A 103056-nucleotide genomic window follows, 5' to 3' on the forward strand; every position below is an offset into this window, starting at 1 on the left:
AATTTTATGAAGTCTATATTATTTTATTTTATATTGTAGCATATGTTTTTTAAAGCGCTATGATTACTTATTACAAAATATAGTCAAATTTAAGGATTTCATATATATGTATATTAGGCCGGGTCGATATGTATGTAGGCTCAAAAAAGTAAAAAATCGTATAGCAGAAACGCGTTTTATGGAAAATTCTAAGAAAGTTTCCTCAAGAAACAATAGGTCTAAAAGCAAATCCTATTTTGCGCATTTCGTCTTGTATCCAATAAAAAAAAACTATTAAAAAAAATTATATTGAATAAAAGACGAAATGCGCAAGATAGGATTTGATTTTAGACCTATGGTTTCTTGGGGAAAATTTCTTAGAATTTTATATAGAATGCGTTTCTGCTATACGATTTTTGGTGAAAAAAAATCGACCCATCCTAATGTACTTTCATATTCTTTTCGAAATTTTATTAAAACAAAAAGTAACACAAATTTATATTCATTTAAAGTGACGTATTGTTACAAGGATTAAAAGTGAAAAAAAAAAAACAGATGAAGCTACAGGTAAAAATTAAAACAAAACCAAAAAAAAATCCTTATATTTTCTTAAACACAAACACATGTAAATACTATGCAACTATGAGATCCTTACAAAATCTGCACATTTTTAAATGCATACTTGTAATATACATATATACTAGGGTGGCCCCGATTGTAAGGAGGAAAATTGTGTGTCAATGTTCCCAACTAAAATTAGTATTTGATTTGTTGGAGAAGACCATTTCTCAAAAAAAATCCTGTTGTCTTTGTTGAGCTGGATAAAATGGTAATTTAAGGTTCTTTATTACCTTTTCATATTTCCTGCAAATAAAACATGAAACATTTATATTCAGGTACGTCATTGAAAGCTCCTTCAAAGAAACTTTTAATACCGTACCTGAATTCTCGTTATAGGCCAAAAATATTCGAAGATTTTGAATTTTTGAGAAAAACATTAATATTTTTTTGCTTAATTGTTTTACGACTTTATAGATATTTCAGGTAAATAGTTTGTTTATTGAATATTGTTTAATCGAGAAGTTTGTTTAATCGAGAAGAAAATATATTTCCAAAAATCTACATCAAATTCAACGGAAATAAGTTTCATACTGACATAAATCACTCGACCTAATTTCATTGCGATCGGTTCAGATTGGTCATAGCTACCATATAAGACTCACTTCTGAAAATCACTTTAATGGGCATAAATCTCGTAAAAATATTGGAATATAAGTAAAATTAAAAAAAAAAAAAATCACTTGATCGGTCCACATTTTTTCCCCTTCCCAAAATCACTCACGAAAACAAAATTATTGAAATTGTAATAGAATAATGATTAGCTCATATACTCAGTGTACGGTATTATATGGTCGGCCTTAACCGACTATACTTTCTTACTTGTTTTAATTGGGAACATTAACAACTATTTTTGAAGGCCACCCTAATATGCACACGTTTTCGTATATTTGCAATGGTAACAGTATATCAAGTATTTTATTGTTTATGTGTAAATGTAGATATGATTATTAGGCCAGTTCAGAGAAAGAAAATTACGCTGATATCGCTTTAAAAAATCAACAATGATCTGGAGCTTTCGATTAATAAGCTGAAGCATAGGATAACACTTTAACATTAACTTGCAAGACATGATCTGGAATTTTTGATATAATTATTTAATAAGGAGCCGATCTAATTGTATATGTAACTACATTTATATTTATTTAAGTTTTTGTATGTGTGTATGAATACATTAACATAGTTTTGTTATAAAAAAAGTTGTTTTATTGCACACAATACAATTGCACAGATACACATACACCCCTATATTTTATTGTAGTGTGCTGCAACACACTACACAGTATTTTGAACTTTTCAACAAGAACTGTAACAACAATTATTGTCGTATGTGTTGAATTTTGAAACTGAATTTTAGTGACAGAGATGCCAGCCCCGTTTAGTTGTAACATTCAGTTGCTGAAATACTCGAGGCTAAATTTAAATAAATAAACTAATGGTTTAAGCAATAAGACATATGCATTTCCTTTTTAGATTTTATTTAAAGATATGAAAACTTTAACAGTTACCAAGTTTAGAGAGGAATACAAAAATTTATAGCAATTAAATTTAAGCAAATATTTAAATTTGCTGTAAAATTTGTATTTGCAGTTGCTTAAATTTTACTGCTATTTATAATAACAACAATTAAAAAAGAAAATTACCAAAAACATTTTTCTTTTAAAAATTCAATAATTTATATTCGTGAGTTATTTTTGGAAGTGGACCTTATATGAGAGCTATGACCAATTATGCACCGAACACCATGAAATTAGGTTAGGTGATTTATGGCTATATGAAAGTTATTTATGTTGAATTTTGTGTGTATACGTACATTTTTAAGAGATTTATGCACGTTAAAGTGATTTTCGGAATCGGGTCTATATCACGCAGAGAAAAAATATAATTGGACATGGTTACTGTAACCATTTATATAGTGTTACAAGTTTTTTAACTATATTATAGTCACAGTAAACATTTACATGATTGTGGTAACCATAATATGGTTAACTTACGATTCACATGATTGTCTCAACCATATATATGGTTACAGTAAACATATATATGTTTGTGGCAACCATATTTATGATGAATAATTTTATCATAATATGTTGTTCTCAGATTATGATAAGCCTTAAGCCGAGAGCACCATAATATGATAAGTCCTTCATCATATAAATGGTTGTCACAAACATATATATGTTTACTGTAACCATATATATGGTTGAGACAATCATGTGAATCGAAAGTTAACCATATTATGGTTACCACAATCATGTAAATGGTTACTGTGACTATAATATTGTTAAAAAACTTGTAACAATATTGAAATGGTTACAGTAACCATGTCCAACTATATTTTTTCTGTGCGACTAGTTATGAAACCGATCGTAACAAAATTTGGTGACACGAATTTTGTATATATAAAACTTATTTGGAGCAAAATTTATGTAGATACATAGGTATATAAAATCAACATTTATGACCGATAAAGTCCAATTTCGGGAGGACATTTGTATGGGGGTTAAGTGAAATAATGGACCCATTTAAGCCAGGTACAATAGGCGTCATCCTTTATGTACCAAATTTTATCGAAATATTTTCAAAATTGCGACCTTTACTTTGCGCACAAGGTTTACACGGACGGACATCGTTTAATCGACTCAGCAAGTGATTCTAAGTCGATCGGTATACTTTAAGTTAAGGGTGTTAAAATAATATTTTTGGGCGTTACAAACATCTGCACAAACGCAAATAGTTGTAACTATAGGTTCTCCTAAACATAATTTTTATTAACGTGTATATTTTCTAACGATTTAAATATACGAGATTTGACAGTTTAAGAACATTGTATAAAGTTCACCAGAGATGGCGTGTGTATTCGAGCTTTGACAGTTAATGAACAATCTAGAGTGAAGATGGCAGTGTTAGAAATAGTGGCAGAGGTTGCAGTCGTTAGTTAGTTAGTTAGTTAGTTAGTTAGTTAGTTAGTTAGTTAGTTAGTTAGTTAGTTAGTTAGTTAGTTAGTTAGTTTATGAGAGACGCTATTCGAATAAACATCAACTGAGTGCCTTGAAGTGTGCTGTATTTTTCAAGTGAATTCGTGTACATTATAATGTGTGTCTGTATTTTTGCGAATTTATAAACGTGTATAAAAAAAACACTGAGTGACTATTTAATTCTGTTGTTGTACATTTTAAATAAATAAAGAGTTGTTACAATTTTCAAACTACTAAACGGCTTTTATTTGCAATCAAAAGTATCCGATTTATTTAAAGGAAATAAACCAACGTTTTGAAAAGGTTAAAACGTAACAATATGAAATATTCTATGTATCATTTGCCAAAATAATTCTGTGGACTTTTAATAAAACAACTTCTGTTTAATTTTAAAATTTTTCAGGAGAGCGCACAAACTGTTAAATTGATCGATAATTATTTTATTATTTGCCCTTAAAAAATTTCGGAAGCTTTGTATAATTCTTTGATACAAATAGTACAGTTCTTCAAGATCAAACAGTAAAATAATTATCGATAAATTTAACAGTTTGTGCACTCTCCTGAAAAATTTGAAATTTCCACTTAAGTTGTTTTGTCAAAAGTCCACAGAATTAAGGGTCTGATTTAGAAACACGAACGAAAATTTTTGTATGAAAGCACTCAAAAATTACATATTTCATACAATAAAAAAATTTTCCAATTTCTGAACTATTTCCAGTATTTGGTACTTTAAAAAATTATCTTAAATATGTCACAAAAACATTCCTCAAAATAGAGTATTTTGTAAATTTAAGCTTTACAGATGTTCAAGAAGGAAATTGGTAAATTTTCTTCGAACGAACAAAAGGGGACTTTATGGTACTTTCTGATCCTTTATATATTTGAAAAGAAATGGACCTATAAATTGGCCTCCAAGGTCGTGCAATTTGATGCCTTTCGATTATTTCCTGTGTGGCCAGCAACAATTGACGCCTTAGAGGCCAACATTTTTCGTATTATTCGTGACTTCAGCAATGCTCGAAAAAGTGGCCCAATATTTGACGTCCAAAATCATATGCCCGAAATCATTATCAAATGTTAATGCCAATGTATTGAACTTTGTTAAAACTTATAAACAATTGAATCATGAAGGCATATAAAACTCGAACATTAAAATTCCAGTCAGAATTTGCCAAAATTGATGGCTGACATTTTACAAAAGTGATTTCATCTCAAGTGGCACAACTTTTGAAACCAATGCCTTCCGATCATTTAAACTTTTTTTTTCATTTTTTGTTTGCATTTTTTTATGGTTACTAGAATTAAAGATTATTCGTTTCAATTTTCGAGAAAAAAATGCATATTTTTTAAATAAATTGTCAGGAAAATATAAATTTTACTGTTTTTTTTTATCGATAAATCGAATTTTATTTAATCGGTTTTCCGAATAATCGTAAAAAATTCTGTATTTGAACTTAATTTCAAATTATTTGAATTAAATTGCCATGCATAATTTAAATTTTTCAATTTTTATTCGAATAATTAAATATATTTTAATCGGTTTTCCGAATATTCGTCAAAATTTTGCCTTTGTATGAAATGTTAATCTGCTATAATATAAAAATAATATTAATTATAAGTTTTTTTTATCCATCGGTTTCTTCTTATTCGCAATTTTTGATGTTGCGATTATTCGTCCTCAAAATTATTCGTTAAAATTGTATAAACAAAAATAAAAAGTAAAATATATATTTTTTTTTTATAGTTGTCAAGAAAATATAAATTTTGCTGTTTTATTCGATTAATCGAATTTTTTTTAATTCTTCAGCATAAAAAAAAGCTTAGATCTTTTTCATTAAGAACTACTCGGTTACTTAGTGGGATGCGAGCACGATATATGTAAAATTTTTAAAGACTCAGAGTTTTCATATACATTTTGTACATTCATGTAAATAAACTGCATAAACTACAACTATGAATAACACAAGGCAACAAAAATTTAAAGGCTTTTAAAACCACAATACAATTTTGATGTATTGTGGTTCCAGTAGTACAAATATGATTCAAATTTTGAATTCTATGGAGGTTTTTTTAAAAATATTTTTAAGTAAAATTATAATTTTACTGAGATTTACATAGCCATTAATATTGCGTTTCAATCGGCTCAGTAGTTTCGGAGATATAATATCAAATTGAAGCAAACAATTTTTTTGTTTAATAAAAATCATAAAAAATCGAAAACGGCAAACGGAACACGGCAAACGGATTGTTTTCGAATTTATGCACAATTAAGTGAATTCGCTCATTGACAAATTTTACCATGTTTGTACTTAGGGCCATGATGTATAAAATCTATATAGTGGTTATTCAAGTCTTTTTTCTGTTGACCTGTGTAATCATTTTTGTTTTATTTTGTTATTTCAACTCTAGACAAATAGACAAATGTTAGTTTTAGTAGACACAATAACCGTGATAAATAAATAAACAAACACATTAAATATCTACATACATATGTATGCACAATAAAAGCGGAATAGCGGAAATGCATTCAAATAAAAGTATTTAAACTCATACATATGTATATGAACATTCATTTATTTCTCCATTTAACATTAATGATACAAATTCATATTTCTCTGCAAAAAAAAAACAAATCACTTAAAAACGACAAATGTGCAATGCAGTTTTATAAAAAAATTTGTTAGAAAAATAAAATAAACCTAAAAAATCAAATTCAAGCTAATGGAATAATCAGATGTTGATGCATTTTCACCTGTCAGGGCCATGTACTATAAAATACAAATTGTTTACTGATGTCGCTAAAACAATTGTGGTGAAATATTTAATGTTTTTTTTGTTTATGCTGAATTTTTACATGATGTTGGTGATGTTGCTAATGTTTTAGTTGTTCTCGTTTTTGTTTCCATTGTTGTTAAATAAATGGCTTTTTACAATACAATATGAGCAGTACAATGAAATGCCAATTTTTTTTTTCGTGTTCTACAAATTCATTGTTATTGCGGTTAAATGCAAAAATAAAATCTATAAATTTACAAATTTGTATAATCAAGGTGTTTACATTTAATGCTGGTACTCTACTCTCTCTATCTCTTTCTCTCTGTATTTAACTCTGACACAGAGTATTTATTTATTGATTGTTGTGGTCAGGACGTATACGTAATATTTTAGTTTAGCTCAATTGTTGTGTTTAATTATTAATCATACGCCATGTATGACCCCTTTTATTTATATGCAGGTTGCCAGTATGCAGGACCATTTGTATAAACAAGATATTATTTTGTTTTGTAGTCTCATTTATTATACCCTTCACCATGAGTGGTATGAGGGTATATATAAGTTTGTCATTCTGTTTGTCATAACTTAGATATATGATTCATACATCAATATATCGCGAATTCTTCCGGCTCGATAGCTATTTAAAATTACCACAATAGACCCACAAATGACTGAGATATAAGGAAAAAGCCTGGACAACCTCGATTATTGACTTATTTTGGATCTATATCTGGATTACTTAGTCATTAATATAGACAATATGGATATCCAATAATATATATTTTAAAGGCGGTCAAATCGGGAAAATATTTTTAATCCGAATTTTTTTCATAAAAATTTTTTTTCTACAATGGATCAAAATCGGGAAAAATATTTTTTTCAGCAACATTTTTTTTCAAATTTAAAACAAAAAAAATATTTTCACCAAGAAATATTTTCAATATTTATCTTAAAATATACTTTTGTGAAGGGTATACAAGATTCAGTAGAGCTGAATAGAGCTTTCTCACTCATTTGTACCCTTTTATGAATATAACCGAATTGTTTACGTGCAACTTTTGTTTGTTTTCCAATTATATTTTAGTTTTTTTTTTTTTGTATAAATATTTTATGTTTATACATATACATATTTCCTATCTTAAAATTGATCTTTTATACGCTTTTGCACTGCAACTATGTACTTGAAATAGCCTATACATTAGGGTGGGTCAATTTTTTTGACTACTAAGCGTATAGCAAATTCCTAATCTACGGAAAATTCTAAGAACTTTTCCAGAAGAAACCATGGTTCTAAAATCAAAATCGATCTTCCGGTTTTTTACGAGAAGATTTGGAGCTCAAGACCTCTTTTGCTAGGAGACCTCGGGTATGTTCAATTTTAAAAATAATAATATTTCTTCGTTTGTGTTCCGATTTCAAAAAATTACATATATATAGAATCTTCTATATATATGTCGAGTACTACATATAACATCTCGTAGCTATCAATTATCTCTTATAGCGTAAGAGATATTGGCATTTGAATAATACATTTTTAACATTTTTACCCACCGTACTCCAGTTTTTTGATGACAGCGGTTTCAAATATTTTCCGATTTTCTCTATTTTTAATTTATAGGACTAACAAGAAATGTATATATAACATAAAGAAATAATTGATTAAAAATAATGACTGAGTCCAAAGTTATGCTTAAATTTCAAAAAATGTCTAAGAAGATGTATAAAGAATATATAGCTACGAGATGTTATATGTAGTACTCGACGAGAAGATTCTATATATATGTAATTTTTTTGAAATCGGAACACAAACGAAGAAATATTATTATTTTTAAAATTGAACATACCCGAGGTCTCCTAGCAAAAGAGGTCTTGAGCTCCAAATCTTCTCGTAAAAAACCGGAAGCTCGATTTTGATTTTAGAACCATGGTTTCTTCTGAAAAAGTTCATAGAATTTTCCGTAGATTACGAATTTGCTATACGCTTTACCACGTTTTTTGGGCCCGAACAAATTGACCCACCCTACTATACATACTCATTTAAAATGGGCTGACACTTATTTTTAAAAGGTCAACTTAACTTTAAAAAATTCAGAAAACTGGGATTTTAAAAATTTACTCAAAGAACATTACTATTTTACATACCTATTTACCTTAAATTGTTGTATTTTCTATTGATAATTTTCTTTTTATTCATTAATTTAATGCAATAGAACTTATTCGTACCAACCTAATGCATTATATATTGGATTGTTCATTTACATACTTAAGTGACATGACTTCAAAAGCCCACGTTAAATAATACCCGCGGGATATTGTATGTGCAATATGTAGTTTATTCGTTGTTTTTATTTATTTTATTTTTTTCGTATATTGTCTGGCTGAACGGAAAAAAACAAAGTGTTAACTATGTAAATCAGATATTGATTTTTTGTTCATTTAATTACACGGTGCTACGATGAAAAAAAAAACTTGGAAAACGGCCTAGCGTGGGTTATAGGTCTTTCTGAGTACACTACAAATCAGAAGTTATTCTAAAAAACCGTTTTCAGTGATGTTCGTCGACTTATCGACCTGTAGCTCAGTCAGTTTTTGTCCGACTTTAAATTTTTTAAGGGTTTTGGAAAGAAAACTGATTACGCTTCGAAATTACCTGCATTTTTTGATACATTTGTAACTTATAAGCAGGGAAACCAAAATATGCAAATGCATGTTTTTTCTGGTTAGTCTAATGAGCACATGGATAAGATATTTACACGTTTCAGAACTATTTAAGAATTTTGGCATCGATTTGTTAGTGCATATTTTTGCATATTTTACCCTTAAATACATATTTTTGCATATATTTGTTTTAAGAGCATATTTATGTGATATTTTGCGTTTTTAGAGCATATTTTACTGTTTAATAGCATATTTTGAGTTTATCAAAAACAAATTTTGTCTTACTTATTTTTCGCTGTTGTGTGACAGGTTTTTACTTCCTTTGTTTAAAATTCAAAATTGAAAAATAGATGGCTTTTCACCAAAAAAAAAATTTAAAAAACAGAAATTTTTTTTATCCAAAAACTGAAAAACTGAAAAAAAATTTTTGTTCACCTAAAAATATTAAATATTTTTATTTTGAAGTATAATTAGGTGAAGGGTATATAAGATTCGGCACAGCCGAATATAGCTCTCTTACTTGTTTTAATATAAAATAAGCACTATTTTAATAATAGCTCCATCTAAATATCAAATTTTAGTTCTAATTCAAACTTAACCTTCTAAGTGTTAAAGAAATATTGTCTTTTAAATTTGCTCCTGTAACATCAGTTGATGTCGAAAGAACATTTTCTATGTTTAAAAATGTTTTCAGATCCAATAGACAACGATTTTTATTTGAAAATTTAAGTAAATTTTTTTGGGTTAAAAATTATGTAAGTTTGTTTTTTTAAGAGCATATTTTTTAAATTTTAAGAGCATATTTTAAAGTTTTTACTGCATATTTAAAGCGCCTAAAACGCTTTTTTTAGAGCATATTTCCGGTTTCCCTGCTTATAAGTATTGTTTTTGTTAAGAATATCTAAAAGAAAAACAAAATTTATCAACTTTTTTGATTTTAGTCGATTTTCATTGCTTATATTGATATGAAAGTTTATAAAACTTTATACCAACATATATAGGACATTTAGTTCTTAATAAAACATGGTTTTAATTATTCAAATCGGATTAAAATTGTAAAAGTTATTCAACTTTTAATTAACACCATTTTTAGTATTTTCACCCCCAGCGCATATGAATAAAAAAAAAAAAAAAAACTGTAGAAAAACAATTGTTTCGAACTTTTTCAAAAAAGTTAACAAGTAATATCTCATTTTTCCCATATAAAATTGTCTTTAAAACACTGTGCAAAAATTAAAATAACTATTGTTGAATTTGAAAAATTATGAAAAAAATCGATATACATTTTATGCATACATTTTATGAAAGCTTAATTCTTTGTATATCCATAGTTGTTTACAATTTTGAAATCGGTCTAAAAATGTCTGAGTTAAAGGTGCTAAAGTACTACGACCTACCCTAAAACCGTTTTTTCAAAATAACTCAAAATTTTGAAGGTGTTTCAAAATCTTTGGAAAAGGTTTTATTATGTCCTCACATAGGCCTACAACCTCCATTAGGTCGCTTTTCAAGTTCTGACAAAAAATGTCATTTTGTAGCAGAGTGTTATCATAGAAACACTATAAAATTATTGCAATAAATGAGAACAACAAATACTTTTGTGAATTTAAAAATTTTAAAAAATAAAAGATAATTATTACGAGACTTATGCCCGTAATTTTAACAAATAGATATCTATCAGTGCTAAGTTACTTATGGAGTAAAAATATTTGGTAATTTTTACCCGTAGATATTGATTTGAAATTAATGTCAAGTTACCTTTTAGGTAACTTTATCTGCTGTTTATTTTACACCGTAGATATCTACTTGTTGAAATTACGGGCATTAACCACGAAAAAATCTTAAGTGCATAATAACAAACTTTGCAGAGAAGAAGTTTTTAATAAAAATATTGGGTGTATGACATAAAAGTGCGGAATTTTTTTCAAATTTGTAGCTTTTATTTTGAGGCCAAGAACGAATCAAGCCAATATCCGATACTCTGTTCCAAAGTGAAGCTTATCCCAGAGAAAGCATTATACATCGATCGATACAAATAGTAGTAGTTGGACGGGGCACGGTCTGGACTATAAAGCGGATGAGTCAAAACTTCCCAACCACTTCATTCCAAATACTTTTTAACAGTTATTGCGACATGTGGCCGAGCGTTATCATGATCGAATATTATGGTTTCATGTTTGGCCGCATATTCTGGGCGATTTTCGACCAATGCTCGCTTTGATTAGTTGCATTCGTTACAGGTTCCCTGTGATGGTCTGCTCAGATTTCAGCAGCTCATAATAGATAGGACACTTTTGCTCCCAGCAAATTCAGAGCATTATCTTAGCGCCATGGATATTTGGCTTAGGTATCGATTCGGCTGGTTGGCCGTTCTTCACATACGATTTCTTATGCTTCGGGTTATTGTAATGGCTCCTTTCGGACATGCAAAATCGTGTTCGGGCATGCAAAATCGTGTTTCAAGGTATCTCAACTTCAATTCATATGGTACCTAATTTCACTGCTTTTGGATGAATCATGCTGCTCGCAAACGTTTTGAAATCGCTACTTAAGTATCTCCCAATGAATTTGCAAGCTCTTGTTGAGTTTTACAACAATCTTCATGGAGTAATGCTTCGATAATAAGGATTGCTTCTGACTTTTCTACAGACCAACTAAAAAAAATAATTCTTGTGATCTTCAACTCATTTGTAAGTGGGGATGTGATGAATTAGCAACACTCTCGAAATATAAACAAATCAACACGAGTGAAACCTCTTCGGAATATAAAATTGTATTTATGGTATCGTTAGTTCTCAGCGATTCCCCATCAACCAGATTCGATTACATTTGGAAGAATTCGACTCCAGGATCAAAAGCTTTTTGTAGGCCAATAAGCTTTGTTTATGTATATACACTGGTGCATATTCCTATAAACGCACACTACTTTTTTTAAAAATTTCACGTCTGCTTTTATACTTTTCCACTTAAAATAGCACCAAGAACATTTGATCGCATAATTAAGGCAAACAACAAGAATAAGAAAAAAAGCTTGTTTACTTGCAAAAAGTACCGTTAAGTTGTCTCTCATTAAAAAAGTTAAATTTTGCTTTTGGGTGAGAACAACAAAGATATAACAAAAATACAGAAAAAAATTAAGTGCATTTATAGGAATATGCACCAGTGTAGTATATAATGGAATCCAAAACAATAACACATATTAAAGCGGAAATTTAAAACTTTGCAACCGATAACAATCGAAATAGAAAATTATTCCTTTAACATTTCCTTTGATTTAAAATTAATATAGCCTATTTATTTTGCCTAACTTTGGAGTCAGTCATGATTTTTTTAAATTGACATATACAATTGTTGTTAGTCCAATAAAATTGAGAAAATCGGGAAATGTTTGGACCGGCTGTTATCAAAAAACTGTTAAAAATTTAACAGTGTTTAAGAGAAAGTGCTTGTTAATCAAAACGTTTTCCAACACTCAACACTAGCAGCAACACCCACCAAACTATATACATAAGGTGAATGTCTACACTAATATAGCAATGACACAATCCATAACCAATTACTACATATTAATAGTTTGAGAGTCACTGCTAGAGTATTAGACTGACCAGATTCACCAATACAATAAAAAATTAATAACAACATTTAGGAAATAAAATTTTTAATTTAAATTTATTTATTTTTCCAAAAGAAAAACAAAAAAAACAATTAAATATACAATATAATGTGGTAAATACATATAAAACATTTTTTTTTATTATTTATTTCATTCATTTCTTTACTTTTTCTCTTAAATTTTTTTTTTTGGTTGTAAGTTTTGCAAATTTGTTTTTATTTTTTTTGTTGTTTTGTAATGTTAAACATTTATTTATATTTTATAAATTAATAGTTGTTAGTTTTAGTTAATTTTGCTTAAATTTTCTTCTGATTTTGTTTGCTGTGAGTATTTGTTGTTTTCTAATTAATTTTTTATTTTTTCTTAATTTTAAACATATAATGCAGACATAAAATACAGACACATACACAATATAAGTTTAATTGAATTGAATTTAATAAGTTAATTATAATAATGGCAATAATTTTCATTTAAATGACACTAAATTATATAGTTAATTAATAATACAGTTAGTTAATTAATATTATTTTTTATTATTTATTTTAATTTAGTTTAATTTTCTTTTCGTATTTAAATTAAATTTCTGTTTTGGTGATCTTTTAAGAGCTTTTTTGAGTTTTGCACACAAAAACCATAATTAATTTAAAAATTATTGTATTTTAATTGTTTACAAAAATAATGATTTAGTTGTAAATTATTTTAATTTAAGAGTAATTTTTCTAACTATTTTAATTTGTCACTTGTTTTTCTCATGTTTTCTAAATATTATTTTGATTTTATAAACGATTTTCGTTCGGCTAGAGCTGATTACTTGAGTTTTAATGAATGTCAAATGTGAACCTACCCACCCTGAAAGTAATTAGTAACCCAAGACATCAGTGCATTGTTATAATAAATTAGGATTTTTTTGTCTAAATGAGCTCATTTCTTATTAACTTATTCGTCCTATTTCATTTGATAATTCCACATATGTACATTATTTGTTTGTTGACCAAACATTTTAAGAAAAGGGAGAATCCATATCAAAACGGACAAAAAACTGTTATTTTCGGATTTGACATCTTCGATTTTAATGACTTTTTCATCGGACGTTTTTAAAAATTTAAGAAAATAGAAAACAGAACACATTTGAATCAATTTCAATTTATATGGTAAAAAACAGCTGCTTAAAATTTTATATGAATTTATATGAAAAAACGTACTTTTAATAACGTTTTTCTTTATAACTCCTGAAATACTCGAGTCTCTATCGAAATTATTTTGCACGAATATAGTAGAGGGTATAGTTGTCATCGTACCATGTTCTTTTCGTACCGCGATCTTTGATGTTTTTTTACATTGAAATATATACTCCGAATATTGACCTTTAACCTTTTGGATGTAAACAATTTTATTCACACAATTTTAAATACAATCACCCCTATCGCGAATAAATATTTCACATAAAATATGTTCACTTTTCCTTTTTTCGTTCATCAACTTCGTTCACGTGAAAAAATTCCCCATGTTGTGAATTTTTTAGATGGAATTTTGTAAACAATAAGCAGCTGTTACGAACAAAATTAACTATTGTGAATTAAAAGTTCATGGGAACATCACGATAGCAATTTTCCCTTCGAGGGAAATGGATATTTCATGGGAACAAAATTTCACATGTTATTGCCGATAGGGGTGAATATATTTGGCTTTAAAATGAAGTCAAAAATTATGCTGGTATTTGAGTAGTTTCAAAGATATGAGCAATTATGTATATATAATTTTCGCGATAATTTTACATCGCAATGAGTTTCCATTGAAAAAGTCACTGATAAGAGGAACATGTAGGATATATTATGTATATGCTTTCACATGTATCCTCCCAAAAGTTATTTAAAATTTAGTATTTGCCTTCATAAAATATTGTAGTCGCTCATTCTAGATGACATAGGCCACAGGATTAACATTTTAAAGAAGAAAATGTATCCTATCAATTGTAAGAATAACATTTAGTTTAAGACCAAAAACGAATCTAGCCACTTTCGGATACTCTGCATCGATCGAAACAAATGGTAGACTGAAGGGGCAAGGTCTGGAATATAAAGCGGTCGAGGCAAAACTTCCCAACCACTTCATTCTAAATAATTTTCAACAAGTATTGCAACATGTGGCCGAGCGTTGTCATGATGGAATAATACGGTTTCCAGTCTTGCCCCATATTCTGGGCATTTTTGGCCAATGCTCGCTTCAAAGGAATCAGTTGCGATCGATATAGGTTCACTGTGATGATCTGGTCAGATTTCAGCAGCTCATATTAAATAGGAACCTTTGGTCCCACCAAATACAGAGCATTACCTTAATGCCACGGATATTTGGCTTTGGTATCGATTAGGCTGGTTGGTCGGGCTTCACATACGATCTCTTACGCTTCGGATTATAGTAATGGATCCATTTTTCATCGCAATTAATGATTCGGTGCAAAAATGGTTTTCTTTTATGGCGTTCAAGCAGCATTTCAGACATGGAACGGCTTCAATTCGTACGGTAAACAATTTCTCCGCTTTTGGATGAATTCTGCTGCTGCCAATTTTTTTTAAATTGGAGTTTGAGTTGCTTCCAATGATTTAGCAAGTTCTTGTTGAGTTTAACAATAATCTTCATGGAGTAATGCCTTCAATGCTTGGTTTTCAAACATTTTTGGCTGGCCTGGACGGCACTTTTCTTCAAATTAAAGAAGTAAAGCAAAACTTCACGCATATGACGAATCTGTGGTACAAAATTCGATATTTTCCAAGGAAAAATAAACTTTGTTTTTTACACTATAATGTTCAATAACTAAGTGAGAATAAATGACAGTTATGTACCCTTCAAAATGACATAAGTTTTTCCAAAAAAAAAAAAACGCGTTCCAAAGATATGCCATTTATTGTGCTCTAGATTGGTCAGTCATATCAATTCAAAATAAAAATATGAGCATAAATATCTCAAGAACTGAAAGAGATAACCAGCACATGGAAACAGAACAACAGAACAATTTAAAACATCTTGACATTCGGATAGGAACTGAAGTTTTAGTGATTTTTTTTTAAATTTTGTAGGCTCGAGATAAGAAACTTTTCAGGAATGCCCACTATTGCTCATTCCAACTACGAACCCATGTAAATCCCAGTGAATTTGAAAACCATCTGGGTTCTGGCTGTGTGAAATTTCATTAAGATATTCGCAATCGTTCTTATTACCATACGCCCTTGTTCTGAAATGCGCATATCGCTTAAATTCGATTTGAAAACGCCAAACGCTGAAACGAATACCAAAACGGCAGCAAATCCTGTAGTTTTCAGAACATGCTGAAATGCGTTTTGTGTAGGGTTTTTAATTTCCCGACCTTTTTTGATTCCCGGAAATCTGAAATTTTTTTTCTACATTCCCGGGTACCCGGCTATTCCCGAAATATATAATGATACTGTAAATTAGGAATATTATAGCCAAATTTCATATAAAAACTTAATGTTATAATTACTAAATATCAGAGCTTAGAATTAATTAATAAAATTTGAGCTTAATTCACTAAAATCTTAATCCGTAATTAAAAAATGTCAGCCTTTCATTCCGTATATCCATTCCTAATATTTAATTTTTAAGATTCAATCCAAAGCCTTTGTTTAAACTGAATTAATTTTAAAGTTAATTAATAACAGAATTTATTTAAATTTTGAATGATTAAATTTTTGTTAAATCAAATAATTTTCAAAATTAATTGAAAATATTGTCTTAAACCTTTTTTGTACTAGATTTTAATTGAAGAAAAATTTAATCATTTAATAAATTGTTTAAGCTATTTTGTTATGGATTTGAAGAAGAAATTAGAATGATTCAATAAGAAATAAATTCTATAAATAATGAATTCTATTTTTAAATTTTCATACGATAAACCCCAAATAAATAATAATAATAACCGGTCTATTATTGCCAAGATATAAGAACAAAACTGTAAAAAACTTTTCACTGTTTTTTGGTGAAAAAAATAGAGTTCTAACTTGTTTTCTATGTATTTTCGTCAGTTTTTAATTCCTGGGATTCCCGACTAAAAATCCTGGGAATCGGGTAGTGACAAATTGGCAAAATTCCCGGGAAAGTTGTACCGGGAATTCTCGGGATAAAAACCCTAGTTTTGTGTTTTTCAAACCGTAAGCGATTTGAAAATGCTGCGATTTCCTGCACATGGGCGATAATAAAATGTTTCTAAACCAGTGGTAGGCGTTCATATTGTTCAGATTACGAAGATTTTCGAATGTAAACAATAGAGAGTAATAGAGAGTAAAAATACAAATATTTCAATCAGTTACTTGATATTTAAACACAAATTAAAATCTCTCTATTTGCCTACCAATGTTCTAAACCACTGACCAGTGATCGGCACTCTTAGCCACCAGGGGCCGAACGATATTTGACAATACGAAACTCGTTAAAGTTAACTAAACGAAAACAAATTGGAATTGTGCTTCAAAAACATAATCAGAAAATGGGTTTTATGCAACATTACAAAACATTTACCAATTTTGCCTAATCTGCTTGTGGTGACCACTGAACTGATAAAATGAGTGTAACTACTTATTAAGACAATTTAGATTTTTTCCGATAAGTTTTAATTCAAAAGACATTCATATATTCTCAGCAATGCTTACACTACCAAAATCGTTATAAACTATCGATAGTAATTGGTTTTTTTAATTACATTTTTTTTAATACTTAATACAATTACAATAAATATGAAAAAAAATTGGTTTTTCTTAATCATGTTCTAATTTGTCGGTTAATAATATTTAAAATGTGTGTTTTTGTTGTTGTTTTTGTTTTACAAATTTTATTTGTTTCACTAAACAGTTACAATATGATCCCACTAATTAACTGTAAATAACGCTAGATTCAGCCAACCATTTCATTTCAATACATTACATACTAAACGTACTCGAATGTATGTATGACTAAATGTTGAAGTAAATGTTATGAATGTTTGATTAAATGTTTGTTTGTTTGTTTGTTTTTTAACAAATATTTTCTATATTATATATATTTTTGTTTGTATAGGAGGAGGTCATTATAAATTATCAACTACATGTTTCGTTTTTATTTTTTTTAAGTTTACAATTTACGTTTTATTAATCAATACATATATAATAAAAATATATTAAATATACATTTTTTGTTGTGTTATTTTGTAATAGCAATTTATTGTAAATCAAGTAAGTCTAACTAATCAAATTTTAAAAATAAATTATAAATCAATTTTGTTGTTTTTATTTTATTTCACCGGAAATAAAATATTGTATTGTTAAAATGTATTTCTTTAGTAATAATTATTTATCAAAAAAATGCTACATCGTAATTAAAAATATAGTTATTGCAATTTTTTTTCATTTATATACATTTGTTTCATAACGTTTCATTAACACTATTTAAACCGTAAATTAATAAGAAAATTGTTTTCTTTATTTTATTCACATTTTCAAAACAAATTATAACCGATATTTTTAATTTATTTTAAGATAAACATCTGTCTGCATCAGTTTCCACGCAAGGATCTAATTCTTCTGCAAATATAAGAAAACTGTTGTGTCTTGGCTAATTTGTGTCTGTGCTCCATGTGTTGGTGAACACATCCGGTATCAGCATGTACTTAAGACGGCGAATACAATGGACAACTATGATTGCTTCCCCCATTCCCAAAGAAATTATTGTGACCGGAATTGGAGATAATTTGTTAATCGTCTATCGGTCAATAACAAATGTTTACAAAAGTGGTAGTTCTAGAGTTTATTGAAAACTAATAAATTTATTGATGAGGATTTAGTGCTTAATTTTACAAATCACTTCTTTTACACATTTTTTGTCATCTGCCATGTTGTAAATTAAATATTCACCCTTATCGTGGTTGGCGTAAACGTCATACGCCTACGACAGTTTCGTACTAGATTAAAGATAAAATGCAAACTTGTTCTTTAATCTAGTACGAAACTGTCGTAGGCGTAAGACGTTTACGCCAACCACGCTAAGGGTGATTAGCTTTCTAATCAGCGACCAATAGAATCTTCAAGGAAGAGTTTTAAGTGAGTCAGATAATTTTAAAATAAAGAGTCTTCCAATAGGCGCTTACGAACTTTGACAATTGATAGCGACCGTATTGCTGATGCTGCATCTGTCAAATTGGCTGTCATTCAGTTTGTTTTGCGAGAACGACGTTGGCAGTCACCGCTATGTTCTAATATGATAAAACAAAATTTAGACACATTTTCTTAACTTTAAAATTCATTTAGTTCAGAAACTTTTTAATCGTAAATTCTGTTAAAAATATTAATTAAATTATTGGTTAAATAAATTTAAAAAAAAAAAATAACTATTACTTTTAAATTATTCAATTGTTTACATAAATCACTATTGCGTGACTTTATTAATATCAATAAAATATTACTTTTTTTATTTCAATCTGTGAACACCTTAAATATTTTCCGTGTTTTATATATTTGTAGTTTATTTTTAATTAATTTTTCTATACAATAGTTTAGTTTATTATTTTTTTATTTTAACTACTCTATTCTAAAAAGTTTTTATATTTTGAACATTTTGTTTTACTAATGATACGTAAATAGAGTTTGAGTTTTGTGATGTTTCTTCTTGATTAATTAAATTTTTAAATCGTATATTCTTTTTTACACAATTTTGATTTTATTTCTGTTTAGTTATTTAAGACTACTTTTCGTATTGTAATATAATTTTAATTATATTTGCAAATGATCGGCTCGCAGATCGTCTTAATAACGTGAAATTGCGAACTATCAAAACATCTAATTGAAGGATCATTAAATAGCTCTATTTTAGCACATTCCAAACGTTAAATGGAAACTCTTCAGACAATCAATGAATCCTTACATAATATGGCTTAAAAATAATTATTTATACTCATCAGTTTTTAATATTAATAAAAAAAATTCATTCAAATGAGTTTTGTTTGAAAAATTTTTTCTTGATTTTAACCATGGCATAACAAACCAGGTACAATTATTAGAAAGTATGTTCTCAATTATAATTTCCCTAAAATGTCAAATACATACAAACTAAAGAAAACTGGAAAAACAATAAAAGCAAACGTCAAAAATAAAATAATTTTCAAATATTTTCAATTTAAACAATATTAAAATTTCTCATATTCAAATTTAATTTTAAATAAATGCTTATAAAATTAGTGTTTATAAATGTTCTTTTGAACCAAAAATGTGAACTATGTGATATGTAGCAGATAACATAAAAGATTGGAGTGATGCATGTAGTGTAAATCTGAAGAAACAATATACAATTTTATTTTGCTTCGTTTCTTTTATTTCTGTAGTTTGACATAACAAGGTAACTGATTGAAAGCTCTCCATAATAATTGTACCTGGTTGATTCTGCCATGGATTTTAACATTCTTGAAAGTAATCCTTATTTTTTTATGAAATTAATCATTTTTGATTTAAATTTTAATGAAAATGTCTGTTGGAAAACTGTTTTCAAATTGAATTTTATCTGAAAGATATTTGTAACGAATGCAATTAAAGAGAATAAATTCCTAATAGATACTAAATACATATGTATGTACGAGTATTATTTCGGGTCTGGATTAAAATTTAATTTAACTATGTTAAAAAAATAGTTTTTTCGCTTTTAGCGAAGTTTTAAATATATAAAAGATCTATAAAATGTATCACATATCATCGTTTTGACATACAAGTGTACGTCAAATATTTTTTAAATGCAAGTCGTTGCTAGTGACGCGAAAAATATTTGCAACCACCGCATCATTTTATTTTCAGATTTCAAAATTTGCAGTCTTGATTAAAAAAGCAAAGAAGACATGTATCTTCAGTCAGGCCCCGGTTACATATCATTTCACTTGTGTAATTGCATCAAAAATTGATTTATCCATGAATTTTAGACTAATCAGTGGTAAAAACTATTATGAATTAATTTTAATCCTTTCTGCTCTTTCAGAATCTATGGTGATATTATAAAACCGATCTCAACACCACAGTTAACAGTTATTTTTCAACGTAAAAATAAATGTTCGTATAAAACTTTTAAAAAGAGAGTTTTAATTAGCCGTCATAAAAAAACTGATTTGAAGAGTTTTATTTTTTCCGTCAGAAAATAAACTCATTTCGTTTATTTTCTCCTTTTTTCAATATCTTTCTTTATAGAGTCTATCGATATTATTTGTGTAGTAATTTATTTAATATAAAAAACAACAACTTAATAATAGAAATTGAACAATAACAAATTAAAATCCCACTTGTTTTTATTTCATCGATGTTCATATTGTTACGAAATTGTACTTGAATTCAAATATAACGATTTTATGGGCTGATTTAAAAGTAGCATAATGCTTTCAAATAACAGTGCTGTAATAGCAAACTGTAACATATCTGTGGGCATTATTAAATAAAAGCTTTCAGTTGACCATTGATCGTAAGTTGGCAACGCTGTTTGAATTCGAATATTCAGTTAAGGAGCATTGTAGAAATAGAGCTTTCTAGATGGTAATGCAGTGTTATAAATAGTGGCAGAGGTTGCAGTCGTGAGTCAGTTTATCAGAGACGCTTTTCGAATAAACATCAACTAAGTGCCTTAAAGTGTGTTGTGTTTTTCAAGTAAATTCGTGTACATTATAAATTGTGTCTGTATTTCTGCGAATTTACAAACGTGTATAAAAAACATTGAGTGACTATTCAATTCTATTGTTGTTGTACATTTTAAATAAATAAAGAGTTGTTACAATTTTTAAACTACTAAACGGCTTTTATTTGCAATCAAAAGTATCCGGTTTATTTAAAGGAAATAAACCAAACGTTTTGAAAAGGTTAAAACGTAACAATATTTTATATCAGAATGGTGTAAAATCAATAAATTTCAATTTTATATATCTATTTAATCGCTTATCCAATTTCTACAATATTGGTCTCATAGTAATACTTAATATATTTTTCTAAAAATTCCTTTTCTTTTGAACACAGGACATTGAAACAAAATATTCTGCATGAACAAAGGATATATGCATAAAAAGAAGGTATCTTCCGTTTTCTTTAAGTGTTTTGCACGCATCTATTAAACAAATATCGAAAGCATTTATACCAAATATTATCGAATTCAGAATAGTAAATGTTCAAAAGTTAATTTTTTTAATCGAAATTTTTCGTTTCATCCCGTTTGAGTCATTCAATAAATTCGATTCAATATCGAATTATTTCTGTAAAAAAAATTCTCAAACTTAGGAATTAAGCCTTTGAGTTAATTCATAATCAGTAATTTAATAGAATGGCTAAGAGATAAAATTTAATTAAGAGTTAATTCTATTGAACCTTTGCCCTTGAGGGGCCATAATTCTTGGTAATGTTGCTAAATTTTAAAAAAACCTTATTGTACAATTTATAAATTAGGCTGTTTATGTTTGATTTGACTTTATATGTATCACGATTTTTATTTTTCTTCACTACTTAGATCAATTTAAAATTAAACGAATTTTTTCAGAGCTGCTATACACAATCTTCTAATGAATCTTATAAAAATCTCTAAAAATTTCAATATAAACATATTTACATTTCAATTTATTTCCAACTTCAAGTTCATTTATTTTACTTACAACAATTTTTGCAAATATAATTAAAATTTATTTTATTTGACTCCATTTTTGTTTAATACATTTAAATTTATTATTAAAAACTATTTGTTTGGTTGTTTGAAATTTTTTTTCTTTTTTGTTTTTTTTTTATTAAAAAAAAATGTATTTTTAACTTAAAATAGGATCTCAATAGTATGAATAAGATTGGTTTTTACAAACTAAAGTTTCTTATTTAATATTGAAATAGTTTTATTATTATTTTTTTACTATATACTAGGTTTACAAACTGAGATTAAAGGAAACAACTGAATTTTTATATAAAAAAAAATAATAATATGTATGTAGTAAAAATAAACTTAGATTTAAATAATTTTATTATATATTAACAAGTATTTAATTAATTAAAGTATTTTTTTGGAAGAAAACAGTCGAATGTATAGTATAATTTTGTTGCTTTATTTTCTTTTTTTTATTTTTGTATAATATACTAAAATTTATTAAATAATAACACTACTCGAGACATTTTTTTAAACAAAAAAATTTACAGAACCTTCATTTGCATTTTAAATTTTGTAATAAACTTTGGTTTATAGAATGCGAATCTTTTAAAGAAAACTATTATCTCTCAAAACTAAGCCAAACTGTTTCATATATTTCTTAAAAGGCCGATGTAATAGGCCCTAGTGGGGATAGATACTTTTCTTTTTAGATTCGTATTCAAAATCCTTTAGTTTTTACAAAAGATGTATTACAAATGAAAATAATTTATGCTGTAGAGTAGTGTTAGTTTATAGTTTTAATTTCCGCAAAAAAAATATATAGAAGGAAATCATAATTAAAGCCATAGTAGTTTTTAATTTATAGTTTAAAAAATAAACAAGTTTCGTTTAATATTTGTTACAAAAACCAAATAAGTTGAAAGAGAATAATTTTCTTATTAATAAGCTGCTCATTTATTCAAAATCCTTAGCTTAATTTAAGCTTTAAAATAAAAGAAAATATTGGGAAAGTATGATTTTTAAAACTCACAGGCTCAAATCAAACAAAATTTAAAAGTTTTGAAAACTTATAGAGAAATTTATAGAGTAATTATGATCTCTTTCCAATCACTACAGAACTACCTTCCTCTTTTCACACGTTTTCGTTTTCTATAGCAAATTTTAAACGAAACATTTATAAAAATTCGTAAACTAACTTAAATCATAAATTATATTTATACATAAATGTGTATTATAGAGATATATTATAAAAAAAATAAACTTATAAATTAAAACAGACTAAAGTAATATAAGCGTTTTTGTGTGTTTCTTCTGTGTGTTTGAGTTTGAGTTTTAGTTTTTAATGCCAGGCTACTATCTGAAGCCATTCGCAGAGGTATACATGTAGGATGATGAAATTCCATTATTATCAACTAAATCATTGTCAACATCATCATTATCATTCTCATTTCCTGGCTGCCGTTGCAATTTATAGACATCATCATCATTCATCATTTGCTGTTTGCTGTAGTGCAAATCATCCAGTGTGTGTATGGCCATCATTTGCAGATGCCAAAGTAATTTGATTTTTTGCGCTGATATACTGTGCCAGGCGAATAGAAATTCCGTTTTACTGAGATCAGTCTTGCCCGTTAAAATTTGATCACATTCGTCACTGTACAGTACATAATGTGATGAGGTGGTTATAGTTGTATTCGTTTGTTGGGCCAGTACGCCGGTTATGTGCACGTCATCGATCCAAAAATATTTGGAATTTTGAGCAGCCGAATAGAGACGGAAGATAGTATCGGGTGAGTAGATAATGGCATAGCCAGGGCAATAGGGTGGATAATAACGTTCGGAGTATTCTTTAAAACTAACACGCCATTTCGAACGATAGGAACGTTTAACCAATGAACCGATGATTTTTTGGCAAAACAATAAATTTTGTGGATGATTGAAGAGTTCTTGTGAGGCATTAAATGCAGATGAGGATGAGGCTGGTGTTGATGGCGTTTCGGAGGCAAAGATGTTGAGTTTATGAAATATTGAAGATTTTGTTGTGGTGTTGTTGGTGGTGTTGGGTGTCGTCACTGTTGTAGCAATGGTGGGTTTGTCATTATTATACATTTCTTTCAGCTGTTGCTGCTGCTGTTGCTGCTGTTCTTTAAGGTACTTTATTAGCTGTGGTGTATTTACATAAACATCATCATCGACCTTAATCAAAATTTGTGCCTGCGGACAACTGTACAGAAACCATTTAAAGGCCATTATATGTTTATAGGTCATATTGCGATAATCATCTATAAACGAGCCCTGTATTATGTCTCTGTACATATTATTCTCCTGTTGTAAATCCTCTTGTACTTGCTGGCTGGCAACAGCGCCCAACAAGAATAGTACACGTAGCGGAGACTCTGCAGTATGATGGCTTATGCTGCCCCAGGTTTCTCGTATGACTTGTCGTTTTTCATAGTTTTTCGGTGCTGAATGTATTAGAATTAAGGCTTCTATGTGATTGCCACAAACAGGCTGGGGCATGAGAAATTGAAAGTTGTGTAAATCTATCAATTGATTGAAGTCTTCGTGCGGCAGTGCTGATGAGACAGCGGTTAGTGTAGCCCATGATGGTGTAGGTTTGATTTTAAAATCCAGCACTCCTGTGCCCAGACTAGAGGTGAGTGATTGCATGTCCGCCGACAAATCGCTAGTTTTTGTTGTGGTCTTTACATCATAGGTTTGTTTTGTGGTTGCTGTTAAATTGTTATTATTATAATTATTAGTATTATTATTATTGCTATTGTGGTTTTGGTTTTGGTTGTTGCTAATATTTAAGGTGGTTAATGTTGAGGCAGACCCCGTCATTTCATCTACATACTCATTACTTTGTGCGGCCGGCATATGTTTGGATAATAGATCTCTGCCCCAGCCACCACTGCCACCACCAGCACTAACTTGTTGTTGCGCCACTAAAGCTGCTGCAACTGCTGCTCCTCCTCCTCCTGTATTAGCTTTTATTATAAAATTATTACTACTGCCGCTACTGATGACCGCTGTGTTGCTATCAAACATAACTGGCTCTTGTACTGAGATCAACCATATTAGTATGCAGACATTAAGTCCCACTATTAAACCCCAAATCGAACGTTTTTCAAACATGACCTTAAACTTAATTTACACTTTCTCCTCCTTACTTTAGTCTAGCCTAGACTAAGTAGTAGTTGTTGTTGTTGTTTTTTTCTTTATCTTAGTAATTTCCAATAGTTTTTAGTTTAAGCGTTCCTTTTGAAAATCAAATAAATTAAGAATATTTTTGTGATTTTGGTTTTGCTTTGTTGCTTAATTATGTATCAAATATTTGTTGTACTTTTATGTCGTCTTTTTGTCGATAATTGTATAAATTTATTGCTATTGTTGTTGTGTAGTTAAAAATGTTGTTGTTGTTGCTGTTGTTGTTTTTGTTAAATAATTTTTTACGTGTTTTCTGGTACCGCATTGCAGGTTATTGCAATTGATCAAAAATGGACTGCTGGTATTATAATGAGTGTTCTGAAAAGAAACGGAAAACGAAAATTGTTAGAAAAGTTAAATTATTTTCAATTACAAATGAGGATTTAAATCTCGTAATAATAATACAAATTTTATAATAATTTAAAACTTCTAAGAATGAATTTAAGTTTTTTCAACACAATTGATGTCTATTTGACGAATTGCATCTTAAGACTAAAAATTTATTACAAAATTTTATTGCTTCATCTTAAAGCAAACTAGCTGATATATGAAATTCCAAGTATTTAAATTAGAACTTGATGCGAGTACTTTTGAGTATTATTTTTGTATGCAGAAATTATGGGAACGTAAAAAAGTGCACATCTAAGCATAAATGTTTTGTGGATTATTTGACAGAATGCACTTGATGATGGGGACGTTTACAAAGAACATTAATTGTAAAATATGTGACAAAGTACGATCGATCAAGCCACATTATACAATACTCTACACTGAGTAAATGAAAAAAACAACATTTTTTTCTTTCAAAATTTCAATAATTTATTATCGTGAGTGATTTTAGGAAGTGGGCCTTATATGGGACCTGTGAGCTATTGTGGACTGATCGACATATATGAAACTTAACTTGTTAAATTATATTTGAATTCCTAAATTTTTAAGAGATTTATTGAATTCCTAAATTTTTAAGAGATATATAATCGTTAAAGTGATTTCCATAACAGGGCACTATATGGGAGAATGACTAATTATGGACCGAATTAGGTGACAACTTATTTGGAGCGATATATAAATTAAGCATTTATGAGTGATAAAGTCCTATTTCGGTACGAAATTTGTATGGGGGCTAGATAAAATAATGGACCGATTTCAGTTTCATAAAGTGGTTCTGAGTCAATCAGTATACTTTAATGTGGGCGTTTGACGCATAATACCATCCCCATTATTGTGGTGTAGGGTATAAATATTGGAATTCCTACACTAGGGTGGACCTTATTTTTCAATTTTCCTATTTTCGATGCACTCAAGGTTTTAAAAACCAAATGCTGAAACTCATTATAATTTGATACCAAATTTCAAATTTTACATTTTCAATTCTTTAAAAAACGAAATTTCCAAAAATTGTTTTGGATTCTAATACAAATGAAAATTTTAACGATACCTGTTATAGGTTAAGTTTTGATTCTGGTCACAAATTTGATTCGACTTAATTAAACCATCATAACATAAAGTCAAAAATACAGTTTTTAAAGCAATTTCTCATACCAAAATTTCAATCTGCTAGATGCTTTCGTTTCGGCCCTATACAACAATTAATACAAATTTATTTCATGTATGAATAACTAATACTACTGAATTAAGTTACTACCGATCCATAATTATACATATCTCCTAAATAAGGCCCACATCCGGAAAATACACCAAAGAGGTGGGTGTTACATTGATTTTCTTCAATCCGTTTGTAACACATCGAAATATTGATTTATACATATGGGGGATTTCATTTCAAATGAACCAACTTTTGAAATCGATGTCTTCCGATCGGGATGATTGAACCAAGGTCACTCCTATTGGATAGTAATTCAGACACAATTTTTCAACAAGATCGGTCGAGAACTCTCTGAATTGGAAGGGGTCAAAATTTGACATTTTGGCCAAACAGGTGATTTTTCTCATCCATGTAACTTATTATCTATTGTTCTTAGCAAAATGTCTCCCAAATAGTTTAGATTGATATTTCTTTAATTTTTTGAAAAAAAAAATTACAAAAAAAAAAAAAAATTGTTTGTCCGAAATCAAAAACTTTTATTTTGGGTCCTTACAAAGTTCTAAGACAGCGAAATGCAAACTCACACCACTACAGTTTAGATATTGTAGTTGTATGAGTTGAGAATTATTCTCTGGCAAAAACAAAAACAAATAGCTGAAATAATGAAATAAACAAGCATAAAAGCGTAACACAACCTGCTTCTATCAATGCTCATGCGAGACTGACTGTTTTTATACAATGTGTGTGCTTGCGTACATGTGAAAATAAAAACAAGAGAGCTCATTTGAGAGCTCATTGCATTTCGCTGTTCTAAGACGATCTATCCATGTCCGACTGTATAATGAAGCCTAGAGAGAAGGACTTAAGGGATGAAATTTTTTCCAATTATTCTTTGTTGAACAAAAATGTAGAACAAAATGTCCGTCCGACCAAAATGCCTCTCTATACAACTCTTCACAAAGCCTTTTTCCATTTTCATTTATAAACCACATCTTCTGGAAACCCCCTTTACACTTGACATTGTCCCCATTTATTGACTAAAACATTTTAATTATGAATTACTACAAACGAAAGACTTTGACTTCATTACTTTAACCTTTTTTGTTATAAATATTAAGAGATACACATTTAAATATTGTCTTATATTTAATAGTTAATTTACTTAATATGAACTAAAAGCATAAACTTGTCGTTATTAAAAGTTGTTGACAAAGTCATGCGTATCACTTAAAGTAAATTGTCAAATTTACTTACAATTTCAAAAGCATCAGGTGGTATTTTTTTTAAATACTCATAATTATTTGTATTGTATAACACAGTACAACACATGATTTTGGGACTCAATTCTGACAATTGCACGTGAAAGTAGCCCCAAAAATAAGAACTTCTGCATCATTAGTTTTGTCAAGTTGGCTGCCGTAATAATTTAATGACCATACGAATTTTTTTTTCTCAAGGTGGATTTTTATAACTTTTTCTATATTTTAGCACGGTTATATCTCGTATACCGTACGGAATATCTCTTTTGTGGCTGAAGCAATGTTGTAGATATTGTATAGTAGAAAAAAAGTACCGAACATACCTACCCGAAAAAGGTGCACCCAGTGCCTTAAAAATCGCAAAAATGCCCATTTTTTAATTTTTTTAACCAATTTTTCACCTTTTTTGCTCAATAACTGGATTACAAATCCAATTATGGACCGATCACCATGAAATTAGGTCGTGTGATTTGTGTCTATATGAAAGTTATTTATCATGAATTTTGTATGTATACCATCATTTTTATAAGATTTATTCACTTTAAAGTGATTTTCGGAAGCGGGTCTTATATGGGAGCTATGAATAATTATGGACCGATCATAATAAAATTTTTTGACATGAATTTTATATATATAAAACTTATTTTGAGCGAAATTTGTGTAGATACATATATAAATTAAACATTTATGACCGATAAAGTCCAATTTCGGGAGGGCATTTGTATGGGGGCTAGGTGAAATCATGAACCGATTTCAGACAATTTCAACAGGCTTCGTCCTTGGGCCGAACAAATTATATGTATCAAATTTTTTTTATGATCGGTCCATAATTAGTCATAGCTCCCATATAAGACCCGCTTCCGAAAATCACTTTAAAGTGAATAAATCTGTTAAAAATTATGGTATACATACAAAATTCATGATAAATAACTTTCAAATAGACACAAATCACACGACCTAATTTCATGGTGATCGGTCCATAATTGGATTTGTAATCCAGTTATTGAGCAAAAAAGGTGAAAAATTGGTTAAAAAAATTTAAAAAATGGGCATTTTTGCGATTTTTAAGGCACTGGGTGCACCTTTTTCGGATAGGTATGTTCGGTACTTTTTTTCTACTATTCAATATCTACAACTTTGCTTCAGCCACAAAAGAGATATTCCGTACGGTATACGAGATATAACCGTGCTAAAATATAGAAAAAGTTATAAAAATCCACCTTGAGAAAAAAAAATTCGTATGGTCATTAAATTATTACGGCAGCCAACTTGACAAAACTAATGATGCAGAAGTTCTTATTCTTGGGGCTACTTTCACGTGCAATTGTCAGAATTGAGTCCCAAAGCAATGAACTGAAAAATGTTGTACTGTGTAATAAAAGTCACTGTTGTAGAGGTTGTTTTTCATTTTAATGAATGTTTTAAAATAAATTTTATATAAATGTTGATTGTATTTAGAGCTGTCTGCTAATAGTCATATTAACAACTTAGGGACAAAATAATGACCTGTCTGTTGGTGAACGACACAACGTATCAAGTGCTCAATTTAACAACCAAAGTTTATTATTTGTACTTGGCTGTCTGGGCATTAACAACAAGTTAACTATACAGTGTGATACAAATTCTTTGATTGTTTGTATTCTTTCTAGGACAGTTGTTTCTAGATTTTCTATAAACAACATTTTTCAACTTTTATATAAATAAATAAAAAGCTTTTGTAACTAGAAAATTGCAACGATAAAGCCATTACTCTATATACCAGCGGTTAGCATAAAGAGAATTTGGAACTTGGATTATAACATCATTTTATACATGTTATTTATCTGTTGTAATCTGACCAGGTAGTGATTGCTTTGATTTGTAATTATTTTTATGAACTTCGTTGATATTTGTGTTATTTAAAGGTAAATAACAGATCATGTTCGGTGCCTGCTCTATAAATTTAAAAACAAATTATGAATAGGGTGATTAGAATTCCCTACTATCAATTATAAATCGTTTCCAAGGAATGATTTAAACAGGTTTTCTAAAGAAAGCTGTCACTTATTTTCTAGTCCCACATAATAGTACGATTTTCAAATTAAAATCTTTATTTTCTACTACGTAAACTTTTCATTGTCGTTGACTGTACGTCTCAAATACTGCTGCGTTGGACACATGACACTCTCTTAAATTATTTTGCTGTAGAAACTACAAGTGTTGACAGTTGTAAATAACGGGAATGCCTTGGGTTTTTTTTCAATTTGACTGATAGCTGTTTCAAATAATGATGACAAGTTTTTTTTCTGTTTTTGCAATAAACCACTAGTTCTATCTATTTATTTTTAATAACTTGATGTGTAGTTTAGCTTCTCGAAGTGTCAAAAAAAGATTATTTACTTACAGATGAATTACACAGGTCAACAGCAAAAAAGGCTTCACTAACTACTAGGGTATTCGAATTATTTGATTTTGCTCTTGTTCGAATAAAACGAATAATTCGAATAAGAGGTTTTAACTTGTTCGAATAATTCGATCACACGTTTAAAATTAATCGACTTATTCGAATAATTTAATTTTTTTTTAAAAGTAAAGAATGAAGTTTTGATGTCAGTTTTTTAATATTTTATTGTTAAAGAAAAACAAAAAATAACGTTAAAGTTAACAATTCAAGTATTGATAATGTTAAAAAATATTCGAAAACAAAGTCCATCATTAAATTTTCAACAGAAATATTCTGATCAGATTAAGTCCCGAACAATCTACAAAACAATTGACTAGCAAACCCTTTAGTTTCTGTTTTGGAGCTATGCTTTACAAAATTTGAGCTAGTTGGACATGATCCTGAATTCAAATACAATATAAACGTATTAAGAACTTTTTATGTCGTTCATTAATTCGTTTTTTAAATTGAGTAACTAATTCTTTAGTAAATTAATTATTCACTATTTCTAAATTATTTATAACAAATTGTGTTATACATCAAGCTCTATCAACGTTGTTATTTAATTAATTTATTAATTATTATTATAATTATTAACATCTGCATTTACACCGAATTACTTTGCTTTATTTTTATTTGTTATTACTTATTACAAGACTTTACTATACTATTATAATAAAATAAAGAAATTGTAAATAAATTGCATTTAATCTGATATGAGTTATATGTATATATGAAGTTTAAACTTACCACAAGCATTAAATTTAGACGTTTTTATCATCATTTCAAAAAGCAGCAACTGCAAAGAAATATAAGAAGCAAAATACAACATTAATCAAATAATTAAAAATGAATCATACACATATTTAAAGTAAATAATAAAAAAATAATAAATTCATATTTTCAACTACTGAAGAAGTATAAAAGTGCATTTATTGCATTATTATTGTTTTACGTATAAAATGTCATAAATAGAACAAATTATTACATTTTTATTTATACCATTATTCATTAATAATAATTCTGAATATTGTTTAGTACAACAATTTGTTTATTTGTGGGAAATTATCTGAGATTTGTCTTATTGATAAGAAAATATCCCCTGACGACATGAAGTGTGGCTAACAATAAAGATTATTAATGTGTTTATAACGTATTGTTGTTGTTGTTGTAATCGCAAATGCAATAGAAAGGGTTGAACAAAAAGTGAAATGGAAATTCCGTATTTGTATTTATATTATGATATCTGAGATTTACACGAATCATTAACGTAATACTGCAAGCAGAGACAATACATGGTTGCAGCAACTATGCTATGTTCTACGCAGTCATAAATGTTTGTCTCTGATTAATAACATTTTATTGCAATAATAACTTGTTGTCTACATCTATGCTATGTTTTTGATAATTCTAACTGCAATTAAATTATGATAACTACACAAAAATAGTATTATTTTTTATAATCATGACATGATCACAAGTACTTCATAATATGGTCATGTAGCAACAACCATAATATGGTAATAACATCTAATATATCATGTTTTTACATGACCAGATTACGGTAAAGGTGGAATCATAATATGATTGAATATAATCATATTATGATTGTGCTACTAATATAAAAAAAATAGAGTTTGTAAACCTAACTCGGCTTTTAAGTAGCCCTAAGAATTTGTTGAGAAACAAATTAATGTTGCAATATGTTCTCTTCGAACCTTTCTCTCTAGTCTTGCTGTTCCATGAGCTATAGCACACTGTTAAATAAAATTTTTTCTATTATTAAACTTTAATTAATTTTTAAATATAAATTAAATATGTTTAGTTAAATATACAGTTATTTGACATAATTTTTAATTTTAGAAATTTAATTAAAAAAAAAACAACAACTGTAATTAAAAACACGCTATGAATATTGAAGTATTTGAATATTTTAATAAACGATTTGTATCATTACAAAGAGATACATACTGCAAAATCGTTTAATAGTTGTGCTTTGTTTAAAGTATTTAGAATTTTTTCCCTAGAAATGTAGCAGCTTTTTTGAATAGTAATGGATTTGCCACTCATTAGATAATAATTTTTAATTGTAAATTTAGCAATAACTTATTTACTTTTGTATTTACTGGAAAATACATTAGAGTAAAAGATAAGTGTATAATTAACATATTTCAAATTAATAATAGACATTTCCAAAATGGTCAGTATCTAATGATTAACAGGAAATCTGAAAAGTGTTAGGGTATAAATCCAAAGTCTACAAATAACAGATTCTATCTATCTATATATATAAAAATGAAATGGTCCATGTATGTAATGTCATCACGTGAGAACGGCTGGAACGATTTGGCTGATTTTTTTTTTTATTCGATTCAAAATTTTCAGAGAGATGGTTTGTAAAGAAAAAAATTCAAAAATTCCGGGTAAAACTCGGAAATTCTTTTTTTTGTGAGTCCAGTCAACTGTAATAAAATAGCTCCCTAAAGTATGCAGTACAAATTTTGATATTTTATTTGCAAATAAATAAGAACAGGCTGGTGTGCGTGGGTTGGAGAAGCTTGAAGAACTAACATTAGTAAATGCTACCGGGCGAAGCCGGGGCGATCAACTAGTATACCAATAAAATATATGTTTTTTTTTTATTATTAAAAAAAATATCAGTGGTTAATGGCAACCATGTCTCCTCGCATGGCTTGCCTTACGACTTCTGTAGAAGTTGTCAAACTGAAGAGGAAGATGAGACCATTTTTCATCTTCTTTGTCATTGTCCGGCATTAGGGGATATACGCTTAAGGTTTCTGGTACATAGTTCCTTAAATAGTCTTTCTGAGGCTAGAGTGCAATAATGCCTTTATCATTTATAGCAATTGGCTAATAATATCGACATGGGAATCTTTGCCGAGAGACGTAATGACCGCCTATTAACTGGTGCGTAATAATAATGTCCTCTCTTTTTCGGAACTTCTTCCTCTTCACTTTTCAAATTCTTCATCACATCTGATTTCTGTCCCTCTTTTTTATCTTTTTACTTTCAGGTCGCACGAAGGGACCTACTGCCTGGACCAACGTGAGCTGCTCTTCTTTCCTGTCTCCACTTTGCGGCTGCATGGATACCTAACCTATCAGTGGTAAATTGAATTTTATCGCTTACAAAATATTTATTTAATATTTTCCTCGTTCTATAGTTTTTGATATTTTTATGACTTACAATTTTTTCAAATTTTTAGCTTTTTTGAAACATTTGTACAATATAAATTTATTTAAAGTATTGGCCATTGTTAGCTATGACATTTTCAAATCTTTCTGGCAACATATGGATTCCGAGCCAAAATAAGTAGTCATCTTTGGAGGCCAATAATGAATCAAGGTTCCATGTGATGGTCTGGACAGATATCAGCAGCTCATAATAGATAGAAACCATTTGCTCTCACTACATACGGAGCATTACCTTAGCGCCATGGATATTTGGCATTGATGTCGATTCGGCTGGATGGTCGTGCTTCATTTACGATCTCTTACGCTTCGGGTTATCGTAATGGATCCATTTTTCATCACATGTAATGATTTGGTGCAGAAATTATTTTCTTTTATAGCGTTCAAACATCATTTCGGACATGCAAAATCTTTCAAGGTCTCTCGGCTTCAATTCGTATGGTACCCAGTTTCCCTGCTTTTGGATGAATCCTGCTGCTCGCAAATGTTTTGAAATTGATGCTTGAGTATTTCCCTAGGATTTAGCAAGCTCTTGTTGAGTTTTACAACAATCTTCATAGAGTAATGCCTCCAATTATTGGTCTTCAAGCTTTTTTTCGGGGCCTTTGAGATCTTTGTCTACCGTGTCAAAACCACCACTTCTGAACCCCACATACCATCTCACGCACGTTGAAACCGATGGAACACATTCACAATAAGCTTTGGTGAGCAATAGGTGTGCTTCAGCGACACTTTTTTCAAATTAAAGAAGTCAAGCAAAACTTCCCGCATATGACGCTTTGTTGCCACAAAATCCGACATTTTCGAGGCAAAAAAAATTTTGTTGTTTACACTATAATGCAATAACAAAAGAGAGAATAAATGACAGGATATGACCCTTCAAAATGAAAATACAATTTATTGTAAACAAAAACCGCGTTCAAATAATACGCCATCTATTGTAAATCACGCATTTTTAAGTCATACAACCAATAGTATATTTGATCTACTTTTGGACACGTATAATGGCAAATTTCGTTGTTCTAGGTCTCCTCGTTTAGGCCCTATCGTGTTTTCATTATTTTTAAACATCGGACGGACATTTTAAATTAAATTTTTATTATACCCTACACCACCATAGTGGGGAGGGTATAATGGGTTTGTGCAGATGTTTGTAACGCCCAAAAATATTAGTCTAACACCAACCTTAAATTATACCGATCGACTTAGAATCACTTTCTGAGTCGATTAAACGATGTCCGTCCGTCCGTCTGGTTGGCTTCCTGGCTGTCCATGTAAACCAGCGAAATGCAAACTCACACCACTACAGTTTTTAGATATTGTAGTTGTATGAGTTGAGAATTATTCTCTGGCAAAAACAAAAACAACTAGCTGAAATAATGAAATAAACAAGCATAAAAGCGTAACACAACCTGCTTCTATCAATGCTCATGCGAGACTGACTGTTTTTATACAATGTGTGTGCTTGCGTACATGTGAAAATAAAAACAAGAGAGCTCATTTGAGAGCTCATTGCATTTCGCTGATGTAAACCTTGTGCGCAGAGTACAGGTCGCAATTTTTAAGATATTTCGATCAAATTTGGTACATATTATTTTTTCGGCCCAAGGACGTAGCCTATTGAAACTGGCTGAAATTGGTCCATTATTTCACCTAGACCCCATACAAATGTCCTTCCGAAATTAGACTTTGTCGGTCATAAATGTTTTATTTATAAATGTATCTCCACAAATTGCGCTCCAAATAAGTTTTATATATACAAAATTCATGTCACCAAATTTTATTACGACCGGTCCATAATTAGTCATAGCTCCCATATAGACCGGCTTCCGAAAATCACTTTAACGTGCATAAATCGCTTAAAAATGTTGGTATACTCACAAAATTCAACATAGTAAACTTTCATATAGACATAAATCACACGACCTAATTTCATGGTGATCGGTCCATAATTGGTCATAGCCCCCATATAAGGCCCACTTCCGAAAATCACTCAAAAATATAAATTATTGAAATTTAAAAGAAAAATGTTTTTTCTCTTTTACTTAGTGTAGGGTATTATATGGTCGGGCTTGACCGAACATACTTTCTTACTTATTTTTTGTTGGACCGATTCCTTAATTTTTAAATACCAAGGACTTAGCTAGATCGTACTATAATTTTATAAGGACCCAGATTATTTATTTACACTTTGTGGGTCAACTACCAATATTTCGATGTGTTATCAATGAAATGATTAAATCAATATTAATCAATATAATCAATACCCCATATTTTTGAATGGTGATCGTCTCCGACAAGTGACTATTTGATGTGGTTAACAATGAATTAATCTCACACATAAAAAAATATTTGCAACAAATGAAAGCTTACATTTGGAGCTATCTAAAATAGTTTAGAGTACAACAATTGCTTCCACAATTTAATTTTAAAATTCCATATTTAGACCAAAAAAAAGTTACATAAAACATTTCAAATAACCCCATAATAAGAATCTAGTACACACAGTTTACTCTACCCCTTTTGTCCATTTAACATACATTGTTTTTCTACAAAACATTTCTTCATTTACATAAAAACTTTATAAATTGTATACAAAAACAAAATCTACATGATACTAAATATTCATTTCATTTTCGACGCATTCATTACACAGGCCCGGCCACATTTTGTAAAAGAGCAAACGAGCAGCTGGCAAACTTTCCACAAACGCCTTTTGTACAAGTTTAAGAAAAGTAAATAATAAACTATCTAAATACTCGTAAAACTAACATACAAGACAAACATATACATATTTACAAAAAAAAAATAAAAAATAGATATAAAATTTTAATGTAAATAGGTTATTTATTGATTTTTGTAAAACAATAACCAACAAAACTGAAACTAAAATTAAAATTAAAAACCTACAAAAAAAAACTAAATAAATTTAAATATTGATTGAAAAACTAACAAATTTTTTAAATAGAAAATGTCCTTAATATCCTTGATATTGTAATGTAATAGAGTCACGTTCAAAATTAATGATGAAACACAACAAAAAAAACTAAAACACTCCCAGCATTGACAACACGAACATTGTTGGGGGAAAATTGGATAAGACAATAAGACGAAAAGGTGATTGACTTATTAAGGGTGTTTAGTGGAAAATAAAAATAATAATTTTTAAAACACAGCCTGACATGGTAACAAAACTATTTTCAATGTAATTGAAATTATCTGTAAACTGTTTGGGGTGACTTTGAAACTTAAGAAAATCCCCCTTTTAAATAAAATTGTTTCACACAAATAAACTACATACATCTAATCTAGTCTATTGTGTGCTATTCTCTATTCTTTCAATTGTCTTGTTTTCTTGTTGAACAAATTTCAAATTCATTTCAAATCTTTTTAAAATTTTCTTCTCATTTCTATGTTTCCCCTCATTTAACTCATTCACTTTCTTTACAATTTATAGTTATGAGTGCTGTAATTACCCCTTATTTAAATATTTATATCTATGTACATACTTTCTAATTATTTATTATTTATTTTTTTTTTTTCTTTCAGTGTAATTACAATTTTTGCTTAAGAATTGTCTGCGTGTGTTTGCATTTACTACAAGCTTTTACACAAATACGAGTACCAGTATTCCTTGTAATCGAGCCTACAATAACATTTTGACCCTGACTGCAAATTTTCCACAACAACTACTATTTACAATAACAATAAAAGATTGTGAAACAACAACACAACAAGCTAATATTTTATCGCGCATATGACCTTTAAGAAAATTGCGTTTTCAAACAACAAACAACTGGCAAATTAGAGGCATAATAGTAAAAATCTTAGTTTAAGGAATATCACAGTTATACATGCTAATTTTTCAATCAGTTTACAATTATAGCTGTATAGTTACTTATGTTTTAAGATATGGATCCAGAACGCGACATTTGTAAGAAAGAAAATATTAAAAATTAGATTTCTGGATTACTTTTTTTCGATAACATTTTAGTAGTACTAAGTTTAATGCAAAAGGTTTTTTTAAGTTGTATTATTATTAATATATAAGCAATAATTATGAGATCCAGAACGCTACAAACACTAGAACTCTTTTTCGTCTGCATCTAGAAAAATGAAAATCTGAAAATTGCAACATGACTTTCTTATGATAGTTGTCATGTTGAAATATTTGCATTCGATTTTTTTACAGCCACGTTGTTAATAAGAATTAGTTCCAGTAATTTCAACAATAGCTTCGTATTTATGGGTTCGACATAACGTTTAAAAAAGTGTTTCAATAACTCAAACTTTTTCAATGAATTTTTTGCCTTCTTTACTGCTTTTCCCAATGGTTGTAATGCTATAATGCTCAAATTTTTTGTCTATACAATATTTTTACATTTTGTCTTTCACATTTATTTCTATTTATTTTTCCCAACTTCGACTGCGTGGATCTCTTTTAATTCTTCCCTCATTCTTTCGACGAACGCTGTAAACATGTACATAAGTACAATAGTAAACTCATTTGTTTAAAAAAAAATTGTCTTACGATTGCGAACGCGACATACTTTGAAAATTTTAATAAAATGTTTAGTGTTTATACCCTTCTCATGAGTGGCTAAATACACTGAAGGAAAACGACGTTGCAAAGTCGACAACGGTTGGTGTCATTTTGACACCATAAGGTGTCACTTTTTTTCGACACCGTACGTTTACAATTTGTAAACGGGTACGAATCGACAACGCAATGTTGTTAAATTATTCGCTACGCATTTCAACGTGAGTTGCTTTTTATAAGTGTGTTTTAATTTTATTTACAATAATAAATATTTTAATAAATAATAAAGGGTAATAGTGATGCAAATAAATGGTTTAAAAACCAAAATATAAAAGAAAGTGTAATTGTGTTTGATAGCGAATTTGTGTTGATGCAGATGAAGATCCAGACGGTAAAGTCAGTGAAGATCCAGGCAGAGAGGACCACCGAATGCAGTGACGACATACAACTCAAAATGGAAACTTATAGTTTTTATATTTATTTTATATTTAAGTATTTATAAGTATTGTATTGTATTAAAAAAGTTTAAAAAATAAAGAAATTGCTATTTAAACAAAAAAAATAGAAAGGAAAAATTGTCAGGTGTCAAATCGTACACGAACGGTATCAAGTAGACAACTTATGGTGTCAAATTGACAACGGTCTGGTGTCAAATAGTACACAAACGGTGACAAATTGTCAACGGTTTATTATAAAATCGTACACGAACGTTGTCAAATCGACAACGGATGATATTAATTCGGCAACGGAATGGTGTAATTTTTTCGTTGTCAAATTGACGCCGTTCGTGTACAATTCGTACACATACGGGGTTGATACACTATTGACACCGAATGGTGTCAAATTGTACACGGATGTGTTCATTTTTTCGCTGGATGTATATATAAATTTGTCATTCCATTTGTAATTTCTACATTTATCATTTGCGACCCATAAAATATATATATTCTGGATCGTTATAAATATCTGTCAGTCTGTATGTTGATATTAGATTTCCGTAGCCTGCAAATAACTTACATACCTGATTCATAAATCAATCACCCCTATCGCGAATCAATACTTCACATGAAATATGTTTCCATTTTTCGTTCATAAACTTTGTTCACTTGAAAAAATTCCCCATGTTGTGAAATTTTTAGATGAAATTTTGTAAACAATAAACAGCTGCTACGAACAAAATCAACTATTGTGAATGAAAAGTTTAGGGGAATATCACGATAGCAATTTTCCCTTCGAGGGAAATAAATATTTCATGGGAACATAAATTTCACATGTTTTTCACGATAGGGGTGAATATATCCGCTATAGTCACGGTTCGTTTGCTATATAAAATCGACAAAATAGACCCACAAATAGCTTAGATATTAGCAAAAAACCACGACTACCTCGATATATGACCTGTTTTTTGATCTACATATATCTGGAATACTAAGTCATTAATATAAACAATCATTAATATAAACAATATCTAATTATAGATAGATAAAACGCCTTTCCAACAACGTATAAACGCCAAAGTAAGACCATTTTTTTTCATTTAACAATTTTTTGGACCATAAATTAATTCATTTTCAATAAAATTTTTTAACTAAAAAATTTATTTTCAGAAAAAAATTAAAAAAAAAGTGTCAATTGCTGCTGGTTTATCAGCATACACCAGTGACTTCACGTGGTCCCACCAAAAACAATCGTGAGGTGTCAAATCGCACGACCTTGGAGGCATCCATTTCTCGAAATCAAGTTATCGTCATATGTCACGTAGCGACATCTAGCCCGGATCAATGTCATCCATATTTTCAATCAAAAAATAATTGATCATGATTTTATTAAAATACCCGTTAAGCAAAAAGTGAGCCTCATCGATGAACACAATTTTGCTATAAAAACCCTTTCGTAAGTTCTGTCGGGCCTAAAAAAACACCCTTTACATATTTAAAACTGCTTTGAACATTATTTGTGATTTCGGTTTAACATGGGTTCAAAATGTCCAAGTAAAAAAGCAAATAACAAACTAAACTTCAAATAAAATGTGTACCTCGAAACGTTATCCAATTAGGACATTCAAATATCGAAAACATTTGGTTAGAGCTTCGGACATTCAAATATCGAACAATTTTAAACTAAGAACCATCCTAACTGTCATGTTATTAAGTACACAGAGAAAACAGATTCGTATTGGCAACCGAATGATTCTGCCTTGGTGTCCGAATTTTATAGTTGTGGCTACAAAATTTTAGAAAGGGTAATAAAAGTTTGGTTGCTTCAACTGAAATTCTTCCTTATTAACTGATTTTATGTTGCTAGAACCGAAAAATTCTATGTGTGCAACCGAATCATTCGATTGGCAACAAATTCGATTGTCAATACGAATCTGTTTTCTCTGTGTAGTTAGGTTTAAAAATAATCACATAATGGTTAAGCTGGAATCATAATATGCTGAATTATAATATGATTGTGTATAAACATGTTTTTACATTGCAGTTGATGTGGTATCGTAATATAGTTGGACACATTATGGTTGTGCTACTATTGTAACACGATCGTTGAACCATAATATGATTACACACGATATTATGATCATCAATAACAAATAATTGTAAAAAGGGATTAAAAATCATGGTTAAATAAGATAATATTATGATATTTTATGACGTTACATTTTATCACTAATATAATCATACACGAACCATAATACAATTTGACAACAACCACAAAATATTATGCTGTTCGATTATGTTCACCACAACCATATTTTTTTCATTTCATAATCCCTAAACAAACTGTGAACACCTCCAATGTATAACTTTCTTATTTACATTTTCCACGTTTTCGCGTTTCTTTTCTTTTTTTTCTGTTCTTTATAAGAAAACTATAATTTAACTTAATTAACTAGAACATGTACAAATAACATTGTTGCAATTAAAAATGGTTATTAATAACAAATTAAAAAAAAAACTTCAAACTCAAATTAAACAATGACGACGAAAGGCATTCCTTAATTCTACTGTAGACAACAGTTTTACAACTTTTGAATCAGAATACGACGATTACGTCTGCTATTGTTTTTGATGCCACCATGGTAAATGGCGATATTTAAAATGTGTTTTATTGTGTTTGTATCAATATCAAGGTTAAACAGTCACTGCACGAGTGGTATTCAAGTAGTATAGTCGTCGTATATTTTCATTCATGAAGCAGAAATTTCTTTAGAATTAAAAAAAAACACACACAAAACAAAAAAGAAAATAAGGCAGTTTGAGGAGCTAGCGAATTTGATGATGCCCTACACCACAGATTTATTCCAAAGGCGCCTTGTTATAAAATCAGAGTAGGCGAACTATAGATATCCTAATACAATAGATGAATCATCGATTACATAGACAAAAACAGAATGCCATATGTCTGGGCGCCATAACAATCTAACCCACTTCCAACATAAGTATCAAACTCTACTCCATATTAAGAATATGTGACCATATGCTGAATTATGTTATGGCTCAACCACACCTATTTAGCAGACAAAAAAGCTCATGATTCATAAACCAAAATAACATTCAAAGTAAAACCATACTTTTTGGTTTTTATAAGTGAAAATGTATAAATTTCATATAAACCTCGCCTTTCAAGGAGCTTCTTATAGAACAATTGGGTGTATTACTTAAAAATGCGGGATTTACAATAGATGGCGTATGTTTTGAAGGGTAAATATCTACACAAAGAAAACAGATTCGTAGTAGTAACCGAATTTGTTGCCAATCGAATGATTCTACCTGAGTGACCAAATTTTACAGTTGTGGTTACAAACTTTTGGAATGGGTAACAAACGTTAGGTTGCTTCAACCGAAATGCTTCTTTATCAACTGACTTTTTATAGATAGAATCGAAAAATTTTGTGTGTGCTACCGATTCATTCGATTGGCAACAAATTCGGTTAAAATGTAAATAACAAAATTTTTATTTTTGCTTCGAAAATGTTGAATTTTGTTCCAACAAAGCGTCATATGCGAGAAGTTTTGCTTTAATTCTTTAATTTGAAAAAAGTGCCGCTGAAGCACACTGATTGCTTTTACCCGAAGCGTAAATGATCGTATGTGAAGACCCAAAGCCAAATACCCATGGCCCTAAGGTAATTCCAAGAATTTGGTGGGAGAAAAAAGGGTCCTATATATTGTGATGGTCTGAAATCTGAGCATACCATCACATTGAACCTGTACCGAACGCAACAGATTCGTTTAAAGCGAGCATTAGCCAAAAAACACGCTCAGAATTTGCGGCCAGACGTGAATCCGTAATATTCTATCATGACAACGCTTGGTCACATGTTGTAATACCTGTTAAAAAGTATTTAGAATGAAGTGGTTGGGAAGGTTTGCCTCACCCGCTTTACGGTCCAAACCATGCCCCGTCCGACTACTATTTGTTTCGGTTGATGCAGAACGCTCTATTTGGGATACGCTTGACTTCGAAAACAGAGTATTCGGAAGTTTTGCTCCACCCGCTTTACTGTCCTAACCGTGCCCGTCCGACTTCGATCTGTTTCGATCGATGCAGAACGCTCTATTTGTGATACGAGTATCCGAACTTGGCTTGATTCTTTCTGGGCTCAAATGATGAGCAGTTCTTTTGGCGCGGAATCCATATGTTGCCAGAAAGATGGAAGAAATAAAAGCTAAAAATTTAAAATAAAAATCTCGTATTTTTAAGTCATACACCCAATACATATTGAAATAAATTTTTATTATTTTCATTTCATGTCGAACATCAACTAAAAGACAAATACTATATGTAAATTCTACTTTAAATATTGTTATTTTAACTGTATCACACTTAGTTTCATTTTAAGGGTTAAACAAAGTTTTTTTTTTAGTTATTTTGGCCTGATGCCAGGCTAAAGAAATTTCTCAGTCAATACAAAAATCGTTTTTTTTTGTTTTGTTTGGTTTTTTAAAGACAACAAAAAAAAACTTAAATAAAAAAATAAATAACTACATGGTTATTCATACGATAAATTCGTATGTGGTTGTAAGTGGCTGGTTTTTATAGTAAAAACTTAAAAGTTATAAATTTAATAGACATTTAAATGTTAACATAGATCGGGTGTGGCCAATTCTAGATAGTTTTATATAGGAAAATTAAGAAAATTCTAAAGATTCAATAGTTCAAATGATTTTTATTTTTAGTAATTTTATTTAGACTAATAAAATGAATTAGTATTAAAATGCACTAGTAAAACTTACAGTGCTTTGGAGAAAGCTTCAATGAAAAATGTTACATTACATTTTCTTTTTTATCTCGCCATCACTAGTAAGGATGCCCAAAAAAGTTTTCCAATGCATTACTTAGAAGTTGTCAAATAATTAGTTATAAATTATCTGTTAGTTCTTGTTTCACAAACGTCAAGTTTTCTAACGCAAGTCTTGAGTTTGTAGATGAGAGAGCAGAGGAGATTGGAAAGATTTTCCTCCTTTTCTTCATCTTTCTTCTATAAACTCAAGACTTGCTCAAGTAAACTTGATGTGTGTGAACCAGCACATATATAACTGCTTATTTCCAAGATTAGCTTGCTATTAAAAGCAATCAAATTGGAACGTAAGTTATTTGGATGCTTCGAAAAACATATGGTCAGACTGACATCGCAATCTATAGGGATTCTAAATATATTTATACTAGGGATGGCCATTATTTGGATGTAAGATATGAATGTAATTTTTATACCATTTACCATGGGTGACAAGAGTATATATAAGTTTGTCATTCCGTTTGTAATTTCTACATTTTTCATTTGGGACCCCACAAAGTATATACAGTGGTTGACAAAACAATGGAAACTTTTCCAAATATTCCATATGTAGCCCAAAATTAAAAATATTTTTTTAAAATAAAATTTTTTTTTTAGTATTTTACTTGTATAGTTTTATTTATATAAATTAACTGAAAAACAAACAACATAATTAATTACAGTGGCGGCCACCAATTTAAGACAAATACTTGAATTTTTTTCATCAACTGAATTTTAAGTGCGATAGAGCCAAAATAAAAGGACCTCTAAGGGTATGAAATTTATTATTAATGTTTCTAGTTTCTGAAAAATGTTTGGAAAAATCGGAAAAACATATATGGACAAAGATATGTGGGAATACGTTGACCCACCTCAGCGAACATCCGCTGTTAATAACATGATATGACCGAAACTAATGGAACTAAAAATACGAAATTTGGTCCGAATATTTTATAATAATAAAATTATAATGATATAAATGTAAGAAAATATGTTTATTTAAAAAAAAAATTTTTGGTCAAGTTATAGAAAAATTTTATGTGTTCATGATGAATATGTATGAATTGACACAGTCGAATAAAACACACTTGTGTGTTAAAACAGTCCTCATGCATATATATTTGTGGAAATATTTGAAAAAATAATTGACAATTACATGGAATTTAGCAAACAATTTTTGTCTTAAATTCCTGGCCACCACTGTATATTCGGAAAAAAGGGAACAAAATTAAAAATATTCACTATTTCGCTACTGACAAAACAATGGAAACTTTTAAACTTCTGCAAGAAAGAAGTGTAAAACGAAAATAATATTTAAAATGTACGATGTAAAAAGCATCCTGTTTACAGTTATTTTATTTTTAAATTGTGGTAATTTTTCACAATTTTTTTTTCTTTTCTTTCAAAGTTAACGAAAATGGCTAAAGTTAAGATTTGTGAAGACTTAAAAAATAAAATAATTAACGATTTTAAAGCTGGTTTAAAACAAAAAGTATCTGTGACAAATATTCAATAAATAAATCAGCAGTTTCAAAAATTATAAAGAAATTTCGTGAGACCGGTTCTGTAAAAACTCAACATTTAGGTGGAATACCTCGTAAGACTACTCCTAGACAAGATAATTTAATAGCGATAGAGTTCAAGAAATTCTCAAAAATAACTCCTGGAGAGGTTGTTAATAGCCTAAAATTAGAAAAAAGTACCCGAACAGTTAGTCGCAGGGCAAATGAGGCTGGTCTTGGTTGCTATCGTCCTGTGAAAAAACCACTCATTTCTAAAAGGAACCGTTCTGCTCGTCTACAATTTGCCAGGCATCATTTAAACTGATCGATACAGAAATGGAATACTGTCCTCTTTTCCGACGAATCCAAATACAATTTAAGAGGAAGGGATGGGAGACATTTGTAACGACCAAAGGGAAAAATAGTAGATCCAAAGTACAAAAATAAGACTGTAAAGTTTGACGGTGGCAATATTATGGTATGGGGATGTTTTTCAGGGCAAGGTATGAACCCAATTCATATTATAAAAGATACCATGACAGGTATAGGATACAGAACCATATTAAACGATGTTATGTATCCATACGCTGAGGAAAATATGCCCCTAGTTTGAAAATTCCAACACGGCAACGACCCGAAACACACCTCTAGGGTTGTAACCGAGTGGTTACAATCCAACGAGGTAAGTGTTTTGAAGTGGCCAGATCTCAATCCCATAGAAAATCTATGGAAAATTGTAGATCGTAAAATAAGGACCCAAAATTACACCAGGAAGGAAGATTTATCGGAAGCGGTTATAACGGAATGGCAAAATATTTCAAAGGAGACCATTGACTCTTTAATTGGTTCAATGAATCGTCGATGTGTAGCAGTTATAAGAAATAAAGGATACCCAACAAAATATTGAGTTATTGCAAAGTTTAGACCATATTTGTTAAAATAATACCTAAGTTTCCATTATTTTGTCAATGTCGTAATAAAGAAATCTTTTAATTTTGTTTTCTCATATTTGGAAAAGTTTCCATTGTTATTTCGGCTGTATATTCCGGCTGAGATATAAGGGAAAAACCGGGACAACTTCGAATTTAGGCCAATTTTGTATCTATATCTGGATTACTAAGTCATTAATATACACAATATGGATATCTAATGATAAATATTTCAAAGTCCATTGCAACGATGTATATAAGTCTATAGTAATTTGGAGCAACAATGGGTGAAAATCGGGAAAAATATATTTTAACCCGAATTTTTTTTTTTACAAAAAAAATTTTTGTTCTAAAATTTGTTTACTAATTAAATAACTAAAATTTTCAAAAACAGTTTTGAAAAACAAAATTTTTTTTTTAAATTATTAAAATATTTAAAATTTGTATTTTAAAGTATAATTTAGTGAAGGGTATATAAGATTCGGCACAGCCGAATATAGCTCTCTTACTTGTTCTTATTCTATTACTTATAGAAGCCCAAACCACTAGACCGATCCTCTTAAAATTTTTACTCTATGTTCCTTTATATATGGAATAGGCTACTTTTTATTTTGAAGTTTTAAATGGGCGTAGCACTTCCCATATAAAGGAAATAGTAATTATAGAATATCTAGAGAACTATAATCGTAAAAGTGTCTAAATTTTGTATGAATCAATTTCTTATCACTGTACGGAGTTTGGCTGAAAATGGGTGGGATTTGATTAGTAGGCGTGGCACCTATCATACAAAGAATATAGTTATTTTCGAATATCTGGAGTACTATAATTGTGAATGTCTTCAAACTTTAGATGAATCAATTTCATATTACGACATGAAGTTTAACCAAAATGGGAAGGATCAGAATGGGAATGGGATGATAGTCTCCTCCCCAAAAATGTAAATACATAGGTATTTGTAAATATCATGAGAACTATAATTGAGAGATTCGTCAAAGTTTGCCCGAATAGCTTTATCATTTTACATACTTTCACTGAAAATTAACTGGATTGGATTAGTGGGCGTTTCACCTCCCATACAAAGTAAATATGTAGTTAATTTCGAATATCTGAAGAACTATAATTGTGAAAGTCTTCAAATTTTACATGATTTAATTTCTTATCACAGCATGAGGTTTAACCTATCATTGGAGAGGTGGAAAAATATCTTGAGAACTATAATTGCGAGATGTTTCAAACTTTGTCCGAATAGCTCTCTTATCATAGATATTTTGGCGTAAAATGGTCGGTATTGAATTAGTTATATACATTTAAGTATTTCACATTTTTTTTATTTTACTAGGGGTAGGAAAGCGCAACGGGTTAAATAAAATACTTTATATTTAAATATCTATCGGAATATTTAATACATTTTTTGAGGATTTTTTGTTTCAACATTTAACTTTTTGAAAATAAGTTCCACCCTGGAAATTTAAACAACCACAGTCTGTAAGAGGCGTTGTGTAGTCAAAAGGATATATTTTTGGTGATACGATTAGATTTTGAATCGTTACTCTCACATATTCTTATTCTCTTTTGTTTAGTCGTCACTGATACACCGGCGAATGCACATGCTAAGTGGGTGTATTGCTATATTTTCATGACCACTGAATGAAATATTTAGATTTTTTAATATATTTCGAACTTAAACAAAATCATTGAAGTATTGTTTTGTTTTTTCCCTCAACTTACTTCTGTGAACAATTTTTTTTTAGATTTGATATGAATTTAATCAAAACAACTTAATAAAATAAGCAAATAAAAATAATTTTGCCGAAAATTATTAATATCGAAGTCTCAATTAAAGAGCTATGATACTATGTCGCAGACAATTTGATTAAAAGAGTTGACTTTATTATTGTTAACAAATAAAGCCTGATAAATACAGACATCTTTTTTTAGTTCCGTAAACTTTTCTTTCAGTGTAGTTCTCTTTCGCTCACCAACACAAATACAGTTTTAGCATTGGGTGTTAATTAATCCAGTGATTCGGATGTTAATCGTGAAACGAGAAAAGAATGTGTTATGAGAACGATAAGTTAATTTGACTCTCATTCGGTTAACTGCATATTATTGGCTGGAATAAATTATTACTGACAATCTAAAGATGAATTCTTCAGATTTATTGAAAATAAAAACTTCTTGGTTTTATTCGATTATATTAAGTACACAGAGAAAACAGATTCGTGATAGCAACCGAATTTGTTGCCAATCGAATGATTCGATTGTACACAGAATTTTTCGGTTCTATCAACCGAATGTCAGTTGATAAAGAAGAATTTCGGTTGAAGCAACCAAACTTTTGTTACCACTTCCAAAATTTCATAGCCACAACTTTAAAATTCGATCACTAAGGTAGAGTCATTCGATTGGCAACATATTCGGTTGCCATTACGAATCTGTTTTCTCTGTGTATTCTCCGGCTCTCAATCAGTAACCTACGATTTATTAGCCAAGATTAGATAATAAATACAATCTGAATAGATAATTAACATGACTTACATGCTACATGATGATCCAACTACATTTTTATGCACAATAACTAGTGAACGACCATTCCTAAAGCAAATGACGACCACGATTGAATTTGAAAAACCCACACAAAATAAATCATTATTTTCATAACTTCAAACATTGTTATCTCTTTTAATTAATTAATAATTTAATTTAAAACTTATCAATAAACTTTTATGTTTCTCCTGAATCCAGCTAGATTAAGTACTTAAAATTATTATTTCAAGTGGTATATTAAATGAAAGCTTAAATACAAATATTTCTATTTAACAATACTCGTAATAAAAGTCCAATATAATCTCATATTTAAGTACATTGATTGATTGACTCTGACTGTACATATTGGGCATTCGAACGAAACAGTTTTTTTATATTGAATTTGTGATAAATATTATTGATAAGTTGTGCCAAGTAAATACAGATTTTTATGTACCCACCACATGAATGTATAAAAAAATAATCAAATAATTTACAAGCAAGCAATGGGGAAATTGTTTAGAGTTTGTTATGAATTAATTTCCATTATATTTAGAATTGGAATCATTTGATGAATTTGTAGGAATTTCACGTTTACTATATTATAGGTTAAGTATGTAACTGATCTTTTTCTAAGATAAACATTTACGGAGTATTTTGAAATATGACATTTTTGGATTCATTACAAATTATAGCAAGTTTTGAATTTTACAAAAACGCAAAAAGCTTCCAATTACCTATCCGATTTCTTTTTTGAAAAAAATTTCAAAAATTTTATGTTTAAACTGAAAACTAGTCATAAAATCTTCCACAATCTCCGTATATTTGCAATACACTGTAACAGTTATGACATTTAGTTATTTAATCGTAGTAGGTTGTATAAAAATATATTTATTTACATTTACTCTGATTATCTTCCTGAATGTGTTAATTGTGACTAGTTTCGTTTTAAGTAACCAGAAACACACAACAACACACTCTCAGACTTTTTGCTAAATACAATTATAGATATACAACAACGCATGGCATGTAGCTACAGATGTATCTATCTATCTTTACGTACGAGGGCGTGTGAATAAGTTCGTGCCTTTTTGAATTTCCCGAATCTTAACTGAAAGGGCAACACTGTTCCTGTCAACAGGCATCTGATCTGTCCTGTCAAAATTTGAACAACCTTCGTCATTTAGATTGAGTTTGACAGTCATTGATAGCAGTTTACCTCGTGACTTGAGGAAAAAATGGAAAAAATAAATTTCACTCAAACCTAAATACTATGGGAACTCTGCACCATCAATTTAAATGGTAAAAAGTGGTTTACTAAATTTCTTTGTGGCCGTACAAGCAATGAAGATGCCGAACATTCGGAACGCCCAGTTAAGGGCGCTGCAGCCGAAACAACTCAAAGCATTCACGATATGATGTTGGAGGATCGGAGATTGAAAGTGCGAGAGATTGCGGAAGCCAAAGGCATCTTACCAGTGTTTTAAATTTTGAATGATTACTTGGTTATGAGAAAGCCTTCCGCAATATGGGTGCCGTTTTTGCTCACAACCGACCACAAACGCAAGGGTGCACATTAGGATGGATCAATTTGTTCGGGTGAGAACAAACGTAACAGGCATATATCAAAATCGAAATCTACATCAAATTTTAAGAAAATTACCAAAAGAAAGTATGGGTATAAAATTAAAACCTAGCTCGCAAAAACATAGAGCCCAATTATGAATAAAAATTACACGGGAGTTTTTTTCCCCTTTTCCATTTTTCCTATTTAAATTCAGTGGGAAAGAACTCCCTGGGAACAAACTTTCTTAAAATTTATCGTAGATTACGTTTTTGCTATACGAAAATAATTGACCACATCCATGAATAGGATAGACTACGAATTGCTCCCTCATACGCCCTATTCTCGGGTTTAACCCCCAAATTACTATTTCCAAACCTGAATAAATGGCTCGGTGAAAAGTGATTTGACTCCAACGATGAAATCATCTCACAAACAAATACCTATTTTCATGGCCTCGACACATCTTATTATACCCTTCACCTTCGTGAGAAGGGTATATAAATATAAGTTTGTCATTCCGTTTGTAATTTCCACAATATATTTTTCGGCCCCATAAAGTATATACATATATTCTGGATCCATATAGATAGCGGAGTCGATTAAGCCATGTCTGTCTGACCGTCTGTTTGTTGAAATCAATTTTCTGAAGACCCCAGATATCTTCAATAATTCTGTCAGACATGCTTTCGAGAAGTTTCCTATTTAAAATCAGCAAAATCGGTCCACAAATGACTGAGATATAAAGAAAAAACCAGGACAACCTCGATTTTTGACCTATATATATCTGGATTACTAAGACATTAATATAGACAATATGGATATCTAATGATAGATATTTCGGAGACCTTTGCAACGACGTATATAAGACCATAGTAAGTTGGACCTACAATGGGTCAAAATCGGAAAAATTATTTTTAACCCGAATTTTTTTTTCTTCAAAAAAAAATTTAAAAAAACAAAATAAAATAAAAAAAACAAAAAAAAAATAAAAAAATAAAAAAAAAAATTTAAAATTTAAAAAAAAAAAAATTAAATTTAAATTTAAAATAACAATTCGAAAAACTTTTTTTCCAAAAAATTAAAAAACCAACTTTGGAAAAAAAATAAATTTTGTTTACCTTAAAATATTTGAAATTTTTATTTTGAAACATAATTTGGTGAAGGGTATATAAGATTCGGCACAGCCGAATATAGCTCTCTTACTTGCTTTTTTAGAAGGGATTGTATTTGAGCTCAAAGGAGACTATATTGAAAAATAAAATTAATTTTTATCCAAAAACCTATGTTTCAAGTCAACGACTTATTGAACCGCTCTCGTATTTACTAGTAATAATTGGGATGAAAGTGTATCGTTTAAAACAAAAACACAGCAACAACATTGCAATTACAAAACTAACAAATAAGTAACAACTTGTTATGTAGTGCAAAAATAACTTGAACAAATTAATAATAAAAACCACAAACAGATAGCAATCAAATTATTTGCTTAAAAATTAAACATGGGTAGGGGGAATAATTTATTTCGTTTTTACAGCAATGAATGTTTAAAACATAAAAAATATTTTTGAATTCTTAAGTTAAAAACAATCTATAGATTTTCCCGGTTTTATATTAAAGTAGAAATCAGATTTGAAAGTTATTTGAGGCCTTTGGAAAGTTGATTTCGTTAGACTGACGGTCAGCTCTATATCGACTCTGCTATCAAACTATATGGATCCGGAATATGTGAAAATTACCCTTACCCTTAGCAAATCTTAATAAGTACGGTTTCTGAACATTTTGGTTTTTCCTTAATTTATATTTAAATTTATTCTCATACTTGCAAAATAATTTCAAATAAATAAAACCTTTTGACATTATTTAAATACATAAATGATTTGCTCATGGTGAAGGGTATACAAATTGCACAATTCCTCAAGTTTCTTAAATTTAATTTAAAATCATCAATTCGTTGCAATCTTAAAAGTGTGCGATTTCTGAACATTTTGGTATTTCCTTAATTTGGGTTTAAATTTATTCATGTACTCGTAAAATAATTTGAAATAAATAAATTATTTTGCCATGATATAAATGTATTTATGCTCACTTTTCAATGTTAGTTATTTTAATGATTTGCTGCACCTTAGAATTTTTTTAACATTATGGCAGAAGATAGGGACTGATATCTTTTTATTTATAAATCTAAAAACTCGGAATCCGGGTAAAACTCGGAATTTATTTTACATATTTACATGTACATATCTGTCATTTATTCTCACTTAGTTATTGAACATTATGGTGTAAACAACTAAGTTTTTTTGCTTCGAAAATATTGAATTTTGTGCCAACAAAGCGTAATATGCTGGAAGTTTTGCTATACTTCTTTAATTTGAAAAAAAAAACAAGTGCCGCTGAAGAACACCGATGGTGAAAGTGTTCCATCGATTTCAACATGTGTGAGATGGTTTGTGCGATTCAGAAGTGGTGATTTTAACTCGGAAGACATAGATCGCCCAGGCCAGCCAAAAAAAAATTGAAGACCAAGAATTGAAGACATTACTCTATGAAGATTGTTGGAAAACTCAACAACAGTTTTCAAAATCATTGGAAGCTACTCAAGCAGCAATTTCAAAACCTTTACGAGCGGCAAGATTCATCCAAAAGCAAGGAAATTGGGTGTCATACAAACTGAAGCTGAAAGACCTTGAAAGCCAATTTAGCATGTCCGAAATGAAGCTTGAACGCTAAAAAAAAAGAAAATCATTTTTTGCAGGTAATTCTTTGCATTTGGTGGGAGCAAAAGGGTCCTATCTATTACAAGCTGCTGAAATCTGACATCACAGGGAACCTGTACCGAACGCAACTGATTCGTTTGAAGCGAGCATTGACCGTAAAACGCCCAGAATATGCTTCCAGACATAAAACCGTAATATTCCATCTTGACAACATTCGGCCACTTGTTGTGATTCTTGTTAAAAACTATTTATAAAGAAGAAGTTTTACCTCAACCGCCTTATAGTACAGACCTTACCCCGTCCGACTACTATTTGTTTCGATTGATGCAGAACGCTCTCTCTGGGATACGCTTCACTTCAGAACAGAGTTATAACCAATATAAACTAGGCATTTGGTGATTTAAAAAGGCCTCAAAATTGATATTCCGATTCATGAGATATTTCTATAGTTACAAATCAGACCAAAAGTCAAACGCTCATTAATACACATTTCAGTGCCATTGATACAGTGCCAGCAGGCATTGAGCCTGTTGCTCCATACTCAACTCAGTCGTGCCTAAATTATCTTCCGCGGCAAGTCCTTCTCCGTGTGACGAGGAGTCTCCTAGTGACGAGGAGTCTCCTAGTACGACATTGATGCGGTATCCTGCCATCGCAGAATGTCATTCAAAGCTGCTGTATAAGAGTTACGATTCAGTAAATCCTGCTTGACCACTAAACGACTAATCGTCTTGTTATTCATGATTTTGAGCCTTTGTTTCTAAATTTTACGAACGACATGTCGTTCGTCGCGACAGACGGTCTCTCAAATAACATCATCCTTGAAGATATGGAATGTAAACTTTAGGATGATCATAAATAGTGAGTCTCACAGGCTTCTGCTGGTACAAAGTCCTGTGAGATCTGAATGTTTATGGCAGTTATGAAAGAACTATACACTTTACGGAATCCATGTTGGAACTTTTTTATATTTATTTAAGTTTGCGTGGTCTGTTTTTGACTTCTACAATTCCTCTCTAGAACTTTTAGGGCTTTGTTGTCAACCTCAATGTTAACTGCCTTACCATTGATTAGGGTAAGGCAGTTAACATTGATGAAGCCAGTGAACTATAACTCTTTGACATTTGTTAAGTATAAACTTGGGATATTTTAAGAATGGCACGCTTTAGACACATGGAACGTTTTTGAATCGGCTCTTCAGTGCTGAGGAGACTTCGTTCTTGTGATTTAACTTCCCTGGACTATTTTCTCTGCGGCCATTTGAAAGACCATAAATAACTGATGTTTTCAGTTGAGATAACCGAAGCTTATTTGGAAAAGGTGGTTAAAAATTTTGTAAAAAGAGTGAACGTTTACCGACTTGCTAGAGGTGGACATCCTAGCCTCATCATATTCCATTATGAATTCCCATATTTCTACTTTACATTCGTATCAATAAAACTGAATTTGTTAAAACAAAAATTAGTTTTTAAGCCAATTGACTTAATAACCTCAAATTAGTTTTCAACTAGATCTCATTGAATAAGGATCTAGTGGGAAATACATTTTTTTGATTCTAGCGCTTTTTGAGGTTAAAGTACTGCCCCAGCAAAAACTTGGTAATGACTTGCAATTACTCAATAGCTTACTTTTCAATGACTACTACACACCCTATGTATTATTATTTATTATCTTATATGTTACTGCTAATTAGCTAGTCATAAGCAAATTTTGTTTTTACTGATAACGGCTTCTGTGGGACCTAACTATCAATAAGTTATTGAAGTCATTACTCGTAACCAGTTTTAGTAATATTAATGAGTAATGAGTGAAGTGCCAGAAATTAGCATTTTAACTCATTACTTGGTAATGAAACCTTTTGCTGGGAGGTTATTTTAATAATTACCATTGCATTTTAATTTCACATGTGAAAAAGATTAAGCTCTGAAGCATTTCCAAAATCACATTCTACCAATCACTGTGTAATGTCGATTATTTCGACGATTTGCAATTTTTCCCTGTACCACTAATCAGCGTTAGAGGCATAGATGCATTCATTAGAGGGTGTTTTTTTGTTTCTTTTTTACAAATAGATTAAAACAGTTGTTATTGTCATAGCTGTAGACAGACAAATTTAACATATTTATCATTCTTTAATACAGTATTTATGTAAATATTAATTGTGAGACTAAACAGTTTCATTTAGACACTATTTTGTTTTAATTTTTCATTATAACTATGAGTGTAACTAAAGTAAACGTAAAAAAAACAGAGCCTTAAATATTTATTTAATGCCGCGTGTATGGCATGTTACCAGAACATTAATGCATTTTAATAAAAAAAAATAAAATTAAAAAGAAAATTTGAATAAATATGTATGAGTGGTGTTTGTATCTGTGTTTGGCAAAAAGCCCAGCAGTTAAAGAAGTAGTCAATGTATTCCTTATAAACAGTAATTGTCACTAATGTCTAATCATTTGGCTAACTCAAATAGATATATTTTGGGTCATTTGTAGAGTGTCCAAAAAACCGGCAAATTTGAAAAACCGGTTTCCGGTTTAAGCGAAATAGTGTGTTTTTGAAAAAACCGGTTTTGATTATTGTTTTTTAAAAAACCGGTTTCTGTTTCGGTTTTTGTCTTGAAAAAAACGGTTAACCGGTTTATATTAAATTTTTATTTAGCATTTTTGAATTTTTAAAGCTCTATCTTTACGCAATTATTTTATATCTTACGAAATATTGTCAAATGCTATAATTTTATCTATAAAATAAATCAATATTTTTAAAAATTGTATCAAAGTTTTTCATAAATATGTGTGATTGATTGGGTATTCAATCGATTAACCGTTTATCGGTTAAGCGATTAATTTTCGTCGATTAACTGTTCGAATAATTCAAAATTGACGATTTTCAAATAACAAATAAACCGATTAATTTGTGTCGATTATTCGGTTAATCGAATAATTTAAAATTAACCGATTATTAAGCGATTAAATCTAAACGTCGATTAATTATTTGCTCGATTAACCGATTAAATCAGAAACTCGATTAATTGAATACACTAGTGCTTGAGGTTTAGAAAATATATTTCATTATAACCGGTTAACAATGTTACAAAAACCGGTTTGTCAAAAAACCGAAAAGTTAAAAAAAACCGAGAGATGAAAAAACCGGTTGACCGGTTTTCGCATTCGGTTTTGGATACTCTAGTCATTTGACACGTATGAACTCTTTGTAGTACAGAGAGAAGTCAAGTGGTTACTTTATACATCCCTGGTAATCTAGCGTGAGGTCAATTGTCAATTAAGTGTCTCTAACTAATCAAGAATGTAGTCACTTAAAATATTAATTGTGTACTGCACAAGGGCTTAGGAGATGCTCGTGTTAGAATAACTAGTTGTCACCCTAAAGGATAAGTAAAATCACTTGTTCGGGACAGTCTCCTAGAACAGCTGGGAGACGTTTGAACACTTGAAATGAAATTTAAATGCGTGTGCGTGACTGGTTTTTAAGATTCGGTTTTTTTTAACCATTTTTCATGTTGTATGCTTATGTTTGAAAGTATCTGTGTACAACAGATGAATGTGGCAAGCCAAAGATATGAAAACTTGTAGAGAGGGTTTCCGCATTTGCATGTTATTTCTGTTTGTGGCTCGCCTACAATTATAATAAAATATAAACAGGCTGGCTTGGCTGACTGGTTGGTGGGTTGTTTGGTTAGTTAGCTCAAAGGGGAGTAGAGGGCAGTCCAAGGGTCTTGCTGACTGTAATAGCACTGTCTATAAGGAAAATTTTGCTTATTTGTTTCTTTGTTAAGTAGTTGAAAATAAGCCTGAATAAAATATTCCTCTTTAAAGGTGCAAAACACCAACAAAATTATGAATACAAAAGAAGTTTTTTTTTGTTTGCTGGTATAAAAAGAAATCGATTGAAAAATAAAGTTTTGTGGTGGCGACGCACTAAACAAAGTTAGCCAAGTATGCAGTTAAAGAAACATAAGAATTTGAGTCATAAGTTTAAATTTATTTTTAAAATTTTAAACAACCATTATAAAACTAGGTATGAATAATAGATTGCAAATTTTTATTTGTAAATAGGTATAGAAGAACTATAGGACATTGTGTGACCTCCTTAGAAGTATTTATAAAACAAATTATTAATCTAATTAATATTTTTAGTAGTGGTAGTGGTAGTTTAATTCAAGTTGTAATTTTATTCCCTGTTGGAAATTTTGTTAATTGTATTAATTTTTAAAATATGCTAATCCCGTGGTATAATTTGATAAAAAAATTGAAAAATTGTATCACCTAGAAATGTTTAGATGAATATTTTCCAAAGTACATGAACCTATCTATCGTCCGACTATACTATATGCTTACTACAATGGGACCATTCTCCCATATTCCAGGACAGTCAAAAATACACTTTCGAAATTAATACAGCTTGATGGATCTAACAAGCAGCATTAAGATTATAGTGAACCCAGCAATATATACTTTCCAGTAAGAAAAATGGCTTATCCGTAAAGTGAAATAAAAACAAGTAAGAGAGCTATATTCGGCTGTGCCGAATCTTATATACCCTTCACCAAATTATACTTTAAAATAAATTTTTTTAAATATTTTAAAACAAAATTTAATTTTTTTTAATTGTTTTTAAAACATTTTTTTTTCGAAATTGTTTTTTAATTTTTTTTAAAAAAAGTTTTTTCCAAATTTTAAAAAAAATTTTTTTTTTTTTTTTAATTTATGACAAAAAAATTTTTTGATGAAAAAAAATTCGGTTTAAAAAATATTTTTCCCGATTTTGACCCATTGTATGTCCAACTTACTATAGCCTTATCTACATCGTTGCAATGGACTTTGAAATATCTATCATTAGATATCCATATTGTCTATATTAATGACTTAGTAATCCATATACATATATATCAAAAATCGAGGTTGTCCCGGTTTTTTGCTCATATCTCCGTTATTTATGGACCGATTTAGCTGATTTTAAATAGCAAACTTCTCGAAAGCATGTCTGACAGAATTATTGAAGATTTGGATCCCGAAGATATCTGGGGTCTTCAGAAAATTGAATTCAACATACAGACATCTATCTATAAGGATCCAGAATATACAGTGGTGGCCAGGAATTTAAGACAAAAATTGTTTGCTAAATTCCACGTGATTGTCAATTATTTTTTCAAATATTTCCACAAATATGTATGCATGAGGACTGTTTTAACACACAAGTGTGTTTTATTCGACTGTGTCAATTTATACATATTCACCACGAACACATAACATTTTTCCACAACTTGGCCAAAAATTTTTTTTTTTTAAATAAACATATTTTCTCACATTTATATCGTTATATTTTTATTATTATAAAATATTCGGACCAAATTTCGTATTTTTAGTTCCATTAGTTTCGGTCATATCATGTTATTAACTGCGGATGTTCGCTGAGGTGGGTCAACGAATTTCCACATATCTTTGTCCATATATGTTTTACCGATTTTTCCAAACATTTTTCAGAAACTAGAAACATTAATAATAAATTTCATACCCTTAGATGTCCTTTTATGTTGGCTCTATCGCACTTAAAATTCAGTTGATGAAAAAAATTCAAGTATTTGTCTTAAATTGGTGGCCACCACTGTATATACTTTATAGGCTCGGAAATGAAAAATGTAGAAATTACATAAAATTAAAATAAAAATTTTAAATATTTTTAGGTAAACAAAAAAATGTATTTGTTTTTTTTTTCATTTTTTGGAAAAAAAATTTTTTGAATTGTTTTTTTTTAAATTTTAAATTTTTTTTTTTGTTTTTTTCAATTTTTTTTTTCATATTTAGCTAAAAAAAATTTGGGTGAATAAAAAATTCGGGTTAAAAAATATTTTTTTCCGATTTTGACCCATTGTAGGTCTTATATACGTCATTGCAAAGGTCTTTGAAATATCTATCATTAGATATCTACATATATTATCTATATTAATGACTTAGTAATCCAGATATAGGTCAAAAATCGATATTGTCCTGGTTTTTTCCTTATATCTCAGCCATTTGTGGACCGATTTTCACGACTAATAGCAACCGAGCCGGAAGAATTCCAGAGATATTGATGTATGAATCGTGAATGTAAGTTTTTTGGGGGCTTCGGAAAGTTGATTTCAACAGACAAACATACTATCTATACGGATTCAGAATATATATACTTTATAGGGTCGGAAAATTATATTGTGGCAATTACAAACTTATATATTTCTCTTTTCTTATATTAATTTCTATTTTTCTTGAACTTACGCCTTATATGATATTTTTCTCTTTTTTCTGCAGGATGTTTTTTTGCTTTTTCCAATTTCGTTAGCTATTCACGTTTACTTGTCATCTGGGGCCAAATTACCGCATTCGAATGATCGAATGAGCTATCGTATCGGAAAATGATTTCCAGGGAAACCGGAAATATGCTCTAAAAAAAGCGTTTTAGGCGCTTTAAATATGCAGTAAAAACTTTAAAATATGCTCTTAAAATTTAAAAAATATGCTCTTAAAAAAACAAACTTTTAAATAATTTTTAACCAAAAAAAAATTACTTAAATTTTCAAATAAAAATCGTTGTCTATTGGATCTGAAAACATTTTTAAACATAGAAAATGTTCTTTCGACATCAACTGATGTTACAGGAGCAAATTTAAAAGACAATATTTCTTTAACACTTGGAACGGTTAAGTTTGAATTAGAACTAAAATTTGATATTTAGATGGAGCTATTATTAAAATAGTGCTTATTTTATATTAAAACAAGTAAGAGAGCTATATTCGGCTGTGCCGAATCTTATATACCCTTCACCTAATTATACTTCAAAATAAAAATATTTAATATTTTTAGGTGAACAAAATTTTTTTTTCAGTTTTTTCATTTTTTGGATAAAAAAATTTTTCGAATTGTTATTTTAAATTTAAAAAAAAAAAAATTTAGTTTTTTAAATTTTTTTTTCAATTTTGAATTTTAAACAAAGGAAGTAAAAACCTGTAACAGCGAAAAATAAGTAACACAAAATTTGTTTTTGATAAACTCAAAATATGCTATTAAACAGTAAAATATGCTCTAAAAACGCAAAATATGACATAAATATGCTCTTAAGACAAATATATGCAAAAATATGTATTTAAGGGTAAAATATGCAAAAATATGCACTAACAAATCGATGCCAAAATTCTTAAATAGTTCTGAAACGTGTAAATATATTATCCATGTGCTCATTAGACTCACCAGAAAAAACATGCATTTGCATATTTTGGTTTCCCTGATGATTTCTATATCAAAATTGTGATAAAATTTACTAAAATCTGAATTGCATCGAATTGGAACATAATTTTGTACAGCGATAAATTTGGATTTCTACTGACAGTTGCCATGATGAAATATTTGCATTTGTCTATTTTACAAACTTTAATATGATCTAGCACGCGACATATTCTTCCATCACGCTTATAATGAGGATTAGTTCAAGTAATTTCACGGTCCAGAACGCGACTTTTTTATGCTTTTCATGTGAACCAAATTAAGAAATCTTAACAAGTTTATTTTCATGTTTCCAAATTAAGTAATTTTGTTGTTTTCAATGGAATGCAGAAAGTTACAAAAAATAGAATTCGTTTTCCACGGCATATAGACAAATACAAAAATCTGAATTAGATCGTATTGAAACATAATTTAAACTAAAGAAGAATAATGTGGCTTTCTATTGACAGTTGCCATGCTGAAATATTTGCATTTGTCTGATCTAGCACGCGACATATTCTCTCACGCTTGTAATGAGGATTAGTTCAAGTAATTTCAATAAAAGCTTTGTATTTATTTGCTTCAACAACTTTAACTGTTTAACTAAGTCCACTGGTAGTGAATTTTCTTAGTTGCTTTATCGAAATATTATTCATAATTTAGTGGATAGCTTTTAGTTTTTCCAAAGTACCGCGTTGTTGCTTACCTGTTTACTTCTACACACCGAATCTATATACATAAATATATATGCATGTTACAATAAACATTTATTTTTGTAAAAAGTACCACTTACGTTAGCGAACGCGACACAACTTAACTTTTTTCTCTCCAAATTTTGATTTAAATTAAAATTGCCAGCCACTTTATTAGAAAGACCACGAGACACTGATAACATTATTTAGATTCGCAACATTGGAACATGAACAAAAGCAAGCATGAACAAACATGAACAAATCATATCAAAAACCTAATTTATCTAATCATTAATCGAACTTAGATTGGCCTGTTTTAATATTTTTGTATTAAATTGTTGTTTATAGATGAGGTTATAATAAACAACTTTATCAGTGTACAAACTACTTCTCCGCCCCTATTCTACATGTTATAAAAATAGTTGCTCAAAAGTTACATACAAACTGTTTATTATTGTTTATTTTCTATATGCCCCACTGTGTCTCGTATGGCAGACTTCTTTCTAACTCTTTAGCAAAAACATTGAACTTCAAAATAAGAAAAATAAATATTTTTCTTTACTTGAAATGACGCAAAGAATATATACATACTGTCGATTAGTAGAGCATACAATACCAGACAGTGTGTATTAAAATATTTGTTTTTTTTATTTAAAAAATAAAAACATTTTATACTCGTAGAATATTTGAGTTTGTTTGCTGCCTTCATATGTGATAATTAACACAATACAGTAGATAATCACAGCAGCTACGAGAGTGATAACGTCATCGGTATTTAAAAAATTAAAGCAAGTGGAAAATAAAAGGTTTTGCTAAATGAATGTAATAATAAAGTTTTCTTTTCAATAGAAATATTGAAATTTTATAAAAGAAGTAAAAAACAAAAGTAAAGTCTATGGAAAATTTGTACATTTGTTGTGCAGAGTTTAAGTAAATAAACCCCGTTTAAAATTTGGGCGTTTAAACTATAATTATCTTTCTTTTTTTTTAAATAGCCTATAATTTAAACTCCCCGCCCCTATATTTTGTGCGAATTGATTTACAACCGTCAAATTAACTTATGTTCAATTTCCGTAAGACAAACACCTGCAAAAAGCACATCCTAAATTGGTATTACACGTAAATTATAAACGTGTGTCTGACTGTAATTGTGACACATGCTTATTGTGTTCCATTTTTAGTGGCCCTGACTGTATAAATACACTTTACATACATATATGAAAATATTTATGCAAATTGTTTATAATATTTAAATTCCACAATAATAAGAAGAAAAAAACGTTCAAATAAAAAAACAATGCAAACATTGCAGCGTATAAAATTTTATTTATTTTCTTATTATTTAAACAAATAAGAAAATTGCTGACATAAATTATAAATAAATAAATTGCAAACAATTAAACTTTGCGTTTATAAAATAATTCACAATAAGAGCAATATTTAAATGTTTTTTTATGGTAGACAATTGTTGAAAGTGGCAAATTATAGACAAATATAATTATATTTGAAAAAAAAAGAGGAGTATTCGACATTACTAAATTTAAGTATACTTTAAGATAAAAACAAGTAAGAGGTATATTCGGCTGTGCCGAAACTTATATATCCTTCACCAAATTATACTTTAAAATAAAATTTATAAATATTTAAAAAAAAAAATTTAAATTTTTTTTCAAAATTGTTTTTTAACTTTTTTTAAAATTTTTTTTATTTTCGAAATTGTTTTTTAATTTATTTTTAAAAATATTTTTTTCAAAATTTATTGAAAAAAAAATTATAACTAAAAATTTTTTTGGGGGAAAAAAAAATCCGGTTAAAAAATATTTTTCCCAATTTTGACCCATTGTAGGTCCAACTTTTATAGCTTTATATACATCGTTGTCTATATTAATCCAGATATCGACGTTATCCCTATTTTTTCCTTATATCTCAGCCATTTATGGACCGAGCCGGAAGAATTCCCGATATATTGATGTATGAATGAAGTATGTAAGTTATTTGGGGGATATGGAAAGTTGATTTCAACATACAGACGGACAGACGAATATGGCTATATCGACTTCGCTATCTTCGCTAAACAATGGAAACTTTTCCAAATATTTCATTAGTTGCCTAAAATCGGAAATAATTTTTTAAAAAATTTTAACATTTTTGTAGTATTTTATTTGTATACTTTTAACTTAATTTAACAAAAAACAAAGGACATTAATTAAATTCTAAAAATGAGAAAACAAAATTAAAAGATTTCTTTATTAGGGCATTGACAAAACAATGGAAACTTAGGTATTATTTTAACAAATATGGTCTAAACTTTGCAATAACTCAATATTTTGTTGGGTATCGCTTATTTTTTATAACTGCTACACATCGACGATGCATTGAACCAATTAAAGAGTCAATGGTCTCCTTTGAAATATTTTGCCATTCCCTTATAACCGCCTCCGATAAATCTTCCTTCCTGGTGTAATTTTTGGTCCTTATTTTACGATCTACAATTTCCCTTAGATTTTCTATGAGATTGAGATCTGGCGACTGGGCAGGCCACTTCAGAACACGTACCTCGTTGGATTGTAACCACTCGGTTACAACCTTAGAGGTGTGTTTCGGGTCGTTGTCGTGTTGGAATCTCCAAACTAGGGGCATATTTTCCTCAGCGTATGGATACATAACATCGTTTAATATGGTTCTGTATCCTTTACCTGTCATGGTATCTTTTATAATATGAATTGGGCCCATACCTTGTCCTGAAAAACATCCCCATACCATAATATTGCCACCGCCAAACTTTACAGTCTTATTTGTGTTCTGTGGATCTAATCTTTTTCCCTTTGGTCGTCTTAAATTGTATTTGGATTCGTCGGAATAGAGGACAGTATTCCATTTCTGTATCGAACAGTTTAAATGATCGCTGGCAAATTGTAGACGAGCAGAACGGTTCTTTTTAGAAATGAGTGGTTTTTTCACAGGACGATAGCAACCAATACCAGCCTCATTTGCCCTGCGACTAACTGTTCGGGTACTTATTTCTAATTTTAGGCTATTAACAATTTCTTGAACTCTCTGGCTATTAAATTATCTTGTCTAGGAGTAGTCTTATGAGGTCTTCCATCTAAATGTTGAGTTTTTACAGAACGGGTCTCACGAAATTTCTTTATAATTTTTGAAACTGCTGATTTATTTATTGAATATTTGTCAGATACTTTTTAGCTTTAAAATCGTTAATTATTTTATTTTTTAAGTCTTCACAAATCTTAACTTTAGCCATTTTCGTTAACTTTGAAAAAAAGCAATTATGCGAAAAACTTAGAAAAAGAAATTGTGAAAAATTACAGGATGCTTTTAACATCGCTCTTTTAAATATTATTTTCTTTTTACACTTCTTTCTTTCAGAAGTTTAAAAGTTTCCATTGTTTTGTCAGTAGCGAAATAGTGAATATTTTTAATTTTGTTCCCTTTTTTCAGAATATAATTAATTATGTTGTTTGTTTTTCAGTTAATTTATATAAATAAAACTATACAAGTAAAATACTAAAAAAAAAAATTTATTTCAAAAAAATATTTTAAATTTTGGGCTACATATGGAGTATTTGGAAAAGTTTCCATTGTTTTGTCAACCACTGTATATACTTTGTGGGGTCGCAAATGAAAAATGTAGAAATTACAAACGGAATGATAAACTTATATATACCCTTGCCACTCATGGTGAAGGCTATAATAAAAACAATTTTTTGGTAAAAAAAAATGTTTGGTGAAAAAAATATTTTTCCTGAAATTGACCAAAGTCTTCGAAATATCTTTCATTTGATATTCATGTTGTCTATTCACATTAGTCTTGCCCTAATTTTGCACTTTTGAAATTTTCGTTGATCCAATTTCACCGTCTTTTCTCAACTGCTTTATCGATATATTATTTATTAGTCTTAGATCTCTTTTAAATTTTTCTCAAGTAATGTTTCCATTCTTCTCCCCTTCTTCTTTTGGCATCTAAATTAATAAAAACATTTCTTTTTGATAGCGAACGCGACATATTTAAAACTTAAAATAAAATGTTTAGTGTGATATTATATGCAGTAACTTTTTGCTAAATTTTGTATTTTATTAAAATTTGCTGCGACTTGATTAAAAGGATCGAGGGGCAATGATAACAAACGTTACCAGATACCATAACTCGACATAAACAAAATTAATGACGACTACAAGTGAATTCCAAATTTAACGTGTTTATAAGCGCTAGCTACAATTTTGTTTTTTGAAAAATTAAACACTAATGATAGTGAACGCGACACACTTTGTAAACCACAATAAATTCAATGCTCCAATTGTTCTCCGTCATCTATTAATGAAATACTGAAAACATGATCCTAATAATAAAGTAAAATGACTAATTCACGAAAGTTAGAATAGCTTGCTGCTATTATCTTCACACCTATTTATTGATTACACATTTTAAAGATCTGATAATTCTTAGTCAAAAATTTGATAAATGTATTTTAAAAATAATCATTTTGTCGTTAATTAATTGATTTGTGTTACTTTTCCTGGTATTTTCAGTTTTTATTGACGCAAACTGTATTTAAAAATATTATTTATACGATAGAAATTAATTTCATTGTTAAAATATGTTGGTGTTTTCCAATCGACTTTGTCACGTGAATGCGATAAATAGATTATAGTTAACTACGTTTTTAATTAGTCGAAAATACGTGTACTTATATTAATTTATTTGTATTGTATTATTAAGTGTTTATTTGTTAATGTTGTTGAATGTTTATTGGTTATTTCCACCCTAAGTAATAAGGAGTGAGATCGAAAAATTCTTAACACACGTTTTTCATTACATTTTTTAACCCAAGTATTATTTGAATTTTTTTTTGATCAAGTTACCTTTGAAAAACATGTCAGTTATTATGTGTAATGTCAATTATATTAATTTTTTTGTTAATCTGATTAAAATGAGTGACCAGAAAAAAGTGCGTACTGAAATTATTAAATATTTTCAACAAAACCCAACTTGGTCTTACAAAAAGTTGGCCAAGCATACAAAGGTCTGCCGTCAAACTGTTTCCAATGTTATTAAACAGTACCGGGAGAACTTGTCAGTTGATAGAAAACCTGGTTCAGGTAGAAGGAATGGTCCACATGATGTTTCTAAAGCCAAAAAAATAGAACGCATTTTCAAAAGAGCTCCCAACACATCCGGTAGGAAAGCAGCCCGGTTAGCTCAGTGCTCGGACTATTTGGTACGAAAAGTTAAAGCTAATGCAGGTTTAAAAACATACAAGGCTCAAAAAGTTCCTGACAGGAACGCTACTAAAAATTTAGAGGCCAAAAACAGAGCACGGAAATTGAAGTCAAGTTTTATAAAAAAATATTCTTGCTGCATAATGGATGACGAAACGTATGTTCTGGCAGATTTTTCGCAACTTCCAGGTCAAAAATTTTATGTTGCTGATGCTCGAGGGAATGTTGAAGAAAAGTTTAGGACCCAAAAGCAGACAAAATTTCCCAGAAAGTTCTTGGTATGGCAAGCAATATGCAGTTGCGGCAAAAGAAGCCACTCATTTGTTACAACGGGCTCTATAAATACCGAAATTTACATCAAGGAATGTTTACAAAAAAGGCTGCTTCCATTCATAAGACTTCATAATGTGTCCACTTATTTTTGGCCTGACTTGGCATCCTGTCACTATGGCAAACAAGCCCTTGAGTGGTACAAGAACAATAATGTGGTATTTGTACCAAGAGAGGCAAATCCTCCAAACTGCCCGGAGCTAAGGCCAGTGGAGAGATATTGGGCTCTTGTTAAAAGAGAATTGAAGAGTACAAAAAAGGTGTCCAAAAGTGTGGTAGATTTTAAACGGAGATGGACTACATGTTCGAGCAAAGTGACAGAAAGCACTATAAAAACGTTAATGGAAGGGTTTCCGAAAAAGGTTCAAAATTTCATCACTAGTGATTAAAACTATAAAAATAATTTTTTTTGTAAATTGTAATAATAATTTCAATCAAATAAAAAAAAAATTAAAGCTGTAAGTTTAGTGGTTTCTTTTTTATAAACATATATGTATGTTAAGAATTTTTCGATCTCACTCCTTAATATGTTTCGATAAATCTTCCAGCAATAGGCTATAATATTAAATAGGGAAACATTAATGTTGAAGGCAAATAGTCTTTGTTTCTCAATATATATTATTATGTTTACTAACAACAAGAAATAGTTTTAAACGGCGGCTTTTATATATGATTATAAGTACGGTCCAGAACGCGACATTTGTACGGCTTTAAGTGAAACAAAAACAATTAAATATTAACAATTTGCTTTCTTGTTTCCATTGTTTAGTACAAAAAATAGGTTCTGTTCTGTTTCCATATAATAGAAATAAAACTCCAGAACGATACAAAAAAAAAGTAAAAATTTGAGAATTTAAACATAATTTGTTAAAGCTTTTTTTTAAGTTGAAGAATGTGTCATTTTGTTGGAAGTTATTATGTTGCAATATTTGCTTATGTTTTCTTAAACAATCTTTAGTATTATTTAGCACGCGACATGTATAATGCGAGTTATTTTTCAGTTACGTTTGTAATGGAAATTTGTCCAAGAAAAATGTAACAAAATCTGTGAAAGGGAATATAATTTTTTTAAAGTGATTTTGTTTAAACTAAAATAGAATAATGTGTATTTCAGTTGATAGTTGAAATAGAAGCAACCGTCAGTATTATTTAGCACGCGACATATTTTCATATCAAGTTTTTAATAGGAACTAGTTCAAGAAATTACAATAAAAGCATCGTATTTATTATTTATTTGTGTACTTCTTCATTCTCAGCTGCTTCATCGTAATATCTATATATCTCTTTTATTTTTCTCAAGTTCCGCTTCCATTCTTTTTCCGCTTCTTCTTTTGCCTTCTAAATATGCATATTAAATTAATAAAACCATTTGTTTTTGAAAAAATTAAACACTCATGATGGCGAACGCGACACATTTCAAAATTAAAATAAAATGTTTAGTGTGATTATTATAAGCAGTAACTTTTTTATTTAATTGAAGCCACTAAATTTTGAATTGAATTAAAATTTACAGCGACATGATTAGAACGATCGTGGGGTAATGATAACAAATCATGATTTAGGTACCAAAACGCGACATTGGAACATAAACAAAATTGAGTCCACTACAGGTGAATTCCCACGTTAACATTTTTCTAAGAGGTTGCAACAATTTCGCTTTTTTAAAAGAAACACTATGAAAACCAAATTAAAATGTTTAGTATTATTCTTATATGCAGTAACATTTTTTTATTTAAAGCTACTAAATATTGATTTGAATTAAAAACTTCAGCTACTTGATTAGAACGATTGCACAGTGGGGCAAAATAAAAATATTTTGAAAATTTTAAATTAGATTTTTCACATTTGTGAAATTCCATAACGTTAGGCAAGTCTAATAAAAACTTATCATACTTGGAAAAATTCTTGTGACAACTTAGCTTGAAATTACACAACTTAATTAAAATAAATTAATTTCTAGAATTTGAAACTAACAGTAAGCGTATTCAACCACTAATGGAAATAAAAATCAAATTAACAAATTAAAACCACTCACCACTGCCTTTAACATATTCACATGACGCCGGGTGTAGTGATATAAAAAGGAAATAATTTTTACACAATTTTTTTTTATCGATACTAAAGCAAAAAACAACTCCCTTTTATAACATTTCATTTCATATGCTTTCCCTGTTTTGAAAAAGTGTGTTGAACTTAAAACCAATAAAACAGTTTGTGTTCTTTATCCCCACAATTTCTTGTTTTTTTTATAGAATTATTATAAAATTGGGGTTGTGTTTGTTTTATAACATGAACATTAAAATGCTGTTATTTTTTGCTTTAACAAAATTGTTTTTTTTTTGTTGTAAAAATATGCCCCAACAATTTCCATTACAAATTAAATCCAAACAACAGAAAAAACTACTCGTAATACATATTTATCAAAGTAAAAATAAAACTCAACACAATACAATACAATCATCATCGTATGTTCAGTTCTTTATTTAAATGGGCATTTTTTGTGCAATGACTATTTAAAGAAAAAACTTTACAAAACTACATTTATATATATTTTATATGACATCTAAATTTGTGTGACAATTGCTTTTGATAGACCAAAGATGTGCAACAGAATTTATGGAAATCCTTCCGTTTTATTTCAATAAACATACATGTGGCAAACATGTGTAAAACATATGCAGCAGCAACTCATAATCCCAGTTTAAGAAGGGGTTTTGGTTTCTGTTCAAACAAAAGTAAAAAACTAAAGAGCATTTGTGCTATGCCAAAAAAAAAACATGTATTATGAGCTATTTATATTAAGCACGACCAAATGGCACCATTTGTTTGAGTATTTCCCTCTTTAAATGTTTATTTTTTTTTTCAAATTATACAGGCTGTGTTCAATATTATGATATTTTCGTATTTGTTATAATAAATACATTCACTAATATCTTCATTATTATTTATAATCTATAAACATATGTATGTATATCTTATCTTGAATTAGAAAAATGTTAGAAAACATAACCCACATGACTAGCATTGTGCAATCTATACGTGTCTCATAAATGTTGTAAAATCATAAAAAAGTGTGATTAGAAATAACTAGCATTGAAACGCCCTTAAAATAAAGTGTTGATAGGTTCAGATTATGGAACCCAACCAAAGCTATTATTTTTGATAAGTTTTTAACAGATCAGAATCTTTTTAAATTCTTTATTTTTTTGGTTTAATTAGCTAATATAATTAAAACGCAATAAACTAAGCATACAAGCTTTAATTCAGAATTTAATATCAAAATTAAACACCAAGCTTATGGAAATATGTAATATCCTAAGCAGAAATCACGACTTTACCAACTGATAGATTAAATCATGGCTAACATTGGAACTATGTTGTACTGATTGTGTTTTTCCCCTGTAACCTATTTGAGTGAACAATTTTTTCAAGCACGCAAATGAAAGCATGCTTGAAGGTTCATCGTGACACTGTTTTTGCATAGCCATTAAACATTATGAACATTGAAAGGAAACCTGGATCAGAAAGAAAAAAGGTCTAACCGATATTGGTATGGCAAATGAAGTCGAACAGCTCTTTCGAAGACCATCGAACACTTCTATCAGAAAAGCAGCTCGTAAAGTTAAATGCTTTGATTCTTTTGTGCGCTGAGCCAAAGTTAATGCTGGGTTCAAGTTCCAGATAGCAATGCGGTAAAGAACTTAACAGCAAAATAACGAGCGAAATGATTGAGATAAAACTGAGGGACGAGGCAATGTTCAATTTTAATACTGAACAAAAAAACAAATAAAATTCCAAAGCAAGTTTGCAGTTATGGCAAAAGAAGCCTATCATTTGTGACATCAGCCACGACAAAAACTGAAATATATATGGCGGAGTGTCTTACCTTTCTTAAAACAGCACAGATTCTGGCCCGATTTAGCATCATACCATTATGGAAAAAAGACCGTTGAATGGTATTCAAACCATAATGTAAATTTTGTCCAGAACTTCGGCCTGTGAAAAAGGTATCCCAGGACATCTCCGATTTTAAGCCTAAATGAACCTTCTCGTCCAAAAAGGTAACTGAAGCAACTATAAAATCTTTAATGGTAGGATTTCCGAAAAAAGTGTATAAAATTTATAAATACCGAGTAATATGCCAATATTTTAATGTTTAATGAATTTGTACAATATTTGAATAAATTTACGTACTTTTGAGAATTTTTATATTGAACGGTTTAAGTTTTATTTAACTTAATAACAGAATAAGTTTTTTTCGGCTCACTCTTTATGACAAAGTCAAAACTATTAAGGACATGTCACTTTGGGTTTTATTTCGGTAACTGTATTCGATCTTAAATGGGGATTTTAGTGGTTGCCAACCCTGCTATTTTCAAAATATGAAATTATTTAATAGAATAACGTAAAGGTTTTTAGGGGCAATAGTATTTTCGATTATTACGGTAACAATATTTAAGCGGTAGCGATGATTTCAGTTTCTAGTAGTGATGACAGTCGTTGTAAAAGATAAACAAATAAGTCAAACCGATTCATAAAAGACAGAGATGTATAAAAAGAAATCGGGTCTTGGCCAAAAAATGTATTTTTCATAAAAAAAAAGATTTTTTATAATAAAAAGGATTTTTCATAAAAAACTAATTTTTTCTACAAAAATAAATATTTTTTATATATAATATTTCTTGAAATACATTTAAATTACTTTTTGCAAAAAAAAAACATTTTCTATTATTTCCTATTAAACAAGTTTTTTAGTAACGCCCGTTAAATCCCAAAAAATACTTATTGCAAAAAGTACCTTTTCTACTACTTTTTCCATCAAACAAAATTTTTTTAATATCTAAATACTATTATTTTTTCATTAAAGAGCTTTTTAAAAAAAATTATTTTCAGTAAAAAATTAAATAAAAATCTTCACTAAAACCCGATTTTTCAATAAAAAATTATGTTTCACTTAAAATCAGATTTTTTATTAAAAACCGATTTCTCACTAAAAAAAATAATTTTGCTCCAAAAAAAATAATTTGTCTCAAAAAAATAAACAATTTTTCAATATTTAATTTAATTTAAAAAAAAAACAAGTAAGAAAGTATGGTCGGTCAAGCTCGACCATATAATACCCTACACTAAGTAAAAGAGCATTTTTCATTTAAAATTTCAATAATTTATATTTTTGAGTGATTTTCGGAAGTGGGCCTTATATGGGGGCTATGACCAATTATGGACCGATCACCATGAAATTAGGTCGTGTAATTTATGTCTATATTAAAGTTAATTATGTTGAATTTTGTGTGTATACCAACATTTTTAAACGATTTATGCACGTTAAAGTGATTTTCGGAAGCGGGTCTATATGGGAGCTATGACTAATTATGGACCGATCGTAACAAAATTTGGTGACATGAATTTTGTGTATATAAAACTTATTTGGAGCGGAATTTGTGGAGATACATATATAAATTAAACATTTATGACCGATAAAGTCCAATTTCGGGAAGACATTTGTATGGGGGCTAGGTGAAATAATGGACCGATTTCAGCCACTTTCAATAGGCTTGGTACTTGAGCCGAAAAAATAATATGTACCAAATTTCATCGAAATATCTTCAAAATTGCGACCTGTACTCTGCGCACAAGGTTTACATGGACAGCCAGCCAGACGGACGGACATCGTTTAATCGACTCAGAAAGTGATTCTAAGTCGATCGGCATACTTTAAGGTGGGTGTTAGACTAATATTTTTGGGCGTTACAAACATCTGCACAAACGCATAATACCCTCCCCACTATGGTGGTGTAGGGTATAAAAATTGTTGCCAAATGTTTAGTCATCTCAACAGAGAGTATTTGTCAGCCAGCTAGCTCCTTTCGTTTGGCCCCTATCGTATTTACTACAGACAGACGGACGGACATAGCTAAATCGTCTTAGAAAAAAAGAGCCCATTTTGAAAAAAAAGTCAAAACTGTTTTTGATTTCGAAAAAAAAATATTAAAAATTTTGTATTTTTAATTTTTTTTTCGAAAGATTGAAGAAATAGTGTCCTAAAATTATTAGGACACATTTTGCTAAGAACATTATTTAATAACATAGATGAAAATGTCAAATTGCTAATTTCATCCCGATCGGAAGACATCGATTTCAAAAGTTGGTTCACTTGACATGAAACCCCCCTATACTAATGTTGGTCGGCGACAATTATTTTGATGTGTTACAAAATCATTTTTTTGGATGGTGGGTATAAAAATTGTACTAGTCGTCGTTTTTTGCTTATATCTCAGCAATTTGTGTGCCGACAAACTTATATGTACAGTGGTGGCCACCAATTTAAGACAAATACTTGAATTTTTTTCATCAACTGAATTTTAAGTGCGATAGCGCCAAAATAGAAGGACCTCTAAAGGGTATGAAATTTATTATTAATGTTTCTAGTTTCTGAAAAATATTTGGAAAAATCGGTAAAACATATATGGACAAAGATATGTGGAAATACGTTGACCCACCTCAGTGAACATCCGCTGTTAATAACATGATATGACCGAAACTAATGGAACTAAAAATAAGAAATTTGGTCCGAATATTTTATAATAATAAAAATATAATGATATAAATGTGAGAAAATATGTTTATTTAAAAAAAAAAAATTGTTGGTCAAGTTGTTGAAAATTTTTATGTGTTCGTGGTGAATATGTTTGAATTGACACAGTCGAATAAAACACACTTGTGTGTTAAAACAGACCTCATGCATACATATTTGTGGAAATATTTGAAAAAATAATTGACAATCACGTGGAATTTAGCAAACAATTTTTGTCTTAAATTCCTGGCCACCACTGTATATTAGGGCTACAACCCAATTTTGGTCTTTTTTAAATAAAAACCTCACCATCATAAACGATTTTTTTAAAATTTATAAAAAAAAACTATTTGCAAAAAATGTAAAAAAAAATATAGCCCTAATGAATATACCCTTACCCTTAAAATGCGACTTATTAGGAGTTCTACTAACCTTGCATCTTAGAAAGACTTCCCATATGATATCAAAATAAACCCTGCTTTCTTAGAAACAAATATGAGAAAATCCAGGAAGAGGATCGAACTTTGTATCCTTACAAATGGAACAAACCTAATATATTAATCAATATTATTTTATGTTATTAAACAACGTTTTATAAAATTTATTACCATTTTTTTGGAAGTTCAACCCCACTGTGCTTCAATTAAATAAAAGCGAATTTTTCGTAAATTATATTTCTTTATAACTAGTTTTATTCGTCACCTTTAGATACTTCTAAAGATCAAATAATTGTGACCCCTAAATAATATAAAATTTAAGAGCCGTTTAACAAAAACTTTAATTAATAAAAGAATTTCATAACGAATTTTCACCACTAATGAAAAATAGTAAATAGAAATTAAAAGCAATTTTTAACAGAAAAATAAATAAATTAGCAAATACCAGAACAAATAGCTATAGACACGGTTATAATAGTACAATGGGAATATGAGGCGAGTTTTACCTCTACAAATTTCAAACAAAATTCAACGACAACTGTTTATTGTTTATGTGATGATGGTCTGGTGTGGTCTCGTCATTCCAAAGTTCATTGGTCTTTATAATATTTTTGTTATTTTTTGTTTCTTTCTTTACTTTAAGTGAATTATTTTTTTTTGTTGATTGTGTAAATTTTATAAATATTTGTATTTGCTTGTTTTAGTAGCAACATTTGTATTTGGCTTTAATGCCAAACATAAAAAATACAACAAAAAAAAGCAAAAGTTTGCGTGCGAATGATTTGGATATTAAGTTTAAAAAATTAACATAGTAATATTGCTTAATATTTGTTTGCAACACCTAAAAGTTAATACATATTAGAGAGATATTATATTGATAAGATTTGATTAGAATTGAGTTTGTGTTACCAAGTAGCCAAAGATAATAATATTTAGATTATGTTTTGTATTATCATTTCTTAGTAAACAAAATAAAAAGTATTTTAAATTAAGGTTCTTTAATTAACGCCATGACAAAGACATACTATGTAAGAAACACTCGAGATAAAACGAGTAGATTCATTGTCGATTTTATTTCAAAATTATAAGATAAGAAAGCACAATGTTTTCTTATTGTTTTTTTGCTAGCTATCAATGAATTTTTATTAAAACATGAACCCCAAAAGTGTTGAATAAAGTAGTGATAATTTCAGCTATATTTTGCTACAAAACAACACATTTTAATTCTCACACATTAAATATTAACTGCAAGTTCAAAGTTGTTCGATGCCTGAAGAATTACTTTGCCTTTCACAGTCAGCTTTGTTTAGAGGTTTTCACAGAAATATATTTTAAAAAGTTAAAACTCAACTGTTCATTATAAATGTTTGTGTTTTAATTGCTGGTTTTACCCACTGTATTTTAACTTTCAAAGTCATATGAAATCCAAATCTAACTAGTGTTATATTCGGCTGTGCCGAATTCTGAACACCCACCTTCAATATGTGACAATATCAGAATTGCCGCATAATCAGCATATTTATGACTTCACAACGTGATAAAATACCCGTGACTCAACGATCAAATAATTGTGACCCCTAAATAATATAAAATTTAAGAGCCGTTTAACAAAAACTTTAATTAATAAAATAATTTCATAACGAATTTTCACCACTAATGAAAAAAAGTAAAAAGAAATTAAACGCAATTTTTAACAGAAAAATAAATAAATTAGCAAATACCAGAACAAATAGATATAGACACGGTTATAATAGTACAATGAGAATATGAGGCGAGTTTTACCTCTACAAAAGACCCGTTGCTCAAAGTCATGCATTTTTTTTATGAACCTCGATGTCATTTTTGCAAAAAAGTGATCATTTCCTAAGGCTCATATCTTGCAAACAGTTTGGAATTTTGATTTAATCTCTGAGGCAAAGTTGCAAACTTGTCATAGAGAACAAAAAATGTGAACATATCAAATCAAAAAAACTTCATCTTCAAGATCAAAATCGCAAAAAACTTTTAAAAAACATCTAAATAAATTTTTTTAAGCTGCCTAAAAGTATGCTTTGGTTTATAATAATTTATGGCCCAAAACACTTAATTCCTTTAGTTTTTAACTACAGGAATTAATAATAACTAAACGGTGGTAAGAATCATTCCTAGGAAGTTCATATGTTCTAGAAAGTTGTTTATTGAGATCTTAGGTACATTTTTGTAATTTATTGTTTCCTTGAATTTTGAACGGTTTGCTACGTATGGACCTGAACGGGGGAAAAGGCCAAACAAATCGATTTTTTTTAATTTTTTTGCGATTTTGATCTTGAAGAATAAGTTTTTTTGATTTTATATGTTCTTTATGACAAGAACTAAAACTTGCACTTGGGTTGTTATCAATGTTGAGATATGTGAAATTTTTAAAAATTTCTTAAAACAGTTTTTGTATGAAAACAAAACAAAATAAATTTTATTTTGAACAATTTTATAATTAAGAAAATATTAAAACATTTTAATTATTGAACCAAAGTCCATTAAAAGTATTAATGAATGCTGAGTTTAAAAGCGTCAGTGAAAGTTTTGAACACAATATATACACAAGTCGAATGATAACATCTCCTTGAGCGATAACGAAAACAATATTATTAAAACTTAAAAATTTTTTAGCACCTCAAAATATGGCACGTGCTCTTATCTATATTGTATATAAGTTATAGATTATCTTTATTAAAAGACTTAAATAAATTTTCTTTAGAAAAATTCTCACACATGTTAAACAAATATTACTAATTTCTATTTAGACCCTATACGAAATAAAAATGATTCAAATAGATTTTATTCGTTCGAAAATATTTCTTAAAACTGAGTGCTTTTTCATTAAAACAAAATATCCAACTCACTTTCCATTCATTATATAGGAAGTGGCAGTTTGTTTAATAAAACAAAGGAAAACAAGTTTTTCATAATGTTCATTTAATAAAAAATTGCTTGAATGAATGCAGTTAAAAAAAAATTGCAACATTTAAACACGTATGATAATTTAGCAAATATTTTGATGGGTTTATAAAAAATATAAAATTATTCCTTTCATAAAATTTATTTAAAAAAGACTTATAGTAAAACTAAAAAAATATTAGAAAGTTATAGGAATTCACATTCGTTTTAAACGCTTAAAAAATTCAAACTTGTTTCTTTATTTATAAGTATTTAACATTTCATATAATGATTTTCACACAATACTAATAGTAGCTCAGAAAAAATTAACAATAAGATGTGCTAAATGAGAAATGAGTTAACAACTGAATATTTTTTTTTCTTTATTTATATCAATAGCAGACATGTGGAAATGTTCTTAAGCTGACAAACACATATTCTTTACAAAAAAAAAATATAAATAATAAAGTTGTTCCAATATTTTATAAAGAGCATAGAAAGTGTGTAAAGATTACAAAAAAAAAACAATTGCTTAGAAATTAATTTAATTTATAAAACTAAAAGTTTAATAAAAGCGATACTCTTCACCATCATGAGAGGTAAGGGTATATTTTATAAGTTTTGTCATTCCGTTTGTAATATCAACATTTTTCATTTCAGACCCCACAAAGTTATATATACTGGATCGTTATAGATAATGGATTCGATATAGCCGAATGTATGTTAAAATCAAATTTCCGTAGCCCCCAATAAGTTACAAACATACATGATTCGGATTAAAATATTTTTTATCCTGAATTTTTTTTCACGAAAAAGAATTTTTTGTCCAAAATTTGTTTCACTATTAAATTAAAAAAAAATTTAAAAAAAAATGTAAGACCAAGAATTGGAGGCATTACTGATGTTTTCAAACTCAACAGGAGCTTGCTAAATCATTAGGAACTACGCAGTAATTTCAAAACGTTTGCGAGCAGTAGAATTCTCCCAAAAGCAGGGAAATTGGGTAGCATACGAATTAAAGCTGAAAGACCTTGAAAAAAGATTCTCTATGTCGGAAATGCTGCTTGAACGCTATAAATAAAAATGATTTTTGCACCGATTTATTACTTGCGATGAAATTGGATCCATTACTATAATCCAAAGCGTAAGATATTGTAAGCGAAGGCCGGCCAACCAGCCGAATCGACACCAAAGCAAAATACCCATGGAGCTAAGGTAATTATCTGCATTTGGTGGCTTCAAAAGTGTCTTATCTGACAAGACCCGTATCGAACAGATATGAAACCGTTGTTGCAATGCATGTTAAAAAGTATTTAGAATGAAGTAGTTGGGAAGTTTTGCCTCACCCGCTATATATTTCAGACCTTGCCCGTCCGTATCGATGCGGAACGCTCTTTCTGGGATACGATTGTCTTCAGAACAAGTATGGCCTCAAAATATCAATAGTTTTTTTGGCTCGGAATCCATATTCCGCTAGAAGATGGGGAAAGGTCAATGCCCAATACTTTAAATAAATTTATATTGTACAAATGTTTCAAGAGTAAAGCTAAAAATATAAAAAAAAAATCTCGCAATACGTTTTTTGCAATAAGAAATAGGTAGCTGGACCATTTTATGAAAATTTCAACTTTTTGATTTTTCGATAATAAAACTGTGAGTGTGAAATCTTATGAAGCTGTTTCGAAGGCGCATCGGAATATATGTTAATCATATTGTTACGAAATTGTACTTGAATTCAAATATAACGATTTTAAGGGCTGATTTAAAAGTAGCATAGTGCTTTCAAGTAACAGTGCTGTAATGGCAGACTGCAACATATCTGTGGGCATTGTTAAATAAAAGCTTTCAGTTGATTTGATCGTAAGTTGGCAACGCTGTATTCGAATATTCAGTTAAAGAACATTGTAGAAAGTACACCACAGATGGCGTATGATCTAGAATATTCGAACTTTGACAGTTAAAGAGCTTTCTAGATGGTAATGCAGTGTTATAAATAATGGCAGAGGTTGCAGTCGTTAGTTGAGTTGATCAGAGACGCTTTTCGAATAAACATCATCTAAGTGCCTTAAAGTGTGTTGTGTGTTTTTCAAGTAAATTCGTGTACATTATAAATTGTGTCTGTAATTCTGAGAATTTATAAACGTGTATAAAAAACATTGAGTGGCTATTTAATTCTGTTGTTTTTGTACATTTTAAAGAAATAAAGAATTGTTACAATTTTCAAACTACTAAACGGCTTTTATTTGCAATCAAAAGTATCCGGTTTATTTAAAGGAAATAAACCAGCGTTTTGAAAAGGTTAAAACGTAACAATATATTGTATTGTCACTCACTGTATACCACTGACATGATTTATATTAATTACTAAGTATTTTTTAATCGATCGAAGAAACGCGCCAAATTTCTTTTAGAAAAAAAACAAACCCGTATTATATATACTAAATACTTAGGTATATACTAAATTTGTAGTTCGAAAAAAAATTATGCGAATAATCGAGGAAAATATTATATTTTTTATTCGAATTTATAAAATTTTTTCAATAGGTACTAACTATACAAAATTATTCGATCAATAATTAATCGGATGTTCGAATAAATTACTTTTCAAGTTAAAATTAAACAAAAAATTGGAGAAAAATGTCTCAAAGAAACAAAACCAAGAGTTTAAATTTACATCTAGATAGGTACTAGTATTATAAATTTTGTATTTTTGTACAATTCAAATTTGTCTATTTTATTGCACTCGCGATAATATGAACTAATTGAAACCAGGCCAGTTCAATTTTGCAAGATTGTTCATATTTTCGAATGGCATCTAATTCCCATCAACAGCTAGGAAAGTTCAAAAATAATTAAGCAGTTGAATTAGAATTTAACCACTACCCTGTTGATTGACATTGTGTAGATAGATAAAATACGTTTAAAAAAAAACTAGTCATTATTCGTTGGAATAATCTAGGATCGCTTAATCTAATAATAATATAAATATTTGATTAAAGTAAAACTCGAATAATTGATAACCCTAGTATGTGTGTATATTAATTAATTTAAATAATTTGCACGTGTGGGAAATACATACAGTGACCGACAAAAGTCTACATACGACCATTATTTTCGTAACTCGCGGACTTCTAAACCATAATAAGTAAAAGTAATGATGCAGTTTTATTTCAAATGCATTTTTAGTAATATAACAAAAAAAAATATCGCTAAATTTATAATTAATTAAACTTTTATTCACAAAAAATTAAAAAAATATGTTGACAAAAGTCTACATACGATCGTAAACATTTTTCAGCGAATACAAATTTTCATTAAATTCAATATTTCTTTGGGCCACCCACCATGGGCATCTACAAGCGTCTGGGCATCGAAGCAACTAAATTTTCAGTTCAGCGGACGTTGTATTTTGCCATTCTTCTGGAAGGTTCTCCTTTAACATTGGTGCACAAGTAATAAGATGTTTTCGGACCTTCCGTTGTAGAATTTCCCACACGTACTCAATAACATTTAAGTCAGGGTTTAGAGGTGGTGTGTACAATTGTCATGGGGCATGGTAGAGTAGCCAATCTTTGACAATTGGAGACCAATGTTTCGGATCGTTATATTGCTGAAAAATCCAACTTTAACCAAAATGGATTTGTACTGATCCATATTATCCTCAATAAACACTAACTTTCCCACTCCAGAAGCAGCGACAGTACCCCAAACCATCACACTGCCAACACCATGCTTAACATAACTATAGCGAGTAAGTTTTTCGGATCCGTTGCTGTTGCTTTTTGTTTTGCGCCATACTTTATCTCTCCCATCACTTCCAAATATGTTATAAGGAGTGAGATCGAAAAATTCTTAACACACGTTTTTCATTACATTTTTTAACCCAAGTATTATTTGAATTTTTTTTTGATCAAGTTACCTTTGAAAAACATGTCAGTTATTATGTGTAATGTCAATTATATTAATTTTTTTGTTAATCTGATTAAAATGAGTGACCAGAAAAAAGTGCGTACTGAAATTATTAAATATTTTCAACAAAACCCAACTTGGTCTTACAAAAAGTTGGCCAAGCATACAAAGGTCTGACGTCAAACTGTTTCCAATGTTATTAAACAGTACCGGGAGAACTTGTCAGTTGATAGAAAACCTGGTTCAGGTAGAAGGAATGGTCCACATGATGTTTCTAAAGCCAAAAAAATAGAACGCATTTTCAAAAGAGCTCCCAACACATCCGGTAGGAAAGCAGCCCGGTTAGCTCAGTGCTCGGACTATTTGGTACGAAAAGTTAAAGCTAATGCAGGTTTAAAAACATACAAGGCTCAAAAAGTTCCTGACAGGAACGCTACTAAAAATTTAGAGGCCAAAAACAGAGCACGGAAATTGAAGTCAAGTTTTATAAAAAAATATTCTTGCTGCATAATGGATGACGAAACGTATGTTCTGGCAGATTTTTCGCAACTTCCAGGTCAAAAATTTTATGTTGCTGATGCTCGAGGGAATGTTGAAGAAAAGTTTAGGACCCAAAAGCAGACAAAATTTCCCAGAAAGTTCTTGGTATGGCAAGCAATATGCAGTTGCGGCAAAAGAAGCCACTCATTTGTTACAACGGGCTCTATAAATACCGAAATTTACATCAAGGAATGTTTACAAAAAAGGCTGCTTCCATTCATAAGACTTCATAATGTGTCCACTTATTTTTGGCCTGACTTGGCATCCTGTCACTATGGCAAACAAGCCCTTGAGTGGTACAAGAACAATAATGTGGTATTTGTACCAAGAGAGGCAAATCCTCCAAACTGCCCGGAGCTAAGGCCAGTGGAGAGATATTGGGCTCTTGTTAAAAGAGAATTGAAGAGTACAAAAAAGGTGTCCAAAAGTGTGGTAGATTTTAAACGGAGATGGACTACATGTTCGAGCAAAGTGACAGAAAGCACTATAAAAACGTTAATGGAAGGGTTTCCGAAAAAGGTTCAAAATTTCATCACTAGTGATTAAAACTATAAAAATAATTTTTTTTGTAAATTGTAATAATAATTTCAATCAAATAAAAAAAAAATTAAAGCTGTAAGTTTAGTGGTTTCTTTTTTATAAACATATATGTATGTTAAGAATTTTTCGATCTCACTCCTTACTTCAACTCATCAGTGAACAAAACTCGCTTCCAGAATTCCATGTCCTTTTCAAAGTGCTTTTGGGCGAATTCCAAACGAAATTTGCGATCCGTTCGCTAATTTACGAGGAATTCTGCTTTAATTACCATTATTATTTAAGGTTCTTTGAATTGAACAATAACTTCTGATCTTGTTGCGAGTTCTTTGGGCAATTTTGTGGTATTTACTTTTGAGTTTTTGTTGACTTCTTTTAAAATGAAGATTACATCTCTACGTTGTAGTTTCTTTGGGCGACCACTTCGCAGCTTGTTTTTAACTCTACCAGTGTTTTCAAAGTTACTGAATATTTTTTGAACTGTAGACTTAATAAATTGCATGCTTATCTGTTAGTATTCAAAAAAAACCAGGACATGCTGTGGTAGTATGTAGACTTTTGTCAATGTTTTTTTTTATTGTTTTTTATGAATAATTTTTCAAGTTTACATAGCAACACAATTTTTTTTGGTACATACTTTTATTAATTAATTAATTAATTTTTTATTTTCCGGGTTTTCTCTAATAAAGTGGCAAAAATTGTGGTCGTTCGTAGACTTATGTTGAATACTGTACATATTAAAAAAAACAAATAATCTTAATAAAATATAAAATTATTACTTTCCCCCTGTTTAAATCTAAATTGTCTAGAAAATCTCCAGAAACAAAAACCAAAACAAAATGAGTCAGACGTCACTTTCATTAACTTTTAAACAGGCATCTTGCCAATAAGACAAAAAACAATACAAACAACAACTCTTACTCAAAAAAAAAACAGCAACAAACGAATAAATATACATATATGTACAAGAAAAAAGCAACAACAGCAACAAAATAAAATATACACAACTGATAAGAAATATAAGGTAGGAAAAAAGCAAAAACACACAATTGATAGATGAGTGAGAACGAAGTCTATGTATTGGTGAACACACCAAGGATGAGAGAGTGAAAACAAGGATGAAAAATAGGATAAATTAATTAGTGAATAAAAGCTACAACAAGAAAAGGGAATTTAATAAAAGGTGTGTACGTATAACAACAAATACACACATATCTTCTCATACATTTATCGGTATTTTTGCAAATATGTATGTTTGTCTGAAAGTTTATTAAAAAAAATAAAAGTAAAAATAATAGAAAACTTACCTTGAAAATTAGACATCAACTAGTAACATTGGCAAATGATAAATAATAAATTGAAGCAAAATGTTGAATTAAGAAGAGAAGAAGAATCACATGATAAAATTTGACAACGAAATTAGGGCTTTGGCATCCCAAATATGGCACATGTAACTTTATATACTTTGTTGATTTTGTTTTTCAGCTTATTCTTGTTTTTGTTTTTCAGCTTATTCTTGTTTTTGTTTTTCACTTTTACTTTGTTGTTTTATTGATACTGGTCATTATTTTATTGGTTTTTTTTATCAATTTTTTTTGCAATTTTATTTTAAATTTTTGTGCTTATATACTCTTTTATTGTGTGCCAACTTTTAAATTCTTTCCTTAAAAAAACCCAACAAAAGACACAATCATTTTCACAAAACAGCACTTGAGATGTATAAAATTTTATTTTTTTTTTCTTCTTTATTTTGTAAAAATACTTGACACTATATAAAATAACAGACAAGTTGTTTGTAGAATATAATAAGAAATATAAAATACAGAGAATTGTATCGCACCCGCATCAACATCAAGATGTCAGCAGAAGAGCTGACATACAGGACATGTACACACTAGAAAAAAATAATAAGAATACGGCAACAAATCCAACAAGGAATGAATAAATATTAAGAACAGTCAAGCAAAACCCAAGATAAACGGAAAGAGGGTGAGGCTGGCTTTGTTTGTTGGTAACTTCCAGTACATACGATACGATACAAAAAAAAAACTGAACTATACACGACGCATTATTAAGGATGCTATTTAATTTTTTTTTCTCTTTTCTTTACGACGGTACAAATTTTTCTTATTCAATTTTTTTTTGTTTAACTTTAATTAATGCACCAATTTTAGCGTCAGAAATGAAGATTTATTCACATATTTTTTTATTATTTTTGTATGCATATGTACATAAATTATATTAATTATTTTTTTGTATTTATTAATTTATTCAAATTGCAAAAACAACACACACACACAACGGCACCCAACTGTCGCGCGTCAGGAATTTTTTATAAATGCTTCAATTTTGTTGCAATCTAGGCACATATACAAGGTAATATCAGCAACCCTGCTGGTGTTTTTTATGTATGGTTTTTGACATTATCAATACGCAAGGGTTCCATATAAAAATTGAAATCAACTGGGTTTGTGTGTTTATCTTGGTTATGTGCCTTGCTACCGGCAAACAGTGCTTTCAATTTGGCGAGTTTCAAACCAGTTTAGTGATGAAAAGTTATTTTAGCGATTTTCACTGGTTGAAATCTTAGAAATCCCCAATTTATTATATCTTGTATACATAATTCAATATATGAATAATTATTTGTTGTACAAGCTGCTCGTTTTTGGAATTTATTGCCAAGAAATATATGCTCTTTTACAATGTCAGTTGTAATTATTAAGCTTAAATTTCTTGATGCTGATATTAAATTCTTCTTATTTTTTTTAATTAAACATATATTTGTAGGAATCGTCAGGATAAGAATACTTGTAATATAAATGTGTTATTGGCCAAATGGATACATATATTAAAAAGGCTTTTGTTAGGTCGAAACAGAACCGAAGCTAATATTCGTACTAGTAATTGCAACGCAGCATCCTCGTTACACATATAAGAGGATGCTTAGACATTTTACAATAAAATAGAAGTTTTTGTATGGTATTTATTAAAATCCAAACTTATTTTATAATTCCATAATCTATATTTTCTTTTATAAAAGTTTCAGACGAAGTACAGAAAAATTAAAAAAAAAATTAACTAAAATCTGGAATTAAAGTACAGAATTAGCGTGTTTCAGAACAGACAAGTTACCAACATTGCTGCTGAAACAAATGATTTTTAAAATACAACTCTGACGTTGATTAAATAGTGTGGCAGCATTATATAAAGGCATTCACATGTAATTAATGACATTATTAAAAATAATTTTCATGGATTTAAATAACAAAATATATCTGTAATTTCTAACGGGTAGTCCGATTTTAATGTTCTCTTTGCTATAGAAGAGGTGTAATTGAGTTTGAGTTTTGAATTAGGGCATTAAACAACAGAAAGGATGGAGTGGGCTACCTCGGTTATATGAAAAATTGAAAACGATGGCAAATGTTTGTTATCGATTCGATTTTAATATATTTGGCTTCCGTTAAAAGATTACGTAAAAAAAACTTGTTATAGCTATATTATTGGAAATTGTTATTTAATTTCAAAAAATGTATACAACTTACAATATGTATGTAATTAAAAAATTCATAGAAGAATCTATTTTAATGAAATTTTACAGAAAATGCAAAAGATAAAAATAAATATTAAAAATTGCTATTGAGAATCCCACAATTCCTAAAAAATCATAAAAATGGAATTTTATGTAATCAGAAAACAATAAGCCTTAAAGTTGAAACGTTCATAAAAATAGGTATATTTTGAAATAAAGTGGTCCTCGCAGATGCCCACAGATTCCATATACATACATATATTAAAAACTTTCAAATTCAAAACTTAAATCTCTTCTATAACCCTAAATCTCTTCTATTAACCTTGGTTTTAATACAAAAAATAAACAGTTCTATTGCTCTCAAACTTATTCTTTTATTGGCGCATCGACGATATTTATTATTTTTGTACATTTAAAATAGTTGGCAATTACCTAAAAATAAAATCAATCAGGTAACACTTTGTTCGTGTGACTGATACATTCAAATAAGAAGAAGAGCAAAACACAAGAACGCATTAATTAATTGATCATTTATTAAAATCCACTACCAATAAGTTATAAAAATGCCTACCGAAATTGAAAATATTAATCCTAATGTGTACAGCAAATCCAAGGAACGTGTAATTACCAAAGAAAATGTCGATGAAAATGTCAGCGATCCTTTTGACACTCGGGAAATATTTGGTAACTTGCAAATACATTTTTTGTGCCAACTTTTTAAACAAAATTTGCAATAATTATGTACATATATATAATTTCAGATCTCATACGCAACATAAATGATCCGGAGCATCCTTTGTCGTTAGAGGAACTCAGAGTAGTGCAAGAAGACTTAATCAAAGTCAGTGATGAAAAAAATGAAGTTTTTGTTAACTTTACACCCACTATACCGCACTGCTCTATGGCTACTCTTATTGGTTTATCCATCAGAGTAAAATTACTGAGATCTTTACCGCCCCGTTTTAAGGTAACCGTGGAAATTACACCAGGTACTCATGCCTCAGAAAATGCAGTAAACAAGCAGCTGGCCGACAAGGAAAGAGTGGCAGCAGCTTTGGAAAATAAACACTTGGCTGAAGTTATCAATCAGTGTATAGCATCTAGAGAAGTAGCTGCAGCTTAAAAAAAAAACCATTAAAGAATGTCGATTTTTTTGTTTGTTTTATTAAAATAAAAACAATTAATTTTGTGTAAGGGATAACATGTTTAAACTTAACTACTCTTTTTCGCTTGGATATTGGCAGTCGGCCGGGGTTTTGTGGGATCATATTTATATGTTTTAACCAATGGGCCTTTGCCGGCCTTGGCAAAGCGAATTTCATCCAATCTCTGGCGTTCTTCTAATTCTTTGGTGATCTTCATATTTTGCCAAGCTGAATGAAAAAAAAAAATTAAATAAAAATTTTCATTATTGTAGAGTTTCTTTTGCTACTTACAATCTTTCATGCCCTCAACAAATTTCTTCTTTTTAACCGGTAAGTTTTCTGCTTTATGTATCACCATTTTATCGATTTTAAAGTATTCACGTACGGCAGGAATTTTTAAAACAGCCACCTAAATTAAAACAAATATATTAGTTACTATATTTCTTATTAGAAATTGTTTACTTACTTGACCCAAAGATATGAAATTACTGCAAGCCCAGTATGTTAAAATAGCGGCGGGGAAATTCATTGTGAAAGGGAAAATAGCTATGGGCAAGGCTCTTAGTACATATTTCATCATACCCATATTTTGTGCAGCCAGTCTAGCACTATCTGTACCAATTTCCACTGTCAAAAACAGTGTAGCGCTTGTAATGATGGGTAACATGAATGTAGGATCAGCTACAGTCAAATCTGTGAACCAAAATAAGCCACCGTCTCTCATCGAATCAACGGGAGTATTGGCCATCTCTCGCAGACCCATAAAGAAGGAAATAAACAGAGGTGCTTGAGCCAAAGGTACAATCATATTCTTCAATGGGTTCAATTGCTTTTCCTTCATAAACGTCATCATTTCCTGGGCATAACGAGCAGAATCTATGGCATTGCCTGATTGACGGGCTTCGGTCATTTTCATTTGCAAAACTTGCATTTGAGGCATATGATTATTCATCTTGGCAGCATTACGCTGGGCCATAATAACCAAGGGGAAAATTATAGTACGCACTACTAAAGTACCAATGGCAATAGCACCCCACCATGGTATATCACAAGTCACATGCACAAATTCCATACAGTGTTGCACTAAACCCACAGGTGACCAACCACCCAGGCCAATAGAAGCAAATGTGGGTTCGCCTAAAGCATTAAGCGCTTGTGTCGCTACCTCTCCCAGGGTTTCTGGTGCTACGGGTGGCGCTGGGATATCTGCCAAATCGACTAAGGTCTTGGAGGCACCTTCTGTACTGGCATAACGTACAGCCATGCTAGGCATAGCCAAAGCCATCAGGGGTAATTGTTGATTTACACTTTTCTGCCATTTCTTATCACTACTTACATGTAAACCTCTAGTATTTATAACTGATACTGCTCCAATACCGGATGATGTAAACTAAAATGTATGAAATTGGTAAAATTATTTTATTGTTAACAAACATTTGCAGGTTATGTCATTCGTCTAAGAGGCTTCATTTCTCTGGCGTTCACTTACTTTGTTTTGTGTGTTTAATTGTTTTAATACATTTGCATTACGCAATAACTGTAAACGCTGCAGTATCATTTTATTTATTTAAATTTATTTTATAATTTTCTTATTTTATTTCGATTTTTATTTATGAAAACTGCAATGTTTTTAAAATTCCTGCAGCCGCACTTGACATTTCACGTTAAAGAGAGGGCAAGAGAGAAATGTCTAAATGAAAACATATGTTGCTAAATGTTGCCAGATGTTTGTTTAGGTTAGAGTATTAACGGATTTTTATAAAGAAAAACAAATAATAAAACAACCGTTATTAAAATTTTGAATTTGAAATGGAATTATTTGTTAATTGTCCAGTGCGGTTTCTTGGAAATTACCTCCGGGAAGGTAATTTTTGGGAATTTATTAAACAATCTTGTCTTGGAGTAGTTTAACGAAGTCTTCCTCCCAAATGTTGAGTTTTTACAGTACCTCAGTCTCTCTAAATTATTTTATAATTTTTGAAACTGCTGATTTATTTATTGAATATTTATCACCGATAGTTTTTTGCTTCAATCCAGCACTAATATCATTTATTATATTTGAAATTTTTGCCAATCCTGAATCTAGCTATTTTTACTAACATATTGGGCGAAAAAAAATTAACCTAAATGGTGAAGGGTCATTCAGATTGTAATTTCTACATTTTCCATTTGCGACCACATAAAGTTTCACCCAAACTCTATATATTTCAATAGAAAACCTAATAAAAAGTGGAAGTTTGAAAGGACATACAAATAAAGCGTTTCCGTATACAATAGGTCCTAAAACAGAGCTAATATTACAATATAATTCTAACAAAAAATCTGTAAATTTGCCTATAAATGTTAAGCAATTCTATTTATATAAAAATAAACTGTTTAATTTATGTATAAAACACACACATTTATTAAGTAACACTGCCGCTATCGACATTATATAATTGCACTAGATTCAAATCGTTATGATTAATATTCACCACAGTTTCCGTAGTGTTTCTGGTAAATAAATTACTTTTGACTTTAATTTTGCTTTTCTGAAGTTCTGTGGCGGATTTTTCAGTAATTTTTCCCACCGAACTTTCCTCGGAAGCTTTTGATTTTGCTACATCATCTGGAATTTTATCATGTTTAGCCTGGTGCACCACGAGTAGGGAACGATTAATGGTGGAGTAAGAGCAGACCGAACATTTATGTATAACTGAATCGGCTTTTTCGGGATGTTTTTGTAAAATATGTTTCTGTAATAAAAAAAATATTTAAACTTATATTTAGGTATTTTTAATTTTCCATCGACTAACCTGATATGCCACACTTTGCACAAATTTGTAGGTACAAAAATTGCATTCATACATTTTGCGATTTTCATGACCCATGCGATGTCTTCGAAAGGCATTGTGATCATTTGTGGCATAATCACAATCTTGACATTTATAACGTTTCTCGCCATCACTATGCGTTAATAAATGCAATTTTAGCGATGACTTCGAACTCATTAGCTTTTCGCATACTGAGCACTTTAGTGAGGAATCGCCTTTCTTGCAACAATGTTCACGCAAAGTTTTCTGCTGCGAAAAGGTTGAACCACAGTCACAGCAACGATGTATCTCGGTTGGTGAGGCTTTGGGCACATTTGGGGTAACAGCTGTTGCCGCTTGCACACGATGCCAGCGACGATGATTTTTCAGTTGCTTGGAATTTTTGAAAGCCTTTTCGCAGTGTTCACACTTATAGTTGCGATCGTCATAGTGAATTTTGGCATGTGTATTGACCAGTCGTGAAAATATGGGTGTTTTAAATTCGCACAGCTCACATTTATATAGCTCCATATCGATTTGATGGACCCGCCACAGGTGAGTATGTAGAGTATTCCAATTGGTGAATTCTGTTGATTTACATTCAGGACATATGGCGGCCTGTGGGTTGTCCGAGGAAATATCATGGCATTTGCGATGATATTCCACGGTTTCGGGTTTCTTAAAGCGAAATGCACAGCCTTTAACCGAACATTTTGAGAATAAATCTTCGGCTGAACTGCCGATGGTTTGCTTTAGTTTGGTAATGCGTGTGCGATTAGAACCGAATGGTCGTCCTCTTACCGAGGTGCCACTGGTTGCTGCGACTGCTAAAGGACGTTTAGGGGGCTCCATTAGATTATTAGCTACATATATGCGACCTTTTTCTACCGGAGAAGTTTGTTTTGGCAAGGCTTTGTTTATGTTATTATTAAAATTGATCATGGGCGAAACGGGTACTAAGGGTGGTAAAGGTATATTACTGTTGGGTAAAGGATTTATATTGTTGGCATCAGCTAAATCTGTGGTGGTATTTGTTACCGGCACTAAAGGTGGCACTTCACTAACTGAAGCTATTGATTTATTATTATTTTCTTGGGTGGTATTTGTTTCCATAACTTTAGAAGCCGCGGAGTTTTCATTAGATTCAGGCGTAGCATTAGCTAATTCTCTTTTGAGATTGCTGTCACTAACACTTTCAGTTAAGCTTTGTATGGCCATCAAAGATTCCTGACTTACAATATCCAAATCGGCCGCTACATCATTCTGACTATCTTGTATTTCTTCTGCTATTAAGTCTTGTTGATGATCTATTGCTGAATGTATAACAGCATGATTTGCTGTACCAGTTAATTCCTCTATATCACGTATGGTTATTAAAGAAACCTGAGGCGTGTCAATATCAAAATTACTGCTGGTCAACTTTTGATTGTTGTTAGTGTTCACAGTATAGACCAAATTCTCAGCACTATTTTCATTTGAAGCATCAGCTATTATACAGTTAATATCCTCGGCTAGATCTTCGTAGGTTTCTGGCCAATCGTTGACCATTTGGGTGTCCAAATCATGAAATTTAAAATGATCATCTTCATACAAATCATCACCTATGAGATTGATGTCATTCAGACTGGATGAGTTTACTTTATCCAAGACTTCGTTTGTGTGATTGTTGTCTAAATTGGGCGCTATTAAATGCTGTACTTCTGTCTTATTCATTAGATTCAATTCGTCGACGGTACGTAAGTGGAGAGTTCCTCTTTGTTCTTGGGCGTTAGTTACCGGTTTGTTCTAAAAGATATTATACAATTATTTAAAGAGTTTTTCCATCTTGGATTCATAGAATCATACATTCATAATATTAATTAATTATTTGAAGCTTAATTCATAATTAATTAAATCTATCTATCTATATATATAAAAATAAAATGGTCCATGTATGTAATGTCATCACGTGAGAACGGCTGGAGCGATTTGAATTCAAAAATTCCGGGTAAAACTCGGAATTTATTTTTTTGAGTCCAGTCAACAGTAATAAAAAAGCTCCCTAAAGTATGCAGTACAAATTTAGATATTTTATTTGCAAATAAATACAGGCGTATGTGAGTTGAAGAAACTTGAAGAACTAACCTTAGTAAATGCTACCGGGCGAAACCGGGGCGGTCAACTAGTTAATAATAAAACAAGTAATAGAGCTATATTCGGCTATGCTGAATCTTATAAACATTCACCAAATTATACTTTAAAATAAAAATTTTAAATAAAATTTTAGGTAAAAAAAATAAATTTTTGTTTCAAATTTTATGAATTTTGGGGAATTTTGAAAAAAAAAAATTTTTTGTAAAAAAATTCGAGTTAAAAAATATTTTTTGAGATTTTGACCCATTGTAGGTCAGACTTACTATGACCTTATATACGCAAAGGTATTCGAAATATCTATCATTAGAAATCCATATTATCTATATTAATGACTTAGTAATCCAGATATAGATAAAAAATCTAGGATGTGGGTCGATTTTAAATAGCAACCGAACCGGGTCTATGGCGGAAATATTGTTGTTATTTGGGGGCTACGGATAGTTGATTTCAACATACAAACGGACCGACGGTCAGACGAACATAGGTTATATATAACGATCCATAATATATATAGCTTGTGGGGATGCACATGAAAAATGTAGAAATTACAGACGGAATGACAAACTTATATGTATATAGCCTTGGCGCTCGTGGTGAAGGTTATAAAAAAAAAATATTTTTAAAACAAGCCCGTATTTAAAAGCTCTAAGAAGAATATAATCAACTTTACCTTACATGGTATGGTGATATATAAATAAAACACTACTCTAAAACATAACATTACCATCATTGAGTTGATATCAGCCGTTGAAGGTGGTGTAGGTGTTGCAGTGTCCGGTATTAAAGTAATATTTTCCACTTGTTCACCATTATTTACATTAAGCTCTTCACCATTGCCCAAAAATATTGAGTTTTCTAATATGTAATTATTGTTGTTGGGATTAGAGGTGTTAATAAATTGAAACGTATCCATGTCATTATGATTGTTTATAAAATTAGCATTGCTATTCAAATTATTGCCGCTTGAATTCGAATCAAACATGTAGGGTAAATGCACCATAGTTGAGTCGTAAACCTGGGTATTACTACATAAACTGCCATGATCATTGAGAAATCCGGTGTTATTGTTGTTGCTGTTAGAGTGCAAAGAGTCTAGCGGCATTAAATTAAAGCTTTCTACACTTTTCACATAGATTTTAGGTCTTCGAGGTTTTTCCACCACTTCCGAAACTCCATTTGAATTATTTGTATTAACCAGACTGCAGTCATTATTATTATTATTGTTATTATTAATTATATTTGTTGAGTTAATAGTATTGTCTAAATTTTGTGTGTACTCATAGGTGTTGTTGGTATTTAAATCCATGCTGCTAGTTAATAAATCAGTATTGAAATTTAGAAAATTATTTATATTGGTATTTTGCATTGCATAATCTCTTCTTAATAGGGCTGGTTCCCTTAAGACATCAACACTTTTAATGGATATTTTTTGTTTGGGAGCATTTGTTTTGGTAGGCTCTTGTGTGTGGTTAGTGGAAGTATTTCCAGTTAGCTGATTATCGGTTTGTTCCATAGGCTGGCGATTGGGTTCTCTAAGACAATCGACATTTTTTAAATAAATTCTACTTTTGCGTATGGGTTCTTTGGGAGCTTCCTCATGTATAGATTCCAAAGATTTATTACTTTCAGGTTCATTAGATTTTCTCTTTGATTCCATAAAGGTATTTATCAATTTTAAAACATCGTCTTCCCTCATTAAATGATCTAAATTTAAATGTATCTGCAGAGACTCTTGATTGAAAAAGATATTACTGCAACCTGTAAAAAAAGAGAATTAGAATTGTATATATAAAAATAATTTTATTTATATAAATACCTGGACAATTAATTGGCTGACGTGGTTCACTTTGAGTAACACTATTTTCTCCATGCTCTGAGGCTATATGATCATCACGTTCAGTCTCTCTTAGGCTTATAAAGGGACACTTAGAACACTTATATATTTGTAGTAACATACAGGATTTCTCTTCTATATTATTATTGCTAATACTGGTGGTCGTTTGCTTTTCATTGGAGGCCAAGGCATCCATATCTTCCATATTATTTTCATTTTGTGTTTGATTAGCGGCTCTGGGTGGTGTGGGCGTGGCATTGGTGCGATCTTTGGCCGCTTCAGCATTTTCGGATTTAATAGGTTCCGATTTAATTTCCTCCTGTCTACTAATATTTCGTCGAAAAACATTGCCATAACTGGTACGTTGAAGCTGAACGTCTGTAGTGTGTATTTGAACAAATGGTATACTTCCAAAAACACTGGACGACGATCCCACATTACCCACTCCACTATTACCACCACCAGAGCCTGCCCTTTTATTAGCACACTGTCCATCAAGCTTTTCCTGTTCTTCATGTGTATTTGAGATAAAGTTAAATAAGTTGGTTTGTTGATGTCTCTGCTCCACAGAGGCATTTTGTGTTAAAGGTGCCATGTCACATGATACATTGTTTATATAATGAATCGTAGGTGGCATTTCATCGTATTCTATATTTTGTGTTAGAGGATTTAGCTCCGTCACCTAAATAGTGTATATATTTGTATTTAAATAGTTTTACACTTGTATAAACAATGGTGAAAAATACTTGTAGTGCGTAGAATCAAACATACCTGGTGACTTGTTGTACAAAAATAATTCTCATAATTGGCGAATGTGGAATCATTCATTTTATATTCTTTTAATAGTTTTTATTCCTTATAGGATATTCAATAATAGGTATACATTAAAATTATTCAACTAAATAAATTATTAAATTAATTAATACTTGGTAAACAAAATATAAAAAGCTGTAGTTGTATTTATTTTCATTCACAAAACTACTGAAACTGTTATACAGCCAGATGATTTCTCTGTTATCAGTAAAAAGTTACCAGATGGATGGATAGATAGATTACTCTGATGCCTTGTCTAACGGCCTCCTCTCATATTCGTTTTATTCAATAAGTGCATTTTAATATACATAATATAATTATATTAAAAAATTTAAATTTTACACACAGCCGAATAGATTACTCTTGTTGAATTCTGAATTAAAATTTTAGTAAATTTAACTTAAATTTAATAAATTAATTAAATTAATTAAATTCATAAAATAATTAATAAAAAAGAAATAAAAAAATTACATTTAATGTCAATCGGACCATACAATGGAAACTTTTTTGAAAACTATATTCGTAATTTAGTATTCAAAAACATGACCTTGTACCAAATATATGTACTATATATATATCTAAAATAAATTCAAATTTATGTTTAATTTTCTTCGAGCAATAATTTTCAAATAATTAGTAAAAATGAAAGAAGTTCAGATTTTCGAAAATTTTAATGGCAAAATAATTTACGATTTTAATTCTGGATTGAAACAAACCTGTAATAAATATTCAATTAATAAATCAGCAAAAATTATAAAACATTTCGTGGGACAGATACTGAAAAACTCAACATCTGGGGAAATCTCCAAAACAAGATAATTTAATAGCAAAGAAGTTTTTGAAATTACCAAAAATGAGTTTGGAGATTCCAGTACAACAATGATTCTAAGCACACCACTAGGGTTTTAAACGAGTGGTATGCAATCCAATGAAGTGGCCTACCCAATCGCCAGATCTCAATCCCATAGAAAACCTATGAGAAATTATAGATTGCAGTAATAAACAACAATAAAAATTAATATTTGGAAAAGTTTCCATTGTATTGCCAACAACTGTAGATTTGAAGTGTGAAATCAGCTGAATTAAATTTAATTTTTGTATAGTTCGATGAACAACACATGCGTCCCTGTTATATTATGAGGGCAAGAATTTTGTGTTTTAGAATTTTGAGTGTTTTTTATATTGCACGATGTCTCATACAGTTTTGTTCTGAATCAAAATAATATTAAAATAGTACGACCCCTTTCACACTAGGCAATTTAGTTGCTCAAGTCTCTTGCCCAACAACAAAACAGCATGTAAAATTTGCTTCCCCTTAACCCGACATTACCTCTGACATAAACAAATACAAGAGACTTGCGCAACTAAATTGCCTAGTGTGAAAGGGGTCTACTTTTTTCACCCCTAGAGTATTAAAATTTAATGTTCTTATTATTTTCATTAGAAAATTCAGTATAATTTTCTATAGAAACAACTGTTATACACAAATTTTTTCCATAGAAAAACTGATATACAAGACATTTTCTATATACAAATTGTTAATTGTAGTTTTTTTATATAGCTAGTAGCTTTTATTAACCATATAAGGGCTCGGTTATGTAAATGAAGAATTAATAAAAAATAAAAAACCGCTATACACAATATTATTCATAGAACAAACTGTTATACAGAAAATTTTCTATAAAAAAAATGGTTTTATACAGAACATTTTCTATAGAAAGTCGAGTTATACAGATTATTTTCTATAGAAAATACTGTTCTACACAAAAAATATACAATAAATCATTATAAATATACTTAGTATCAAAAAAAAAAAAACGATCGTATCGAATTTTCCATATCTACTTCCAGTATGAAGATATAGGTCGCAAATCAGTTGCTTTTGACAATGGCAACCCCAAAGAAATCGCTTGTAAAAAAAAAACATGTTTACCCGATAAATGGATTTGAAAATCGTTAAATTTGATGAGAAATAGCTAAATTATCATCACTGTCTGCCGGTGCTGTTTTCATTTTTAGTTTAATCGTTTACAAATGTGAAATTTTATTGTAAAAATAATAAAAACAAAAATATTAAACATCAAATCAAACAAAATAATAAAACTATAACAAAATGCCGCGTATTATGATAAAGGGTGGTGTGTGGCGTAACACCGAGGTAAGTATTACAAAATATTGCAACATGCCAAAGCACATTTTATTTGAAGCCCCAACTTACGCAAATTTCAGGATGAAATCCTTAAAGCGGCTGTTATGAAATATGGCAAAAATCAATGGTCACGTATTGCCTCACTGCTGCATCGAAAAAGTGCAAAACAATGTAAGGCCAGATGGTACGAGTGGCTAGATCCCAGTATCAAAAAGACCGAATGGTCGCGTGAAGAAGACGAGAAATTATTACATTTGGCCAAGCTAATGCCAACACAATGGCGCACCATAGCGCCTATTATAGGACGTACAGCGGCTCAGTGTTTGGAACGTTATGAGTATTTATTGTAAGTGGAAGGAAAAGTAATGTTATGATTTTGAATACTTGCTTTAATATATTATTTTGTGTAATAAAGAGATCAAGCTCAACGCAAAGAAGATGGTGAAGATGCTGCTGATGATCCACGCAAGTTGAAGCCTGGTGAAATTGATCCCAATCCTGAAACAAAACCAGCCAGACCGGATCCCAAGGATATGGATGAAGATGGTATAACGTGGTTTTATATTAGAATACTTTAAATTAAATAATTTTTTTCTATTTTAGAACTGGAAATGTTATCAGAAGCTCGTGCTCGTCTGGCCAATACCCAAGGTAAAAAAGCCAAACGTAAGGCACGTGAAAAACAATTAGAAGAAGCTCGTCGTTTGGCGGCTCTGCAAAAGCGTCGTGAATTACGCGCTGCCGGCATTGGAAGTGGCAAACCCAAACGTGTTAAGGGTATTGATTATAATGCAGAAATACCCTTCGAAAAAAGACCTGCCCTGGGTTTCTATGACACCTCTGAAGAACACATTGATCCTAACGATCCAGATTTCAATAAAATGCGCCAACAAGATTTAGACGGTGAATTGCGTTCCGAAAAAGAAGAACGTGAACGAAAAAAAGACAAACAAAAGCTAAAGCAACGCAAAGAAAATGAAATGCCCACGGCTATGTTACAAAATTTTGAGCCAGAACGGAAACGTTCCAAACTTGTGCTACCAACACCTCAAATTTCCGATCAGGAGCTGCAACAAGTTGTCAAACTGGGACGAGCCAGCGAGGTGGCCAAAGAGGTGGCTATCGAGAGTGGCATAGAAACAAACGATGCTCTGTTGGCTGATTATTCCATAACACCTCAAGTCACTGCTACTCCCCGTACACCGGCTCCCTATACAGATCGCATTATGCAAGAAGCACAAAATATTATGGCTCTTACACATGTCGAAACACCGCTTAAGGGCGGCTTGAACACACCACTACACGATTCAGATTTCTCAAGTACTGTACCGAAAGGTTCATCTATAGCAACACCTAATACGGTTATAGCAACACCATTTAGGTAAGTGTTTTTGAAACATATTTTAGTTATTTTTCAGCATAACCCATATTGACCATAACTGAAATAAAAATTCAAGTTAAGAAGAAATAGTTTTACCATAGTACCATAAGAATCACACAAAACATATTTTTGTTTAAATACCAGCAAAATATTCATTGAATTTAACTAAGCTAACAAAATTTAAATTAGAATAGAATTTATAGATACATTGGCTTAAATTTTACTTTGCAGGCAATATATATGTACGATTTTAAACTATAATATAGAGTAAAACAAAAAATAATTTGTTTAAAGCAGATTATTACTGGCATTTTGAAAATAAAATTACAAGAATCATTCTCCATACTATTAAGTTTAAGAGTCAAAACATACTATTAGAAAATAAAAAGTATCACTAAATCCACTTTTCTGAATTCTTTGCTTAAAATTATCTATGATATTTTCTTTGATGATCTAGATATATCTATTTAAAAGACTTGATTTGTAGATTCTTATTTTAGTGTTAACTTTTATATTAGATCATTGATTTATAACAAAAAAGTACCACTCATTGGGTTCCTAACTCAGGAAGTTTGCTTTTTTAATGGAAACTAAAAATACCACCCGGTCAAAATCAGAACGTTTTTTATTTCTCATTAAAAATTTATATTTTTCACTAAAAACAAATTTGTACCTTCTTACTTCACTCGGTAAAATTTGTTGGACTAAAAAAATGGTCCATTAACTCACCCATGCATGTCCAAATGTACTTTTTAAGGCGCCACGCATCAAAAGTTGCAACCTCAATGAGTTCCTAACTCAGGAAGTTTACTTTTTAAAATGAAACAAAAAGTACCAACCGGTATTTTTCATTAAAAAATTATATTTTTTCTCATAACAATCCGAACTTTCACCGATTTCTCACTCAAAAATCAATTCAATTAAATTTTTCACCAAAAATATTTTTTTCTCAAATTTAATGTTTTTTTTTAAAAAATTCCATTTTTACCAAAAAAATTTATTTTTTATAAAAAATTAAAATTTTAACTGAAAATCGAATTTTTACAAAAAAAATTAAATTTTCAATAAAATATTGAATTTTTAGTGAAAAATAAAATTTTGAATGCAAGATTGATTTTTCGTAAAAAATTAAATTATAGAGAAAAATTTTATTTTCAAATAAAATAAAATTTTTGGTGAAAATTCCATTTTCAGTTAAAATTTTATTTTTTTAATAAAATTTTTATCTTTTTCATCGTTAATTCAAAATTTATAATTTTCAATAAAAATTGTAGTTTTCACTAGAAATTCTCATTTTCACTAAAAATTTATTTTTTAAACCCTACACCGCCCAAAAATATTGGTCTAACACCCACCTTAAAGTATACCGATCGACTTAGAATCACTTTCTGAGTCGATTAAACAATGTCCGTCCGTCCGTCTGGTCGGCTGGTTGGCTGGCTGTCCATGTAAACCTTGTGCGCAAAAAAGTACAGGTCACAATTTTGAAGATATTTCGATCAAATTTGGTACATGTTATTTTTTCTGCTCAAGGACCATGCCTATTGAAACTGGCTGAAATCGGTCCATTATTTCACCTAGCCCCCATACAAATGTCCTTCCGAAATTGGACTTTATCGGTCATAAATGTTTAATTTATAAATGTATCTCCACAAATTGCGCTCCAAATAAGTTTTATATATACAAAATTCATGTCACCAAATTTTGTTACGATCGGTCCATAATTAGTCATAGCTCCCATATAGACCCGCTTCCGAAAATCACTTTAACGTGCATAAATCGCTTAAAAATGTTGGTAAACACACACAATTCAACATAGTTAACTTTAATATAGACATAAATCACACGACCTAATTTCATGGTGATCGGTCCATAATTCGTCATAACCCCCATATAAGGCCCACTTCCGAAAATCACTCAAAAATATAAATTATTGAAATTTTAAATGAAAAATGTTTTTGCTCTTTTACTTAGTGTAGGGTATTATATGGTCGGGCTTGACCGACCATACTTTCTTACTTGTTTTATTGTGTGTATGACTTAAAAATACGGGATTATTTAAAATTTTTAGCTTTTATTATGAAACATTTGTACAATATAAATTTATTCAAAGTATTGACCATTGGTATCTATAACCTTTTCCCATCTTTCTGACGATATATGGATTCCGAGCAGAACTTCCCAACCATTTCATTCTAAATACTTTTTAAAAGGTATTTCAACATAGGGTCGAGCGTTGCTGTGATATAATATTACGGTTTCATGTCTAGCCGCATATTCTGGGCGTTTATCGCCCAATGCTCAAACGAATCAGTTGCGTTCGGAACAGGTTCCCAGATGAAAAAAAGTAGGACCCATTTGCTCTCACCAAATACAAAGAATTAATTTAGCGCCATGCATATTTGGTGTTGATTCGGCTGGTTGGCCGGGTTTCATAAACGATCTCTTACGCTTCAGGTTTTCGTAATGGATCCGTTTCTCCTCACAAGTAACGATTCGGTGCTAAAATGATTTTCTTTGATAGCCTTCAAGCATCATTTAGGACATGCAAATTGGTCTTTCAAGGTTTCTCGGCTTCAATTCTTATGGTACCCAATTTCCCTGATTTTGGATGAAAATGTTCAAAACTACATATACATAAGTTACCAAAAACAGAAACGGCGTTCAAAATATACTCCATCTATTGCAAATCCCGTATTTTTAAGTTGAATTTTTTACTAAAATTAATTTTTTCACTATAAATTCAAATTTTCACTAAAAATTCTAGTTTTCACTAAAAGTTCTAGTTTTTACCAAAAAGTATATTTTTCACTAAAAATCCAAAAATTTTAATTATCATTAAAAATTAAATTTTTAACTAATATATTAAATTTCACTCAAAGTAAATTTTCACTAAGCTCTATTAAGTTTTTATACAAAAAAATATTTTTCACAAAAAAAAATTCTAAATTTTCATTAAAAATCACTTTTTACAAAATAACGATTTCTCTTTTAACTAAAAAAAAATCATATTTTTCACCAAAAAAAAAAGTTAATTTTCGCCAATAAACCATAGAAATTTACAATATCTAAAAAACTATTTAAGTTATAAAACCATCCAAATGTTCAATTTCTGAAAAACTATTGAAGCTAGAAAACCGAAAATATGTGTATAATAAATAGCAGCAGAGAAAATTCTTTATTGAAAACATAGTGCAATTAACATTTCTAATGACACATTTAGCATTTCCACTCTGACCTAAATAACGTACATTAATTCAAGAAACTTTTCATACTGATCACCACATCTAATATAAAACTACAATTGAAACTAAAAAAAAAACATACTATTCTTATCTCAGAACCCAGCGTGGTAATGAAAATGGTACACCTGGCGGTTTTGCTACACCCATGTCTTCGGCCCTGGTACCGGTAGGTAAAACGCCACGTACTGAAGGTTCACAAACAGTGGCTTTAGTGCGTGATAAGCTGAGTATTAATCCTGAGGAAAATATCAGTGTAGGAGAAACGCCCGCTCTATACAAAAATTATCAAAAACAATTAAAACACACACTACGGGAAGGTTTAGCCACATTGCCAACTCCCCGCAATGATTACGAAATTGTGGTGCCTGATCAAGGCAATGAAGATGATGCCATGGATAGTTTGGATGCCGGTGCAATGGTGGAGGATCAAGCGGATGTTGATGCTCGCATAGTGGCGGAACAGGAAGCACAGCGTAGGCGAGAACTGGAAAAACGTTCGCAGGTTATTCAACGCACTTTGCCACGTCCCACAGAAGTCAATACCAAGATTCTGAGACCTCCTTCCGACAAACAAAATCTAACAGAGCTGCAAAAAGCAGAAGAACTGATAAAACATGAAATGATCACAATGCTTTTGTTTGACTCCACAAAAGATCCAGTACCCGGACAGTCACAAGCCAAAATGGATCAATTACAATCATACTTCAAAGCAAATCCCTATGAAGAAGTCTCCAAAGATGACCTCGAGATGGCCAAACAAATGCTGGCCGAGGAAATGGATGTGGTAAAAGATGGCATGGGTCATGGTGATTTAGCGTTAGATGTCTATTCACAAGTGTGGGAAGAATGTCTCGGCCAGGTGCTGTATTTGCCCTCACAAAATCGTTACACACGCGCTAATTTGGCCAGTAAAAAGGATCGTTTAGAGTCGGCCGAACGTCGTTTAGAACAGAATCGTCGTCACATGGCCAAAGAAGCTAAACGTTGTGGAAAAATTGAAAAGAAACTAAAAATTCTGACGGGTGGTTATCAGGCCCGTGCTCAGGCGTTAATAAAACAACTTCAAGATACTTACGAACAAATTGAACAAAACACTTTGGCTTTGTCGACATTTAAATTTTTAGCTGAACAGGAATCTGTGGCCATTCCCAGACGTTTAGAGGTAATTTTAGTTTTGTTGTTTCTTTACTGAATTATTAATAATTTTCATTACAGTCTTTGCAAGAGGATGTGCGCCGTCAAATGGAGCGTGAAAAGGAATTACAAACAAAATATGGCAAATTACAGGAAACTCTAGAAGAACTGCAACTAAATAATTAATGAAAATTACTATAACTTTATTGGAAGATATATTTAAAATACTACAAATTAATAAAAAAAAATATCTAATGTTTTAAATGTAAATGTTTATTTTTATGTTGTTTTATTGTATGAATTAATTTTTAGTTTGTGTTCTTATTGGTTAGCAGATTATGTTGACTTAAGGAAATACTCTATTTCTAATTATACCCTACACCACCATAGTGGGGAGACCAAAAATATTGGTCTAACACCCACCTTAAAATATACGAATCGACTTAGAATCACTTTCTGAGTCGATTAAACTTTGTGTAAACTTTGTGCGCAGAGTACAGGTCGCAATTTTGAAGATATTTCGATCAAATTTGGTACATATAATTTTTTCGGCCCAAGGACGAAGACTGGATGAAATCGGTCCATTATTTCACCTAGCCCCCATACAAATGTCCTCTCGAAATTGGACTTTATCGGTCATAAATGTTTAATTTATATATGTATCTCAACAAATTTCGCTCCAAATAAGTTTCATATATACAAAATTCATGTCACCAAATTTTGTTACGATCGGTCCATAATTAGTCATAGCTCCCATATAGACCCGCTTCCAAAAATCACTTTAACGTGCATAAATCGCTTAAAAATGTTGGTATACTCACAAAATTCAACATAGTAAACTTACATATAGACATAAATCACACGACCTAATTTCAAGGTGATCGGTCCATAATTGGTCATAGCTCCCGTATAAGGCCCACTTCCGAAAATCACTCACGAATATAAATTATTGATATTTTAAAAGAAAAATGTTTTTGCTCATTTACTTGGTGTAGGGTATTATATGGTCGTGCTTGACCGACCATACTTTCTTACTTGTTTTTAATGTAGAAGATTCCTCCATGCATTAATTTGTAGCCATAATCGTTACCCCCAGAAATACCTTGTGTAGATTTAATATATGATTCGTTATTAGTACAGAAATATCGTCAGAAAATACGGCTGGACCTACAACGATATTCACTCACTAAATATATACAAACGTAGCATTCCAACTTGTTATATTTCCCCTTCTGCTCCTTCCCTGATAAGTAAACATTTCCTGATGATGTCATTTTGCATTGAGATAACTTCTCCAATTATGCAAAACATGGTTGATCAGAAACATTTCACAGCTAGGGCTTTACTGGAAAATGTTAATCGCTTCATTCGCCTTTCTGTCCCTGGGACCATGAGAACCATTGTTACATTTCTCATGGGAGCACATGCGTATTATCAAACTGTTTGATAAAGACCATCAGTGTGACTGACAGTAGGCTGCCGGTTTTGGTATTGCTTTTGATATCCTTCTATGAAACCCAC

General features: G+C 30.1%; 5 protein-coding genes across 6 annotated transcripts; 2 read left to right on the forward strand and 3 right to left on the reverse strand.

Moving 5' to 3' along the window:
• Positions 1 to 22203: 22203 nt before the first annotated feature.
• LOC135953420 (serine/threonine-protein kinase phg2) lies at positions 22204 to 83725 on the reverse strand. Of its 2 annotated transcripts, none has more exons than XM_065503318.1 (5): positions 83407 to 83725; positions 82917 to 83145; positions 82685 to 82886; positions 31433 to 31481; positions 22204 to 25773 (listed from the first exon to the last, which is right to left on the reverse strand). In XM_065503318.1, the coding sequence occupies exon 5, from the start codon at positions 25381 to 25383 to the stop codon at positions 23599 to 23601; it is 1785 nt and encodes a 594-aa protein (XP_065359390.1). In that variant the 5' UTR covers positions 25384 to 25773; positions 31433 to 31481; positions 82685 to 82886; positions 82917 to 83145; positions 83407 to 83725; the 3' UTR covers positions 22204 to 23598. The 2 variants fall into 2 exon arrangements, with proteins under 2 accessions (XP_065359390.1, XP_065359389.1); XM_065503317.1 differs by having other exon boundaries at positions 82917 to 83271.
• Positions 83726 to 85382: 1657 nt separating this feature from the next.
• On the forward strand, positions 85383 to 86125 carry galla-2 (MIP18 family protein galla-2). Its single transcript, XM_065504088.1, has 2 exons — positions 85383 to 85593; positions 85671 to 86125. The coding sequence occupies exons 1-2, from the start codon at positions 85473 to 85475 to the stop codon at positions 86030 to 86032; spliced, it is 483 nt and encodes a 160-aa protein (XP_065360160.1). The 5' UTR covers positions 85383 to 85472; the 3' UTR covers positions 86033 to 86125.
• On the reverse strand, positions 86054 to 87726 carry OXA1L (OXA1L mitochondrial inner membrane protein). Its single transcript, XM_065504086.1, has 4 exons — positions 87544 to 87726; positions 86521 to 87444; positions 86346 to 86463; positions 86054 to 86282 (listed from the first exon to the last, which is right to left on the reverse strand). Exons 1-4 carry the CDS (start codon positions 87610 to 87612, stop codon positions 86122 to 86124), a joined length of 1272 nt encoding a protein of 423 aa, XP_065360158.1. The 5' UTR covers positions 87613 to 87726; the 3' UTR covers positions 86054 to 86121.
• Positions 87727 to 88435: 709 nt separating this feature from the next.
• LOC135954819 (putative uncharacterized protein DDB_G0277255) lies at positions 88436 to 93783 on the reverse strand. Its single transcript, XM_065505054.1, has 5 exons — positions 93585 to 93783; positions 92796 to 93495; positions 91704 to 92737; positions 88850 to 90631; positions 88436 to 88789 (listed from the first exon to the last, which is right to left on the reverse strand). Exons 1-5 carry the CDS (start codon positions 93639 to 93641, stop codon positions 88460 to 88462), a joined length of 3903 nt encoding a protein of 1300 aa, XP_065361126.1. The 5' UTR covers positions 93642 to 93783; the 3' UTR covers positions 88436 to 88459.
• Positions 93784 to 95619: 1836 nt separating this feature from the next.
• Cdc5 (cell division cycle protein 21) lies at positions 95620 to 101805 on the forward strand. Its single transcript, XM_065504183.1, has 6 exons — positions 95620 to 95784; positions 95856 to 96121; positions 96191 to 96321; positions 96379 to 97156; positions 100498 to 101563; positions 101617 to 101805. Exons 1-6 carry the CDS (start codon positions 95740 to 95742, stop codon positions 101719 to 101721), a joined length of 2391 nt encoding a protein of 796 aa, XP_065360255.1. The 5' UTR covers positions 95620 to 95739; the 3' UTR covers positions 101722 to 101805.
• Positions 101806 to 103056: the final 1251 nt, after the last annotated feature.

The sequence above is a fragment of the Calliphora vicina genome, chromosome 3 (genome assembly GCF_958450345.1).
Source record: "Calliphora vicina chromosome 3, idCalVici1.1, whole genome shotgun sequence".
Taxonomy (NCBI): Eukaryota; Metazoa; Arthropoda; class Insecta; order Diptera; family Calliphoridae; genus Calliphora; species Calliphora vicina.

Coding starts and splice junctions, on each gene's coding strand:
- LOC135953420 (XM_065503318.1), bottom strand. CDS start 25,383: ATGTTTGAAAAACGTTCGATTTGGGGTTTAATAGTGGGACTTAATGTC.
- galla-2 (XM_065504088.1), top strand. CDS start 85,473: ATGCCTACCGAAATTGAAAATATTAATCCTAATGTGTACAGCAAATCC. Junction 85,594..85,670: donor TGACACTCGGGAAATATTTG/GTAACTTGCAAA, acceptor ATATAATTTCAG/ATCTCATACGCAACATAAAT.
- OXA1L (XM_065504086.1), bottom strand. CDS start 87,612: ATGATACTGCAGCGTTTACAGTTATTGCGTAATGCAAATGTATTAAAA. Junction 87,445..87,543: donor AATTAAACACACAAAACAAA/GTAAGTGAACGC, acceptor CATACATTTTAG/TTTACATCATCCGGTATTGG. Junction 86,464..86,520: donor ATTTCATATCTTTGGGTCAA/GTAAGTAAACAA, acceptor GTTTTAATTTAG/GTGGCTGTTTTAAAAATTCC.
- LOC135954819 (XM_065505054.1), bottom strand. CDS start 93,641: ATGAATGATTCCACATTCGCCAATTATGAGAATTATTTTTGTACAACA. Junction 92,738..92,795: donor TCAGCCAATTAATTGTCCAG/GTATTTATATAA, acceptor CTTTTTTTACAG/GTTGCAGTAATATCTTTTTC. Junction 88,790..88,849: donor TGCAAAGTGTGGCATATCAG/GTTAGTCGATGG, acceptor TTTTTATTACAG/AAACATATTTTACAAAAACA.
- Cdc5 (XM_065504183.1), top strand. CDS start 95,740: ATGCCGCGTATTATGATAAAGGGTGGTGTGTGGCGTAACACCGAG. Junction 97,157..100,497: donor GTTATAGCAACACCATTTAG/GTAAGTGTTTTT, acceptor TTCTTATCTCAG/AACCCAGCGTGGTAATGAAA. Junction 101,564..101,616: donor CCATTCCCAGACGTTTAGAG/GTAATTTTAGTT, acceptor TTTTCATTACAG/TCTTTGCAAGAGGATGTGCG.